The following is a 143,779-nucleotide window of genomic DNA, read 5'->3' as shown; positions in this document are numbered from 1 at the left end:
GCAGGGGTACCAGTACTGAGTGGATATCCTGGGGTACCAGTACTGAGTTGATGTGCAGGGGTACCAGTACTGAGTTGATGTGCAGGGGTACCAGTACTGAGTTGATGTGCAGGAGTACCAGTACTGAGTTGATATGCAGGGGTACCAGTACTGAGTTGATATGCAGGGGTACCAGTACTGAGTTGATATGCAGGGGTACCAGTACTGAGTTGATATGCAGCGGTACCAGTACTGAGTTGATATGCATGGGTACCAGTACTGAGTTGATATGCAGGGGTACCAGTACTGAGTTGATATGCAGGGGTACCAGTACTGAGTTGATATGCAGGGGTACCAGTACTGAGTTGATATGCAGGGGTACCAGTACTGAGTTGATATGCAGGGGTACCAGTACTGAGTTGATATGCAGGGGTACCAGTACTGAGTTGATATGCAGGGGTACCAGTACTGAGTTGATATGCAGGGGTACCAGTACTGAGTTGATATGCAGGGGTACCAGTACTGAGTTGATATGCAGGGGTACCAGTACTGAGTTGATATGCAGGGGTACCAGTACTGAGTTGATATGCAGGGGTACCAGTACTGAGTTGATATGCAGGGGTACCAGTACTGAGTTGATATGCAGGGGTACCAGTACTGAGTTGATATGCAGGGGTACCAGTACTGAGTTGATATGCAGGGGTACGAGGTCATTGAGGTAGATACAGTAGGTACATATAAACAGGAATAAAGTGATAGATAATAAACAGTAGCAGCAGTGTATGTAATGAGTCAAAAGAGTTAGTGCAAAAAGGATCCATGCAGAAAGTTAAATAGTTAACCAACTAGCTACCCAGACTAACTATTTAGCAGTCTCCTGGCTTGGGGGCTGTTCAGGGTCCTGTTGGTTCCAGACTTGCTGCTTCGGTACCACTTGCTGTGCGGTAGCAGAGAGAACAGTCTATGACTTGGGTGGCTGGAGTCTGAACATTTGTAAGGCCTTCATCTAACACCATCTGCTATAGAGGTCCTGGATGGCAGGAAGCTTGGCCCCAGTGATGTAACGGGCCCGTATGCACTACCCTCTGTAGCGCCTTGCGGTCGGATGCCAAGCAGTTCCCATACCACACCATGATGCATCCAGTCAAGATGTTCTCAATGGTGCAGCTGTAGAACTTTGAGGATCTGAGGGTCCATCCAAAATATTTTCAGCCTCCTGAGGTGGAAGAGGCGTTGTCGTGCCTTATTCACAACTGTGTTGGTGTGTTTGGAACATCATAGATCCTTAGTGATCTGGACACAGAGGTACTTGAAGCTCTCGACTCGCTCCACTACAGCCCTGTGGATGTGGGTGTGCCCAGCCCTCCGTTTCCTGAAGTCCACGATCAGCTCCTTGGTCTTGCTGATGTTGAGGGAGAGGTTGTTGTCCTGGCACCACACTGCCAGGTCTCTGGCCTCCTCCCAATAGGCTATCTCAATGTGGTCTGTGATCAGGCCTAGCACCGTCGTGTCGTCGGCAAACTTAATGATGGTGTTGGAGTCGTGCATGGCCTTGTAGTTGTGGGTGAACAGGGAGTACAGGAGGGGGCAAAGCACACACCCTGAGGGGCCCCCGTGTTGAGGGTCAGTGTGGCGGATGTGCTGTTGCCTACCCTTACCACCTAGTGGCGTCCCGTCTGGAAGTCCAGGATCCAGTTGCAGAGGGAGGTGTTCCGTCCTTAGTGTTGAACGCTGAGCTGAAGTTAATGAACAGCATTTTCTCGTAGGTGTTCCTTTTGTCCAAGTGGGAAAGAGCAGTGTGGAGTACAATTGAGATTGCATCAATTGTGGATCTGTTGAGGTGGTGTGGAAATTGGGAGTGGGTCCAGGGTGTCTGGGATGATGGTGTTGATGTGAGCCATGACCAGCCTTTCAAAGCATTTCATGTCTACAGATGTGAGTGCTATGGGGCGATAGACATTCAGACAGTTTACCTTGGCATTCTTGGGCACAGGGACTATAGTGGTCTGCTTGAAACACTTGCCAGCTGGTCAGCACATGCTCGGAGTGCGTGTCCTGGTAATCCTGTTTAATGATCTTACACCAGCCACGCAGAGCTGGTGCTGTCACTCATGGTTAAAACATAGAAGGCATTTAGCTCTGGTAGGTTCGCGTCACTGGGCATAGTAGGCATTTAGCTCTGGTAGGTTCGCGTCACTGGGCATAGAAGGCATTTAGCTCTGGTAGGCTCTCATCACTGGGCATAGAAGGCATTTAGCTCTGGTAGGCTCGTGTCACTGGGCATAGAAGGCATTTAGCTCTGGTAGGCTCTTGTCACTGGGCATAGAAGGCATTTAGCTCGGCTGGTAGGCTCGCGTCACTGGGCATAGAAGGCATTTAGCTCGTCTGGTAGGCTCGCGTCACTGGGCATAGAAGGCATTTAGCCCGTCTGGTAGGCTCGCGTCACTGGGCAGCTTGCGGCTGGATTTCACTTTGTAATCAATGATTATTTGCAAGCCCTGCCACATCCGACGAGCACCAGAGCTGGTGTAGTAGGATTTGATCTTAGTCCTGTATTGACACATTGCCTGTTTGATGGTTTGTCGGAGGGCGTAGCAGTATTCTTTTTATAAATGTCCAGATTAGTGTCCCGCTCCTTGAAAGTGGTAGCTCTAGCTTTTAGCTCAGTGCGGATGTTGCCTGTAATTTAAGGCTTTTGGTTGGGATATGTACGTACGGTCACTGTGGGGATGTCGTCATAGATGCACTTATTAATAAAGATGGTGATTGATGTGATAAACTCCTCAATGCCATCAGATGAGTTCCGAAACATATTCCAGTCTGTGCTAGCAAAACAGTCCTGTAGCGTAGCATCCACATCATCTGACCACTTCCGGTTTTAAGCAAGTCACTGGTACTTCCTGCTTTAGTGTTTGCTTGTAAGCAGGAGTCAGAAGGATGTAATTATGGTCAGATTTACCAAATGGAGGGCGAGGGAGAGCTTTGTACATGTCTCTGTGTGTGGAGTAAAGGTGGTCTGGAGTTTTTTTCCCTCTGGTTGCACATGTGACATGCTGGTAGAAATGAGGTAAAACAGATTTATGTTTGCCTGCATTAAAGTCCACGGCCACTAGGAGCACCCATGGCCTTACACAGCTCGTTGAGAGCAGTCTTAGTGCCAGTCGGTTTTTGGTGGTAAATAGACATCTTCAACAAATATCAATTGTAAATAGTATGGTCTACAGTTCATCTTGGGGTATTTTAACTCAGTCGTGCAGAACCTTGAGACTATTACACCAATTTAACAGAGGGTAGAGGATGATTATTTACTCATCGCCATAGTTTTATCAGGGTACCCGCACGTCGGCCTCTATGTTGTAGTTAATTTTTCATCTGAATGTCGGGGATTGGGGTCAGGGGTAAGCAGTATGTGCCGCTGACTCATTAAAGTAGAAATCTTCATCCAAATCGAGGTTAGGGATTGCTGTTCTGATGTCCAGAAGCTATTTTTATGGTCATAGGAAGTGATGGCGGAAACATTATGTACAAAAACAGTTAAGATCTGTGGGGGAAAAAACACACAAAATAGCAGAATTGTTCAGGACCCATTAAAATGTCCGCTATACATTCCAGCGCCATTCTTTCTTTTAAACCTTATTTAACCCCTCGGAGCTGCTGAGATGGAAGCTGGGCTTTAAACATGGCTGAGTGTCTCCTGTCTACTTCTGTATATGAGGGACCTGAACTACAGTTCAGCTGTGATTGCAGTAGGGAAGTTACAGTAGTGTGAGTGACTCCACCTGGGCCTGACATAGATAGACAATGTACCTAGATAAGGGTCGGCTTAAAACCAGTTCTAAGCTTAAATCAATAGACTTTCTAGAGCTGTGTTTAGGGACAGGTCACTTTTTCCTACTCACACCCCCACCCCCTCCCCCCTCACAGGGTCTGAGGAAGCCCACCCTGGAGGAGTTAGACCAGGGGAGGAATGCCATCGTGACCCCTTCCTTGTTCGGCAGTGCCCTGGAGGAGATCATGGAGCGCCAGAGCGAGCTGTTCCCGGAGCGTAGGCTCCCCTGGGTGCAGGTGCAGCTTTCTCAGTGCGTGCTAGCCCTGGGAGGGGCCCAGACAGAGGGAATCTTCAGGTGAGGAGTTACACCACATCACCATCACACCACACCAGGCTCGGCTCCTGGGAGAAGGGGTGGGCGTCACGGTGGAAGGATAGGGGGGAGAAGAGCAATGTTGGTGGAATTGGATAAACTTTGGGTTCCAGAAACGGTCTCCACAGATGAGGATCACTTTGAGGGGGTAAGTAGCGTTATGGGGTAAAGAAAGACAGGCGTGCATCATGGGAGAAAATACAGTATAGCCATCCCTGACACACATGGTATGCAGAACCAGACTGGGTCTGAGCCATTGTTTCAGCAGTAATCAGCAGTACAGACAGACAGAACTCTTCTGCTCCTTCTCTCCCAGCCCCAGGCCAGCAGCGTTATAGGACCAGCCTCATCAGAGACTCCCATTGGTCGGGAGGGGAGGAAGTGGGGCTCTTTCTCCTCTGATCTCAGGCTATGTTAATCAGTTAAACAAACACCCTGCCTGGTTAACCTGGGGAGGTTAATCCTTACTGACTGGGCTGTGGAGGAAAAATGGGGGAGATGACTGTAACCCGTTCTCGCTGATTCAGACCCTCTCCTGGGGAATCGGTACAGATGTCTGGCACTCTGAAGACCCCTACAAACTCGGGCCCAAGCCCTGCTCATGGCTCAGACAGACTGTGTGGTCCTACTGAGAAATGGTAGTTCAAACAAACATTAATATGTTTTGACATTACCCAAATGATACAAATTCACAGACTAAATCCCTGTCACATAATCACAAATAATGAAAATCCACCAAATGAATCTTTTGGCCGTTCATGTTTCAGATAAAAGCATGCGATGATTAAAGACATTGTTTTATGCCTGTGTATGTGAAAGTAAACACAATGGGCAGAGTTTCCTCTTTCTCTCCCATTCTGTTTGTACTGAAGTACATTTAGAGCCCAGTGTTCTGCACACCATCTCTGTGTAAGTTCCTCTTTGGCTGAGGTCTCATCACATACTGACAGACTGTGGATTGTACATAAAACAAACAGGAGATTATGTGAGATACTGTAAACATATTTTAAGACAGTTCCCTTTTTGTCACAGTTCTCATTTTTGTCACTCACATCTCCCTTCAGTCTGGTGTGTGATTTGAACATTGACAGGAATTCTACCCTGACAGTTTTTTAAAAAACCCTGCTGTCAGAGGATTGTCTTTACTTTTGTTTTCTTATTGAGCATCACGGTTTATTTATTTTTACTTGACAGGGATCCCGGTGTCAGGGGAATGACTGGCATTATCCTTGTGGCTCAGTGATTTTGCTTTGTTTTTTTATCCTTGGCACAATCAGTCCCCATGTAAAGGATACCTCCAGACGTGTAGCACTGCTATGTCCGTGTCTGCGGACATGAAACACCTTTCTCACTAATTATATCTGAGTGGTTATTGTATAACCATGTCCACCTGGGATCATATATCCCCAATATGTGTGGACTAGACCACGGCAACATGCTGAGGTGATACCGTGGTTGCCCCCAGAGTATTAAATACATGGCTTTGGTCTTCCCTGGGCAGCTTCAAGAGAAATGTCACAGCTGCTCTCTTTCACTATAAATGTTATTAACATATCATGTGTCAAAGCAATTTTCTGCATCGGTATAAACGGGTTAGCTACATTTCCTGGTTGTTAGCAAACCACAATATCCAAAATTCATAACAATTTCAGGATGTGGAGGACAGCCCCGTGAAGGTATATCCAATTGATGTGAGAAATATCAAAATGTCTGGTTTGTAGCCAGAGGATTTTGAAACGGGACTGAAGTCTCAACTGATGGAGTTGGTATGTCGTCGGCAAGTGATGCTGTTCCATGTTCACTTCACTTCAAAGGGGACGGCATCCGATCAGCCAGCATCAGTGCAGCAGAAAAGAGGACAAGCTGAGGTAAGGTAGCTAACGTTACCTAGCTAGCTAGCGAACTGAACGTATTTATCTAAACCAAAATCGAGCTAGCTAGCGAACTAAATGTATTTATCTAAACCGAAATCGAGCTAGCTAGCGAACTAAATGTATTTATCTAAACCAAAATCGAGCTAGCTAGCTAGCGAACTAAATGTATTTATCTAAACCAAAATCGAGCTAGCTAGCTAGCTAGCGAACTAAATGTATTTATCTAAACCAAAATCGAGCTAGCTAGCTAGCGAACTAAATGTATTTATCTAAACCAAAATCTAGCTAGCGAACTAAATGTATTTATCTAAACCGAAATCGAGCTAGCTAGCTAACTTTCATAATACGCTGGCTAAACATTCCAAAGCATATCAATGTAATTAGCCAGCTGCTATCTAGCGATGCTCAATAATCAATTGCAAGGCTATCTAGAAATTACGTTATACATTTCATTACCTCTTGTTTCAGGAAGTTTGTTAAGCTGACCCTGGTGTGTTTGAGCAGTGCTGGATGGAGAAGTATGCACACCCAATGGCCTAGCTCTTCAGATGGAGAGTTGACCACGTGTTTTATACAGTAACTGTGCTGTATATTTTATTTGAAGGCATTCCTTCACGGTGGTATCGTTAATGTTGAGTATCATTATATTGAGCTGGTATTGGTATCGAAATAACAATTCTGAACACTTGAAATAGCTAATGATTAGCCCAATGGGGTAGCCTAAACAAATGCAGATGGGCAACCCCATGCTTCAGCCATCTATAGCCTAGCCGCTATGCTACTACATCCGTCAGACTACAGGAGAATGTTCATGGCTGCAATAGCACACCTGCCTGATAATATGAGCCATGTAGGCTATAGCCTTTGGGGAAAGAGCTAGCCCTGTAAATACAACTTTTTTGGCAACATGGGCTCATTTCTGGAGATGAACATTGGCAGGTGTGTGCCGTGCTCAGACCTCAAAATTGGCATTGCATTGCAAGTGGCATTAAAATGGTCTTAAAAAGACTTCAATTCAACTTCCTGGAGCCTGCAGAAAGCCTTGATTCAACTTCCTGGAGCCTGCAGAAAGCCTTGATTCAACTTCCTGGAGCCTGCAGAAAGCCTTGATTCAACTTCCTGGAGCCTGCAGAAAGCCTTGATTCAACTTCCTGGAGCCTGCAGAAAGCCTTGATTCAACTTCCTGGAGCCTGCAGAAAGCCTTGATTCAAGCGCCACACCAGAGAATAGCGACACCTTCTAAATGCACCTTCTAAAATCTGACTAAAATCTACTAAATCCATCCATGATTAGCAAATAATATACTGGAGCTAGGCATAAACAGGTATTGTTGTCAAAGTTGGTGTGTTTACAAGTAGGTTACAACTTCTACTGTAGTTTTGTCTCTATTATGACTGAAAGACTTGAAGGCGACATTGGAGAAAGGGAGGTATTATTGAAGAGGGCATGGTGTGGGGTGACTGACTGGTGTCTGTTGGGGGTGGGTATTGTGTGTGAACGTTAGTATGCATGATCTATTGACATGAACAAAAAATTCACCAATACACTAAACTGTCTACAAGACAAGTGTTCCTCAAACCTTTCTAACCCTTGCAGTCAGTTATTTGGCATAGGGGAGAGGGGCTGTTAATATACCCTTCTAGACTATTCACTCTATTGGTGGCAGTGCTTGTCTACTCAACAACTGTAGGTGCTCGTACACAACTAGACTGTCTACAAGTCAACTCAAACTTTTCACAACTTTGCTAACAGCCCATCTCAATGGCGCACTCGGAGTCAATAATGATAGAAAACACATACCAGTCTGCTCTACCCTTTTTAGTTTATAGATGAACATGGTTTATTGTATGGTTACACATCCTAATGATCAGTCTTCATGTCTTTCCAGGAGACTTGCAGTCACAACAAATCCCCTGCAAGAGGTCGAAGGAGTGGGTGGTGAAGAAAGTGTATGAGAGGCTTGTCCACCTGACTGTGGAGTGCAGAAAGAACCAGATGGTTGTCTACCTGACTGTGGAGTGCAGAAAGAACCAGATGGTTGTCTACCTGACTGTGGAGTGCAGAAAGAACCAGACGGTTGTCTACCTGACTGTGGAGTGCAGAAAGAACCAGACGGTTGTCTACCTGACTGTGGAGTGCAGAAAGAACCAGATGGTTGTCCAACTGACTGTGGAGTGCAGAAAGAACCAGACAGTTGTCCACCTGACTGTGGAGTGCAGAAAGAACCAGACAGTTGTCTACCTGACTGTGGAGTGCAGAAAGAACCAGACGGTTGTCCACCTGACTGTGGAGTGCAGAAAGAACCAGACGGTTGTCCACCTGACTGTGGAGTGCAGAAAGAACCAGACGCTTGTCCACCTGACTGTGGAGTGCAGAAAGAACCAGACGGTTGTCTACCTGACTGTGGAGTGCAGAAAGAACCAGACGCTTGTCCACCTGACTGTGGAGTGCAGAAAGAACCAGACGGTTGTCTACCTGACTGTGGAGTGCAGAAAGAACCAGACGCTTGTCCACCTGACTGTGGAGTGCAGAAAGAACCAGATGGTTGTCCACCTGACTGTGGAGTGCAGAAAGAACCAGACGCTTGTCCACCTGACTGTGGAGTGCAGAAAGAACCAGACGGTTGTCTACCTGACTGTGGAGTGCAGAAAGAACCAGACGCTTGTCTACCTGACTGTGGAGTGCAGAAAGAACCAGACGGTTGTCCACCTGACTGTGGAGTGCAGAAAGAACCAGACGGTTGTCTACCTGACTGTGGAGTGCAGAAAGAACCAGACGGTTGTCCAACTGACTGTGGAGTGCAGAAAGAACCAGACGGTTGTCCACAAGGAGCCACAGCCCCCCAAACCCAACATCCATGCCAACATCGCCACAGCGCCAAAGCCTGCTAAACCAGCTGCCATTAACCTACACAAGAAGAGGCTCACCAGATGAAGAACATTCTGGAACCTGGCTGGAACATTCAACCAACACAACATCCATATTCAGTACTGATGAAGTAGTATAATATAGAATGCCTAGTATGCTCACAACTGCATTGTGGTATAAACATTGCTAGCTGTTGTAGAAAAGTATATAATGCGTTTTACTAAATGTACTGACAAGTGACTAAATGATTCCAGCTGCATCAAAAACCAATAAAGTGTTGCCTTCAATTTCTTGATCAATTCATTGTGATATTCAAGTCCAATGCACGGTAACAGAGCTCCTGCGAACCTGTAAACTAGTACCGCCTTCAAGGGTGAGAACAAGGAAGTATGACTGTCAGGCTGTAGTCTTTACAAAGCCAGGGAAAATGAGTCAACCTAGGTATCCTGCAATGTCCTGGCAGATAGCAACATCGTTGAGACAAGTCCGGTGGCTCTATTGAACAATGATGACCATATCTACTCGCTGCCGGTGTGATCATGCAATCGGAGAAACACAAAGACCACAATAATTGCTACAAAACTTGACTCCACATTTTTTGGATCAGACAGCTGACTCAATCAACCAATGACATCAGTGGTTGAACTCTCCCGGCGAGTAAATTCAAAAATACAGCTATAGTGCATAATTATGTCTGAAACACCCTCTCATCACTCATAATTATGTAGGGAGACTGGAAAAACACCCCAAATACTGGCTAGTGGTGAAATTTCCTTTTAAAAGACCTGCTGCACCACCTAGTGGAGCATTATCACACTACAACAATCAATTTCAATGCTGTCATAATACTGTATATCAGCTTCTAGTCCTCCGTTGACATCGCTTTATCTCCTATCACTTCCTCGTCTGTAGCAGCTGTTAAACCTATCTGCTGTGTGTCTCTTCCCTCAGGGTGCCTGGAGATATTGACGAGGTGAATGCGCTGAAGCTGCAGGTGGATCAGTGGAATATTCCCGAAAACCTTGGGGACCCCAATGTCCCGGGTAAGAAATAAATCCCTCTCATTCAACAATAAAAACAAAAACACTAAATTCCTTCTCTTGGCTGCCTGTTTTGAATGGAGAAACTAACCTTTTCTTTGAAAATGTTGTCAAGGCTGTATATAGAGCAGTCTGCACTCCATCATGCCTGGGGGACAGCAGAGGTGTGGGCGTCAGAGGGGTTCTGTGTACAGTGGAAAAAGAGGGGGGGGGGCTTGGTTTTTATCTTTTTAGTTCTGGTAAAATGAATTAAAGATTGTTCTCAAATGTACAGGAAAATGAATCTATTTTAAAAATAAGAACATCTCTCTCCCCTAGCGTCTCTGCTGAAGCTGTGGTACAGGGAGCTGGAGGAGCCAGTCATCCCTCAGAGCTTCTATCAGCAGTGCATCAGTAACTATGAGGATCCTGAAGCAGCTATCAGAGTGGTACAGTCTCTGCCTGAACTCAGCAGACTGGTGCTCTGCTACTTTATACACTTCTTACAGGTAACACTCAGACATATAGACGGCTTGGTTGTTTAGCAACAAACCCATACTTGCGCAACCGTGGAGCAAAACAGGCGAGGGTTAGCTTAGAATCAAAGGCTTGTTGACAACATGTAAACTACACTGAGTGTACAAAACATTATGAACACCTTCCTAATATTGAGTTGCCTCCCCTTTTGGAGGCAACTCCAAAAGGGGAGGCATTGTCGGAACTGCATTGTCGGAACTAGAAGCACAAGCATTTCGCTACACTCGCATTAACATCTGCTAACCATGTGTATGTGACAAATAAAATTTGATTTTGCCTTCAGAACAGCCTCAGTTCGTAAGGGAATGGACTCTACAAGGTGTCTAAAGCGTTCCACAGGGAAGCTGGCCAATGTTGAATCCAATGCTTCCCACAATGCTTCTTGATAAACACGGGAAATTGTTGAGTGTGAAAAACCCAGCAGCGTTGCAGTTCTTGACGCACAGTGCGCCTGGCACCTACTACCATACCCCGTTCAAAGGCACTTAAATGTTGTGTCTTGCCCATTCACACATACACAATCCATGCCTCAACTGTCTCAAGGATTTAAAATCCTTTAACATGTCTCCCCCCCCTTTATCTACACTGATTGAAGTGGATTTAACAGGTGACATCAATAAGGGATCATAGCTTTCACCTGGATTCACCTGGTCAGTCTGTCATGGAAAGAGCAGGTGTTCCTAATGTTTTGTCCACTCAGTGTATATTTTCTTGAAAACATACATTTACACAATGAGCACTTGTTGTCTCTCAAATACATCGTTACAGTTGTTGGTTAGCTAGCTAACTATTTTTTTTGCCATATTAGCATTGACGTGACAAGAGTCAAAACACCTCAAAACAAGACATGATGTCAATAACAAGATACAACGAGCTGAAACGAGCTACCTGCGATTCCCCACTTGTCATTGTTGCTAGCTACAACAACTCAGACTTCTGCCGGCGTGCATATCGTTTTCGGGACATTGTCTGCTAACCCATCTATAGGTCTCTCTCTCGCTCGTCTACCCTCTTTTTCTTTCTCTCCTCTCTTGATTGATTGAATTATTGGGGGAAAAACATGCACTGACTATAACCCAGGGGATAACGTGTTTATGTGAAATTCACTTGTTTCCAACGTGGTCCCTCTGTAAATGTTTAATCTGTCGCCGTATGTTTTGAAGTTCCACCTACATAATAACTAGATGTATTAGTATAAACACAACAAACACCACATAAATGTCTCTGATCTTGACTCTCACCCTAAACTCATCCACTCTCCCTCGCCCTCCTGCAGGTGTTTGCCCAGCCCGTCAATGTGAGTAAGACCAAGATGGACGTGAATAACCTGGCCATGGTAATGGCTCCCAACTGTCTCCGCTGCCAGTCAGATGACCCACGCATCATCTTTGAGAACACGAGGAAGGAGATGTCCTTCTTACGCATGCTCATTGTTCACCTGGACACCAGCTTCATCAAGGGCCTCCTCTGAGGTAGCCAACTCTATCCCTCTTTATCAAGGGCCTCCTCTGAGGGAGCCAACTCTATCCCTCTTTATCAAGGGCCTCCTCTGAGGGAGCCAACTCTATCCCTCTTTATCAAGGACCTCCTCTGAGGGAGCCAACTCTATCCCTCTTTATCAAGGGCCTCCTCTGAGGTAGCCAACTCTATCCCTCTTTATCAAGGACCTCCTCTGAGGGAGCCAACTCTATCCCTCTTTATCAAGGACCTCCTCTGAGGGAGCCAACTCTATCCCTCTTTATCAAGGGCCTCCTCTGAGGGAGCCAACTCTATCCCTCTTTATCAAGGGTATCCTCTGAGGGAGCCAACTCTATCCCTCTTTATCAAGGGCATCCTCTGAGGGAGCCAACTCTATCCCTCTTTATCAAGGGCATCCTCTGAGGGAGCCAACTCTATCCCTCTTTATCAAGGGCCTCCTCTGAGGGAGCCAACTCTATCCCTCTTTATCAAGGGCCTCCTCTGAGGGAGCCAACTCTATCCCTCTTTATCAAGGGCCTCCTCTGAGGGAGCCAACTCTATCCCTCTTTATCAAGGGCCTCCTCTGAGGGAGCCAACTCTATCCCTCTTTATCAAGGGCCTCCTCTGAGGGAGCCAACTCTATCCCTCTTTATCAAGGGCCTCCTCTGAGGGAGCCAACTCTATCCCTCTTTATCAAGGACCTCCTCTGAGGGAGCCAACTCTTTATCTGTCACCATGCCCTGGAGAGCTGTACTTGTTCATCAGCCCTCAACTATAGCTGCTCTGTCTTTCTATCACACAACTCTACAACTGTCTACCACCTTATTCACAACAAGCCCTCTGTTCCTTCACACTTCTCATCAACCATATCACACCTCAACCCTAGATTCCCTCTGGTTCACGAACACCACAGCCGGAGGAACACAGACAGTGGACTGCACAGACAGTGGACTGCACAGACAGTGGACTGCACAGACAGTGGACTGCACAGACAGTGGACTACACAGACAGTGGACTGCACAGACAGTGGACTGCACAGACAGTGGACTACACAGACAGTGGACTACACAGATAGTGGACTGCACAGACAGTGGACTGCACAGACAGTGGACTGCACAGACAGTGGACTGCACAGACAGTGGACTGCACAGACAGTGGACTGCACAGACAGTGGACTGCACAGACAGTGGACTGCACAGACAGTGGACTGCACAGACAGTGGACTGCACAGACAGTGGACTGCACAGACAGTGGAGTGCACAGACAGTGGACAGCACAGACAGTGGACAGCACAGACAGTGGACTACACAGACAGTGGACTGCACAGACAGTGGAGTGCACAGACAGTGGACAGCACAGACAGTGGACTGCACAGACAGTGGACAGCACAGACAGTGGACTGCACAGACAGTGGACTGCACAGACAGTGGACTGCACAGACAGTGGACTGCACAGACAGTGGAGTGCACAGACAGTGGACAGCACAGACAGTGACCGGGTATCTAGATGGTTTTTCGTGCTCCGAATCATCTTCCCTTATTGTTTGAGACTTTGGGACAAGCTCACATGTGATGGTAGTGGGAGACTGTTTATCCGTTGGAAAGCAGGACATACAGTACACAGTGTTCTTGGGCTCGTGTTAATGACTGGAGCAGAATCAGTGGAATGGTCTCAAACACACGGTTTCCATGGTTTCCAGGTCTTTGATGCCTTTCCATTTGCTCCGTTCCAGCCATTTATTATGAGCCGTCCTCCCCTCAACAGCCTCCTGTGCTACTGTTTCTGCTCCAAACACTGGACCGTGCTGGCGTGAGATTCAGCATGTGAAGAAGAGCAATCGCAATACGAGACTATTATGCACAAGAAGCATGTGTGCAGGGAAAAGTCCAGAGACAAATGTGTAAATATGATGTTGTTATTGTGGGGGGGATTAGTTCCTGCTTTGAGTGCCACATATGTATCTGACTGCCATGGTAGTGAATGATGATGTCTCATCACGTTTAGACAGAACCCACTACAGACAGAATCTGTATTATTCCGTTCTCTTCTCCTTTATTATGTAACAAGCAACGATTTCCTTCGCATTTCATTTGGAACGCTTTTTTGACTCATTTGAATATGAATTCTGTCTGTGTTGCCAGAGCTGCAGGATGAGTTGATAGTAAGGTTTAGACTTCTCCACTGGCCACAGAGACAGATTCCCCCTCTGGGCAACAAGACAAATATAGATATTTATTTCTAAACAGTTTCTCTTAAAATAAAAATGATAACCCATCAGTTGGGCAGAGATGTGTGTACATATGTGAGAGACAGAGTCTCGGATTAAAATGAGGAAAACACATTTCTATTCTCCTCAGCGGTGGAGTTGGGGGGCTAGGGAAAATCTGTGGAGCACTTTCTGCTGTTTTACTCCAGACAATTACATTTGGCTTATTTTTGGAGAGGGCCAAAAATATTTTTATCCTCCCTTCAGTGGAACACAATTATACCTTTGATGGAGCTTGTAAAAATGCTAATTTTAGCTATTAGCAGGTCAGGGGTAAAGGATGCAGGAGAAAATGAGAGCGCTGCTGCCTGGACCTAAAGTCTTAGCCACGCAGACAGTGGTGGATTTACAGTGCAAGCCAAAGGGAGAGGCAATCTGGCAGTGGTTTTAGGGTCTGGGGGTACATTAGTTTAGTGCCATATACTGGGAGGACAAAAAAACAAGCCGATTTAGTATTTTTAGACAATATTGCCTAACAAGGACTTTCCTATTCCTCAAAATCGTATGCCACATAAGGAGAAGAGGGTTTAAAATCCATATTTCAGCTGTCTTAAGGGCCATGCGGTTTCCGTTATATTTAGCAGTGTGGTCAGGGTTTAGGTTTTAATGCCCCACATGTTTTCTCTGTGTCTACCTCATCTTAGTGATGGGGTCTGTGCTGCGAGGCTTGTGTGTATGTATACGCACGTGTACGTAAGTACTTGCACATCAGTGTGTGTGTGTGTGTTTGCCGACTATGCGTGTGTGTCAACTGTAAATGTGTGTGTTTGTGTGGTAGGAGTCTGTTCATATAGCATATACTCCGTAGTTACTGGAAGCTGGAGCCCCTAAATTAGAGGGTGTGTTTAGCCAGAAAATTGCATCTAGAGGTTATATGGTTGTTAACCCCTTTTCTGCACGCACAGCATTTACAGCAGCCGCTCCTTCGTTTCCTACATTAATGCTTTACTGTTCGTCTTACGAAAACACAAGCCACCAGAGTTGGGTACTCCATAGCCACATCAGAGGACACTACCCAGCTTCCTCCTCACCTCTAGCCAGCAGCGGCAGCTCTGAGGTGGGGTGGAGGATGGCTATGCAGTGCCAGTAGTTCTGGGAGTGCATGAGAGATATATACTGAGCCTGCAGAACGAGGAGGGAGAATTCAGGGGCCAGCAGTCACTGGTCTATTGCTAAAGTTCTTGTCATTGTATCACAATGTGATAGTGTTCTTCTAGAATCCTGAAGCTCTGGTTTATCTCTTCTCCATCCTGTGTTCTTCAGTGGCTGATGATTCATATATATATATATATATATATATATATATATATATACAGTGTTATATATGAATAGTAGCATGGTCTTTGGTCACTGAATGTTCAAAACAATGACGGTTATAATAACATGATTCCACAATATTGTGAAAAAGAGTTCCATTCTTCAGTAATGTCATTATTCTCTTAGTTTGACATCAATGCTTACGATGCGAGTCAGCGGTGTAATTTCTTGATTTGATCAAATCAATTTTGACTCTTATTTTTTTCCTAACTGGAATGAGTGTTGATAATGTTTGTTGAGATGATAAACTGAAGTGTGTCATGTTTAGACTGTGTTTGATGACAGTTAGAACATGTGTGTGCCCCCCGTCCATTGTGCTTCCTCTTCCCTGGCCCTCACATGATGGGTGCTATTGACTCGTTGTAAATATGCTTGCAGGTCTGTTGGGTATGTTGGTGTGTGTGTGTGTGTGATCGAAAACAAGAAAAACAGCAACGGTGATTGTGTGGATGGATTTATTTCATAAATAATTGAAAAAATAAAAAAGTTTGTAAACAAAATTTGTCATCACTTGTTTTATTCTGAACAAAAATAAACATAACATGTAAAGTGTTGGTTTCATGAGCTGAAATATAAGATCCCAGAAATGACGTACGCACAATAATATTATTTCTCTCAAATTGAACACAAATTTGTGTACCTCCCTGTTAGTGAGCATTTCTCCTTTGCCAAGATATTCCATCTGCCTGACTGGTGTGACATATCAAGAAGCTGATTTAAAAACATGATCCTTGTGCTGGGGACAATAAAAGGCCATTCTAAAATGTGCCGTTTTGTCACACAACACAATGCCACAGATGTCTCAAGTTCAGGGAGCATGCATATGGCATGCTGACTGCAGGAATGTCCATCAGAGCGGTTGCCAGATGAATCCCAGTTTCAACTCTACCCGGGCAGATGGCGTCGTGTGGGCGAGCGGTTTGCGGATGTCAACGTTGTGAACACAGGGCCCCAAGTAACTTCACACAGCCATCAAAAAGCAGTGGGACAACATTCCACAGGCCACAGTCAACAGTCTGATCAACTCTGTGTGAAGGAGATGTGTCACGCTGCACACCAAATACTGACTGGTTTTCTGATCCATGCTCCTACTTTTTTTTAAGGTATCTGTGACCAACATATTCATATGAGTATTCCCAGATCATGTGAAATCCATACATTTGGGCCTAAAGAATTTATTACAATTGACTCATTTCCTTATATGAATTGTAAGTAGGTAAAATCTTTGACATTTGCATGTTGCGTTTATATTTGTGTTCGGTGTATCTTGAAAAGATTAGTTAACAAGGGATGAGTCGAACTTGTGCAAGTCTCCCATTGACATCAATATGCATTTCAGGGTTTTAGTCTCTGGTGACCTACAGAAACATGGAGTAGATGGCCAGAGGCCAGCGATTACACAATTTTGGTTGCGGGGGCCGAGGATACCATTAGGTCCATATGTTATGATAGAATGATGTCTTTCACAGCACCCAACACATCCCAACACATCCCAACACATCACAACACATCCCAACCATCCCAACACATCCCAACCATCCCAACACATCCCAACACATCCCAACACATCCCAACCATCCCAACACATCACAACACATCCCAACACATCCCAACACATCCCAACACATCCCAACACTGTCACATCTGAACGTATTTGACAAATAAGCAGCATATGTTACCACAATCCCAACAGAGCCGTGGTAACTGTGTTAAAGCAAAGCTCTGGTAACTTCCTGGACAGCTGTAAGCATCAGGCCAAGTCGAGGAGAATAAGCAGACCTGCAATAAATAAGTCTGCAAAATGCACAAAATACAGGAAACTGCCAAAATACAGGAAACATTTGAGTAAATGAGGGTTCTGGTGTGGGGTGCATTTTCCTGGCATGGTTGAGGTCCACTCAGCCCCTTAGAGGGCAAGGTAAACACCAATAAATACACAGCCATTCAAAGTGATGACCATCAACCTGTGGTGAATCATTTCTATGCTGATGGGTGTGGTCTCTTCCAGGATGACAATGCTCCCATCCACAGGGCACAAGTGGTCACTACATGGGTTTGATGAGCATGTTAATGGTGTTAAAACCATATGCCATGGCTGTCTCATTCACCAGATCTTAACCCAATTGAACACTCATGGGAGATTCTGGGTTCATCCAGACACCTGTAGCAGTATTATTATTCCAAGGCGTATTGAAGGTGTTCTGGTGGTTTTGTGGTGGTCCAGCGGGCCTATTAAGACGCTTTGTTGGTGTTTCCTTCATTTTCGCCATGTTATACCTGTACACCATAGACTAGGCCTACATGGAGATGTTTCTATCTAGCACAGTGACTGATCATTATCAAGGAAAATACAAAAGCACATTGCTGAAGTTGCTCTTAAAGGCCCAGTGCAGTCAAAAACTTGATGTTGCTGTTTTATATATATATATATATATATATATATACGCACTGCTCAAAAAAATAAAGGGAACACATAAACACAATGTAACTCCAAGTCAATCACACTTCTGTGAAATCAAACTGTCCACTTAGGAAGCAACACTGATTGACAATAAATTTCACATGCTGTTGTGCAAATGGAATAGACAACAGGTGGAAATTATAGGCAATTAGCAAGACACCCCCAATAAAGGAGTCGTTCTGCAGGTGGTGACCACAGACCACTTCTCAGTTCCTATGCTTCCTGGCTGATGTTTTGGTCACTTTTGAATGCTGGCGGTGTTTTCACTTTAGTGGTAGCATGAGATGGAGTCTACAACCCACACAAGTGGCTCAGGTAGTGCAGCTCATCCAGGATGGCACATCAATGCGAGCTGTGGCAAGGTTTGCTGTGTCTGTCAGCGTTGTGTCCAAAGCATGGAGGTGCTACCAGGAGACAGGCCAGTACATCAGGAGACGTGGAGGAGGCTGTAGGAGGGCAACAACCCAGCAGCAGGACCGCTACCTCCGCCTTTGTGCAAGGAGGAGCACTGTAAGAGCCCTGCAAAATGACCTCCAGCAGGCCACAAATGTGCATGTGTCTGCTCAAACGGTCAGAAACAGACTCCATGAGGGTGGTATGAGGGCCCGCCGTCCACAGGTGGGGGTTGTGCTTACAGCCCAACACCGTGCAGGACGTTTGGTATTTGCCAGAGAACACCAAGATTGGCAAATTCGCCACTGGCGCCCTGTGCTCTTCACAGATGAAAGCAGGTTCACACTGAGCACGTGACAGACGTGACAGAGTCTGGAGACGCCGTGGAGAACGTTCTGCTGCCTGCAACATGTGGGGTGGCATTTCTTTGGGGGGCCGCACAGCCCTCCATGTGCTCGCCAGAGGTAGCCTGACTGCCATTAGGTACCGAGATGAGATCCTCAGACCCCTTGTGAGACCATATGCTGGTGCGGTTGGCCATGGGTTCCTCCTAATGCAAGACAATGCTAGACCTCATGTGGCTGGAGTGTGTCAGCAGTTCCTGCAAGAGGAAGGCATTGATGCTATGGACTGGCACGCCTGTTCCCCAGACCTGAATCCAATTGAGCACATCTGGGACACCATGTCTCGCTCCATCAACCAACACCACGTTGCACCACAGACTGTCCAGGAGTTGGCGGATGCTTTAGTCCAGGTCTGGGAGGAGATCCCTCAGGAGACCATCCGCCACCTCATCAGGAGCATGTCCAGGCGTTGTAGGGAGGTCATACAGGCACGTGGAGGCCACACACACTACTGAGCCTCATTTTGACTTGTTTTAAGGACATTACATCAAAGTTGGATCAGCCTGTAGTGTGGTTTTCCACTTTAATTTTGAGTGTGACTCCAAATCCAGACCTCCATGGGTTGATAAATTTGATTTCCATTGATCATTTTTGTGTGATTTTGTTGTCAGCACATTCAACTATGTAAAGAAAAAAGTATTTAATAAGAATATTTCATTCATTCAGATCTAGGATGTGTTATTTTAGTGTTCCCTTTATTTTTTTGAGCAGTGTATATATTTCCACAATATGATGTTGGAATAACTGTGAAATTGTGAAAATTATGATAATGCACTTTTAGTGTAAAAGCTGTTTGAAAAGACCACCTGAAATTACTGCCTGTTTTGGTGGGAAGGAGTTTTGGCCTTCCACGATGACATCACCATGTGGTAAATGAGTTAATAGACCAATAAGAAAGAGTGTTCCGAACCTCTCTGCCAATAACAGCTTTCCCCTCCCCACTCCTACAGTTAATTTCCAAATTCTTGCTAGAGAAATTGCCCTTTGCTAAGAAGCTTTATTTTTATTTATTTGTACCATTGAAATGTAAAACAATCACAGGAAGGAACTTACTTGTTACCTAGAAATTATTTGATATTGAGGTAACGTTTGCATTGGACCTTTAATAAACTATAATGAGAAGTGGCTGGACATAACATCTACATTATGTACGGAGTTGGTAGCAGTAGCAAGGAGATCTGTTCTCCTAAATTACAGCAATACTGCTCTCTGGTGGACAGATGTTTTATAGCATTTGTTTACGTATAGACCCACATGGTTACATGCATAATGCAAAACACAAGTTCCTCAAATGATGACTACTGCATTTCATACAAAAGAAGACTTAAGTCCTAATCTTCTCAAAGTCCAACATATAGTGTAGGTTCATCACAAAGCCTGTACACTGGGATATTTTAACACAAAGGGGAATCAAAATGATACAGAATATAATTGAAAAATACAAACTAAAAAAGCACATGGATCATCATCACTGTGCACATATTCTCTCTCTCTCCAAGACAAATTATAATGCGAGAAACGATTAGAAAACAGAAAAAATAATCTAAATTCTCTCTAAAAAGTTACATTTCATAATAGAAAGAAATCAAACATTTTATGTACACTTCTTGTTCTTGAGCTAGGAGGCAGTTGAGTAGTGCAAACGCATTAGTTATCTGCTTCGTAACAGTGACCTTGCTCTGCCAGACAACATACGTTGTCCATAGAGGCCCGAGAAGCACGTTCCTCGAAGGATTTGCAACGCAGTGTGAAACTGCGGAGCGCAAGGTCAACGTCTTTCTAGCTTCTTTGTAAAGAACATACAGTGTATTTAAATGTAGCTGTATAATTTACATGTAAAACTAAAATGTAAAAGGTTTTGGTGGCGGTAATGATGTGACGCTTCTGTGGATATGAAACTTGCCTGCAAGCGTGCGGGATGATGTCCGTCTCGTCTTGGTAACCTTAGCTAATATTCGCTAGCTACAGCAAAATAATTTGTGTAGGGAAAAGTTTCGAAACTCAAGTGAAGTATAGTATCTAATTGTATTTATTTGATTTGCTGCATAAGTGAAGTTAAAGTTCTGTGTTCTCAGACTGTGGTTACGGGGGCCCCGGGAAAGGAACTGATTGACAGTGGCTGCATCCTATGAAACGTCTGTATCGACATTCCGTCATAACTTGTAAACAATCATTCATTCGATATCGGCGGAAGTTGCTATGAGTAGAACACGGAAGAGAACTTTTCTTTTTACAGTGTTAAATTATGGTTTTCACTGTTTTAACACAATTACGTTAACAGATTAGAACACGTGCATCTGTTAGATAAAGCTTTTGGAAGTTTGTGAGGAAAGAGTTATTTGTCAAGGAATAATTGTGCAGGCATTCTGACGTCGCACGCACGTTTCATCCGCGGGCGAACTGGATTCAGATAATTACTGTACATTAATCGCATGTCATGTTTTTGACAGCACCGGTATGTCTATAGGTTTAATGTAATGTCACTGTTAGTGCGCTGTTTACTTTAAATCAGAAACTGTGTTAGCGCTTCTGAGAATGTAAACAAGATCGAGTCACTTTTGTCAGACTTCTATCACTGTCACTAGCTAGGTTTCCATCCAATTACCTACAGATGTTCATGTGAATATACATATGGATTCGCTGTGGATAAAAACAAAAAATCTGTGCTTGTTGACGTAGTGCACACAATGTACCTTTTCGCTTCCATTTTCAGGTGCCGAATAAAATGAAAATAAAACATAAAATAAACATTTTAAACCTGACCGATAGTTTTGTCACAAACTGTTGCGTTAAATAGCAAATGTGTCTGCTCTGGTCTTGGTACGTGCGCTCTAGCCAACAGCTCGCATATACTGTCGTGGCCAAAAGTTTTGAGAATGACACAAATATTAATTTTCACAAAGTTTGCTGCTTCAGTGTCTTTAGATATTTTTGTCAGATATTACTATGGAATACTGAAGTATAATTACAAGCATTTCATAAGTGTCAAAGGCTTTTATTGACAATTACATGAAGTTGATGCAAAGAGTCAATATTTGCAGTGTTGACCCTTCTTTTTCAAGACCTCTGCAATCCGCCCTGGCATGCTGTCAATTAACTTCTGGGCCACATCCTGACTGATGGCAGCCCATTCTTGCATAATCAATGCTTGGAGTTTGTCAGAATTTGTGGGTTTTTGTTTGTCCACCCACCTCTTGAGGATTGACCACAAGTTCTCAATGGGATTAAGGTCTGGGGAGTTTCCTGGCCATGGAACCAAAATATCAATGTTTTGTTCCCCGAGCCACTTAATGATCACTTTTGCTTTATGGCAAGGTGCCCCAACATGCTGGAAAAGCAATCCCACACATGAATGGTCTCAGGATACTTTACTGTTGGCATGACACAGGACTGATGGTAGCGCTCACCTTGTCTTCTCCGGGACAAGCTTTTTTCAGGATGTCCCAAACAATCGGAAAGGGGATTCATCAGAGAAAATGACTTTACCCCAGTCCTCAGCAGTCCAATCTCTGTACCTTTTGCAGAATATCAATCTGTCCCTGATGTTTTTCCTGGAGAGAAGTGGCTTCTTTGCTGCCTTTCTTGACACCAGGCCATCCTCCAAATGTCTTTGCCTCACTGTGCGTGCAGATGCACGCACACCTGCCTGCTGCCATTCCTGAGCAAGCTCTGTACTGGTGGTGCCCCGATCCCGCAGCTGAATCAACTTTAGGAGACGGTCCTGGCGCTTGCTGGACTTTCTTGGGCGAAGCCTTCTTCACAACAATTGAACCGCTCTCCTTGAAGTTCTTGATGATCCGATAAATGGTTGATTTAGGTACAATCTTACTGGCAGCAATATCCATTCCTGTGAAGCCATTTTTGTGCAAAGCAATGATGACGGCATGTGTTTCCTTGCAGGTAACCATGATTGACAGAGGAAGAACAATGATTCCAAGCACCACCCTACTTTTGAAGCTTCCAGTCTGTTATTCGAACTCAATCAGCATGACAGAGTGATCTCCAGCCTTGTCCTCGTCAACACCCACACCTGTGTTAAGGAGAGAATCACTGACATGTCAGCTGGTCCTTTTGTGGCAGGGCTGAAATGCAGTGGAAATGTTTTTGGGGGATTCAGTTCATTTGCATGGCAAAGAGGGACTTTGCAATTAATTGCAATTCATCTGATCACTCTTCATATCATTCTGGAGTATATGCAAATTGCCATCGTACAAACTGAGGCAGCAAACTTTGAAAATTAATATTTTTGCAGGCTTAAAGTTAATTTCCTGCAATTCAACACATTTTGCCATTGACCTGAGATAAAATGTTGCAGTTTTCAAGCAAATTTCCAGTGATTCTACATTTTCTTCCATCTAGCTGAGAGAATATTTTTCAGGTTTGAAGAGTTTCCTGCAATTCAACACATTTTGACACTGAGCTTGAGAGAACATTTTGCCATAGTTAATGCTGTGTTCTTTTGCTCTAACTTCAAAAATCAATACTGTTAAATTCATTGTTTTTGGAATGTTCAATTCCTCTAACTGTTTAGCTTTTATTTTGGTGATTGTAAAGTTCTCAAAGATTTAAAAAAATATATATATATATAGGTCCATTATTTTGTATACATACTTTATATTTGGGTTTAGTCATTTAAGTTCACGCTGAAAGCATTTTTTCCATCCCGAAAATGAATAACAAATGAAATGTAAAAAAATAAAACATTCTTTACATTTCGGCCCGTCCGGCCCACCCAAGGGTTTCTATGGCAGAAACATCCCTGTACATTGGGTCAACATTCTGACCGTGTCTGTTTTTCTCTCTCTTCAGCTTCCTATACTGTGAAGTTTTTCGATGGAGTAGTCAAGACCATTAAGCCAACCAAAGTAAAGCCATATAAGCTAGAGGTGAGAGCTCCATATGACTGTTGGTTCACACTAGTGTAGAAGATGGTTGCTCGGGTTATCTTAATGTTTTAAATGTTGTCTTGTGTGGTAGAATGTGAAGGCCCGGGAGAGAGACATAACTCAAGGTGAGCAGAGCAATGGGAAAGGTGAAGCCAAGGTGAACGGGAAAGCAGAGAGTTACAAATCCAAAAAAGGATCTTCAGACCTGGAGGAAGAAGAGAGTAGGAAAGATGAAGAGGAGAAAACGCGGAATGGCAACATTGAGAACAGTGGACAGAATGGGAACCTGAACGGCGAGGAGGGGGAGACGGGAGCAGGAGAACTAGGCCAGGAAGGTGTTGGGGAACAGACTGAAGAGCCACAAGCCAAGAAAGATGGGCTGGCTGTCCAAGCTGAAAGGAAAGATGGGAAGGTTGTCCAAACTGAAAGGAAATATGGGAAGGTTGTCCAAGCTGAAAGGAAAGATGGGAAGGCTGTCCAAGCTGAAAGGAAAGATGGGAAGGTTGTCCAAACTGAAAGGAAATATGGGAAGGTTGTCCAAGCTGAAAGGAAAGATGGGAAGGTTGTCCAAGCTGAAAGGAAAGATGGGAAGGTTGTCCAAGCTGAAAGGAAAGATGGGAAGGTTGTCCAAACTGAAAGGAAAGATGGGAAGGTTGTCCAAACTGAAAGGAAAGATGGGAAGGTTGTCCAAGCTGAAAGGAAAGATGGGAAGGTTGTCCAAACTGAAAGGAAAGATGGGAAGGTTGTCCAAACTGAAAGGAAAGATGGGAAGGTTGTCCAAACTGAAAGGAAAGATGGGAAGGTTGTCCAAGCTGAAAGGAAAGATGGGAAGGTTGTCCAAAGGAAAGATGGGAAGGTTGTGAAAGGAAAGATGGGAAGGTTGTCCAAGCTGAAAGGAAAGATGGGAAGGTTGTCCAAGCTGAAAGGAAAGATGGGAAGGTTGTCCAAGCTGAAAGGAAAGATGGGAAGGTTGTCCAAGCTGAAAGGAAAGATGGGAAGGTTGTCCAAGCTGAAAGGAAAGATGGGAAGGTTGTCCAAGCTGAAAGGAAAGATGGGAAGGTTGTCCAAGCTGAAAGGAAAGATGGGAAGGTTGTCCAAGCTGAAAGGAAAGATGGGAAGGTTGTCCAAACTGAAAGGGAAGATGTGAATGTAGGTGGGGAGTGTGTGATGAGCAGTAACCAAAGGCAGGAGGAGAAAGAAAGGGATGTTTCTGGACAGTTCCCCGCTGAACTGGTACCGACCTTCTGAAGGTATGTAGGTTAGTGTAAGGCCTCGATCACACAAACAGCGTCATAGCATTTTGGTACACCAGAAGTACAGTCATTTCCAATGAAACGCTACGTTTGCCTTGCAGCATTGCATTTTGGTACACCAGAAGTACATTCATTTCCAATGAAATGCTACGTTTGCCTTGCAGCATTGCATTTTGGTACACCAGAAGTACATTCATTTCCAATGAAACGCTATATTTGCCTTGCAGCATTGCATTTTGGTACACCAGAAGTACATTCATTTCCAATGAAACGCTATGTTTGCCTTGCAGCATTGCATTTTGGTACACCAGAAGTACATTCATTTCCAATGAAACGCTACGTTTGCCTTGCAGCATTGCATTTTGGTACACCAGAAGTACATTCATTTCCAATGAAACGCTATATTTGCCTTGCAGCATTGCATTTTGGTACACCAGAAGTACATTCATTTCCAATGAAACGCTATGTTTGCCTTGCAGCATTGCATTTTGGTACACCAGAAGTACATTCATTTCCAATGAAACGCTACGTTTGCCTTGCAGCATTGCATTTTGTTACACCAGAAGTACAGTCATTTCCAATGAAACACTATATTTGCCTTGCAGCATTGCATATTGGTACACCAGAAGTACATTCATTTCCAATGAAACGCTACGTTTGCCTTGCAGCATTGCATATTGGTACACCAGAAGTACAGTCATTTCCAATGAAATGCTACGTTTGCCTTGCAGCATTGCATTTTGGTTCACCAGAAGTACATTCATTTCCAATAAAATGCTACGTTTGCCTTGCAGCATTGCGTTGCAGAGGCAGTTGCAATGCGTTCGGTGTGGTGCATACGTTGGATTTTTCGAATATATGCATCAAACTGTATGCCTAGACAGCTTGACAGAAATGGTAGCAGAAGGTGAACTTTTGTTGCACACACAGATGATGCTGTGTACCGTTTTGCACAATGACGCTAATCGGTGTGATCAAGGCGTAAGGCTTTGACAGTGGAACAATGAAAAACCGCTGTAGAATCATCAGGTTGAAATAGAATGTTTCCCATGGTTGTGCTCGTGTCCGAACTGGAGAAGAAAGATGGAAGCTTGACTTATAGCTTTGCTTGGTAACTTGAATTGTGGCTTAATAAAGCATGTTAGGACAGATTCTGTAGCTTGATAGATAAGTGGAAGAAGTCAAGGGGAGGAATGTCTGCTGAGTCACACTGAACTTTCACTTGTTATCGTTTACAGAAAGTTAACGCGAACTGAGGAAGAGGAGGGTGTGTCTCTTGGACAGAGGCCACCGCCAAAGAGGGAAAGGTCAGACACAAGCAAAGGTCTGTATCTTAATAGATTATTTTATTAGTCACATGCACAGGGTCGCAGACATTGGCACAACTTTGGTTTTAGAAGTGGGAGGGACATAACTTGTTTTATTTTTTTATCCAATCGGATAAACACACCAATCAGCCTACTTACCCGCCGAGAGGCATCCGCATGGTCCTAAAGCACTCCGTTGCCTCGGTTTGTATCACATTCCAATGATAAAACTGGGGGGAACATTAATGCAATGTCAGAATGTGCACGGCCAGTGAAAGTTGCGCCCCTGGTCACATGTATTTGCAGGGTTCAGTGAAATTCTTAAGCTTTGAACTCCAACAGTGCAGGTCAAAGAGAAGTGAATGAAACAATAATTAAAATTATAATATATATACATATTTACAACTGCAACAATGATAAATGTCCATGGGGGGGGATTATTATACATTTGTATTTAACCTTTATTTAACTACGCAAGTCCCTTAAGAACAAATTCTTATTTACAATGACGGCCTACCCCAACCAAACCCTAACGACGCTGGGCCAATGACGGCCTACCCCAGCCAAACCCTAACGACGCTGGGCCAATGACGGCCTACCCCAGCCAAACCCTAACGACGCTGGGCCAATGACGGCCTACCCCAACCAAACCCTAACGACGCTGGGCCAATGACGGCCTACCCCAGCCAAACCCTAACGACGCTGGGCCAATGACGGCCTACCCCAGCCAAACCCTAACGACACTGGGCCAATGACGGCCTACCCCAGCCAAACCCTAACGACGCTGGGTCAATGACGGCCTACCCCAACCAAACCCTAACGACACTGGGTCAATGACGGCCTACCCCAGCCAAACCCTAACGACGCTGGGTCAATGACGGCCTACCCCAGCCAAACCCTAACGACACTGGGCCAATGACGGCCTACCCCAGCCAAACCCTAAAGACGCTGGGTCAATGACGGCCTACCCCAACCAAACCCTAACGACACTGGGTCAATGACGGCCTACCCCAGCCAAACCCTAACGACACTGGGTCAATGACGGCCTACCCCAACCAAACCCTAACGACACTGGGTCAATGACGGCCTACCCCAGCCAAACCCTAACAACGCTGGGCCAATGACGGCCTACCATAAGGCAAAAGGCCTCCTCTGGTAACATGGATCATATTATATAACTGTTTAGGCTAGAGACAAGACCTCTGGTAACATGGATCATATTATATAACTGTTCAGGCTAGAGACAAGACCTCTGGTAACATGGATCATATTATATAACTGTTTAGACTAGAGACAAGACCTCTGGTAACATGGATCATATTATATAACTGTTTAGACTAGAGACAAGACCTCTGGTAACATGGATCATATTATATAACTGTTCAGACTAGAGACAAGATGTTTTCTTTGCTGTAAAGCTGCATGGATCAGTGCTTATATAACTGTTCAGACTGCATGTTGAGACAAGATGCATTTTTTCCCTCTGACACTCCGAGGCTGCATGTTGAGAAGCAGTGCTCCAACACTCCGCTGCATGTTGAGAAGCAGTGCTCCACGTTCCCTCTCTGACACTCCGAGGCTGCATGTTGAGAAGCAGTGCTCCACGTTCCCTCTCTGACCCTCCGAGGCTGCATGTTGAGAAGCAGTGCTCCACGTTCCCTCTCTGACACTCCGAGGCTGCATGACAGTGAACTTGCAAAGTCTACTCAGACTGGTCTGTGCTCTTGGCTATAACAGGCGATGAAATTATACAATGTATCAAAATTGCTCGCTTTGCGCACTGCTCCATTGTAACAAATGTACACATCTAACAACAGAAGGCCCATCAGGGTCTGAGTCTGCATCCCCGCTGACTGAGAAGCAGGTGAGTGAGGGCTGGTAGGGAAGTCTGAGAGAAGCAGCTGAGTGAGGGCTGGTAGGGAAGGCTGAGAGAAGCAGCTGAATGAGGGCTGGTAGGGAAGTCTGAGAGAAGCAGCTGAGTGAGGGCTGGTAGGGAAGGCTGAGAGAAGCAGCTGAATGAGTGCTGGTAGGGAAGGCTGAGAGAAGCAGCTGAATGAGTGCTGGTAGGGAAGTCTGAGAGAAGCAGCTGAGTGAGGGCTGGTAGGGGATTGTCACGACTTCTGCCGAAGGTGGTCCCTCTCCTTGTTCGGGCGGCGGTCGTCGTCACCGGTTTTCTAGTTGCCAGCGATCCACGTTTTCTTTTTCCATTTGTTTTGTCTTCGTTGTACACACCTGATTTCCATTTGTTTTGTCTTCGTTGTACACACCTGATTTCCATTTGTTTTGTCTTCGTTGTACACACCTGATTTCCATTTCTTAGTTATTTGTCCCTATTTAACCCTCTGGTTTCCCCATTGGTTTTGTGCGTGTTTGTTGCGTGTTAAGCTGTCGCGTTTGTTTGTGAGTTTAGTTGAGTTTGTTTCCCTACGTGGAATATTTTGTTGTTTTGTTGAGTAAAGACCTTTATTACTCATTCCCGGTGTCCTGCGCCTGACTTCGTCCCACCTGCTGCACATTGACTCTTGACAGGGATGCTGAGAGAAGCAGGTGAGTGAGGGCTGGTAGGGAATACTGAGAGAAGCAAGTGAGTGAGGGCTGGTTGGGAATACTGAGAGAAGCAGGTGAGTGAGGGCTGGTAGGGAATACTGAGAGAAGCAGGTGAGTGAGGGCTGGTTGGGAATACTGAGAGAAGCAGGTGAGTGAGGGCTGGTTGGGAATACTGAGAGAAGCAGATGAGTGAGGGCTGGTTGGGAATACTGAGAGAAGCAGGTTAGTGAGGGCTGGTAGGGAATACTGAGAGAAGCAGGTGAGTGAGGGCTGGTAGGGAATACTGAGAGAAGCAGGTGAGTGAGGGCTGGTAAGGGATATAGCTGGCTGATTACAGCTGCCAGGGAATACTGAATGCAGGTGAGTGAGGGCTGGTGTGCATACCAGTGGCTAGTGACTGAGGGCTGGTAGGGAAAACAGACTTTATATGAGGGCTGGTAAGGGTCTGCTGAAAGAAGCAGGTGGGACAGTGAGGGCTGGTACCATCCAGATATAGCTGGCTGATTACAGCTCAATGCCAACAGGTGATATGCACATGAATGCAGCACAAGTGGATATCATTGGGCTCCACCTGTCTCTATACCAGTGGCTAGTGACTGATGCTTAATACTGCTTCTTATACAGGTCCATTCAGAACAGAACAGGACTTCTTAACAGGTCCAACCCTAAAAAACAAACAGACTTTATATAAGTTGCTCTGGATACAGAACAGGACTTCTTAAATGACACCCTGGAACATTTATGGGACAGTGTGTGAACAGGACTTCTTATACAGGTCCACACCATCCAGATCCTTCTTATGAGGTCCATCCCTGTGTGAACAGAACATGGTTTTACATGGCCACACCCTGTGAAACAGACAGGACTTCTTATCTGGTCCACACCCTGGAAACAGAACAGAACAGTCTTTGTCTGGGAACAGAACAGGACTTTTATGTCTGGTGCACACCCTGGGCTCAGAACAGGACTCTTCAGTCTCTGACACCCTGGAAACAGAACAGAACAGGACTTCTTATACAGGTCCACACCCTGGAAACAGAACAGAACAGGACTTCTTATACAGGTCCACACCCTGGAAACAGAACAGGACTTCTTATACAGGTCCACACCCTGGAAACAGAACAGGACTTCTTATACAGGTCCACACCCTGGAAACAGAACAGGACTTCTTATTCAGGTCCACACCCTGGAAACAGAACAGAACAGAACAGGACACCCTTCTTTTACAGGTCCACACCCTGGAAACAGAACAGAACAGGACTTCTTATACAGGTCCACACCCTGGAAACAGAACAGAACAGGACTTCTTATTCAGGTCCACACCCTGGAAACAGAACAGGACTTCTTATACAGGTCCACACCCTGGAAACAGAACAGAAGATGGCATCCAAGTCAAAGGGAAACAGATTTGTCATGAATCCAGCTACCGTACTTTAGTTTTCAGATATCGTCTCTTCATCACAACTTACACCAATTCTAATGCATATATTGGATATGATTTATGTTGTAACTACTGACACACAATCATCTTCGAGAAGGAGTACGGACCTTGTCTGGTTGTAGGGTAGTGGGGTGAATCTTGGTCCGGTCCTGCAGCAGGGAGCTAGGGTAGAGCTTGGCTCTGTCTGGGTGCAATGGGCCACCGTAGCGCTGTGCCAGCTCCAGTAGGTCCTCGGTGCTCCTCAGGCTGTCCTGCAGCTCAGAGCCTCTCTCTCTCAGTGTCTCCACCACCAGCCTCTGCTCCACCGCTGGGTAGTACACCCACGGCTTCTGGTAGAAGTGCTCACTGCTGATATAGGAAGCATTCGAGTCCAAGAACGAGGTTGGGCTCTTCTGAACCCTGTTGGGCTGCACAGAGTGTGTTGAAATGGACGTTGCACTCAGCGTGTCGCCCACCTCCTCTCTGTCGTTAGCTAGAGGTGAAGGGGCCCTGCTGGTCTCTATACTGCAGCTCCTCATCCTGCTTCCAGGACTGGCGCTTCAGATCAGAGTGTTTCTGGGTCCTTGTACAGAATGACAGAGAGGGGTGAGAGAGAATTCACATTCATTGAAGATGGATCATCCACAAACCAGTCACACCCCAAATTGTGGAACATGACGTTTTTAGAAAGTATTTGCAGTAACTTTGATGGTACTCACTGGAGGAAGCTAATCTTAAGCTGTAGGCCGTTGAGCACGTCAAAGACGTGATGCACGTTGCCCAGGAGCGGGTGATTGCTGCCCTTACCACTGTCATCAGACCCAACACTCTTAACCACTAGACTACCTGCTGTCCTTACCACTGTCATCAGACCCAACACTCTTAACCACTAGACTAACTGCTGCCCTTACCACTGTCAGACCCAACACTCTTAACCACTAGACTCCCTGCCACCTATACCAATGTCTGTTCCATACCACTGTCATCAGACCCTGTGTGGCACAGAGATGATTCATTTGAGAGATACATTTAAATTATCCAGTTGAAGGAAGATACATTTTTACATGGATGTAAGTATGATGGAACTATTATTTATTCTTACTTTATTCTTTATTCTTATTCTTATTATTTATGTCTTCCTCACTCGGTCTCTCCCCTTTCTCTCCTCTTCCTGCTCCTCCTGCTCCTCCTCCTCCTCCTATCCCTCTGCAGTGTTGGAGAGTAGGCTGGACTACACAGGGGAACTGGAACCTCCTGACCCGTTGACCTGATTGCCTCAGCTCAAACATCTCATCAGACAGATGGTCAGAGACCTGGGCACCGTGCATCAGATGTCCCTCTGCTCCTCCAACACATGAGTGCCCCACTGAGTTCATCACTTCACCACAGAGACCTGGCTGGAGCAGGGCGTAGCAAGCAACACTACAGTACAAATGATGGGTAGGGGAGTAACACAAACTGTCATTAATCAGTTATTATACCAGCAAAACTATTGTAATCAGATTACAGATCCTTTTGAAAAACTACATTACTTCTTGGATTACTTTTAATATCAGAAAATAAATACATTATGACACCTTTTCAGTTTTCTTAATGACAGTCAATTCAGCATTTTTTTTTAAAAGGTGCAAGTTTAAGTTTGTTCCAACTGAGCAAGTCTGACCGGATGTCAGAGACCACTATGATGACACACCAAATGATGACCACCAATCAAAGACCGCTATGATGACACACCAAATGATGACCACCAATCAGAGACCACTATGATGACACACCAAATGATGACCACCAATCAGAGACCACTATGATGACACACCAAATGATGACCACCAATCAAAGACCGCTATGATGACACACCAAATGATGACCACCAATCAGAGACCACTATGATGACACACCAAATGATGACCACCAATCAGAGACCACTATGATGACACACCAAATGATGACCACCAATCAGAGACCACTATGATGACACACCAAATGATGACCACCAATCAAAGACCGCTATGATGACACACCAAATGATGACCACCAATCAGACACCACTATGATGACACACCAAATGATGACCACCAATCAAAGACCACTATGATGACACACCAATCAGAGACCACTATGATGACACACCAAATGCATTTAGATGAATCTTGTTCTGTCTTCTGTCCAAAAGTAACTGAAAGTAATCAGATTGATAATGAGTTTGGATAATCCCAAAGTTACGTAACTGATTACAATTGTGGACAGGTAACTGTAACGGATTACATTGTTGAAGGTAACATATAGTCCACAACCCTGTGTGTGGGTGACAGGGACAGAGACGTTAACAGGGGATTCCTGAGATACCTGCTACTACTGACAATTCAGGAATCAACCATATGAAATGTCTGGCAACCTGCATTCCTGCCATGGTGATGAAGGATGGATAGGACAGGCTACTTTTCTGAAATGCAAGAAAAATAAGAACAGAACATAACCATGTTTAACACTTTTTTAGTTTAGTTTTTATTAATTTGACCATTAAAAAAAAAAAAAAAACAAGCACACATAAAACTTAAAAGCCATACATGAAACTTAGGTTTTTGATTGTAAGTCAACCCCTCCTAATAATATAGTTCTTGCAATTCAATGTAAAACATGGTGAATACTTTGTTTTTGCTAACATCAATCATCTATATCCAACAGGGCTTTATGATTGGATGGTTTTGCTGAAAGGTTCAAATGTAGACCACTGTAGGCTTTTTCTTCTACAGTTCTATTAAATGTTTATATAACATTACACATGTGTGTTCAATGTAAGCACATATGTATCTAATCCTATGTTTCAAATGCATATTTTTGATTAGTGTTTCAATGAAATGTTATTTGGAAAAAATTGCTTAATAATGATGTTTTAAGATCACAAAAAATAAGGGTCACACTTTATTTGGATAGTCTGGATATTCCATCTGTAGATGCTCTACAGATAGTTTGGCCATCTGTTGATAAGCAACTGCTTGCTAAGGTTAGGTTTAGAATAAGGTTAGGGTTGGAGCTAGGGGTAGCATTAGTAGATGGTTAGTTGAAATAGTCTGATAGTCTGTAGAGTGTCTACAGATGGACAATCCAAAAAGTTATACAAAAAAACAGAAGTCATTTTTAAAAGGAGGGGAAATATTTTCATATTTGCAAATATTGTCCTGTCTTTTGAATGTCCAGAATGTTCTTGAGAATAGATGGTATCTTTCTATTGTCCTTTTTAATAACAAATGTTTCTTTCCTCATAGATATTGACGTAGTATAGTATACAAAGTTATTTAGAGGAGATTGCCAATATTAATACTTTTACAAACAAACTGTATATTTTGTCAATTGTAATACCCTGTTAAGATATTTGTCTTTGATTTAAATATTTAGTTGTGATGTTCGTTTTTTTTTCTTATTTCATGCGGGCACTGTGCTCTTATCCTTTTATATATTGTGATTCAGAATTTAATTTAGAATTTTTTTGATTGCATCTTTGTAATCAGTAAGTAATGATATGTATAGCACGTAGTCCATAGAGTATAGGACTGTGTCACAGTATATTTAGTACTGATATACTCAGTACATTGCCTGTGTATCCTTCCCTGGTGGGTAGAACTAGAGGATGTGTGTGTGTGTATGTGTTGACTGGAAAGCAGTGGGGGGAAAGCAGATGGAGCCAGCCCAGCATATGGCCCCACAGTGTGTAGTCAGAAGGCTCTGGAGTCCCTTATGGTAGTGCCACCTCTGCGTTTCCTTGTACCATATCAGGAATATTACTTTGGTTTCTTTCTATTGTGCATTTTCTTAATCTTTGCATGTGAAATGGGTATTTTTATTTATCCTTTATTTAACTTGGCAAGTCAGTTAAGAACAAATTCTTATTTACAATGATGGCCTACCCCGGCCAAACCCTGACGCTGGGCCAATTGTGCGCCGCCCTATGGGACTCCCAATCACAGCTGGTTGTGATACAGCCTGGAATCAAACCAGGGTCTGTAGGGACGCCTCTGCACGGAGATGCAGTGCCTTAGATCACTTGCGCCACTCTGGAGCCCCAAATTGACATGCGACTTTGACCTGACCCATTTCAGAATTATTTGTTTTTCCTTACTGTTTGTTTCAATGGTTAATAATACTTTATACGTCAGCTGCTTGCTAAGGTTAGGTTTAGAATAAGGTTAGGGTTGGAGCTAGGGGGGAGGGTTAGTAGATGGTGTCACTCCCCGCACCGGAACACCAATGTAGGTGCATTTAATTATTATTCCCCAAATTGCTAGCAACATTAGCTTGCTACTGATGGTTTTAGCTATGCAGATACTAAGCATAACTGACAGGGATTCATTAATTTGAAGTACCAGAGATCTATAAAATCTTGCTAGCTACCGAGCGCACTCCCAGCAAGTTATAATCGCAACGAGGTTCACGCTGTCTGTTGGTTTCACAGCTTTGCGCATCCCGTCGTCTCTGCCCACCTCGCTATTTTAGTAAACGCATCAACTCCTCTCATTTAGCTAACTTCCCACATTTTAATTAACAGCCATTTAACCAGAAATGTCAAATTATTGCACATTCTAAAATGTATTTAACTTGAAAAGTCAGATAAGAACAATTTACAATGACGGCCTACCCCGGCCAAACCCTGACGCTGGGCAAATTGTGTGCCGCCCTATGGGACTCCCAATCATGGCTGGTTGTGATACAGCCTGGAATCAAACCAGGGTCTGTAGTGACCCCTCTAGCACTGAGATGCAGTGCCTTAGACCACTGCGCCACTGGAGCCGCAAATTGATGTTTAATGTGACCCATTTCAGAATGATGTGTTTTTCCCTTCCTGTTTGTTTCAATGGTTAATAATATTTTATATTTCAGCTGAATGTTAGCAGCGTCAGATTTATCAATGTATGTTTTTTTAATGTAATAGATTTTGTCATGAGAGGACTGAGATTTAGCTTTACCCAGGACCCAACACTGGAATCGTGCTATTTTTGTTTAATAAATAATTATTTAAGATTTCCATGCAAGAAAATAAACATTTTTATTTATCTAAATTACGCGGTCTGTACGTTGTGTTACTCTTCGAACATTATAACTCAGACTAGACGAGCAAGCATATGATATGCGAATTCACGATCTAACATTGCCCAGAATCAATCTAGGGAAAGTAACTAGGTCAATATCAGTATTCATTTTTAGATTAATTTTTTTTAATTCTCAAATAAAACTGATTCAGATACAAAGCAACACAGCTAAAGGAAGTCACCGTATATATACCTCCTATCACGCATACGGGTCATCCTCTAGGTTCGGTTTGAATGGAAATGTATTGGAGTTGGTCTCCATTTACACATTGAAGGGTCCTTTCATGTGTCAGATCAGCGTGCTGTTGGTTTCAGTTGGTCTCCGGCGGTTCGAGCACTACGAGACGGCCAGTCCGACTGCTTTCCCCACTGTTTTATCTTGAATCAACGGGTGAGTAGCATGCTGCCTTCTCGGATATAAACCGTGTGTAGCTAAGACGTTTGTATGGCAGTTGTTGGTTTTCTTAGCCAAAGCAAAGGTTTGGTAAAGTGCGTTGTTCTCGGCTAGACAACGTTAGCGAGCTGCTAACAGTAGTTAACTAATTGTAGCTAGCTAGTTCAACGTGAATTCATTAAGCTAGTTATCTATGAAGCCCAGCGTAAACCTGATAATTTGATTAACATTTTCATACATGTTTTAATAGCTAAACGTTACCGTTTAACTTGGCTAGTTAACGACCATTGGACCAGCAGAGAGTGGTTGGAAGAGTAGCCTGTCTTTGGTGCAATCTTAGCTAAAGTTAGCTAGCCAGGACTTGAGATGCTAACTAGTCACGCCAAACCGTTAGTTAAAGCTATATTGGGTTTGTATGTATAGTTATTGTGGTATTGTTAACCTATTCCCTTGAAAGATTTCACATTAAGAATCAGAACACAGGGCAAGGGATTTAGGGAGATGGACTGTCAATGTCTAGTTAGAGAGAAGCAAGTCCTTGGCAGAAGAGCCATGCCCTTTTAAACATAGCTATCCCCCAGTAAAGTGTCCCTTTGATTGTGTATTCGTGCTGCTAACCTAGATTCCCAAAATACAGAGATTTAAAAACACAAACAAATGCCAGCAAAGCCATGAGATTAGTGACAGCTGTTTAGGAGTCCAGATGGCCTCTGCAACCATACAGTAAACCTACACACAAATTATGGCGTTCTGTTCAGACAGAGACCAGAGACTAACATTGAGGGTTGAATTGTGATTCATCCCTGTGCATAATCTGCAGCCCTTGGATTTATGTACTTTTTAAGCTGTAATGAGATGTACTTTTTATAATGTACCCTACTGCTTGGAAATTATAAAGGATAGGAACTGTGGAATTTACTCTCTTCCCAAGACAGGTGAGTTCTGTTGGCAATGGCAAGAGATGATGCCCCCCCCAGGGCTACTGAAGCAAGCAAAGCCTTCTACTGTACTTGAGCTGGATTTTCCAGGTTTCTGTGTTACATACAACAGCTGTGGTGCAGGACAGTTCTCTCCATCCTTGATTCTATTTCTGTGGCTGGCCCTGGGGAGGTCTTTGCCAAGCTCTGCTGGAGGGGAGGGGAGGGGAAGAAGGCACCACCACTATGTAATCAATGGTGAACATTGTATCCCCTGGGCCCATTTATATCCCCTGAGTTTCATTCAATGTGGTTTTGGTTTATTCAATTGTTTTTGTCCAGTTAATAACTGCTAGGGGATTGGTTGATGTCTGTAATTTATATAATTGTGATTAAGCAATGTAATGACAGCAGCCAACCTCAGTATTACACTCAATGACCATGTGAAATTGTACGTTACACAGTTGAGGTTGTCGTCCTAAAGGTCCAACATGTTTTATGATTGCGCATCGGCTACTGTGTGGCTGGGTGCTAGCGGGCGTCTTAAAAATGCTAGCAGACACTCGGCCCTCCGTGGAATGAGTTTGACAGCTGTGATGTAGACCGTCATGAAAGTAAAATAACCATTAATTCATTTACGAACAGTCGACTGAAGACTGGCCGGCCAGGCATTTGTGCGGTTGAGTTCTGTTTCTGTGATAACATGGACTCTTAGCAACGTAGTAACTTTGTTGTCCCTTGCTGAAACAAGAAAGGTGTTGTAGCAACAATGAATAGACTGGGCTTGGAACCTCTAACCCTGGCGATTTGACTGGTAAACTCATGAGCAGTGTTCGTATACTCATACTAACCATACTATTTGTTATGTAAATTGAGTATGTAGTATGCTTATTGGTCATAGTATGGATATATTTAGTATGCCAAAAGTTCCCGGATGTCGTACTAAATTCTCCAAAATACGATGTATACACGCAGTGGATACAATTTTTGTACTTTTAGGGCCCATAATGCAATTCTTCAGAAAATGGATGTGGCTTCGCAAAACGCTTTCAGATTTGAAGAAAAAGGTGGAAAATATGCAGCCAAAGTCCAACGAGAGCGGATACAAATTCATTGATTTGAACTAATTACGACAAATGTTGAGCAATGTAATGTTGGCTGACAATTTGTTAGCTACGCTATCCTTACGAACCGCATATCATTACAGCAGTATGTACCGCCGGTATGTTAGGTAACCAGCTAACGTTAGTTGGCTACTAACACATCGAACTTGCCAGGCAGTATATTAATTATATGCTATCTAGCTAGCAAGAGTATCAACTTCTGGCAGACAGGCGACTAGTATGCTCAGCTGAAACGATACCGTTTGTTTACAGTATACTAAAATGAAGTAATAGTATGTAGTAGATACTCCTTAAGTATACGGTATGTTAGTATGGGTATTCAAACACAGCTATGGTTACACTCACAATGACTGCCTGGTATTGTGATGCCATAATGTCCATGGTAATGTTGAATGCTCATTCAAATGATGTTAGCTGAAATGGCTCATGCAATGGAATGTAGTTTTTGTAATGTCAGTTGAGTTGAATCCACAGCACATATTGATGGGTACACTTCCTGCTTTGGTCCTAAGTGTACATCCGCCAGTCCACCCATTATGCCGTCATTGACTTGAATGGGGACTCCCGATCTATTCATTCTATTTCTATGGCAGCACATGCGGTCAGGAAAGGAGAATATGTGAGTGTAAATTATTTCTTGCTATTCTAATGGTTATCACGGAGCCCGTGGTCATTTGGCTGGCCAATTACAGTCATACAAAATTCCATGACCGCCACTGTCCGAGCAGCAGCACTGCAGAGATGCCTGGTAAAGAGCTGTGCAGTGGCATTACCAATTAGGCTTACCCAAACAAGACTGGTTTGAGCGGGTGTTGTCTCACAGAACAGGGAAAGCACAAGCTGCTCCCTGATATTGTGTCGGCCTATATGCAGGGCACCTTTTGTAAAATAGATATTGGTCTCTATGGGACTCCCTGCTAAAATAAAGATGAGCTGAAACGCTCCAAATATACCCACATGTAATTTAGGCTGAGCATTTCTATATTTAGATATTTTTCCCTTCCTACATCACAAACTTGGCTGAGCATTGCCCAGGAGGAGCAGGTCCCTTGGCTGTGTATTAGTAAGCACAGTTACTCAGGTGGGGAATACAAAGCAACGCAAAGGAACGCGCTAACATCAAACGCTCGTTACCCAGCCCAACGGCTCATAAAGAATATTCTGTCAGAGGTTATTGCTTGCCGTCTGGATAGCCTTATTACCTCTCCTGTGGCCTGTCCTGGCTGCTTGGTCACGGTCCCCTAGCCAGGCTACTCTCCCTCTCCTTACTGTATTGCCAGATGAGGGTGTCTCCATTTCCCCCCTAACTCTTCTCTCTTTGGAAGCAGATGTCACCCTCGTCTGCTCCGTTGCGTCTTGAATACCAACCTCAATATGTAATGGAGACGAGTCACGAGTGTGTCACTTTGCAGTGCTCAGTCTGCCAACCTTATTCTCTTAGCATTCTGGCTGGCGCCTATACAGACTCTCTCTTCATTAGCTGACCATGAGTAGGAGACTCTGATGCCTGACCTGGCAGCACTCCATAGGTGGATCACTGTGAAACCAGTGCCAGAGGAGAGCCAGGCTGCACTGGAAAAAAATAAACCCGAATGTTAGTTGTTTAGTCACTTTTGTGTGGGTTTGTGAGATACATGGATGGAGTTGGTGACCTTGAGCTTGCTGGAGTGACGTGAGTTTATAGTCCCTGTGCCAAACAATGCCAAGGTAACCTGTCTAAATGACTATCTCCCCGTTGCTCTCACATCTTTAGCCATGACATGCTTTGAAAGGCTGGTCATGGCTCCAGACCACCATTCCAGACACCCTGGACCCACTCCAATTCACACACTGCCCCAACTGATCCACAGACGACGCAATCTCTATTGCACTCCACACTACCCTCTCCCACCTGGACAAGAGGGCCACTTGTGCGAGAATGCTGTTCATTGACTACAGCTCAGCTCCAAGCACATCACTAAGCTCAGGAACATGGGACTGAACAACTGCATCCTGGACTTCCTGACGGGCCGCCCCCAGGTAGTGAGGGTAGGCCACACAGACCCTCAACACGGGGAGACCCCTCAGGGTGCGTGCTTAGTCCCTTCCTGTACTCCATGTTCACCCACGACTGTGTGACCGCACACGACTCCAAAACCTTTTTAAAGTTTGCTGACGAGACAAGTGGTAGGCCTGACCGCCAACGACATTGCGCACGCCCATTTGATCATTCCTTAGTGATGTGGACACTGGGAACTTGACCCGCTCCACATCGTCAGAGCTGTGGTGGAGCTCTTCAAGAGTTTCAAGTTCCCAGTGTCCACGTCACTAAGGAATGATCATGGTCCACACACCCCAACACAGTCGTGAAGAAGGCATGATAACGCCTCTTCCCCCCCAGGAGGCTGAAAAGATTTGGCATGGACCCTCAGATCCTTATCAAGTTACACAGCTGCACCATTGAGAACATCTTGACTGGATGCATCATGGCGTGGTATGGAAACTGCTTGGCATCCGACCGCAAGGCGCTACAGAGGGTAGTGCATACGGCCCGTTACATCACTGGGGCCAAGCTTCCTGCCATCCAGGACCTCTATAGCAGATGGTGTTAGATGAAGGCCTTACAAATGTTCAGACTCCAGCCACCCAAGTCATAGACTGTTCTCTCTGCTACCGCACAGCAAGCGGTACCAATGCAGCAAGTCTGGAACCAACAGGACCCTGAACAGCTTCTAGCCATAAGACTACTAAATAACTACCTGGACTATCTGCATGGATCCTTTTTGCACTAACTCTTTTGACTTTTCACATTCTCTGCTGATACTATTTGTATCTATCCTGTTGCCTAGTCACTTGCCTATATGTACATATCTACCTCAATTTCCTTGTACCCCTGCACATCGGCTCGGTTCTGGTACCCCGGGTATATAGCCAAGTTGTCGTTCCTCATTGTGTATTATTTTTCTCTCCATGTTGTTGGGAAGGGCCCGTGAGGAAGCATTTCACTGTTCGTCTACACGTATTTTATGTGACACATACAATTAGATTTGATCCCCTGCTGCAGAGAGACTGTTACATGTGATACACTTGTGTAGCATCGGAAGTTTCTGTCTCCTCCACATTCCAGCCCTGCAATTATACCCATGGACCTGCTGCATCTGTGGAATGACAGTTCAGTCCTCCTTTTTGAAATAAACTCAAAGACAAAGGGGTTGAATGAGGCTCCCTTTGTTAGACTCTTCCCCTCCGTACAATGAGACGCTAACGGAAACCACCCACACACACAGCTGAGACTCGTGTGTGTGTGTGTATAAATGAGCCTAGAGAGCCCCGGGCTTTGTCATCACTCTCTCTCTTTCCCCCCTGGCTTCCATGCATCTTTAATACAATACAGTATAGTGACAGTGTGGACATCATATTAGGCCTTACACTGGGTCCATCGACTTAAGTAGCCGTGGTTGACAGACGGAACGGCGGTCACCTGGCTGTTTCAAACTCACTGATCTGTTTGTAGCCTGGTGTGCGTATGACCATTTGTGTTTTCTCTCCGCCCAGACAGCTTCCAACATGAAACAATTTATTCATTTTTTAGCCAAGAAGGACGTGCCACACTAGGACTAAATCTGGTGTCGTGAAATCTGTTTCGAGACTCTAAGGTAAACATGAGAAATAAAGTCTTAAACTGCTAATTTTTGATTTCATAGTTTAAAGAAAGAAAAAAAATGGCATGTGAATTTCACAAAACAGATATGGTCCTGCGTATGAACGATGGGGAAGTGATTCAGTTCAATGTACCTCAGTCCTGGATACCAGACGGTGCTCACCTTACTGCTGTCCCCCACCCACTGGGCAACGATGGTAGGTCATGCTGTTTTTAGGTTCTCTGCTGTGTTACTCCCCCATGTTCTCAGGTCAGTACATGGGACTTCATATCTCACCTCTCATCAGTGTGATGGCTCCCTGCAGTGATGTATGATAGCATGTTCATATACATCCAACAATCTGTTATATGGTGTTCGATAGCTTGCGCTTTGTACTTGTAGAGCAATCATTGTACAATTTCTCAATCCAGACCATCACACACTTTATTTTTTACATGGCATCTTGTAGTCTGGTTCTAGATAATGCCATCAGGCATTGAAGCCAACATCCTCTACCATTGACAATGGCTGCATGTCAACTGTAATCTTTTCTGTAATCAACGCTGTGATTTTTCTCACTCCGTCCCTCATCGCCTCTGTCTGTTTGGGTCTCACCGTGCCTCCCTTTCAGATGGTTAAGCATTGCACCTGTACTGCCACTCTAGCTCATTTCCACCTCCTAAAACTTCACCACCTTCTCATTTAACTACTCAAAGTATTGTCAATTGGCCATACAGGACTTCGCTTCCCTTTCTCGCTCTCTGCCATTTTTCCAACTGTGAACAACGATGGTGCTTTATAACCGCGGTAAATCATGTGAAAGATGCATATCTCCTAGCATTGTTGCGTTGGGTATTTTGTTAAATTTAAATGTTTCCCTTTTATGGTAATCATGATGAACCTGTTAGTGGTAGTTTTGTGATAACTGCACTGTGACATGTTTTAGAAAACCAAACACAGTTTTTCGGTTCAGGATTTTTTTCCCTAAAGGTTAAGAATCCCAATTTCGTTTAAACGTTCACACCCCTACTGTGAGGTGTCATTATCGAGGCTAAAATGTGGACAAAGCATGACGTGGGAAGCAATTAAAGAGTGTCAACCAGGTTGTGAATAAATGGCTCAGCGGTGTCAAAATAGTCATAGTCTGTTGCTGGACAAAATAGTCATAGTCAAAATAGTCAGTCTGTTGCTGGACAAACGTGTGTTATGGCTTTACACCTCCTGCTATATTGTGGATAAATAGTTACATGTCTAACAGAACACAGAGGGTGTTCTTTAATGGAAACCTCTCCAACAAAATCCAGGTAAAATCAGGAATTCCGCAGGGCAGTTGTCTAGGCCCCTTTTTTCAATCTTAATAACAACATGCCTTTGCCTAAAGCCAGTGTGTCTATCCATGCGGATGACTTAACACTATACACGTCAGCTACCACAGGGACTGAAATGACTGCAGCACTTAACCTCTCTAGGATAGGGGGACTGTCGCGTCTTACTTGGCCAAAAGCCAGGGAAAATGCAGAGCGCCAGATTCAAATAAAATGAAACTTTCAAACTTTCATTAAATCACACATGTAAGATACTAAATTAAAGCTACACTCGTTGTGAATCCAGCCAACATGTCAGATTTTAAAAAGGCTTTTCGGCGAAAGCATAAGATGCTACTATCTGATGATAGCAAATCAAATGTATTTGTCACATACACATGGTTAGCAGATGTTAATGCAAGTGTAGCGAAATGCTTGCGCTTCTAGTTCCGACAATGCAGTAATAACCAACGAGTAATCTAATCTAACAATTCCAAAACTACTACCTTATACACACAAGTGTAAAGGGATAAAGAATATGTACATAAAGATATATGAATGAGTGATGGTACAGAACGGCATAGGCAAGATGCAGTATATGGTATCGAGTACAGTATATACATATGAGATGAGTAATGTAGGGTATGTAAACAAAGTGGCATAGTTTAAAGTGGCTAGTGATACATGTATTACATTTAGATGATAGAGTACAGTATATACCCTACATTACTCATTTCATATGTATATACTGTACTCTATCATCTACTGCATCTTTATGTAATACATGTATCACTAGCCACTTTAAACTATGCCACTTTTGTTTACATACCCTACATTACTCATCTCATATGTATATGTATGTAAACATTATATTAAGTAGCATTGTTTAAAGTGGCTAGTGATATATTTTACATCAATTTCCATCAATTCCCATTATTAAAGTGGCTGGAGTTGAGTCAGTGTGTTGGCAGCAGCCACTCAATGTTAGTGGTGGCTATTTAACAGTCTGATGGCCTTGAGAGAGAAGCTGTTTTTCAGTCTCTCGGTCCCTGCTTTGATGCACCTGTACTGACCTCGCCTTCTGGATGATAGCGGTGTGAACAGGCAGTGGCTTGGGTGGTTGTTGTCCTTGATGATCTTTATGGCCTTCCTGTAACATCGGGTGGTGTAGGTGTCCTGGAGGGCAGGTAGTTTGCCCCCCCCCGGTGATGCGTTGTGCAGACCTCACTACCCTCTGGAGAGCCTTACGGTTGTGGGCGGAGCAGTTGCCGTACCAGGCGGTGATACAGCCCGACAGGATGCTCTCGATTGTGCATCTGTAGAAGTTTGGGAGTGCTTTTGGTGACAAGCCGAATTTCTTCAGCCTCCTGAGGTTGAAGAGTAAACAAAGAGTAGCATATTTCAACCCTGCAGGTGCTACACAAAACGCAGAAATAAAATGTTTATCATGGCTTACCTTTGACGAGCTTCTTCTGTTGGCACGCCAATATGTCCCATAAACATCACAAATGGTCCTTTTTGTTCGATTAATTCCGTCCATATATATCCAAAATGTCCATTTATTTGGCGTGTTTGATCCAGAAAAGTCACTACAAAATATCTCAAGTTACCTGTAAACTTTGCCAAAACATTTCTAAATACTTTTGTAATACACAAAGGTATTTTTAAATGTTAATAATCTATCAAATTGAAGACTGGTCTATCTGTTTTCAATAGAGGACGAGAGGAAACTAATGCTACTTTTTAAGTCTTGGCCAACTCTCAACAGCGTTACCCTTTTCCAAGATGACTGTACTTCTTCATTGCACAAAGGAATAACCTCAACCAAATTCCAAAGACTGGTGACATCCAGTGGAAGCGGTAGAAACTGCAAACAAGTGCCTAAGAAATATCGTTTCCCCATGAGAACCCAATGAAAAGACAGTGACCTCAAAAATAAATAATTCTGAATGGTTAGTCCTCAGGGTTTTTCCTGCTACATATGTTCTGTTATACTCACAGACATGATTCAAACAGTTTTTAGAAACTTCAGTTTTCTATCCAAATCTACTAATACTATGCATATCTTATATTCTTGGCATGAGTAGCAGGAAGTTGAAATTGGGCACGCTATTTATCCAAAAGTGAAAATGTTGCAGAGCTGCAGTTCGTTTCAGAATGGGTGGCAAGGAATAAGTTAGTCCTAAATATTTAAAAAAACTAAAAGCATTGTATTTGGGACAAACCATTCACTAAATTCTAAACCTTAACCAAATATTGTAATGAATGTGGTAATTGAGCGAGTTAAGGAGACTAAACTGCTTGGACTAACCCTGGATGTTAAACTGTCATGGTCAAAACATCCATACAACAGTAGCTAGGATGGGGAGAAGTCTGTCCATAATAAAGCACTGCTCTGCTTTCTTAACAACACTATCAACAAGGCAGGTCCTAGGTTTGTTGCACCTGGACTACTGTTCAGTCATGTGGTCAGGTGCCACAGAGGGACTTAGGAAAATTGCAATTTGCTCAGAACAGGGCAGCGGGACTAGCCCTTGGATGTAGACAGAGCGCTAACATGAGTAATATGCATGTCAATCTCTCCTGACACAAAGTGGAGGAGAGATAGACTTCATCACTACTTGTAAGAGGTATTGACATGTTGAATGCACAGAGTTGTCTGTCTGAACTACTATCACACAGCTCAGACACCCATGCATACCCCACAAGACATACCACCAGAGGTCTCTTCACAGTCCCCAAGTCCAGAACAGACTACGGGAGGCGTACAGTACTACATAGATCCATGACTACATGGAACTCTATTCCACAGTACTACAAAGAGCCATGACTACATGGAACTCTATTCCACATTAAGTAACTCATACAAGCAGTAAAATTAGATTTAGAAATGTAAAATACACCTTATGGAACAGCAGAGACTGAAGCAACACATGGGCACAGACACATGCATACATACACACTATACACACACGTTCACATGGATTTTGTGTTGTAGATATGTGGTAGTAGAGTATGGGCCTGAGGGGGCACTTAATATGTTGTGAATGTATTGTAATGTTGTTTTTAAACTAACTGCCTTCATGTTGCTGGACCCCAGGAAGAGTAGGCAGTAGCTAAATACACTGCCACCTACACTGAGTGTCTTTAAATGTTTTGAACATCTTCCTAATATTGAGTTGCACCCCCCCCACCCCCCCACCCCCCGAAACGGTTCCACAGGGATGCTGGTCAACTTTAACTCCAATGCTTCCCAAGGTTGTCAAGTTGGCTGGACGTCCTTTGGATGGTGGACCATTTTTTTGATACACGCGGGAACTGTTTCGGGTGAAGAATGTAACGGCATTGCAGTTCTTGACACAAACCAGTGCGCCTCAATGCCACCCATATACAATTCATATCAATGTTTCAAGGCTTATCCTTCTTTAACCAGTCTCTTCCCCTTCATTTGCTTCTCTCGTTTTTCCGTCACATCTTTTATCATTTCGGTTAATCTTCATTTGCCATTTTCGATTAATACAGGCAGGTCCTTTAATATTTTAATTGTGTGGTTGGGGAATGGGGATAACCAATGATATATCTCTTCTCGCACCTGATGACGAAGACTGGTCACCATGGCAACTTAGGTTCCGTTTGGGCAGATGTTGCGCTGGGTGGGTGGGGGGGAATTGGGGGAGCTGAGCTGGGCCATGGCTCTCTGTCTGAGAAATCGGGTTAGGAGTTGCCATGAGCTATGTCTCTCAATAAGACTAATCAGATTTCTCTGCGTCGCTGCATGGCTGTTTCTCTGTGTCAGAACAGGGCACAGTAGCACTGTCTGGCTGCACTGGATCCTCACCTGCCCCCCCATAGCCCTGGCTTTGACCTCCCTACTAAGGCTTGACTACCTTTTTTTTTTCGGACAAGTATTATTATTTTGCTTGTCCAAAACCTCAGGTCGCTGCAAGGAACCACTTTACAAAATAAAATGCATTGCAACAATCAGACAAATGTAGGCTACACTCTGCCTATTGGCTGCTTTGCATATCTGTCTCAAAAAAACAACACCTGCAGGATGGTTGGCCACACTTCTTTAAAAACATTTTTATTTAACCTTTATTTAACAAGGCAAGTCAGTTAAGAACAAATTCTTATTTACAATGACAGCCTAGGAACAGTTAACTGCTTTGTTCAGGGGCAGAACAACAGATTTTTCCCTTGTCAGCTTGGGGATTCGGTCTAGCATCCTTTCGGTTACTGGCCCAACGCTCTAACCACTAGGCCTGCCGCCCTTGGTAGCCTATAATATTACAATTACAACCAAATACTTTTTATGTCTTTATAAAATAATTCCCATCCGGGGCTTGAAATGAAGGCAGACCCCGTCGTCCCTCGGACGATAAACACGTCTACGGTTCAAAACCGGGACAGTTCTCGGACGACAGATAACAAATCATACAGCCACTGCACGCACACCAGTTTTAGTTTAAAGCAATGAGGCTGATGGAACAGATCAGACCGTTTTTAGTTTAAAATGTTAATCAAGTTTTATTTCTTCATATTATAAGCTCACATACATGGCTGTTGGCTAGTATAGGCATATGCACTGTTCCAAAAACACCATTCTCAAAAGTGCACCTCATGTGACCAAGACAATTACTCCATTAGAAAGAGGGGAATCTAATAGCAACATTTAGGATGGGTTGTTAATATGACTAGGATTATGCCTTGGTTGCTGGACAATGAAAGTGTTGAATTTGAAAACCAATGGAACGGCATGAAGTGTTAGTTCCCTCAACATTTGTATGGTTGTATTTTGGCTACTTTGAAACGAGGTAAGACATGCTTCATAAAACGTCCAGGTTTTAAACGTTAATAGTGTATGGTTAAATAGTTTCAATGCTGACCGTTGCCTCTCAGATTCAAGGTGGGTGATGTGCAGTGCACAGCATGCACCGTCTTTCACTCGGACCTTGTGACCACTTGATCTGAACCAACTGTGCCTCGAGTATGTCGACAGAATCCAACCTTTTAGACGTTAATGTTAGTTGTCCTTCATTATATTTGTCAAACATGACTAGCTTTTAGCCTATATTTATATCATTCAAGATCTCAAGTTCAGCTTCATTTTCTGGTGCTTCCCTCATGTCAGCATCAGTTTTAACATGAGGCTGTAGCAAATATGCATATCACCTACACATTGATCTGTAGGGTTTTTTTATATATATATGTACATCAAAAATCAAAAAATGTATTTTTATTTTTTTTCCAACGTTGGCCTCTGATCCAAACCTGGCCGGGCACTTAATGTTTGATTTTGTGATTTAAAAAAATATATATATATATATATTTTTTTAATTACATGTCCATTTCGACATCTTAAATCTATATTATTCTTGTCCGACTATATTCATTTTTACTTGTCCCGGACAAGATGGCGTTAATGTCGAGCCCTGCTATTCTGTCAACTGCTTTTCTCAAACTCATTATTTATCAACTCATCTGACATGTTAATCTCTTCTTATTCTTTCTTCCTGAAAATAAGACTATGCTCGATTATTATTGATGACACATGGACAGGATATTAATGTGGAAATAACAGGGTTTGTGATTGACGTATTATAAAATAGAATTTTGTGATTTCTTTTTTTTTTTTTCTAATTTAAAAAAATTTCCAAGGGAAAAGGTCATCTCAGTCATGTCTTGTGTATGCCATGGTTAGCGGGATTGCAGCTGTGTGGGTGTGTGTGTGTTTGTCAGAGGTCTGTGTGTGGGTGTGTGTGTTTGTCAGAGGTCTATGTGTGGGCGTGTTAGTTATTACACCATCACTGACCGACTCATCCACGGCTCATATTTTGGGACACTGTCTTTGTTGCAGTGCTCATGACTAGGGTTTAATTGCAGGAACTTGGTTACAGAGATTTACTGAGATTTCCCGCCTGAACTCACTTCCTTTTCCAGGGATAAATAATTGAGAAACCGGTCAAATATAAAGATTTTATTTCTATCAACAGCATGACGTGAAATGGAATTGTTAAATTATATGCAATGTCTAAATCTGGCTTCTCTATGGCTTCTGTCTGCATGATCAATCATCAATGCTGAGAGTGGGGACAGACGGTGCATCTCATATGGTTTGCAGTTTACAATGCATGTATCAAGTTGTTTTCTTGCGACAGGTACATTTGCTGCAGCATAGCCTATGCGTGCCTAATTTACACCACCTTCTGGCTTGTGAGGGGGGAGGGGGGGGTCACCTTATTTTTGACTTGTAAAAAAGCAGCTGCACATTTTATTTTTTTTAAACAACCCTATCACTCAAATATCGTTGCTTTAAAGGGTAGGGAGGATGTGTTTTTACTGACCAAAGTAACAACACCATGTGGTCAAAGTCTTAGTTAGTTGTCACGATCTGCTTACCTATAACTATTATTTTTGACCTCCCTACGACGCCTGGGCATGCTCCTGATGAGGTGGCGGATGGTCTCCTGAGGGATCTCCTCCCAGACCTGGACTAAAGCATCCGTCAACTCCTGGACAGTCTGTGGTGCAACGTGGCATTTGTGGATGGAGCGAGACATGATGTGCTCAATTGGATTCAGGTCTGGGGAACCGGCGGGCCAATCCATAGCATCAATGCCTTCCTCTTGTAAGAACTGCTGACACACTCCAGCCACAGGAGGTCTAGCATTGTCTTGCATTAGAAGGAACCCAGGGCCAACCGCACCAGCATATGGTCTCACAAGGGGTCTGAGGATCTCATCTCGGTATCTAATGGCAGTCAGGCTACCTCTGGCGAGCACAAAGAAATGCCACCCCACACCATGACTGACCCACCGCCAAACCGGTCATGCTGGAGGATGTTGCAGGCAGCAGAATGTTCTCCACAGCGTCTCCAGACTGTCACGTCTGTCACGTGCTCAGTGTGAACCTGCTTTCATCTGTGAAGAGCACAGGGCGCCACTGGCGCATTTGCCAATCTTGATGATCTCTGGCAAATGCCAAACGTCCTGCACGGTGTTGGGCTGTAAGCACAACCCCCACCTGTGGACGTCGGGCCCTCATACCACCCTCGTGGAGTCTGTTTCTGACCGTTTGAGCAGACACATGCACATTTGTGGCCTGCTGGAGGTCATTTTGCAGGGCTCTGGCAGTGCTCCTCCTTGCACTATGCTGGCTGTATTGGTGCTACAGTGGTTCTTCCTTTAAAGTTGCGGCACACCTTGTGTGCTGCCGCAGAATTCTGTGGCACGAACACACAACGACTATGCCATTTAGCTAAGCTAAGAATGACGGGAATAATCAAGTCAATAAACGTTGGGTTGTTAGTTAGCCTATAGTTAATATACTGTCAAGTTTGATGTATAACTACTAACGTTAGGTAGCTGGCTAACATACCGGTACAGACTTCTGTAATGATATGCTATGTGGTTGGTAAGGACAGCGTAGCTAACAAATTGTCAGCCAACATAACGTGTAAGGTAACTTATTTGAAAAGTTATTGCTTTGAGTAGCAAGCTACCCCTTGGTCGTTAGGGCAAATCTGGTCTATGATGGGGGGGGTTTCAGACCTAGCTCGGCTATTAGACTATTCTTTAACGGTTGAACAGTCTTGTTCAGCTATTAACCCAACTTGCAACAAATTGGTGTTCCTTTCCCTCTTCCAAGCGTTATCATTCTGTGCCTGAGTGGCTCGCTTGTGGGCTGGCAGGATATGGCAGCATCTTCGGTTGTGCATCAAGAATGCTGCACCTTTGTATGAAGGTGTGGTTATTCACAGGCAAATTGTTATGCTATAATTGTTCTGAAAGCAACAAAAAAAATCGGACACAATGGAAGTCTAAGCGGATACCTACGAAGAAGGACTGTGTGATGATGGCATCTCAGGTAAGCAGCACTGGGCGTTCTTCCATCCAACTTTTACATAGCTAGTATTTAGCCCCTACGATTCGGTGTCTGTTCATAACATTCTACTATATTATATACATAATGTAGAATGATAAACCATGCAATTATTTTTCTCAAGCTAACCAAAGACATTTAGCTATGAACGCCTGTTCTCGCCATTTTCAGTTGATTTAATCTAACTTTCTTTCATGGCAACTCCTAAGCAGGCCATGTCATATTTGTTTCATAGTCTATATATAATCATATTTCATGACAGTGAAACAGTTAGCTTTTTTTTTACAGAATGATGAGAGAACACTCTTTCACGATGAGTTAGGGAGTCTCTGCAGAGTGTAGCTGGGAAATATGCAGTGATACCTGCACCATCACCTAATGAACAACCACAATACCAGTCTGGTGTTCAGCTTTATGTGCTGTATTGACGTATCCTGAAAATGACATCTTCATCCCTCTCCCCCTGCTCCCTAAATCCTCTAGGTTATATCAGCTGTTTTTGTGAACCACTCCTGTATCTGAACTGGCTGACAGAGGGCACAGCATGATCATAGGTGAGAGGTCACTTGGTCGGGTCAACAGGAAGTACTATTAAAGATGCTATACATTGAAATACAGACAGATGTAGTAGTTCCAGAGGTAATGATCCAAGGTCAGTTTTGCATTTAATCTCCTGATGATTATGATGACTGACTGTTAGAACAAAAAAAAACAGGCTTAATCATGCTCTCTCTATCAATCTGTCACTCGTCTGCAGGTATGTTTTGATGTGAGGAAGCCAGTCCCATCATCGCCACCTCAACCTTTGGGCCAACTGGGAGCCCAAAGCTGGTTAGGAGACACCGCAATTGTGATGAACTGAGAGAATATTAGGGTGGCACTGTAATTCATGAATCATATGTTGTCTGCCGCTGTTCCTACCTCTTTCTGTCTTCTACACCTCTCCCCACCTCGTCTGTCTTCCTCATTTTATAATGCACACCATATGTGCATTGAAGTACAGATTGAACTTGTATTTATAATATATTACTGCATTATAATTATGATAACTGTATGTATTTATAACACCTGGATAATGAACTTCTTTCAGTAAAGCGTTTCACATTCTCCACTGGTTGAAATTAAGTACCTCATTGAAATACTATCCTGTGTCCTGAGATTGATGCAGATGGAGTTAGATATGCATGTATATATGAATTACAAATCAGCCTTTACTTAAATCATGTTTCTAGTCTATTGCATAGTTACAATGTGTAATCATTGATGTCCCAGGAGCAGGAGTGGTAAACGCTGTGTCTGCATGTATGTATTACAATTATACACTTCCAACAGTATCATTCAAATAATGGAGTTTGATATGACTGAAAAAGAATGTCTGAGATTTATACCTGAACTGCACCTTTATTTGCCAAGGAAGAGTACATGATCGGTGAACATATTCACTGTACATTTTACAATGTGAGAATCTCCTGTGTGGTAATAACTATAGTACATGTATATAGGACTTGCATCCTTGGCACAATAAAGTTATTATATTCTACTCTATCCATAGGCTTCATTAATGCCATCCAGACTTGCAGTTGATACAACCAACTGTGATAGCTGAGGTTCATAGATTCTGGTTCTGAACTAATATTCATACCAAATGTTTTAGGGTCCATACACAGATCGGCTACATACTGTTTCTAGCTGAACATCCGTACACATGCAGTTATTTTTATCCTCTACTACACAATAAGTAAATAGTTAGCTAAGTTACTTCAGCTGCATGACAAGGCAAGTTTACACAATTGTATGTTCAATTTACAGTAAATGCTTTAGCTAGCGAGATTCTTTACATCCACTGTTTCGCAAAACGACAGCCTGGTTTGCTGGTTGAATAAACAATATTCTCATTTTAAATAGAACTAAGTAAACTTATTCTGTTTTATTATATCTGATTAACAATATGAGTTCATAAGAAGGGATTGTGTGACACAGACAAGGAGTAATTAAAGTTAATGAACACCATTCCAACTAGGAAGAAACGAATGGGTTGTGGATTAAGTAAACAAATAAGGTAGTTAACCTATGGTTGAACCAACAACTTGGCTCTGGGGTGTTTTAGATAACCTAGGAATACACTCACTGTCTTTTCTGTTAATTAGAACTGTCAGCTAAGTGGTGATCGATAATTTTGAGGGGTCAAAAGTTAATTCAGTTGTATGTCCTGTGTATGTATTCGGGGGGTCAGAATGGACTTTTTAATGTTCCCTTTGTCCCGGCTGTGCCCTCTGTCAGCCAGTTCAGATACAGGAGATTCTGTTAAGCAATGAAATGACGTCATGTTATTGTATATAAACTGTTGCTCGTGGTAACGTGGCAGTGCCCCCCGAGAATAAATTCTGTTACCTATTATTGAAAAGACTGGTCTCCGTCTATTTTATGCAAACAAGAATCTTACAAATTCTCATAAAATAGATTTAAGGGAATTCAATTAATGAATACATATTGGTATAATTAAATTACAGTAACATTTTCTCAGGAGTCCCTAAAATATTAAACAACACAAATTATAACTTAATTCCCCTGTCATAACACTAGCTAGCTAGCTAGCTGGCTAATGTTAGCTAGTCAGCGAACTTGCTAAATAGCAATTTTCGTAAATTAACTTTATGACCAAAAAATGATGCTCAAATGTTTCTCTACATTAACTAACATTCCTCTCAATTGTACATGTTTTGCTTGACTCGTTATGACGATTATAACTACTTGCATTTGGATCCACCGTAATGTTTTGTCAGCCATCTTCAACAAGAGACGGGTGGCTCGCGTCAAATTCATCATTGGAACCACTCGATATGATTGGTCATATAAACCCTTGGGACCCAAATGCATAATGAGTGCTCTAACTCCCCCTTGTGGTGGTCTGGAGCAATGAAGCCGTGACGCTGGGTACCTACAAGTCCTGCGGTGCAAGCTCGCTACTTTTAAAGGAGGAACCACTGTAGTTAGCTAGACGCTAGCTAGCTCCAGAAGTTGTGGTCGAACAAATAATGCTTTATTACCAACGCAGTATTGTAAACACATCGTGCTGGACATGTAACTAAATGAAAAGCCACTGTTTTATTTTGTTTTTGGCGCGGTCTCGGGACACAAGCACATTGGAATTTATGGAGAGAGAAAGACATTGAAATTGCATCCATAATATATAATCCTGTTCAAGGTAGATGTCCTAGCCTCCCTCTTTCAGGTAATTCATTCAACGCAGTATTAGCCTTATATTTAGCTAATAACTTGTGGTTTAATATGCATAAGATTCAAATTTAGCTATAGCCTCTGCAGTATTCTATTGCACAATGAAACTGCTCTCCCATGAAAAGCTAGACTAGAATAGATGGTCATCTTTTTGAGCATTTCTTATACTAATAGACTATTTGAAGAGGGACGTTTGCTGAACGTTAAAAATACAGCAGCGAAAATGACTCTGAGTTTGAAAGAAGAGAGAGAAAGCATGGATGGCTATAGCAGTTATTTGTCTGACAATGTAATGCCTTTGTCCTTGACTGCCATCTACTTCATTTGACTCTTCCTGAAAGCAAATCCCTTAGCAGCATCAGCATAGTCATTGAGCTGATCTAACATGGTGGGAGAAATAATGGCTGCTTCGTTCAGGACGTCTCCAGTGATCCATCAGTAGTGCAGTCGGGCAGAGTTATGGTAACAATCATCTCCTGGGTCAGCAGGCGCAACCATCAGCCACTACAGGTTTTCTCTTGGCTTTGTCACACTGAAGGAAGTGTTGGATCCATCCCTTCTCCTGGAATAATACCTCCCCTCCGGTCTCCAGTATGCCTGGCTGACCTGGAATAATACCTCCCCTCCGGTCTCCAGTATGCCTGGCTGACCTGGAATAATACCTCCCCTCCGGTCTCCAGTATGCCTGGCTGACCTGGAATAATACCTCCCCTCCGGTCTCCAGTATGCCTGGCTGACCTGGAATAATACCTCCACTCCGGTCTCCAGTATGCCTGGCTGATCTGGAATAATACCTCCCCTCCGGTCTCCAGTATGCCTGGCTGATCTGGAATAATACCTCCCCTCCGGTCTCCAGTATGCCTGGCTGATCTGGAATAATACCTCCCCTCCGGTCTCCAGTATGCTCGGCTGACCTGGAATAATACCTCCCCTCCGGTCTCCAGTATGCCTGGCTGACCTGGAATAATACCTCCCCTCCGGTCTCCAGTATGCTCGGCTGACCTGGAATAATACCTCCCCTCCGGTCTCCAGTATGCTCGGCTGACCTGGAATAATACCTCCCCTCCGGTCTCCAGTATGCCTGGCTGATCTGGAATAATACCTCCCCTCCGGTCTCCAGTATGCCTGGCTGATCTGGAATAATACCTCCCCTCCGGTCTCCAGTATGCCTGGCTGATCTGGAATAATACCTCCCCTCCGGTCTCCAGTATGCCTGGCTGATCTGGTTTTAATTGAGAGGGATTGTATGAAGATGTTGCTTTGTCCTCCGTCCACTTATAGCGTCCTGTTAGTGGGCTTCACAGGCTTGGTTTTCCTGCCTGTTTGTAAATGAGTCAATACTATAGAAAGAGACATATTTGAGTGGTAGGCTGTGTTGACTTCTCTGCTGAAAATCTCTTCATCAATGTGCCCATCAAAGATGTATTCTATTTTCAGCCCACACTTTCAAATCCATTTTGTTTTCTGTCAAAAAAATGCCTTCCAGATTATGTGAACGAGACCGTGTGAGACACAGGCATGCTGTGAAGTCCTCCTCATGCTGTGAAGTCCTCCTCATGCTGTGAAGTCCTCATCATGCTGTGAAGTCCTCATCATGCTGTGAAGTCCTCATCATGCTGTGAAGTCCTCATCATGCTGTGAAGTCCTCCTCATGCTGTGAAGTCCTCCTCGTGCTGTGAAGTCCTCCTCGTGCTGTGAAGTCCTCATCGTGCTGTGAAGTCCTCATCGTGCTGTGAAGTCCTCATCGTGCTGTGAAGTCCTCATCGTGCTGTGAAGTCCTCATCGTGCTGTGAAGTCCTCATCGTGCTGTGAAGTCCTCATCGTGCTGTGAAGTCCTCCTCGTGCTGTGAAGTCCTCCTCGTGCTGTGAAGTCCTCCTCGTGCTGTGAAGTCCTCCTCGTGCTGTGAAGTCCTCCTCGTGCTGTGAAGTCCTCCTCGTGCTGTGAAGTCCTCCTCGTGCTGTGAAGTCCTCCTCGTGCTGTGAAGTCCTCCTCGTGCTGTGAAGTCCTCCTCGTGCTGTGAAGTCCTCCTCGTGCTGTGAAGTCCTCCTCGTGCTGTGAAGTCCTCCTCGTGCTGTGAAGTCCTCCTCGTGCTGTGAAGTCCTCCTCGTGCTGTGAAGTCCTCCTCGTGCTGTGAAGTCCTCCTCGTGCTGTGAAGTCCTCCTCGTGCTGTGAAGTCCTCCTCGTGCTGTGAAGTCCTCCTCGTGCTGTGAAGTCCTCCTCGTGCTGTGAAGTCCTCCTCGTGCTGTGAAGTCCTCATCGTGCTGTGAAGTCCTCATCGTGCTGTGAAGTCCTCATCGTGCTGTGAAGTCCTCATCGTGCTGTGAAGTCCTCATCGTGCTGTGAAGTCCTCATCGTGCTGTGAAGTCCTCATCGTGCTGTGAAGTCCTCCTCGTGCTGTGAAGTCCTCCTCGTGCTGTGAAGTCCTCCTCGTGCTGTGAAGTCCTCCTCGTGCTGTGAAGTCCTCCTCGTGCTGTGAAGTCCTCCTCGTGCTGTGAAGTCCTCCTCGTGCTGTGAAGTCCTCCTCGTGCTGTGAAGTCCTCCTCGTGCTGTGAAGTCCTCCTCGTGCTGTGAAGTCCTCCTCGTGCTGTGAAGTCCTCCTCGTGCTGTGAAGTCCTCCTCGTGCTGTGAAGTCCTCATCGTGCTGTGAAGTCCTCCTCGTGCTGTGAAGTCCTCATCGTGCTGTGAAGTCCTCGTGCTGTGAAGTCCTCATCATGCTGTGAAGTCCTCATCATGCTGTGAAGTCCTCATCATGCTGTGAAGTCCTCATCATGCTGTGAAGTCCTCATGCTGTGAAGTCCTCCTCATGCTGTGAAGTCCTCCTCATGCTGTGAAGTCCTCATCATGCTGTGAAGTCCTCCTCATGCTGTGAAGTCCTCCTCATGCTGTGAAGTCCTCCTCATGCTGTGAAGTCCTCATCATGCTGTGAAGTCCTCATCATGCTGTGAAGTCCTCATGCTGTGAAGTCCTCCTCATGCTGTGAAGTCCTCATCATGCTGTGAAGTCCTCCTCATGCTGTGAAGTCCTCATCATGCTGTGAAGTCCTCATCTACCCCACATATAATTAGATTTAGAACTGGGACAGACTTGGCAATGTTCACTAAAAAGACATAGCAGCACTGAGAGAGAGAGTGAGGAGTATTTAATAAACCACAGGACATTCATCATGACAGTCAGGATGATATCCACTGCATGTGATCCTGGGGCCATTTGCTAGATCCTTGTCTTGTTGGTTCTCTTCTGGCTCATTTCACCAGTAGCGTTTAAACGTTGGCCACACCGTGATGACACTCGGTCACATGCTCCCCTACTGCGACAGGATAAGGGACTGTCCCCACTGACACCCCATGGGGAGGGAGATGAGGTTCGGTGTTGACATGCCCAAATGCACACGACACACTTTATTTTCCCTTTCTTATTGCACCCTCTGTGTGCAATAATATGGGAATTATTTTGGTGCACTGTTAGTGTTCAGTGGAAAATGTCTGCCAGTGAATGGCTGAAAACTGTCATACTAGTATCCATTTAGGGGTTTTGACAACTTGAGTAGCTAGGCTACTACTGCAATTGAATCGCATTTCCAATTTAAATGGATTTGTCATAAAATAGAAGTGTAGCAGTTATTATACTGACAATTCCCAGCCAGACGTTAGATGGTGTCAGTACTACTACATCAATGCTCCCTCTCCATGTCATTAGTTATTCATGTCCTCATTTCTAGTGCTCTCCATCTCTGGTTAACAGGATTCTTCCTGCTCTCTAATCCTGTTCTCTCTTCCCAGTTCTGCTCCCTTTCTGTGGGTAACAGAGCTCCAGTCCACACATCCTGATCTACCACTACAGCATCCTGTTCCTATCTAGTGAGCAATGTTAAGAGGACACTCGGTGTCCATGGCAACGGAGCCGCTGTTTCTCTCTCGGTTTCTCTTGATCTCTGTTTTTGAGTCTTCTATCAGACTTATTCATGCTGGCAGGATATAGGATATCACTCAGGGAGTAAGTTGGTGGTAGTAGCTTACAACTGCTTCCTGTGAAGAAATCTGATACACTTCTCTCTCGGTCTCCCTCAGGTGTGATTGACAGCTTTCAGACCTAAGTTGAGATGGACGAGCTCCAGGACGTGCAGCTGACTGAGATCAAGCCACTGCTCACAGATAAGGTGAGTGGACAGGAAGAATAAACCCAGTCCTTTACTCCCACCAGTAGGTTCAGAGGTCACTAGCCTGGGCTGATCAGCTTAGCACTGCACAGCTCTGCCCTTCAGTCAGCCTGGGCTGATCAGCTTAGCACTGCACAACTCTGCCCTTCAGTCAGTCTGGGCTGATCAGCTTAGCACTGCACAGCTCTGCCCTTCAGTCAGTCTGGGCTGATCAGCTTAGCACTGCACAGCTCTGCCCTTCAGTCAGTCTGCACTCTCAGCATAGATCGGTTCCTTTTATTTACATTTGCTCAATTTGCCTGCCAGGCCCCAGGGTGCTGCTGCTGCTAGTTACCCTGGGGAAACGAGACTGGCTGGGGTACGTGGTGGTGGGGCTGGAGGTGCTGCAGTGTGGAGGTGCTATAGGGGAGAGCAGTGCTAGACTTGGACTGGAAATAGGTGCCGGTAACCGTTTTGGGTGCCGGTACTGTTTATATTTAGGTGCAGCAGCTCCAGCAGTAGAACATTTGAGGTGTTTGTACTCCTGCACAAGTCATGCACTGGGGAAGAGGAGAGGCTGATATGAAATTAGATTGAAAGGAGATGTTATTAGATGTGATGGCAGATTAGATGTGACTATATCGGTAGCTAGCAGATACTGGGAGCTGATGTAAGGTTGTCTATATTGTCAGGAAATGGGCTTGCTGAGTGAGCTTGGTTTTTGATATCGCAGTGAATCCACCATTTGAGTTTCAAAACAGCGTCCCACTTTGCTCACTATGGTGGGTGGCTGAGGCACTTGAACCACTCTGCAAATCATAAACCCCTTGACCCTGCCTCGTTAGAATGAAAGTTCCTGACTGACTGTAGTAGGGAATGTGTCTGTGTGTTCTGCCCATGTAAAGGGTGGCAGGTAGCCTAGTGGTTAGAGTGTAGGGGCGACAGGTAGCCTAGTGGTTAGAGTGTAGGGGCGACAGGTAGCCTAGTGGTTAGAGTGTAGGGGCGACAGGTAGCCTAGTGGTTAGAGCGTTGGGCCAGTAACCGAAATGTTGCTGGATCGGATCCCCGAGCTGACAAGGTACAAATCTGCCGTTCTGCCCCTGAAAAAGGAGCACACTATCCAGAGTTCCTAGGCTATCCAACACTAGTCCAGAGTTCCTAGGCTATCCGACACTAGTCCAGTGTTCCTAGGCTATCCTAGGCTATCCGACACTAGTCCAGTGTTCCTAGGCTATCCGACACTAGTCCAGAGTTCCTAGGCTATCCAACACTAGTCCAGAGTTCCTAGGCTATCCAACACTAGTCCAGTGTTCCTAGGCTATCCAACACTAGTCCAGAGTTCCTAGGCTATCCGACACTAGTCCAGAGTTCCTAGGCTATCCGACACTAGTCCAGAGTTCTTAGGCTATCCGACACTAGTCCAGAGTTCCTAGGCTATCCAACACTAGTCCAGTGTTCCTAGGCTATCCAACACTAGTCCAGAGTTCCTAGGCTATCCAACACTAGTCCAGTGTTCCTAGGCTATCCAACACTAGTCCAGAGTTCCTAGGCTATCCAACACTAGTCCAGAGTTCCTAGGCTATCCAACACTAGTCCAGAGTTCCTAGGCTATCCAACACTAGTCCAGAGTTCCTAGGCTATCCAACACTAGTCCAGAGTTCCTAGGCTATCCAACACTAGTCCAGAGTTCCTAGGCTATCCAACACTAGTCCAGAGTTCCTAGGCTATCCAACACTAGTCCAGAGTTCCTAGGCTATCCAACACTAGTCCAGAGTTCCTAGGCTATCCAACACTAGTCCAGAGTTCCTAGGCTATCCAACACTAGTCCAGTGTTCCTAGGCTATCCAACACTAGTCCAGTGTTCCTAGGCTATCCAACACTAGTCCAGAGTTCCTAGGCTATCCAACACTAGTCCAGAGTTCCTAGGCTATCCAACACTAGTCCAGAGTTCCTAGGCTATCCAACACTAGTCCAGAGTTCCTAGGCTATCCAACACTAGTCCAGAGTTCCTAGGCTATCCAACACTAGTCCAGAGTTCCTAGGCTATCCAACACTAGTCCAGAGTTCCTAGGCTATCCAACACTAGTCCAGAGTTCCTAGGCTATCCAACACTAGTCCAGAGTTCCTAGGCTATCCAACACTAGTCCAGAGTTCCTAGGCTATCCAACACTAGTCCAGAGTTCCTAGGCTATCCAACACTAGTCCAGTGTTCCTAGGCTATCCAACACTAGTCCAGTGTTCCTAGGCTATCCAACACTAGTCCAGTGTTCCTAGGCTATCCAACACTAGTCCAGAGTTCCTAGGCTATCCAACACTAGTCCAGAGTTCCTAGGCTATCCAACACTAGTCCAGTGTTCGTAGGCTATCCAACACTAGTCCAGTGTTCCTAGGCCGTCATTGTAAATAAGAATTTATTACTAACTGACTTGCCTAGTTAAATAAAGGTTAAATAAAAAATGTCTTATCTGCAGTAATGATCCTCCTCATCGACATCTGCTCAGTGTCTCCACACTCTGCTCCAGCAGTACATTACTGTTAATGATGAGGGTGGGTGGAGGGCTCAGTATGAGGACAGTAATGACACACAGAGAACCCAGGGGTGTCCTCCACATTGCTGGGAGCAGAGAGAGACCGAGCGAGAGAGAGGCAGACCCTGGCATCAACCACTAGAGGTAATTTACTCCACACGTTGATCTGAGATGGCTCTTGTCGCCGCCTCCTGGTTACACCTGTGGCTCCACAGACTCTTCGCAGAATGACTGAGGGATAATGAGGGAGAAGAGGAGCTTCGGATCCCCTTCAATCAAAAAATATATAGAAATATCTGGCACTTGTTTATGACTTAAATACATGTATTTTTTCTTCTCTTCCCTCGGCAGAATGGGCGTAACTTCCAGGACTTTGATTGTCAGGTGAGTCAAACGTCTCTTAACCAGTGTTCACATTGGCAGTATGGAGTGACTCAAATCCATTTTTTTCCCCATATCCGATAGAATCTGTTCTTTTTCCTACAGTCTGAACAGCTAAAAAGCACATGGAATCAATCGGGTATTTCAAGTCACCTTCATAGGTGGTTTGAAATCCGATCGAATCTGATTCCTGGCCATGTGACTTGTCTGAACAGTCAAATCTGATTTGCCCTCAAGTGGTTTTAGACTTATTTGGCACATCTTGTTTCTTGCTAGCTACTCTGACAAGAACATGTGGTAGCTAACTAGCTTGGTAATTGTTTACAGACAAATGAGTGAATGTGCTAGAAAGCTAAACAGATGCCCAGCTAGCTAGTGGACTGCTGTGCCCAGCTAGCTAGTGGACTGCTGTGCCCAGCTAGCTAGTGGACTGCTGTGCCCAGCTAGCTAGTGGACTGCTGTGCCCAGCTAGCTAGTGGACTGCTGTGCCCAGCTAGCTAGTGGACTGCTGTGCCCAGCTAGCTAGTGGACTGCTGTGCCCAGCTAGCTAGTGGACTGCTAGCTAAGCTAGCTAGCTAAACACTAAATGGTAAGTGATGCTTTAATGTGCATGAAGATGATAGTCCTGAGTTTCGGTTCCTTCTCCCTGTGGCGCGTCGTCACGGTTCCTTCTCCCTGTGGCGCGTCCTCACGGTTCCTTCTCCCTGTGGCGCGTCGTCACGGTTCCTTCTCCCTGTGGCGCGTCGTCACGGTTCCTTCTCCCTGTGGCGCGTCGTCACGGTTCCTTCTCCCTGTGGCGCGTCGTCACGGTTTACTTATTTCCTCTATACAGTCAGCCTAAAAACACACACACTCCTCTCGTGTGACCCCGTTGGACACATCTCTATGGTGATTGATTGGCCAATCGACTGCTTGTGGCGGGGTGTGGGCGATGTATGTTGTCAGCATGTGATGAGCACAGCCTCGTGTCCTCTGGGTTGCTGTTATTAGACTGAGTGTGGATGTATTCACTGAATCCAAACAACCCTGAGGCTTTACAATGCAGTACATGCAACCCAGCTGCCTGCAGGAGCCTTGAGAGAAGCCTTGCTGTATCTGATTCTCTTAATGACACTCCTCTCTTCCAGTCCTTCAGTGCTTTTCTCCCTTAATTAACTTCCTGTGTCTCAGCGGGCTTATGTAGCACCAGGTTTACCTCATCTTGACAGTTTCAGACACACAGACAGACGGGCGGGGGCAGGCAGGCAGACGCGTAGACAGACACGCTCGCGCAGGCAGGCAGGTGCACGCTGGCGCCCTCCCCCCTCATGGCGGCACGGCGCCCTCCCCCTCATGGCGGCACGGCGCCCTCCCCCCTCATGGCGGCACGGCGCCCTCCCCCCTCATGGCGGCACGGCGCCCCCCCCTCATGGCGGCACGGCGCCCTCCCCCTCATGGCGGCACGGCGCCCCCCCCTCATGGCGGCACGGCGCCCTCCCCCATGGCGGCACGGCGCCCTCCCCCCTCATGGCGGCACGGCGCCCTCCCCCTCATGGCGGCACGGCGCCCCCCCCTCATGGCGGCACGGCGCCTCCCCCTCATGGCGGCACGGCGCCCTCCCCCCTCATGGCGGCACGGCGCCCTCCCCCCTCATGGCGGCACGGCGCCCTCCCCCCTCATGGCGGCACGGCGCCCTCTCAACTCTATTCTTTACAAAGCAGATAGAGGATGTTCTTTTTCCATCCAAGTGGTTGAGGGGAAATGGAGTTTCATTACTGTACATAAAAGCACCGGTGCCTCCAGAAGAGGGCATCATGAGCACACGTGTGAATCTCCAAGTCAACCCCAGGGAACATGGTTATAGAATTATTGTAACACCTTCCATTGATATAATGAACTATTGTTGACAGAGCTGAACTCAACATGTATTCGCTTCAGCCTCACTGATCTTGAGGACTTACATGAATGGTTTGCCGACTGGATAGCATGTGTCCGATCAGGGAGGTTCTCGAGGCTAATGAAAAGTGTGCTTTGGTTTGATAATGGTGTCCCTGACTGGACAGGTTTAGGCCATCATTATCTTGTGCTTGGTTTTATTAGTTACATGTTAGTCATTTAGCAGACGCTCTCATCCAGAGCGACTTGCGGTAGTGAGTACATACATTTTTCGTACTGATTTGATGTGACGACACCAAACTATCCTCCATCCTGGCCTGTCATGTGGGCTGCCTATTTTCTGCATAGGCCATCGCAGTGAGTGATTTTGAATGGCAGAAGGCCTGGGATTAAACGATACAGTGCTGACAGCAACCTTGTCTATCATGTCCACTCAGTGTTTTCCCTATACTGTAGGTCGGCCATGCTGGCTCCCCTGGTGCCATGTGACCTAGATGGGCTAGCTATCTTAAGATGAACGCACTTAACTGTAAGTCGCTCTGGGTAAGAGTGTCTGCTAAATGACTAACATGTAAGTGCCATTGGGAGAGGGCTGAAAGAGTGTGAGGGGAAAGTGGAGGGAATCAGTGTCAGGGGAAGAACACTAATGGTTGGATCGGAAGAGGATAATAAACTACCTGTGGATTGGCTGATACTGAACACCTGACTAAAATATTAGGTTTAGGCATGATATGGTAATAACCTCACATAGACGTCTAATCCATTCCAATCCACAGAGTTCTTAGAAAATGGCGTGTTGGTGGTTGATTTGGAATTGGGCATTATGGTGTCATGTACATACCATCCGTTTCCTTTAGGAGGCATGGGCTTTGTTGGAGGTCTCGCTGCCCCTTCTAACATGCTGACTAGACTGGGGCGAACGCTGCTGGAGGGCGGGGTCCTAAATCCTGCCTGCCGAGAGACTGATTTATTCTGATGAAGTCGTTATTGGATCCATATGGTTGAGATATTTATATCCCAACATGGCTGGTAGGGGTGGTGGAGAGGAAGAGGGGTAGGTGAATTCACACTAAGGTCAGTGTAAAACACAGGGAACCTTGGTATAGGGAAAACATACAACTCACTGTAAGTATGTAGCGCCCTCTGTGGCTGATGCCATGAACTACAATTTTATGAGTAGAGCTATTTCTATGCAAGCATGAAGTTACTATTTCTTGTGACAATTGTTGAGCTGATAGTTCAGTGTTGAGCTGATAGTTCAGCACTGCACACAATTTATTACCTCAAGTTGGCAGTTGGTAATCTGAGCACAACAGCCTTACCTGCTCACACTGCAGCCAACGCCTGGTTTGAGCCGAATATGTGCTCAGAGTGGGTAACCTGTAGAGAGGGGGCTGTATGTGGCCCAGGGAACCAACCCTTGTTTGCAGGAATTCCCTCTCCCCCTCACAGTAATGTCACTATGAGGGAGGTGTTTCCCGTCAAGATGTTTGAATACGCTCACAGACCGATGTCTTTCAAAGATCTCCGCTGGCAGAGGTGGTCTTCACAGCTATAGACTGTTCAGGGCCAGCTCCCTGTGTCTTTCTGGGCCTGAGGAGGATACCCTTGTCCCAGCATTACTTTGGCCACCCCATTCATATGACCCAAATAACTAGTTAAAGACGTGGAAACAAAGTGTTATCTCACATTTGTTGTGGAATTCCAGGCATGCCCCTTTACATCAATTAGCCAGATTATGGTCATACTAACCCCAGGAACCTGCTCTAATTTGGGTTGGTCTCCAGAATGGAGGTGGAGAGATTAGCCTGCTGCAGGCCATGGCAGCTGGGGATCCCAGGGTTGAGCCGAGGCAGCAACAATAGCACTGACCCAGTTTGGAGCGTAGTTTTGGGCCGCTTTCCCTGTCCTGAATCGGCCCTAATCCTGACCTCCAAATCCATTGTGTACTCGTCTTAGCAGATCTACAGTGTTTCTGCCACAGTGTCTCTGTGTGTGTACACTGAGTATACCAAACATTAGAAACACCTTCCTAATATTGATTTGCCATCAGAACAGCCTGAGGTCGTCGGGGCATGGACTCTACAAGGAGTAAAAAGCCTTCCACAGGGAAGCTGGCCCATGTTGACTCCCAATACTTCCTACAGTTCTGTCAAGTTGGATGAATGTCCGTTGGACCATTCTTGATACACACGGGAAACTGTTGAGCAATGAAAAACTCAAACTGGTGCGTCTGGCACTGATATCATCCTCATACAGAGCCAATGGCTAAGTAACAGACTTTTTTTTGTGCAAACTGCTTCTGAAATGGATTGCCATCACAATGTATAGTAGCCTAACTGGAGACCGAGGAGAACTAGTTCTTACCTTTCAATGAATGCCTTATGTTGTAGGCTGTGTTATGTTGCAGTACTGTGCTGTAGCCGTTGTCTCCTGATATTATTGCTGAAAGACGGCAACATGAAGGAACAATGGGCCACAGACATTGCTGGTGCTACTGTCTGGCTGGTTTGCCCTCTGGAAGAGAAACTGAGTGGACATTGCAGACAGGGTCCAGAGAGCTGGCTGAGGAAGCCATATTGTCTTCTTGACATCCCATATCTGCAGTTAACCCAACCCCCCTTAATTCATGCCAATGCTCCATCTGTCTCGGTGCTGGTGCTGCAGACAGCAGGCCAGGGAGGCAGAGCAGAAAGATTGTTCCCAATGAACAGCCTGAGGATTAAACCCAGGCCAGGCCCCTTACATGCTGACCACACCAGTTGTGTCGTGTGCACATACATGTTATTCAATCATTGTACTTTCACTTCTTCTGCGTGTCAACGAGCGCCTGCATAGCCAGGTGCTAAAATAGAACTTGGTTCTATTTGTGATACTTGACGCGCTGCAAGTCCCGTCTCTCCCATCTCCTCATTTGATTTTTAGGAGCATATACCCATGTGGGTGATTGAAAGATAAACGGAGGTCCACACTCCAGTCCAGTTAGGGGTGGTAATGCACCTTAAAGTTGGTTGCCAACCGCCATATACATTCTGAAGAAGAAGAAGAAGCCTGAAGGAGGAGAGATTAATAGAAAAAACTTGGTTTACCCTTTTATCAGTAGATTAATTGTCAGAGTAGAGGACCTTGTGTATTTCAGGTAAAATAACAACCCAGTGTTTATATCCCATGACAAATTAGCTAGCAACAGCAAGCTAGCTAGCCAAATTGCTATAAATGTTTAATTATCTTCAACCTGTCCCCAAATTAATATAGTTGGTTCAGAGTTTGTTTTGATATTTCAACCTGCGTCTGGTGTGGGTGGACAAAATCAACATGTGTGGGAAAGCGTGCGCGCCCGGTCTAGTCAGCATGTTAGGGCAGCGAGACCTCCAACAAAGCCCATGCCTCCTAAAGGAAACAGATGGTATGTACATGACACCATAATGCCCAATTCCAAATCAACCACCAACACGCCATTTTCTAAGAACTCTGTGGATTGGAATGGATTAGACGTCTATGTGAGGTTATTACCATATCATGCCTAAACCTAATATTGTTGTCAGGTGTTCAGTATCAGCCAATCCACAGGTAGTTTATTATCCTCTTCCGATCCAACCATTAGTGTTCTTCCCCTGACACTGATTCCCTCCACTTTCCCTCACACTCTTTCAGCCCTCTCCCAATGGCACTCACATGTTAGTCATTTAGCAGACACTCTTACCCAGAGCGAGTGCGTTCACCTTAGTTAGTGCATTCATCTTAAGATAGCTAGGTGGGACAACCACGTATCAGTTATAGTAAGCTACTTTGAGGGATAATTGATCAGCAAAGTCAGTGCTAGTAAGAGGTGAGCAAAGTAAAGTGCGAGTGTTTAATTCACTAAATACTTTATTTAAGAGGTAGGGTTTCCGAAGATGGGCAGGGACTCTGCTGTCCTTGCTTCAGGGGAAAGCTGGTTCCACCATTGGGGTGCCAGGACAGCGAAGAGCTTGGACTGGGCTGAGAGGGAGGGCCAAGAGGCCAGAGGTGGCAGAACGGAGTACTCAGGTTGGGGTGTAAGGTGTGAGCATCCGGTGAATTAGGAAAGTATTCAGACCCCTTCCCTTTTTCCACAGCCTTATTCTAAAAAAGAATGATGAGGGGGAATAGACAAAATAACAATCTACACAATACCTCATAATGACAAAGCGAAAACAGGTTTTCTGACAAATTTGCAAATGTATTAAAAATTAAAAATATTCAGAGACTTTTGTATGAGACTAAATTAAGGTGCATTCTGTTTCCTGTTTCCATTGATCATCCGTGAGATGTTTCTATAACTTGATTGGTGTCCACCTGTGATAAATTAAATTGATTGGACATGTTATCAGGGCCCACAGTTGACAGTGCATGTCAGTGCAAAAACCAAGCCATGAGGTTCAAAGGAATTGTTCCTCAAGCTCTGATACAGGATTGTGTCGAGTCACAGATTTGGGGAAGGGTACCAGAAAATGTTTGCAGCATTGAAGATCCCTAAGAACACAGTGGCCTCTATCCTTCTTAAACGGAAGAAGTTTGGAACCACTAAGACTCTTCCTAGAGCTGGCCGCCCAGCCAAACTGAGCAATCCGGGGAGAAGGTTCTTTGTCAGGGAGGTGACCAAGAACCCGATGGTCACTCTTGACAGAGCTCCAGAGTTCCTCTGTGGAGATGGGAGAACCTACCAGAAGGACAACCATCTCTGTAGCACTCCACCAATCAGGGCTTTATAGTAGAGAGGCCAGACGAAAGCCACTCCTCAGTAGAAGGCACATGACAGCCAGCTTGGAGTTTGCTAAAATGCCCCTGAAGGACGGATTGCCAGAAACAAGATTCTCTGGTCTGATGAAACAAAGATTGAACTCTTTGGCCTGAATGCCAAGTGTCATGTCTGTATGAAACCAGGCACCATCCTTATGGTGAAGCGTGGTGGCAGCATCATGCTGTTGGGATGTTTTTCAGCGGCAGGGACTAGGAGAATAGTCAGGATCAAGGGAAAGATGATCGGAGCAAAGTACAAAGAGGTCCTTGATGAAAACATGCTCCAGAGCGCTCAGGACCTCAGACTGGGGTGAAAGTTCGCCTTCCAATAGGAAAATGACCCTAAGCACACAGCCAAGACCATGCAGGAGTGGCTTCAGGAAAAAGTCTCTAAATGTCCTTGAGTGGCCAAGCAAGAGCCCGGACATGAACCCAATCAAACATCTCTGGAGAGACCTGAAAATAGCTGTGCAGTGACACTCCCCATCCAACCTGACAGAGCTTGAGAGGATCTGCAGAGAAGAATGGGAAAAACTCCCCAAATCAGGTGTGTCAAGCTTGTAGCGTCATACCTACGAAGACTAGGTGCTGTAATCGCTGCCAAAGCTGCTTCAACAAAGTACTGAGTGAAGGGTCTGAAATGCTTATGTAAATGTGTTATTTCAATATTTAATTTGTAAAGAATTTGAAAAAAATTTAAACCTGTTTTTGCTTTGTCATTATGTGGTATTTTGTGTACATTGATGAAGGAATAAACAATTTAATACATTTTAGAATAAGGCTGTAACATAACAAAATGTAGCCTGCTCTTAAACGCTAGTAAAACTAAGTGCATGCTCTTCAACCGATCACTGCCCGCACCCTCCCACCCGACTATCGCTACTCTGGACGGTTCTGACTTAGAATATGTGGACAACTACAAATACCTAGGTGTCTGGTTAGACTGTAAACTCTCCTTCCAGACTCACATTAAGCATCTTCAATCTAAAATTAAATCTAGAATTGGCTTCCTATTTATCAACAAAGCCTCCTTAACTCATGCTGCCAAATATATCTTCGTAAAACTGACTATCCTACCAATCCTTGACTTCAGCAACATAAATTACAAAATAGCCTCCAACACTCTACTCAACAAATTGGATGCAGTCTCTCACAGTGCCATCTGATTTGTCACCAAAGCCCCATATACTACCCACCACTGCGACCTGTATGCTCTCGTTGGCTGGCCCTCGCTACATATTCGTCGCCAAACCCACTGTCTCCAGGTCATCTATAAGTCTTTGCTAGGTAAAGCCCCTCCTTATCTCAGCTCACTGGTCTCCATAGCAACACCCACCCGTAGCACGCGCTCCAGCAGGTATATTTCACTGGTCACCCCCTAAGCCAACACCTCCTTTGGCTGCCTCTCCTTCCAGTACTCTGCCAATGACAAACGAATTGCAAAAATCACTGACGCTGGAGTCTTATATCTCCCTCACTAACTATAAGCATCAGCTGTCAGAGCAGCTTACCGATCACTGCACCTGTACACAGCCCATCTGTAAATAGCCCAACCAAATACCTCATCCCCATTTTTATTTTTGCTCTTTTGCACCCCAGTATCTATGCTTGCACATCTATCACTTGTGTTAATGCTAAATTGTAATTATTTCACCACTATGGCCTTTTTATTGCCTTACCTCCCTAATCTTAATACATTTGCACACACTGTATATACATTTTTCTATTGTGTTATTGACTGTATGTTTGTTTATCTCATGTGTACCTGTTGTTTTTGTTGCACTGCTTTGCTTCATCTTGGCCAGGTCGCAGTTGTAAATGAGAACTTGCGCTCAACTGGCCTACCTGGTTAAATAAAGGTGAAATAAAAAAAGAAACAAAGCCTGACGGTAGGGAGGGGCAGTTCCTCTTGTTGCTTCGTAGGCAAGTACCGTGGTCTTGCAATGGATGCGAATTTCGGCTGGAAGCCGATGGAGTTTTTGCGGAGGAGCGGGGTGACATGGTAGACTTTGTTCAACCTACTGGCCCTTCTGACCTTCTAAATGCAATTACAAAGGGCTACTGAGTGCCTAGATGACCCTAAGAGCTTTGTGCATACCCAGCAAAAAGCACACTCCCACACTCCCTCCCCCTTCTTCCTCCACGTCTCTCTCTCGAGCTTCCATTCACACCGCCTCTCCAATCCCTCAGTCTCTCTCCCTCTCTCCCTCCCCCTCTCACACATTCTCCTCCCATCTTTTGATGGGACCAGCTGCTGCTATCGAAGAAATTTCAGTCGTTCCTTGTGGGCTCTCCGATCTGTCGCTGCCCCTTCTCCGCCACTACCGCCCCTTTCACAGACAACACAGGGACAGACAGCACTCTTCTCTCCTTTCTCTGGCTGACAAAATGACAGCCGTTATGGACCTCAACCAGATTGCCATTGCCTGTTCGGCCATTGCTGTGGTGGTGAGTGAGACTCTCTGTTAGATTGTGTGGGGTTGTATTTATTGCTGATAGCATCGCCAGTCACCCTCTGTGGCCTGTCTTTTGCTTGAGCTCTGACCCTGAGCAGCAGTGTGTTTGATTTCTCTGGGTTGTTTCTCGGGGGTGTGATCTCTATGGCATGGGAAAGTAGGTGGTAGGCAGTGTGGTGATGTGGGCAAGCGTATGACTGAGGAAACAAAAAACCTGCTGAGCATATTTGTGCTAGTGAGTGTGACCTATGTTGTGTTCGTGACGAAGAGACAATGCATCTGTCTTTGTCTGTCTCTCTGTGTGTGTTTTATTCACCCTCTTACTGCTGCCGATCCAGCGAAAGGCGAATGAACAGTGTTGTCAGTGTATCAATACACCAGCCAGGTAAAGGGTTTGTCACTGTCAGGGGCCTTGAGAATATCAATCAGACTGAGGGAAATGTGACAGGCGTCTACCAAGTGGAAGGCATTGCAAAGGTGGGAGAGTACAGAGACTGCATTGTTTACACCATCCATTGGAGTGAAGGGTGTGATGAGGAATGGGGGTGGGGTTTAGCCCTGGGGGTGGGGTTTAGCTCTGGGGGCGTGTGGTTTAGCTCTGGGGGTGGGGTTTAGCTCTGGGGGGTGGGTTTAGCTCTGGGGGGTTGAGGAAAAGGGAAGGTCTCCTCTCTTAAAGATAGTCCTCCATCTCTTCATTCCCTGTGGTTGCAGAGATGGAATATGACACCGCTTGTTTTCCAGTCCTACTGGCTGTGTATTTTATGCAGCATGTCTGTGTGAGTGAGGGAGAGATTAGCCTAACCACCAGCTGGGACCATATTTATTTTTTAAATGGACGCTTCGCTTGCTTGTTGAGTCACTACCTGGTTCCACTGTGTGGACTGGTTCCTTCACTTCCTTCACTGCATTCAGTGTGGTCCTGCCTAGACTAAAACACAGACTCCTACCACACAATGGGTTAGGTTATCCATCTCTCCTCCCTGTGTCTCTTTCACCCCAGGCTACCGGGAGACGTTGCTTATTTATTTATTTATTTATTTATTTATTTTTGTTGAGAATTTCAAACCCACTACAACCACACATGGATACAGTACAATGCCATTAAAATCATTGAGGATGACACCAAAAAGTTTAAACGTATTCTATTGTGGTCCTCATGAAAATAAATGCAAACAAAATATACACGATTATAACATCAAAACAAAATGCTTCTCAAATTCATCTCAATAGGGAGGAAACCGTAAAAGGAATAAAATAGATTACCAAGTAACATTAATTGAAACAATTGTACTTTCTTTAAGCCTGTGCAGTTTTAAAGCATTTTGTCCATGAACCATTTCTTAAAACTCCCTAGCATAGGGATGGTTTTGATATGGTTTGGTACACTTCACTGAGAAGTTGGAAGAGTTTCTCACTTTGTGTTTGGAACCAAACAGGATGCATTCTGTCTTCCCTAAATGCAGAGAATGTTGTCGGAAACCACTTACTGACTTTAGTCAGTTGGCTGCTTAGGTTCTTTGCAATGGTCTCCTTTTCCTAATGTGAAACCAAGAGGGCAGCATCATCCACATACAGGAACAGAGGACATGAACAGGCAGAGTCCATGTCATTTAGGTAGAGTAACAAATCGATGACCCCAAAATGCTCATAGTTTATCTCCTTCGCGTCAGACGGTGTATAAGACAGTAGTTTTTTTTTTGGAATTGTTAGTTAGATTACTTGCTCGTTATTACTGCATTGTCGGAACTAGAAGCACAAGCATTTCGCTACACTCGCATTAACATCTGCTAACCATGTGTATGTGACAAATAAAATTTGATTTGATTTGATTTGCCCACATCCACCCTTTTGATCCTATCAGTTAGGTATGACGTCACCCATAATAAAGAGCTGTTGCCAAAACCAATTCTGTTCAGTTGGTACAACTAAATATCATGGTTCACACTATCAAATGCTTTTTGTATGTCAAGCATGAGCATAGCACAGAAGTTGCACTTTGTGTGAATTCAATTTCATGCTTGATAAAATCTGTCAAGTATAGCAAACACGTGTCAGTAGAATAGGATTGTGTAAAACCCAGACTGAAGGTCATATACAATGTTATGGTCATCATGTACTTTATGAGCAGGTCATGGAGTGCTCTTCCTAAAACATTTGACAAGACACTGAAGATTGACACTGGTCTGTATGTCCCTTGTTCAACTTGGCTTCCTTTCTTGTATAAAGGAACAACTCTGACATGTTTAAACTCTTGTGGTACCTTTCCATGTTGAATGGAAAGACTGTGTCTTTTTGCATGACGTCCAATAGGATTAGCAGCATCACATCGGAATCTAGCTGGGATCCAATTGTGTTCCTTTCTGTTTGTCGAGATCTTTAAACATCTTTGTAACAGTTGAAACCTCGTAAATGCAAACTGTCCTTTGTAGATGCCCTTGGCTGAATAATAGGTTTCAATAGGATGGTTTCCAAAGGGTCCAGAGTATTCTGGGAGTTGGTCAACAAGGTTGCTGGTAATGGTGGTGGAAAACGTTTGAATGTTTATCAGAACATCTGCCTCTCCTGCTGCTGAACCATCCTTGAATCCTTCTTCCTCATTTAGCATAAAGTGGCTCTACAAAACACCACCGACCATGATTATTGCCATGTTGCTTTTCTCTCTCTAATATGGAAAAGCATGATCCGTGTTGTCGTGGTAACCGATAGTGTTCAGCTTTTCTCTTTTAACTTGTTCCGTATTAAGTGCTTCCTCTAGGTCTGTCTTTGTTGTCGTTCAGAGGGGGTGAATGTTAGGCTTTTACCAATAAATACTAACTTTTAGGCTTCATCAAAACAAAAATAGTATGACTATTGTTTACACCTCAAACCCCCTCAAGTGCCACCACAGATCCACATGCCTCTTTGAGAAATGGGTCCAAACTTGCAGTGCTCTCTGAATGACACGATCTAGACCAAGGGTAGTAGGGCTGGGAATTGCCAGTGACCTCACAATTCTATATGTACTGCAACTCGATTTGGTGATTCGATGGTTCCGGACATATTGCTCACGATATGTCTGCTGCAGAGGGACAAGAGAGCCATGAGAAAATGATCTGTCATGGAAAGAAAAGGGCTGGTAACAAACTGGCTCCCTATTTAAAAAACTAGAGATTAAGCTATGAAGGAAAAACATGAGTTTTTCCTAGAGGTACTGCCAACTAGCGCAAAGATATTGTCAAAATGATACAATATATCATCAAAAATAATATATTTAATTTCCCCCCCATCACTAAGGGGTAGGCAACTATATTCAGACGAGGGACGATTTCTGTCTGCGTGGATAGTTGGGTGGCCGGAACATAAGTTATATTTATTTGCAGTGTACAAATTATAATTAACACTTTTTATTTGGATAGTCTGTCTATCTACTAACCCTAGCGCTAGCCTAACCTTTATCTTAACCCTAACCTAAACCCTTACCCTAACCCTTATTCTAACCGTAACCTTAGCAAGCAGTTGCTTGTCAACAGAGTCCATCTGTAGATGATCATACTATCTGGACTATCCAAACAAAGTGACTGAAAATAACAATTTCATAACTTGATCACATTGAGACACGATCACATTTTTTTTACAAAAAAGCCCATTCTTCTCAGGATACTGCTGCAGCAGGTCCCCTCTCCTCATCACATGACCCCTGATCTAGATGTAGCAGCCTGTTCTTCTCAGGATACTGCTGCAGCAGGTCCCCTCTCCTCATCACATGACCCCTGATCTAGATGTAGCAGCCTGTTCTTCTCAGGATACTGCTGCAGCAGGTCCCCTCTCCTCATCACATGACCCCTGATCTAGATGTAGCAGCCTGTTCTTCTCAGGATACTGCTGCAGCAGGTCCCCTCTCCTCATCACATGACCCCTGATCTAGATGTAGCAGCCTGTTCTTCTCAGGATACTGCTGCAGATGTAGCAGGTCCCTTCTCCTCATCACATGACCCCTGATCTAGATGTAGCAGCCTGTTCTTCTCAGGATACTTCTGCAGCAGGTCCCCTCTCCTCATCACATGACCCCTGATCTAGATGTAGCAGCCTGTTCTTCTCAGGATACTGCTGCAGCAGGTCCCTTCTCCTCATCACATGACCCCTCCATTGTGACCAGCCAGATATCAGCAGTGCACAGCCGCTCAACCGCTCAACCTTGTGCCAGGAATACATAAAAACAGTTGTTGGGACTGCTGCTGTTTTCAAAGCAACGATTACTTTGTTTTGTTTGGTCAAGGCCACCATTGACTCGGAAGCTATTTGAGGTCATTGACGTTTCAGAAGAAAAAGCTATGTTTTTTTTGTCTTTCTCTCAGGCTTCCATTTCATCTGGTAGATAAAAGCCCCAGGCTACAAAATATATATTTTTTTATCCTTCAGTTGTGGCAATTCTTGTCTACTGAAGCCTCTTTGATCAGAGTCGTCATATTCAACAGGGTTACAGGGGTCTGTATCAGGGACCAGGCTGAAGGCACCTCGCATGTATCCTCGTTCTCTCACAACGTTTCACACAGCCAAGCCCTTCAACCGCAGCTTCTATTTATACTCCTCCTCACCCAGATAGGAGTGTGACTCTGCCAGGTGTCAGCGCAGCTGAGGGAGGTATTTATACAGGCCTGGGTTGAACAACTACAATCCATATTGTATAGCTATTGTGTTTGCTTTTTGCAGACATGGCTGAATAGACAGGTTTAGCCTAATCTCTACCCCCTCCCAGAACCCATGGTGTTGAGTGTTGCTAAATGTTCTGGTGCCGTGGCTGATTCTGAACAGTTGTTTGAGAGGGCCTCATGTCTCAGCGTGGCGTCCTCCCATCCAGTTTAGATCTCTGACGCAGTAAGGCCCTCAAACCGCCGTCTCTGTGGTTGGAAGCTGCACCAATGGACAGAAGCTGAACACTGACATAGGCACACGCGTTTAGTAGGGTTCCTATATTTGGGTCTCTGCTTGTTTGTTGATTTTTCTCGCTAAAACTGACCACCACGCCATTATTGCTACCAGACTGAAACATGCCTCACACTAGGTTGTAGTAGCACTGTGCTTACTAGTAAACTATATGGTTGAATCACACCTCCTATATGCATTGCCTTCATTAACTTTTTGATGTTGATGTGTTCCTGTGTTGAATAAACGGCATATGTGAAAGAAGTTCTCTACCTACATGTACATACTATCTCAACTAACCGGTGCCCCCGCACATTGACTCTGTACCGGCACCCCCCTGTATATATATTGTATATTGTATATGAATATTGAATATATGAATATTGTATATTGTATTTGTATTTATATTTTTTTTACTGCTGCTCTTTAATTACTTGTTACTTTTATCTCTTATTCTTATTAATATTTTTTTAAACTGCACTCTTGGTTAGGGCCTTTTAAGTAAGAATTTCACTAAGGTCTACTACACCTGTTATATTCAGCATTTCACTGTAAGGTCTACTACACCTGTTATATTCAGCATTTCACTGTAAGGTCTACTACACCTGTTATATTCAGCATTTCACTGTTGTATTCAGCATTTCACTGTAGGTCTACTACACCTGTTATATTCAGCATTTCACTGTAAGGTCTACTACACCTGTTATATTCAGCATTTCACTGTAAGGTCTACTACACCTGTTATATTCAGCATTTCACTGTAAGGTCTACTACACCTGTTGTATTCAGCATTTCACTGTAAGGTCTACTACACCTGTTATATTCAGCATTTCACTGTAAGGTCTACTACACCTGTTGTATTCAGCATTTCACTGTAAGGTCTACTACACCTGTTATATTCAGCATTTCACTGTAAGGTCTACTACACCTGTTATATTCAGCATTTCACTGTAAGGTCTACTACACCTGTTGTATTCAGCTGTAAGGTCTACTACACCTGTATTCAGGTCTACTACACCTGTTATATTCAGCATTTCACTGTAAGGTCTACTGTTATATTCACCACTGTAAGGTCTACTACACCTGTTATATTCAGCATTTCACTGTAACTACACCTGTCTTTCACTACACCTGTTGTATTCAGCATTTCACTGTAAGGTCTACTACACCTGTTATATTCAGCATTTCACTGTAAGGTCTACTACACCTGTTGTATTCAGCATTTCACTGTAAGGTCTACTACACCTGTTATATTCAGCATTTCACTGTAAGGTCTACTACACCTGTTATATTCAGCATTTCACTGTAAGGTCTACTACACCTGTTATATTCAGCATTTCACTGTGAAGGTCTACTACACCTGTTATATTCAGCATTTCACTGTAAGGTCTACTACACCTGTTGTATTCAGCATTTCACTGTAAGGTCTACTACACCTGTTATATTCAGCATTTCACTGTAAGGTCTACTACACCTGTTGTATTCAGCATTTCACTGTAAGGTCTACTACACCTGTTATATTCAGCATTTCACTGTAAGGTCTACTACACCTGTTATATTCGGAGCATGTGACTAATAACATTTGATTTGAAGATGTGACCTGTTAAATGACATTTAATGTTGAATTAGCTTTAGGTCTAAGTGCTGTGGACGGACAGAGATTCCCATCCCCACATAATTAGATTAGCCAGACGTCAGATGATGTTATCTGTGAGACGAGACAGGTAGAGGGCCCTCTACATATCCACACATCTGCGTTGCGTGTGTGTGTATGGTGTGAGAGACTACAGTGTGCACATATGCGTCTGGTGTGGTGCGAACAGCACCTCCTGACATTAGCCGTGCCGCTCACATGCAGCGGTCATTGTGACCACAGAGATATGGGTCATGATGATCCAGCCAGTCAGTTTTCAATCTAGGTCATCCTCTAGGCTACCTGCTAAAGAGAACCCAGTTTTCATCATGACCTGCACATCCTGAAATGATTTTCTCTCTCCTGACACTAAGCCTTGCTGAGGAAGTGGTTTTCTGTCTCCTACTGACACTGAAAATCACTTCCTCAGCGAGGATGTCTCCTACTGGCACTTTGAAAATCACTTCCTCAGCGAGGATGTCTCCTACTGACACTGAAAATCACTTCCTCAGCGAGGATGTCTCCTACTGGCACTTTGAAAATCACTTCCTCAGCGAGGATGTCTCCTACTGACACTGAAAATCACTTCCTCAGCGAGGATGTCTCCTACTGGCACTTTGAAAATCACTTCCTGAGGGAGGATGTCTCCTACTGAAAATCACTTCCTCAGCGAGCCTAATTGTCAGTAGGAGACCGAAAATCACTTCCTCAGCAAGGATGTCTCCTACTGGCACTGAAAATCACTTCCTCAGCAAGGATGTCTCCTACTCCTACTATGAATAATGCATGTTTTCTTTCTCAAATCTGCACCTGAATTGTTTTATGACTGACTGGCACTAAAAGGCTGGCTCCTCTAAGCTCCACAGACACCGCCGGCCCTGACTCAAACCATGCTGTCTTGTGTTTCAGGAGCATGACATCGAGACCCCCCATGGTGTTCTGCACGTGACGATGAGGGGCACCCCCAAGGGCAATAGACCAGTCATCCTCACCTACCATGACATTGGTCTCAACCGTGAGTGTACACACATTCAGGGTCTCATTGGCCCAGCTAGGCTTTGAAATCTCTCCAAACACCAGTAAAATGCATAATATCACGGGTGAATTGTCATTAGAACAGCTGTAGAGATGTAAGAAACTGTAGGGTTGAAGGTAGAAAAGTCCTTGAGCATTGGAGATATGAGCCACTATGTCAGACTGGATTGCTCCAGCAGTTGGCTGCCTCATTGTTTCAGTATATTGTTTTGGTTGATTACTGGTATGGGATGGGATTTCTTGACACGCTCAATGTTACATTCAGTGTCGTCGTTTTTGTTAAATGTCTATTTGAGTAGGACCCATAAATGGGGTGACTTTTTAAACAGTGCTGCCCCCCCTCCCCCTTGCAGATAAGTCCTGTTTCAACACACTGTTCAACTTTGAAGACATGCAGGAGATCACATCCCACTTTGCTGTGGTTCATGTGGACGCCCCAGGACAGCAGGAGGGTGCTCCCCCATTCCCCACAGGGTAAGAGGCCAGTTCACTCAAGTCATCATCCTCAACATCATGTAATAATATCAACACAGTCATGATTGATATTGTTGACCTGAATAAATGGTGGCTATGTCGTCAGAGCCAGAGTAAACCATGAGGTCCTCTGGCTGCACCTACCCCCCCCACGCTGACCCTTCCCATGGCCCGCCTCCCCTTCCCCTGGCCCCGCCTCCCCTTCCTCTGTGTGAGTGAGTGAAAGGACCGTTTCAGACCAGGAGTCACATGGCCGGCCAGAACATGACATGGCTTTGGACTTTCATCAACTTGATAGGATGGTGTGCTGCTCCAGGTGTCTGGTAGTGTCTCTGGTCATCAGTCCATTTTAAAAAACTAAACAGAGAGTCTGTTTCAAATAACTAGTGCCAGTTACCTCACCAAGGCAGACCTATTGTACCTCAGTGATCCTGGTCCTACCGCTGTCTGTACCAGTACCCTACAAACTCATATGTGTGTCTGTCCCAGGTACCAGTACCCTACAAACCTATATGTCTGTCTGTCCCAGGTACCAGTACCCTACAAACCTATATGTCTGTCTGTCCCAGGTACCAGTACCCTACAAACCTATATGTCTGTCTGTCCCAGGTACCAGTACCCTACAAACCTATATGTCTGTCTGTCCCAGGTACCAGTACCCTACAAACCTATATGTCTGTCTGTCCCAGGTACCAGTACCCTACAAACCTATATGTCTGTCTGTCCCAGGTACCAGTACCCTACAAACCTATATGTCTGTCTGTCCCAGGTACCAGTACCCTACAAACCTATATGTCTGTCTGTCCCAGGTACCAACCCTACAAACCTATGTCTGTCTGTCCCAGGTACCAGTACCCTACAAACCTATATGTCTGTCTGTCCCAGGTACCAGTACCCTACAAACCTATATGTCTGTCTGTCCCAGGTACCAGTACCCTACAAACCTATATGTCTGTCTGTCCCAGGTACCAGTACCCTACAAACCTATATGTCTGTCTGTCCCAGGTACCAGTACCCTACAAACCTATATGTCTGTCTGTCCCAGGTACCAGTACCCTACAAACCTATATGTCTGTCTGTCCCAGGTACCAGTACCCTACAAACCTATATGTCTGTCTGTCCCAGGTACCAGTACCCTACAAACCTATATGTCTGTCTGTCCCAGGTACCAGTACCCTACCATGGATGAGCTGTCTGAGATGCTGCCTTCTGTCATGACTCAGCTGAAGTAAGTTCTCCTGCAGTGTTTCCATCATGGATGTAGAACCCTATATTGTCTATGGTTTCCATAACTACCTCTTACACTGTTGTTTATTGACTTTTTAATTGTTGTTACATCTTCATTGCGGCTTGTATTTTTCTCTCCCCTTTCCCCAGGGTGAACAGTGTGATTGGGATTGGAGTTGGCGCTGGAGCCTACATCCTATCCAGACTGGCTGTAAGTCCGCATTCCTCCTAGTCCTCCATATACCACATGAACTCCTGCGCACCCTGCTTGTTTCCAAACATATAACAAGATCATTTGTTAAGACAAATGTCTTCAAGTGATCATTTCAGATTTTGGCATTGATGACTTTTATCTGCTTCCGCAGAGTCAAATGAATGTGTGGATGCCATTTTTTTGCGTCTCTGTGTCCAGTATGAAGGAAGTTTGAGGTAGTTTCGCGAGACAGTGCTAGCTAGCGTAATGACTGGAAATCTATGGTATCTGCTAGCATCTGCACTACTCCGTCTGTCCTCTGTCTTCAATAATAACTGGGCTGAACAAGGATGAACAGAGCAGTCTCTATCGATCTCCACTAACAAAATAATTTTACTACTTCTTCAACATATAAGGGCATACTTTCACAAACTCTCTCTTTTCCTCTCTTGTTGTGTACATTCATTTCTTATGCGGTCTGTGTGTATCTAACCTAATGTCGCCGGTGTAAAAGTGTATCCATCTCGGTCCCAGCCAGAGAAAACAGACGGAATGGAATATGGTCATTGCAGTTAATTACCATAACGCAGCGCCCCACGTAGTTCTTTACTAGATTTCTCTCATGAAGGACTAGATTTCTCTCTAGAGAAGCGGCGCGTTGGGTTCACAAAAAAAATATATACGGAATAAAAATATATACGGAACATATTGTTGTTTCATGAGCTGAAGTAGAATTTTCCATACCATACCATTCCAAAATGCTTAATTGTTTACATACCTGTTAGTGAACATTTCTCCTTTGCCAATATAATCCATCCACCTGACAGGTGTGGCATATCAAGAAGCTGATTAAACGGCATGGTCATTACACAGATGCACCTTGTGTTGGGGACTGTAAAAGGCCACTCGAAAATATGTGGTTGTCACACAAGACTTCGCCAAAGATGTCTCAAAGTTTTTGAGGAAGCGTGTAATTGGCATGCTGTTCCACCAGTCCTGCATGCGGCAGGTAGCCAAGCGGTTAAAACCGTTGGACCAGTAACCGAGAGGTCGCTGGTTCGAAACCCCGAAATCGAAACCGACTAGGGGGGAAAATCTGTCTGTGCCCTTGAGAAAGGCACTTAACTCTACATTTGTGTGCTTCCCTGCTTCCTCTGCTGCTGGGCCCTGTCTGTGACTCCTTTGGTCCTCTGTTCCACACAGTACGGTCAGTACAGTAACCCCCTATCCTCTGTCTTCAGCTCAATGAGCCGGCCCTGGTTGAAGGTCTGGTCCTCATCAATGTGGACCCTTGTGCAAAGGGCTGGATGGACTGGGCTGCCTCCAAGGTAGGAATGTGCCCATACACACACACACACATTTCTATGCTAACTCTGTGCATTTTAGAGTCATACTAGATTGGCACCTTGGAACGTAATTATTTGTTCTTTGTTTTAGATGTCCGGTTGGACCAGCAACCTGGTGGACATAGTGATGGCCCACCACTTCAGTGATGTGAGTCAGAGGGCTGTCTGGAAGGGTGGGAGACTGGGATGGGACAGAGGGAAAGTGAGTCAGGGGGCTGTCTGGAAGGGTGGGAGACTGGGATGGGACAGAGGGAAAGTCAGTGTCTGAAGTCTGGGATGGGACAGGGCTGTCTGGAAGGGTGGGAGACTGGGATGGGACAGAGGGAAAGTGAGTCAGAGGGCTGTCTGGAAGGGTGGGAGACTTTGATGGGACAGAGGGAAAGTGAGTCAGAGGGCTGTCTGGAAGGGTGGGAGACTGGGATGGGACAGAGGGAAAGTGAGTCAGAGGGCTGTCTGGAAGGGTGGGAGACTGGGATGGGACAGAGGGAAAGTGAGTCAGAGGGCTGTCTGGAAGGGTGGGAGACTGGGATGGGACAGAGGGAAAGGGCTATGCAGACTTTTCTGACGTGCAAACTGATATTTCATCTCAGAATAAGTTAATGGTTTAGTTAAGGATCTGTTTCTGGCGAGTCCGTTCGAAAGGTCTTGATAGCCCTGTCCAGGGGCAGAGCATACTGGCTGAATACGGTGGGTGGTTGAAAGTGACGTAACAATCTTTGCCCCCTGAGGATGAGCTGTCTGACAACCAGGAGATCACCCAGACGTATCGGCTGCACATCTCCCAGGATATCAACCAGGAAAACCTGGCCCTCTTCTGCAATGCCTACAACAGGTACAGTACTGTACATAGAACCCCAAGAATAACTGGCTGTCCATTTTGGGTAGAAATTATAGATGGGTTGATTTGGTTCATCTATTTGTTATGACAGCCGTCGGGACTTGGAGATTGAGAGGCCTGTCACCGGTCTGACTGACGACACGGTGAACACACTGACGTATGTAAACATGCTGCAGACTGTATTACTGCAGCTCCGTCTTATTGCCGTTGGACTGTATGTTTTGTATGTGAGTTGTTTTTTTTTTATAAATTGACTGGTTCGAGCCCTGAATGCTGATTTGGCTGACAGCTGTGGTATATCAGACCATATTCCACAGGTATAAATAGAATAAAAAGTATTTTTACTGCTATAATTACGTTAGTAACCAGTTTTTATATAGCAATAAGGCACCTCGGGCGGTTTGTGGTATCTGACCAATATACCACGGCTAAGGGCTGTGTCCAGGCACTCCGCGTTGCGTCGTGCTTTTAAAACAGCCCTTAACCGGTTTTCCCTCCTGTCTCTCCATCCAGATGCACTTCTCTGCTGGTGGTTGGTGACACGTCCCCGGCTGTCGATGCAGTGGTGGGTGCCCACTTTATCTCCATGGCAACACAGTAGCGAATAAGCCAGAGGGTCTGATTCCAATACAAAGTATCAACCCCCATCAGGGACAGTGTGTTCAGTCTATAGAGACGGGGGTTGAGGTCACTAGACGTAACCTTTCTGAATAGGAGGGGCCAGACTGAACCCTGTCTAAACTGCTGTTGTATCTCATCCATCTTCTTTTCTCGTTTACAGGTTGAATGCAACTCGAGGTTAAATCCAACCAAAACAACCCTTCTTAAGGTGTGTTCAGTTACTCTTTTGTTGTTAGAAATAGGAGTGGTAATGCTATGTGGTCCCTGCTGTTCTGCTCTTTAGTAATGCACACGATCTGAATGGTACTTAGAGGTTCAGCATTCTTCCATGTGTTCATAGGCCAGTGAATGTTAAGGTGTTTTGACTAACGGCATGGTCCTGTCTGTGAGATTCTCCACTCTGGTCATGCTCTGGTTACTTCCCTATAGATGCAAGACTGTGGCGGGCTTCCTCAGGTCATCCAGGTGAGTCATTAACTAGTTTTGTGTTTGTCTTAAACTACACTTAAGTGGTCCTCTGTAACTCCGTTGTTTAGAGAATGGCGCTTGCTTTGCCAGGACCGTGAGTTTGATTCGCGGCACCACCCGTACGTAGAAGGTATGCATTACTGTAAGTCGCTTGGGATGAAAGCTTCTGATTTATATCTCAACTGTTACTTCATTCAGTTTTCTGTTTGTGTCTTACAGCCGGGTAAACTCGCGGAGGCCTTCAAATACTTTATCCAGGGAATGGGTTACAGTGAGTACTGCTCCGTTTCCTTCTCCTTCAGTCGTCTCTGGTGTCAGACTTGGGTTTTTTTCATGTCCTGGTTGTATCAGTCTGTTCCATGTCCTGTTTACTGAAGTCCACCTCTTATCTCAGAATGAGACCTCCGTCCAACTGATATCCCATAGAATGTGACCATTTCAGGCAGCAGCCCTCCCATGTGGGCATCACACACAGACACACACAGAAGATACTCTTATCCAGAGTGACTTACAGTAACCGCTGGTAACCGCTAGGCTACCAGCCACACACACATTTATGCTAATGTAGCATTCGTGTAGCACTTCAAGAATACAGCGGAACCCCAGTATCTACAAAACCACATGTACTGGATGTCCAAGGATGACAAACCATTACTGGTAACTGACGAGGGAACTAACCTCAAGCTAACCTTGTCTCCTTTCTGTTTGCAGTGACTTTTAACAATGGGTGTAAGTAGTGTGATGCTGAGTAAATAAATGACGTGCAGCATGGTCTTCCCTTGAACATGCACTACATTTGCCAAAAGTATGTGGACACCCCTTCAAATTAGCATATATAACTATATGAGCCACACACGTTGCTGACAGGTGTATAAAATCGAACACACAGCCATGCAATCTCCATAGACAAATAGTCAGTAGAAGAACTCAGTGATCTTCAAAGTGGCACGTCAAAGGATGCCACCTTTCCAACAATTCAGTTCGTCACATTTCTGTCCTGCTAGAGCTGCCCCGGTCAACTGTAAGTACTGTTATTGTGAAGTGGAAACGTTTAGGAGCAGCAACGGCTCAGCCTCAAAGTGGTAGGCCACACAAGCTCACAGAACGGATCCGCCGAGTGCTTAAGCATGTAGCGTGTAAAAATCGTATGCCTTCGGTTGCAACACTAACTACAGAGTCCAATCTGCCTCTGGAAGCAACATCAGCACAATAACTGTTCATCTGGAGCTTCATGAAATGGATTTCCATGGCCAAAGAGCTGCACACAAGCCTAAGATCACCATGCGCAATGCCAAGCATCGGCTGGAGGGGGGTAAAGTTCACCACCATTGGACTCGAGCAGTGGAAACGCATTCTCTGGCGTGATGAATCATGCTTCACCATCTGGCAGTCCGACGGACGAATCTGGGTTTGGCGAATGCCAGGAGAACACTACCTACCTAAATGTGTAGTGCCAACTGGGAAGTTTGGTGGAGGAGGAATACTTGTCTGGGGCTTGTTTTTCATGGTTCGGGCTAGGCCCCTTAGTTCCAGTGAAGGGAAATATTAATGCTACAGCATACAATGACAATTAGACCAGGGATCATAAACTAGATCCAGCTGTGGGCCAATTTTTTATTTCTTGAGCGGATGGTCGGGGGACCGGAACATAATTACTAATCATTTGTAGACTTTAAATTGACCGCAAGAAGATCAAATATATATATTTGACTAAAACAATAATTTCAAACATTGCTTACTTTTTGTCTCTCTCTTGTGCTTGGGAATACTTGGAAACAGATTTTTTTTTTTTTTATGAAAATCACTTGGAGATGATTTCCTGGTGTCTTTACAGTATTTTATGTCCAACAATGAAAATTCTACACCAGAAAACTCGGGGGTCAAATAAAAACACAGCGGGCCAAATTCGGGCCCACGGCCTGCCAGTTGGGGAAGCCTTTTCGTGACGATTCTGTGCTTCCAACTTTGTGGCAACAGTTGGGGGAAGGCCCTTCCCTGGTTCAGCAGGACAACGCCCCCGTGCACAAAGTGAAGTCCATACAGAAATGATTTGTCGAGATTGGTGTGGAAGAACTTGATTGGCCTGCACAGAGCCCTGACCTCAACCCCATCGAACACCTTTGGAACGCTGAATGCGAGCCAGGCCTTTATCGCCCAACATCAGTGCCCGACCTCACTAATACTCATGGCTGAATGGAAGCAATGTTCCAACATCTAGTGGAAAGCCTTGCCAGACGAGTGGAGGCTGTTATAGCAGCAAAGGGGGGACCAACTCCATATTAATGCCCATGATTTTGGAATTAGATGTTTGATGAGCACATACTTTTGGCAATGTAATATACCTTGGTGTGTGGGATGATCTGTAACACACACCCGACAATGGTTCCTTCCCCCAGGTCTTAAGATGCAGTGCCCTAAACAGGGAGGGTGTTTACAGGCCTACCTTTTAAAGGTGTGGTTCATTTAGGCCTGCTGAGAGCTGATCTGGCTTGTTGAATAATCATCATATTAGAAACAGACCACGTATTGGCCACTGTATCTTAGAACGGACTAATTCCATTGGCTGTCTTTGATCACTTTGACATACTTGAATCTCTTTTTTCTTTTTTTTTCCTGCGCTTCAAAATGTTTATTTTGTTCATATAAACATTTAAAGGTTTGAGTTGCTAGCTCACAGAGGGGAAAATGTAAGGTGTTAGGGAGGTCAGAGTAAAAGCTGCTTGACTATTACAATGGTCTCAATGAGTTTTTGTTGTTCTCCCTCTGGAGTCTTCATCTGAACATTAAGCCTTCTGTACCTGTGTAAACCTCACTGGCAAAACCCTGCACCCCCTTCCACCCCTTGTCTGGCTGGCCCTCACCATCCTCACCCCTGGCCCTCTCCCCATGACCCCTGCCCTTCACCTACCCTCCCCTGGTCCTCACCCCTCCAGTGAGGGCTGACCTGAGGCTCCAGTGGTTCTCCAGGTATGGTAATGTCAGTGGCAGATTAGTGTTCTCATTAAAGGCTGCTCTTAAGCTCCACAGCATGGCCTGACCCCCTGCCCTGGGGACCTGTCTGGAATCCTGTGAGCCCTGCCCCCCTGCCCTGGGAACCTGTCTGGAATCCCGTGAGCCCTGACCCCCTGCCCTGGGAACCTGTCTGGAATCCCGTGAGCCCTGACCCCCTGCCCTGGGAACCTGTCTGGAAGCCCTGAGCCGCCTGGCCAGCCTGTTGTGCTCTGCTCTGCTGGAAATGTGCTGCTTGGGTTTGTTCTGCTACTGCAGGGACACTCGCATGGTGCTGCTGGAGGGTAATGTCAGGAGAGCAGGGCCTCAAGAGAACCATGCCGCCTCCGCACAGCACTGTGGGAAGGAAGATCTGTCGTTGCCTTATTCCAAATCCTACCCTGTGAGGGTGACCCTTGATGTTTTGTCTGCAACAAGTGACTACAGAGGCACTCCAAGCGGCACCCTAGGGGCTGGCCCGGGGTTAGTTTTGGATTGAGTGTTGGTTCATCCCACGCCCCCTCATTCTTCCACCTCTTGGAGGTCTGTTTTCCTGCTTGAAGAGTTATTCTGGATACCCATCCTAGTTATTGAAATGAACTAGAATTTTCAATGGAATACAGTATAGCTTGAAAAAACCATTTTCACTCATCAAACCCTTGATAGCCCTCCTTTCTGTTGTTTTTCTTGTGAACCCTGTCTCTGTTGAGGTGTTAAGAATGGTGGTTTCCTCGCCATCTGAGCGTTCACACGCGTTATGCTCTTCGTCCACACCAAGCAATAGCACGTTTGAGACAGTACCTTCCCTTTCTGAGAATACCTAAACATTGAAACAGTTGGGGACATTGTGAGCTTTCACAAACACATAATTGTGGCATACTGTAGGAGGTTTGTAACTCTGTAGCGTTCAGGTTGCGCCTTCTGTCAGGTGGCTCATCCCAGAAGATCAGCATTGTGTTGAAAGGAAAGCAATAAGCTAGCAGGAGATTGGTTTGAGTGTGAATAGATGAGCAGTAGAGCTGGGATGAAAATGATCGACACCGACGATCATTACCACAACCAATTTACTGACACGGATAATCACGATAAATACTAGAGAAATGTGAAGTTTTAAGGAAATACGTTTGCTAATGGTACAATTGATAGTAACAACATTCAAAGTAGTAGTAGTAGTGCTAATGGTATGGTAATATATAAAAGGTTATCGCCCAGCTTTACTGAACAGTCAAGTGCTCATCGAGGCCCTGTTTGAATGGTTACTTTAGCACAGAAGACTGTAGTTCAGTTGGGAAATGATTGCAGTCGGGGGGGAACTCATTAAACTAACTCAACTGGATCAGACAATGTACTCATGAAGCACATCTTGGCTCAACATTCTCTTCAGGTAATCTCAGGGCCACAGGTGACATTCCCTTTTAGATTGACAGAACAGTAAGAAAGCCTTCTGGCTATTTTCACAACTGTCAGAGATTTACTGAAAATTCATGTAAAAGTCGATGGTGCTAGAATGAACTATACACGGTGCTGCTTCAAGTGTCTCCGAGGTATAGCTGTAGGACACCATGTTTCTTTTCAGATCTTTTGTGAAGACAGCGCATTAATCTGACAGTCTCTCTCTGTACCCCTTCCTTTATTTCTTCCCTCCTTCCTTCCGTTCTGCCCGTCCGTCAATGCTAACAGTCCCTCATGTACTGCTTAGCCACGTAAGCAGTGAATCAGGTACCAGGGCCATAGGTAGCAGCCTTGGCTGCGCCAGCCTGCCCTCTCTACCTCCAGTACGCTACTCCCCCTAACCCTGTTTGCCCATCGCTGGTAGTCACTTTTTAGGCATCTTCTCAAGTCTGAGATTTGAAGCATGTGGTCAACTTTATTCTTTTTTTAAGATTCCTTTGTCTCACTAAATGTGTGGTTTGAGAGGGCGTGGATGTTTTTATGTGATGTCTATCAGGTAACATGGTTGTCTTCTGTCTGTTCATGTCTTTTTGTTATTTTTCTCTTCTGAACAGATCTCAAATCTCTTGTGCATGCTGCATAATCATATTGGCCTTTCCCATTTATTCATTTTTTCTCCAACAGTAAAAATGAATTGGAACTTGACCTGATCAGGCAATCTCGTTTTCTTTATGGGAGAATAATGAACACACTGAGGGATTCTGCAGACATTTCAGACCCCAACCACTTTAATGAGATGCATATGCAGTACCAGTCAAAAGTTTGGACACACCTACTCATTCCGGGGTTTTTCTTAATTTATTACTATTTTTTACATTGTAGAATATTAGTGAAAACATCAAAATATGAAATAACACATATGTATTGTATTTTACCTTTATTTAACTAGGCAAGTCAGTTAAGAACAAATTCTTATTTACAATGACTGACGACGCTGGGCCAATTGTGCGCCGCCCTATGGGACTCCCAATCACGGCCGGTTGTGATCCAGCCTGGAATCGAACCAGGGTCTGTAGTGACGCCTCTAGCACTGAGATGCAGTGCCTTAGACCGCTGCGCCACTCTGGAGCCCACATATGGAATCATGTAGCAAAAAAGTGTTAAACAAATCCAAATATATTTTATTTTTGAGATTCTTCAAAGTAGCCACCCTTTGCCTTGATGACAGCTTTGCACACTCTTGGCATTCTCTCAACCAGCTTCATGAGGTAGTCACCTGGAATGCATTTCCATTAACAGGTGTGCCTTGTTAAAAGTTAATTTGTGGAATTTCTTAATGTGTTTGAGACAGTAAGTTGTGGTATACAGAAGATAAACCTATTTGGTATAAGACCAAGTCCATATTATGACAAGAACAGTTCAAATAAGCAAAGGGAAATGACAATCCATCATTACTTTAAGACATGAAGGTCGAGAGAATGCCAAGAGTGTGCAAAGCTGTCATCAAGGCAAAGGGTGGCTACTTTGAAGAATTTCAAATATAAAATATATTTTGATTTGTTTAACACCTTTTTTTGGTTACTACATGATTCCATATGTGTCATTTCATAGTTTTGATGTCTTCACTGTTATTCTACAATGTAGAAAATAGTAAAAATAAAAACCCTTGAATGAGTAGCTGTGTTCAAAACTGTTTTGACTGTACAAACAGTACTTTCTGAAATACAGTGAAATTCCAAGTATTCCTGCTTCACTGATATCAATCTCCTTAGAAGGCAGTGTAGCTAGCATGAGCTGAACACTACAAGGTGATCTGGTTATTAGCTGTTTAGAGATTTCATTATTCTCCCTGGGCTCCAGTCCACCCCATCTTAAATTGGGAATGTTGATGCAATAATGATTGTGGTATGATTACCAGGGGCCTCATTTACAAACATTGCGCATGAACAGAATATACCCCAACACATTTATAAAAACTGAACTTATCCTCCTGCAAACTTCAGACCATGAGTACGCACACGTTCTAGTGGTTGAAGTATTGCATTGCAAGAAGGCAAAAGTGTGCAAATGGGGGATATACTGTATGATGACTTATAAATAACACAAAAAAAAGAGGTAACTAAATATAATAACAAGATGCAATCATTTGCTGTTAGTGAGAACAGAATCTATTTGTTATCTTTGCATTCTAAAATAATTAGAAATCACCTTTCCTGACTGATGGTTTCATAATCACTAAATAGCCTACAGATCAACAACAGTTTAGTAAAGGCTACCATTCATCCCAGCTCTCATTTAATTGGACCCACTTCACAGTAGTAAATTGGTAAGTTATTGCTATTTCAAGTATCTTGTTCTCTGCGATCCAAAGCAAAGTTAAACGGTAGAACAGACGGTTCACCAACTCCATTGACGTTTGAATACTGTAATGTAACATTTCTCCAGTAGCCTAGACCATTTATAAACACAATACCTGTGCATTAACCAGTTGCACCTCTTCTGGCCGTGATGCGCTCATATTGCTGAAGTAGCCATACAACAAATGACCGTACGCATCTCAATTAATTGGGCCTATTAGATAGGCTATTATAATTTCTAGTTCCAACAGGGAGCGTGGTTTCTAATGTACAGTAGAAGGGAAGGTCTTTTGCGTTGAAGTGTGTGGGCTACCACTGAATGTAGGCCTACTGTAGTTTGTTTTCCAGAGTAAACAATGTTTCACATTTCATGGCCAGTGCAGCATATTTCGGTTTTGAAGAAAGTAAATTAAAAACATTATTCAATTTTTGAATAAAATTATTGAATAAAAACATTATTGAGTTTTCCAGGCCACAAAAATATGCAATTTTGTTTTTGTTTCAGAAACGGTAAAATATAGCAAATGTCACACAACAAAACACATTCTGCCAAAACCTCCAAAGACATTTGATCAAGTTCGCCATTGCTATTTCCTTCAGATATACGGTCTTGGCTTAATTCCAATACTTCCGAAGTATTCAGGAAATAAGGGTGTCATTGTCACTTTTAAGGGTGAATGACGGGCGTTATTCAGGCAGAGATATAAAATGCTCGTTCAGTTTTACAGCCGGTCTGATTTATAATGGGGAAACGTGTATGTATGTATGGCATGTGCCAAGTATATACATCTACATTTTTCCATACGTGTGTAGTGTTTTCAGAAGTGGCTCACGCAGATATTTAGTGTAAAATTCACACAACGGTTATAAATGAGGCCCCAGCATCCTGCCCCTAGCCACATTCTCTAAAGCAAACTAACCCCTCCCACTAAACATTCAACACACACTAAGCAAATGTCCTCATACGTGACTTCTTAACCTAAATGTTCTCTCCTCTCTCTCGTCTGTAGTGCCCACGGCCAGTATGACCCGCCTGGTGCGTTCTCGTACCCACTCTACCTCCAGCATGGGCTCTGTGGAGGGGAGTCGCAGCCGCACCCACACACAGCTAGAGGGCGCCACTGCTGCCGGCCCGGGTGTCGAACAGGCCAGGCCACAGACCATGGAGGTTTCCTGTTAAAGAACCCAGCCCAGAAAACCACCACCTCCCCCTCCCTCTTTTTCCTTTCCCATGCTCAAGGTCAGAGAGGATTGGAATCCTGAGGGGGCGTCTGAAACGTGTTCTGAAAGATAATTTATGAAGACAGAAGCAGTCAGGTTCTCTGCTGTATTCTCTCACCATTTCCTGTTGTTGTCTGTCTATCATGCCTGTCTGTGCATGACTGCTGTGGTACGGCAACCTGAAAGTCAGTAAGCAGGCGGACGATGCTGCTTGTCTGGTTTTCCTTTTGCTGTCTACCAGCTCTCCCCATTAAAAGAGGAGGTTGTTTTTTTTAAATCTTTGAGATATATTTGTATTTATAACTATTTTGGGTCAGTGTGTCAGTTTAAAGATAACAGATGGAAAGGCATCAGGAGTTTTCTCTTGTAAAGTAGTCTATACGGAGTAATGTTGCCCCTCTTTCTGTCTCCCTCTGGGGTCTTCCTCACCTTGCTAATTGGTAAGATCAGACCAAATCACACCACCCCTCCTTAGTGGTCCATTCCTTAATCAGTCTCATGACACACCATTTTTTCTTGATTCTTTTTTAATTGTTTTTATGTTGTGATTTGTGAAAAAAAAATACCTTTTGCTTTCCTGGATTGCAATACGATGTGATAAACTTGCTCCTGCTCTGTACCTTTATACCAAGAATATCTGACAGAATGACCCTCTAGTAGATGAAACGTAATGGACGTGTCTGTAGAATTGCTTTTGTCTAGATGTATCTAGAAATAGTTGCCTTGTTTGATATTTTCTTTTTCGAGTGAGTTATTTGAAATGGCAGGCCCTGGGTTTTTGATCCCACCCACATTTATTATTGACGGGCAGAGAAAAGAACCAACCCACTGGGCACAGACGTCAGTTCAGTGTGTATTCCATGTTGGTTCAACGTAATTTCATCGAAATGATGTGGAAACGACGTTGATTCGACCAGTGTGTGCCCAGTGGGAACATTTTACTGTAGTTTTGTTGAAAATTCAAGTCAAATGCGGAGAGTACCTAAACTAGCCCCAGCTCAGTCTGAGGTGAGTAAATGTCTGTGAATTGAGGTACAGATAACATTACTACCTCTTTCATAAAATAAAACTAAAATATATTAACTTATATTGCTTCCAGTTAGTAGAAAATAGTATGTTTTCCCTCCTGATTAAATAAAGATGAGGTGAAAACGACAACGGGTCAGATGCCTGAGGGACTGTGGATTGTGTAATAAATGTTTTTATAGAGTTTCTTATTAATGTTATTAGTTGGTAGTTTTCTCTGTGGTTTTCCTGCATTTCTCTCTGATTGTACTACAGCTTGGGTGAGCACGTGGTGATGCATTGGACTCTGTCTGCATAGTATACGGGGTGCTGTTAGTCATACTGTGCTGACCATGTCAATTTGTACTGATCATAAAATAAAGCTAGAAGCTGTACATGCCTGGACTTTTCATCTTATCCTTTCTGTCACTGGCATGTCTGTTCTCTAACTTGGTAAACTAGCCTGATTATAATAGTGGTCCTTTGTAGTTCAGTTGGTAGAGAATGGTGCTTGTAACGTCAGGGGAGTGACTTCGATACCTGGGACCATCCATGTATAAAATGGATGCACCCATGACTAAGTTGCTTTGGATAAACATGTCTGCTAAATAGTATACATTTATTATCATTATTATTATCGTTATTATTATTATCATTATTATCGTTATTATTATTGTTATTATTATCATTGTTATTATTATTATTGTATCATTGTTATCGTTATTATTATTGTTGTTATTATTATTATCATTGTTATCGTTATTATTATTGTTGTTGTTGTTGTTATTATTGTTATTATTATCGTTATTATTGTTGTTGTTATTATTAGGTTCGGCATCAGCAGTTTCTCTTTCTATGTCAGTCACTGACACCCTCAATTAGCCATGTCCGCTAACAAAAACATTTATCGGTATGTTTATCTAGCCAACTATCTAAACCAGTGGCGGTCGGTGCCGTTTAAGATGAGGGAGGATGATTATTATTTTAATGAACATGGCCTTATTTCTATTACAGCATATTGGATGACTGTCATTCATATTCCATTCACCCAGCTCGATGTAACATCCATAGGTTTAGGCTACTACATAATACTCAAATCGGCACAATGAATATCCCTCTGATCACAAGCAAACACATGTTACTTTCATACCAGACACACACAAACAGCTCGTTGTGTGTGTGTGTGTGTGTGTGTGTGTATATATATGTATATAATTCCTTCTCGCATCTATCCACTCTCCTCTCACATGCTCCCCTTGCTTGTGGACTTCAGTGCAGAACACATCAGCTGTCTGACCAGGCGGGGAAAAAACTTTCCAAGCTAAACCTTCATATCATGACTGCTAACTGCTACACACAGCCTGCATCATTGTCACATCATAGTTAACATAGGCATAGCTACTAGAACTAAGGCGTTAGTAAACCCACTACAATCATGCTGAACCGTGTAGTCCGACAAGCAGTTTAGCAGTTACACCGGCGGGCCCCAGAGGCAATGAATTAATAAAGCCAAAAGCTTACCTTGACTTGGACGAGTTCCAGTATTGGATAGCAATAGACAGCTAGCTAACATAGCATCCCTCTGTTTGAGCAGGCTAAACTAGCTAGCTGCATTGGACACTAGCTAAGTAAGTGAAAATGGGAAGAAATATAGCTAGCTCTCTCTTGCTTCTTAATTTTGGAAGAAGTTAATTTGTTCAAAACTGTTTAACTATTGTCTTTCACGCTCTGAGTCAACTACCACATTTTATGCACTGCAGCGCTAGTTAGCTGTAGCTTATGCATTCAGTGCTAGATTATTTGTCTGATCCTTTGATTGGGTGGACAACATGTCAGTTCATGCTGCAGGAGCTCTGATAGGCTAGAGGATGTCCTCCGGAAGATGTCATAATTACTGTGTAAGTTTAATTACTGTGTAAGTCTATGGAAGGGGTGAGAACTATGAGCCTCCTAGGTTTTATATTGAAGTCAATGTACCCAGAGGAGGACAGAAGTTAGCTGTCCTCTGGCTACACCATGGTGCTACCCTACAGAGTGCTGTTGAGGCTACGATAGAACTTCATTGCCAAACAGTGTGTTTTAATACATTTTTTGGTAACAAACATATTTAGTATAGTTTCATCTAAAAAATAACTTTAATGTTTTACTTTTTATTTTTATGAAATTCACTAAGGAGGATAGTCCTCCCCTTCCTCCACTGAAGAGCCTCCACTGATCTAAACTTGTAGTACTCATGGCCGAATGACTGGGCACGTGCCAGACCAGACTATCGCATTTGGGGCCCCGGGGCACCGACCTTTGGAGAGTTGGTGCTGCATTTCAACACATTTTGCCATAGTGCAGAGTAAAATGTGCAGCTTTATAATGCTACTGTACACATTTTGTCATGAGGCAGATCATTATTTTGCTGTTTTTATAGCTCATCTCATGCTTTTAACATTTTGCCATGAGAAAATGCTAGTCACTCTCACTCATATTATATTAACATGGCATAAGTCATGGCAAAATGTGTAGAATGCCAGGAAATTCATTTTAAAACTGCAAAAACTGCATTTCTCTACACCCCATGGCAAAATGGGTATAATTGCAGGTAATTCATTATAAAAATACATTTTTCTCTACACCATCAAGATGCGGTGCCAGTAAAAAAAAATCTTGTTTAGGGCCCCCAAAAGGCTAGGGCCGGCCCTGGCTACTGGTATAATGAAGTTAGTTCAGAGGGTTCAGTAGTTTAACTGCACAAATCAGTGTGGGTATGCAGAACCGTGAGCCCATATCTCTTGATAATGAGTACAAAAGGGTTATGAAGAGAAAAATAATTGCTCAACACTTTTACCCAATCAACAGCATTTACCTGAATGATGAAGCATATGAAGCTCTATTCTGGGGAAAAAACATTGTGACCTCACTTCACAGCAGTGTATGTATTCCACCGCTCATGCAGATGCTGCAAAACAGAACATTTGCACAGACCAATTGCACCTCATTGCTACAGCTGATGACTCATTGATCAAGTCACTGATGTCAAAGGTCTGTCTGTTCCAATTACTACAGCCCCATGTTCAGTAGATATTGTTGAACAACATCTTTCTTCCTTTCTCTTTGTGCATCACTTTTTCTTTGTCTTCCCTCCACTCTTCTCCATTTCCCTCTCTTCACTCTGATATCTGAGTTGTGGTGTGTACATGTTTCAGGCCTCATTGAAACAGGAAACGGCGTGTGTGAGGTGAATATAAAAAAAAGTCCTCCTGTCAAATCTCTCCACTCAGATGTACTATAGATCACTCTGCTACGCGTACATAGACTCTACCTACCACCGATGCCTCCTTTCCTCTTGGAACACCACAAAGGAGAACACTCTTTCTTCATTGGAGCCTAAAGAAGTCTCACACAGACTCTCATACACACATCGCACTCTCGTTCCACATGTGAACACTACCGACAGCGTGCAACTCCCAGACCCACTGGACTCTTCTGTCCTCTAGGCCGCACCTCTATCCTTGTGCTAGTCTACTGTGGTACTCTACAGCTCTGACATCAACTCATACCACAGCATCAGAAGACTGATGTTCACCAGTGCCACAACAGGGAAATGCTGTGAGTATAAAAATATTTTTGAGCTGTCTAATTGTCTAATCGATCTGACTGTACTGTACACGTAAAAGGTTAGTTTTATCCAACTCAGATTTAAGATATTAAAAGTATACTTTTTGGTTTTAACAAAGAAAACAACGGTCAAGTAAATATACACTCAGAATAGCTTCTATTTGTCGGGGCATGGACTCTACCAGGTGTCGAAGGTGTCGAGCCAGGCCTAATCGTCCAACATCAACGCCTGATCTCACTAATGCTCTTATGGCTGAATGGAAACAAGTCCCTGCAGCAATGTTCCAACATCTAGTGGAAGGCCAGAAGAGTGGAGGCTGTAATAGCAGAAAAACAGGGGGACAAACTGATCTTTTCTCAATGATTATGTTACGTGCCATATTACAGAGCATTGAGGGAAGATATTTAGAAATATTTAATGCCAATATATTTCATATGACTATTTCTGAAATGTTCATCTATTTTTGTGTCTACCATTGTCAAAATTAGACAAACACACACCAGGGTAGAAAGGTGTTCAAAAAGAGCATTTATTTTCTACCCAATGATATCCTGCCACTTTTATGTTTGACTCCATTGATGCTTGAGATCTCATGCATTACTTTACAGTAAATCATGTTGCAAATTACGACACAAAACTTTTCATCTTATGCGGTGGTTTCTGCATCAGTGTATTGCTGCGAACTAATTTACCCATCTTCCATGGTTCCTGTGGAGCAGAAGGTTGCCATGAAATGTCATATTTGTCACACGTGTGTTTGTGCAAATCACCAATGCATGACACTTCAACTAGTTGCACATTAGAGCATTGTTGTTTATATCAATTAGAGCAGTGGTCCTCAACCGGTCCATCACGATCGCCAATCGGACGGTTCGGATTATGGTGTCTGCAGTCATTTAAGAAGGCATAAAAGAAAGCAACAAAAAAATTGATACTGTGAGATTTCAAAATGTTTAAAACCATCACTAGAGAGAAACTGTCAAGGAATACAGCAAAGAGATGCTGTTTTTATTTAACTAGGCATGTCAGTTAAGATCAAATTCTTATTTACAATGATGGCCTACCCTGGCGACAGCGGGTCAATTGTGCGCCACCCTATGGGACTCCCAATCAAGGTCGGATGTGATTCAACCTGGATTCGAACCAGGGACTGTAGTGGTGCCTCTTGCACCGAGATGCAGTGTCAGAGATGCTGCGCCACTCGGGAGCCCAGTGAGTTGAGTTTAAGTTCTTACTCAGCACTGTCAACACTTTGTATTCAACACTTTTATAAGCCATGAAATTGGCGTTCTTCCTATTTCCACTCAGCTCTTCAACAAGCAGTGCAGCAGTAATGAACGAGAAGGAAAGTGTATCTCTAGGCTTGTGTTGTTATTATTAGCGACTTGGGGGTATTTTTAATATCAAGGAATATTTCACTTTCTCTGTTCATAGGAGTTAGAATTTGTGCATGAGAATTTTTGCATTAAATAATGCGGTGCGACTCGAGTTTCCCCATCAGCTGGAAGACGGTGTCCCTTCATGGTCAGTGTCAGTGGAGGAAAGGGAGAACGGAGGGATGTTGAGAGACGTTCCCTCAATCTGCTGCTCTCTCCCTCCGCTGAGACTGACCATCAGATGCAGACATTATCAGCCCAGTAAAATTAAAATAAAAAGCTAATTATTTACATTTATGCTCACTCAGCTGTGCCTCACCAGTAATACAACAACGGATCTATTACCAGTCTGATCATATGCCTACCTCAAATTTAGAAATATATATTTTTTTTAATGGCCCAAACAACAATGCTTTGTCAGGGCAATTCAAGCAAAGCCAATATGCGGTGATAATGTATTGGGCCTATAGCTTACTGCACGAACCTCATTGCTACAGTACTGTTTTTAATTGGTTAATGTTGTATAGGCTTGTGTTTAAAAATACATCTGAGCCGTAGAGCTCGGCTTGCATCAAAAAGTGATCTCAAAAGGTTGGTGACCACTGAATTAGAGAGTGTTCTATTATGTGTTCTAATATTGTTATATATTCAGTCAAAAGCCCCTTATTTTCCTTGCCAACAGCACCTCGACAACCAGCAACCCATGTGTAAAAACAAGAGTGTGGTTGGAAACTAAAGGGTGTTCAGAAGAGTGGTTTTCAACTTCCTCCCTCCTTTTGTCTGACTGGCAATAAATTAAATAAAAATAGGCAGGGCTATTTTAAATTCCCTTCACATTTTTGGTTTTGAAATATACTACCTGTAATAAGTTACAGTGAATTGTGATTGATGCAATAGTATGCACAGAAAACATGTCTCTACCCATATGAAGAGTTTAATTCCAAAATGCTATCCAGTGCATTTGGAAGGTATTCAGACCCTTTGACATTTTCCACATTTTGTTACATTGCAGCCTTTTTCTAAAATGGATTAATACAACAACAACAAAATCCTCACACAATACCCCATAATGACATCACAATACCCCATAATGACATCATAATACCCCATAATGACAAAGCGAAAACAGGCTTTTAGAAATGTTTGCAAATGTATTAAAAACCTAAATACCTTATTTGCTTAAGTATTCAGACCCTTTGCTATGAGACATGAAATTGAGCTCAGGTGCATCCTGTTTCCATTGATCATCCTTGAGATGTTTCTACAACCTGTGGTAAATTCAATTGATTGGACATGATTTGGAAAGGCACACACCTGTCTATATAAGGTCCCACAGTTGACAGTACAAGTCAGAGCAAAAGCCAAGCCATGAGGTCGAAGGAATTGTCCATAGAGCTCTGAGACAGGATTGTGTCGAGGCACAGATCTGGGGAAGGGTAACAAAACATTTCTGCAGCATTGAAGGTCCCCAAAAACACAGTGGGCTACATCATTCTTAAATGGAAGAAGTTTGGAACCAACAAGACTCTTCTAAGAGCTGCCCGCCAAGCCAAACTGAGCAATTAGGGGAGAAGGGCCTTGGTCAGGGAGATCGTCACTCTGACAGAGCTCCTGAGTTCCTATGTGGAGATGACAAAATCTTCCAGAAGGACAACCATCTCTGCAGCACTCCACCAATCAGGCCTTTATGATAGAGTGGCCAGACGGAAGCCACTCCTCAGTAAAATGCACCTGACAGGCCGCTTGGAGTTTGTCAAAAGGCACCTAAAGGACTCAGACCATGAGAAACAAGATTCTCTCGTCTGCTGCTCCAAAGCACTCAGGACCTCAGACTGGGGCGAAGGTTCACCTTCCAACAAGACAACGACCCTAAGCACACAGCCAAGACAACGCATGAGTGGCTTTGGGACAAATCTCTGAATGTCCTTGAGTGGTTCAGCCAGAGACTGGACTTGAACCCTATCGAATATCTCTGGAAAAACCTGAAAATAGTTGTGCGGCGATGCTCCCCATCTGACCTGACAGAGCTTGAGAGGATCTGCAGAGGAGAATGGGAGAAACTCCCCAAATACAGGTGTGCCAAGCTTGTAGCCTCATTCCCAAGAAGACTTGAGGATGTAATCACTGCCAAAGGTGCTTCAACAAAGTACTGAGTAAAGGGTCTGAATTCTTATGTAAATGTGATATTTCATTTATTTATTTTTTGTTAAACATTTGCAAAAATTTCCCAAAAACTGTTTATGCTTCATCATTATGGGATATTGTGTGCAGATTGATGAGGGGGGAAAAATTATTACATCCGTATTAGAATTAGGCTGTCATGTAACTAAATGTGAAAATAGTCAAGGGATCCGAATACTTCCCGAATGCACTGTATATCAGAAATATTGGTAAATTAGGTTTTAATGTTTGAAAGAAGTTATGAAAAATATGTTTTTTTTCTAATCACGGCAAGGAGTTGTTCGATGACATATTTGTTTAAAATCTATCACTTGATGGCTTAATTTCAGAAAGACGATCATGTCTTTTTTGTTGCAAAATGCTATATATCCACCTCATTATCAGAGAAATAAGTAGTACTGCCAGGTAACAAATAACTAAAGGTTTTTTTTTTGGGGGGGGGGGAGCACAAAATACATTTATGACATCATTTAAATAAATAAAAATAGTTAAATACATTAATATGAGATCTATATATAAAACATTTACATTTGACCGTTTTAGTCATTCAGCAGATGCTGTTATCCAGAGTGACTTACAGTAAGTTCATTCAACTTAAGATAGCTAGGTTGGACAACCACATATCACAGTCAAATATACAGGATACAAACATTCCATTCTAGCTTAACAATGGATACATAGTGTATTGCACCAACAAACAAAAAAAACATCTAAAATCGATGAATAAAGAATCTGAGAAGAGTAATATTTTACACACACATGCAAACATTTCTGATACAAAAAAAACGTGAAAAAATGGTGGATATAGCGTTTTGGAAATAATTGGCTATTAATTAATAGCTGTGATTCCCTCTAACCCACAGAGTCCTCTGGTGACCCATACGAGCTCCACATCGCCATGGGCAGTGGGCCCAGTAAAGAGCGTCAGGGATCCAGCACTCAGGCAGCCTTGCTGGGCCAGGAAGAGCCCGCTGAGTCAGTCATACTGGGTAAGGCCTGCCCTCCCATCTCGGTCTGAGCACAGCACAGGACTCTGGGAAACAGGCCAGTACTAGCCTTTCTCTTTCTCTGTCCTCAGAGGTCAATCGTCCTGGGATTGTTTTGACTGAAACCTATAGGGAATTGGAAGTGTGCACAACAGCCGGGTCTATTTATGGTTAAGGACAATCATTGGATAACCTGCATTTTTACTTAACTTATTTCTTCTTAAAAATGCATTGTTGGTTAAGGGCTTGTAAGTAAGCATTTCACTGTAAGGTTGTATTCAGCACATGTGACAAATACAATTTGATTTGATTTCAAAGTTCAAATCAATGCGACCAACATAATGCAGAATTGTTTTTGTTAATGTTCCTGCATCCATGTTGTGGTGATGCTGTTGCTATGCATCAATAGTGTGGTGATGCTGTTGCTATGCATCCATGGTGTGGTGATGCTGTTGCTATGCATCCATAGTGTGGTGATGCTGTTCCTATGCATCCATGGTGTGGTGATGCATCCATGTTCCTATGCATCCATGGTGTGGTGATGCTGATGCTGTTGATGCCTATGCATCCATGGTGTGGTAATGGTGTTGCTATGCATCCATGGTGTGGTGATGCTGTTGCTATGCATCAATAGTGTGGTGATGCTGTTGCTATGCATCCATGGTGTGGTGATGCTGTTGCTATGCATCCATAGTGTGGTGATGCTGTTCCTATGCATCCATGGTGTGGTGATGCTGTTGCTATGCATCCATGGTGTGGTGATGCTGTTCCTATGCATCCATAGTGTGGTGATGCTGTTGCTATGCATCCATGGTGTGGTGATGCTGTTGCTATGCATCCATGGTGTGGTGATGCTGTTCCTATGCATCCATAGTGTGGTGATGCTGTTGCTATGCATCCATAGTGTGGTGATGCTGTTGCTATGCATCCATGGTGTGGTGATGCTGTTGCTATGCATCCATGGTGTGGTGATGCTGTTGCTATGCATCCATGGTGTGGTGATGCTGTTGCTATGCATCCATGGTGTGGTGATGCTGTTCCTATGCATCTGTGCTGTGGTGATGCCCTAGATGTTTAGATGCCTCTCTGTTAAATATGACCATAGTTGGTGTGCAAGAAATAGGAAAAAATACATTCCTGGTCTTCTGTTGAACCACCAGAGGAGAGAAATGAGCTTGTGCAATAACTCAATTCGCCTTTGCACTCCTTCTAAACAACGCACTTTAAAAAAAAAAACTTTGGCAAAGTGTAAAGTCTACAAAACTTAGTCCATTCTGTTCGTAACAGGTTTTAGTTTTGGGAACAGAACCCGTATTGAGATCAAATGTTTCATCGGTGAGAAAATTTACCGAATGTCGGCCAAAGTCCATCTCGTTTCCTTCTTCTCCTGCCGGCCCTTTGGCTTCCTCTCACTACCACATTTGGTAATGAATGGAAACACCAAGCGGATGCTTCACATTCATACATCCGGTGAAATATCTATCTCATTGTTCAATCTGTGGCTGTACTCCCTCTAGTCACCCTCTAGAAATGGTGTGAACCAGGTGACATTGAATTCCTCAAGATGTTAGTTGATGAAGATCACATCAATCATTTAGCTCAGAAAGACTGACGATCATCTCATTTGTGTACCTTGGAAGTGTCTTGCCTAACCATGACTACTCACATTCAAAGTGTGAATTACAAACATCCAAGTACATAGATATTTTATCGAATGCATGCTTTTTTTGTGCTTTTTTGCTTTTTTCTCAGCATGAAAATACTGCGTTGTCATGGTTTGAGGTTCTCATAGGAGACTGACACTAATCTTTCATGTATCTGTTCTGTCTACAGAGAACAGCAAGTATATGGTAGTGGCCCTGTATAACTATCCCACTGGTCCCCCAGTACACTGCCGCATCCACGCTGGAGAGAGACTCAACGTGCTTTCAGAGTAAGAAACCATAGCCTCTACATACAACTACCATAATTACTACTACTACTACTACTGTGATGTGTGTTTTTCCTGCAATAACTTATGTATGTCTTGTGTTTCTGTGAATGTGCATGTCTATATAGCGAGGGGGAGTGGTGGAAGGTGAGATCCTCTGCCACAGGCAATGAGAGCTACATCCCCAGCAACTACACAGCCAAGGTGTACCACAGGTGAGTCCGCTGATCCATCTGACTCTATTCCCCTTTGGAATCTCTATTTACATGGCTCTGTCTATTTCTATGTCTGACTCTATCTCTATGCTCTTGGCCTAGGTGGCAGTATGAGGGTCTCAGCCGAGAGAAGGCTGAGGAGCTCCTCTTTCTGCCCTACAACCAGACTGGCTCTTTTCTGGTCCGGGAGAGTGAGACCCACCCTGGTCAGTTCAGTTCACACTCCAGGCTACACATTATCAAACGCTAACAAGACCAGGGAAACAATCTTAAAAATGTCATTGATAAACCTGAAGTGATAAAACGTGGTGACTGAAGTATGGTCTTACACTGTCCACTCTAGGTGCCAACTCCCTGTCAGTGCGTAAGAGCAGTGACCAGGATCGTCGCTCAGTCAAACACTACCGGATCCAACAACTGGAGAACGGCTGGCTCTACATCTCCCCCTGCCTCACCTTCCCCAACCTCAGAGCTCTGGTAGACCACTACTCAGGTCAGGTGCTTTAAAGCATTTACAGTGGTGTAGAAAATACTGAAGGCTGTAGTTACATCTTGTCAAGCCCTTTTGAGTCCAACCCACACATTTGAACCTTTTGCACAAGTGGCAGTAGGATAAAAGCTGGGGACACCTAAATCATCTTCAGTCATTAAATTGTAGTATTCATGTTCAGGCTGAGTTGTAACAGACTGATTGACATCTCCTTCCAGAGGTCCGTGATGGGCTGTGCTGTCTGCTAGGGGAGCCCTGCTTCATCCAGGGGTCCAACAACGTTCCTGTGGTTACTGGGCCACTCCCCATGGCTGTCAGGAAGCCCACCCTCAACTGGAAAGATATGGATAGGTGAGGTAATTTACTGTTGTGGTACAGTAATAGGTTGCTAGTCTCTGTGTATCCATGTCTGTCAATAAATCTTATACTGAACAAAAATATAAACGCAACGTGACAATTTCAATGATTTTACTGAGTTACAGTTCATATAAGGAAATCAGTCAATTGAAATCAATTAATTAGGCCATAATCTATGGATTTCACATGAGTTGGCAGGAGCACAGCCATTTGGGAGCCAGGCTCAGCCAATCAGAATCAGACAGAAATACTCCTCAGTTGGCTGGTCTCAGACAATCCCGCAGGTGAAGAACCCGGGTGTGGAGGTCCTGGGCTGGCGGCGTGTTTACACGCGGTCTGCAGTTGTGAGGCCGGTTGGACATACTGCCAAATTCTCTACAATGATGTTGGAGGCGGCTTATGGTAGAGAAATTAGCATTCAATTATCTGGCAACAGCTCTGGTGGAAATGTCTGCAGTCCGCATGTCAATTGCATGCTCCCTCAATACTTGAGACATCTGTGGCATTGTGCTGTGTGACAAAGCTGCACATTTTAGAATGGCCTTATTGTCCCCAGCACAAAGTGCACCTGTGTAATGATCATGCTGTTTATTCAGCTTCTTGATATGCCACACCTGTCAGGTGGATATATTATCTTGGCAAATAAGAAATGCTCACTAACAGGGATGTAAACAAATTTGTGCACAACATTTTTAAGAAAAAAGCTTTTTTGCGTATGGAACATTTCTGAGATTTTATTTCAGCTCATGAAACATGGACCCAACACTTTACATGTTGCGTTTATATTTTTGTTTAGTACATATTCTTTGTCACCATTTCCTCACTAATGGGGTTTCTCTGTCTGTCTGCAGCTCCATGATTTTTGGCAAGGACAAAGGCAAGGACAATGAGGATTCCCTGGTGAGCGAGGGATTAAAGGAGGCCATCAAATCCTACCGCTTCATGACAGAGGACTGCAAAGGCTCCAGCCACAAATGGGACAGCTGAGCATGGATCTGGCATCATAACGACAGAGAGATACTCAGACTAAAACAGACCATAAGATGGAGAGCTTTGCATCAAGCTACCCATTAAAGCTGAGGCAATCCTGAGGACCAGACATTCTGCCCATGAACCCAATGGATCTCATTAAAGGAATGTTGTTAGGGGAACTGGAAATCACAACTCAACCACTGCAGAGAACCATGGTTCTCAAAGCTATGGTTGTAGAGTGCTCAACATTACATTGCCAAGCAGCTGAGGGCCATCTTTGCTTGGATTCGTGAACAGAATAAATGTTTAGATCCTGGAGGCAGACTTTGCTAGACTTAACGGAAAGTAGTTTGAACGTGAGATATACAGCCTTATGAAAGTGATCCTGTATCATCAATAAACAGACTATATGTTTGGTTTTGTTGAAGTACGCTACCTTGAAAACAATTAAGGAACTGTGAGGTATAAGAATTAGTCTGTTTGATTTATGTGTTTCCTGTCCTGAACATTAACACCTTTTAGCTGTTGCTTGTTCTCTTCCGCACCAGTCTTGACTTTGGCACAGGAAATGGTCAAGGTGCAGTGGAAAGCACAATGGTGTGGCAGAGACAGAAAGTTGGTTGTGGTAAAGAGCATCTCAAAGTTATGTCAAATATTATGGTATGAAACACTGACATGTTCTTGTGAGGTTTCATCAACTGAAACAATGCACTGTAGTGTGTATATATATATATATATATATATATATATATATATGTTAATATCGAGTTTCGTGATGTTTTTGGGTGGGTGGAAATTTATTTTTTATTTTGTTTAACTATTCTACATTAAAATGTTGCATTTAGTGAAATATGGGGAAATTATTTTGTTGATATGCTGGTTTTTCACAAATCCGAGAATGAATAACCAAACGCATAAACGCATAAATAACCAAATACATTTCACACATGAAGTGACAAGTATTTGGCGTACCTTTATTTACGACTGTATCTTGTCTTGTATCGCCACCTGCTGGGGGAAATGCGTAGGTCGTCAGGTTGGCGGAGACGTCAGTGACGCACACGCGCCAAGCCCATTCAATTTACTTCCCCGTTAACCGTTTAGTGTGTTGTTGTTGCACTTGTTAAGAATTGAATCAGTGTATTTAGCTGTTATCCAATACCCCGGTTCTTAATGCTTAGGTTGCTGTGCACTATTCGTTTGGTGCGTAATTAATGTCTTTACATTTGATCAACAATGCAAAAGGACAACAGTTTTACAGAGCTGGAGAAGCCTTCAGGTGCCTTCAGAAAGTATTCACGTTGACACATTCATAATGTCAAAGTGGAATTATGTTTTTAGACATTTTTTACAAATGAATTACATATGACAAACTGAAATGTCTTGAGACAATAAGTACTAAACCTCTTTGTTGTGGAAAGCCTAAATAAGTAAAGGAGTAAATATTTTTTAAGTCAAATAATGCCTTGATCACACCTACAGTATATTTGCACAAAATGTGTGGAACAAAAAGTTCAACATTCACCTTCTGCTACCATTTCGTTCAAGCCATCTATGCATACAATTCGGTGCATATGTTGGACGATAAAAAGAAACGGAATAGACCTAAGCATAGGCAAAATCCTATAGGAAAATCTGGTTCCGTCTGCTTTCCAACAGACACTGGGAGACAAATTCACCTTTCAGCAGGACATTAACCTAAATCATCAAAAATACACGAGTTGCTTACCAAGACTGCATTAAATGTTCTTGAGTGGCTTAGTTACAGTTTTGACTTAAATCAGCTTGTAAATCTATGGCAAAGCTTGAAAATGGCTATCTAGCAATAGTCAACAACCAACTTGACAGAGCATGAAGACTTTTTTAAAGAATAATGTGCTAATATTGTACAATCCAGGTGTTCAAAGCTCTTAGAGACTTACCCAGAAAGACTCACAGCTGTCATCGCTGCTAAATGTGATTCTAAAATGTATTGACTCAGGGTGTGAATAATTAGGTAAATCAAATATTTCTGTATTTCATTTTTAATAAATGTGCAAACCTTTCTATACACATAATTCCACTTTGACATTATGGGGTATTGTTTGTAGGCCAGTGACAAAATCTAAATTTGATCCATTTTAAATTCAGGCTGTAAGACAACAAAAATGTAGAAAAAGTCTAGAGGTGTGAATCCTCTCCGAAGGCCACTGTATAATATTAATCTACCTCTCTTTGTTTCCTCATATCTTTCAGGACATGAAAGTTGTTAACCCCTTTCCATCTTGCATGGATTTTTCTGTGCCTGATGTTGGGCTTAATTTTTCAGTGCCTCTGTTGGAAAAAAAATGATAATGTGTGGGTGTGTGCACACACCAATCAGTGTGCTGAATTTGCCATCATGTTGTAAAGAGCCTGGCCACTCTGATGGAACTCATTCTGCCACTGAGTAACAACTTAGACTTAACAACTTACACGTGGATCACGTAAATCAAGTGCTGTTTGCATGTGAAAATGTCACAGGATGCATTTGCTCCATTGTCAACATGTTTTGTTGGTGGCCCTGTCTTTGAGGGTATTCTCAAACTAAGGAGTATGGCTCATCACAAGCTCCACAAACACTACTGGCTGCTTGTCCACTTCAACATGCCATCACCACGCTTACTCCATTCCTGAAACGTTTGGCTTTAAAGTGGCATACCAGTCTGATTTTCACCTCAATTAACCTCAGATTTACTTAACAAACGGCACTTCTCAATAGGTGGTCCCGGTAAATCATGACATAGCAAAAGTGTGTGTGTAAATTACTATTATCAGCCAAAGAGATGATTCCAACGGCATTGTCTTCAACTAGCTAACTAATCCTTCTTTTAAGATGCTTAAAAGCTGCTGCATACCGTTTTGTTTGAACAATAGTAGGCGAAAAGACCAGCAAATTAAGTTTTACCAACTGCGCAAGGACCAGATTAGACAAACCTTATGGTTTCAGGCCATTACTCCGCTATGATGATGGAAAGCTGTGGGCTCCAGTTACTTCATACATGAATGTGTGTTCAAATCTCCGGCAAGTCACTTGTTTGCATTTAACTAGCTACGTGTATTGCATAAAGCTTGCTTGTTAGCTTGTAGTAAGGACTAGTGAGCTGTATCCGTCCAAATAACAGCTATTATATTCTCCTGCATTTGTAGAAAAATAAACTTGAATTCAATAGAATCAAATAGGAATAGTATAGTACAGAAATGAACGCGTATCAGAATAAAAACGTCAATAATAAAAAATAAGTAGGTTTTGATATCGCCATAGGCTACTTTATTTGGTAGGGTTGTCTCCGTAAAGTTGAAAGAACATGTAGGCAATCCGGCAAGAATATACTTTTCTACATACCTGGACCTTTCAAGGGCAAGCAAAGACTAAATAGTTACGTGACATATCAAAGTCAAGCGAATTAGTGCTTTTGCGGCACAGTCGATATCGCGCCGGACCTCGGGCTCGAAGGTCGACCTGCTCCCTGCTGTTTCATTACAGTATATTCTATCAAATAGGCCTCACATAGCAAATTAGCAGTTAAATTCAACACACACAAAAAAACACTTCCACTACAAACTGCAGTTGCTACATCAATTTTTGGACTTATAAATGAATGATAATCAATCAATACAATTGTATTCATCACATGCAGCGATTAAATGCTTTACCGGGAAATGCTTACGAGTCCTTTCCCAACAATGCAGAGTAAAAAAGTAAGAGAACTTAGCTAAATAAAAAAAGGAAATATTAACATAATAAAACAGCAATAACAAGGCTAAATACAAGGAGTACCAGTACCGAGGCATGGATTCTACAAGGTGTCGAAAGCGATGCTGGGATGCTGGCCCATGTTGACTCCAATACTTCACACAGTTGTGTCCAGTTGGCTGGATGTCCTTTGGGTGGTGGACCATTCTTGATACACACTGGAAACTGTTGAGCGTAAAAAACACAGCAACGGTGCAGTTTTTGACACAACCCGGTGTGCCTGGCACCTACGACCAAACCCCGTTCAAAAGCACTTAAATATTTTGTCTTGCCCGTTCACCCTCTGAATGGCACACATACACAATCCATGTCTCAATGGTGTCAAGGCTTAAAAATCATTCTTAAACCTGTCTCCCCATCATCTACACTGATTGAAGTGGATTTGCCACATGCGCCGAATACAACAAGTGTAGACCTTACCGTGAAATGCTTACATACAAGCCCTTAACCAACAGTGCAGTTTTAAAAAGAGTTAAGAAAATATTTACCAAATAAACTACAATAAAAAATAATAAAAAGTAACACAATAACATAACAATAACGAGGCTATATACAGGGGGTACCGGTACCGAGTCAGTGTACTGGGGTACCGGTTAGAGGTCATTTGTACATGTAGGTAGGGGGGGAAGTGACTATGCATAGATAATAAACAGCAAGTAGCAGCAGTGTACAAAACAAATGGAGGCCGACTGTGGGTCAATGTAATAGTCTGGTGGCCATTTGATTAATTGTTCAGCAGTCTTATGGCTTGGGGTAGAAGCTGTCCTAGACTTGGTGCTCTGGTACTGCTTGCTGTGGGTCACTGGAGTCTTTGACAATTTTATGGGCTTTCCTCTGACACCGCCCAGTATATACACTACCTTTCAAAGGTTAGAAATGTTTTTGTTTTTTAAAATAAAATCACCTTTTTTTGTCCATTAAAATAACATTAAATTGATCAGAAATACAGTGTAGACATTGTTAATGTTGTAAATGACTATTGTAGCTGGAAACGGCTGATTTGTAATGGAATATCTACATAGGCGTACAGAGGCCCATTATCAGCAACCATCACTCCTGTGTTCCAATGGCACGTTGTGTTAGCTAATCCAAGTTTATAATTTTAAAAGGCTAATTGATCATTAGAAAACCGTGTTGCAGTTATGTTAGCACAGCTGAAAACTGTTGTTCTGATTAAAGAAGTAATAAAACTGGCCTTCTTTAGACTAGTTGAGTATCTGGAGCATCAGCATTTGTGGGTTCGATTACAGGCTCAAAATGGCCAGAAACAAATAACTTGTGGAAGACTACCTGTAACGTTTGACCCAAGTTAAACATTTTAAAGGCAATGCTACAAAATACTAATTGAGTGTATGTAAACTTCTAACCCAGTGGGAATGTGATGAAAGAAATAAAAGCTGAAATAAATCATTCTCTCTACTGTTATTCTGACATTTCACATTCTTAAAATAAAGTGGTGATCCTAACTGACCTAGGACAGGGAATTTTTACTAGGATTAAATGTCAAGAATTGTGAAAAACTGAGTTTAAATGTACTTGGCTAAGATGTATGTAAACTTCCGACTTCTACTGTACCTCTTCCATTGGTTCTTCCCGTAGACCACTGTTCCAAAGCAGTTTCCGGTCCTTGGCTTGGACGAGATGGTTGATGGCTGGAACGTACAGTTGATCCATCCCCACTTTGAGTCCCGGTGGGCTTTGGTGGGGGAAACTCCACCACATAATCTTTAAGATAACCAGGTGGTTATCGGCTTGTTTGTTGCCTGATTCTGGTGGTTGAGGATGAAGCCTTCTTTGGTGCTTTAGGATTAGCACCTGGCTCTTTTATCTGTTTACAAATCAAATCTAATTTTATTTGTCACATACACATGGTTAGCAGATGTTAATGCGAGTGTAGCGAAATGCTTGTGCTTCTAGTTCTGACAATGCAGTAATAACCAACGAGTAATCTAACCTAACAATTCACAACAACTACCTTATACACACAAGCGTAAAGGGATGAAGAATATGTACATAAAGATATATGAATGAGTGATGGTAACTCTACTACATAGCGTGACCGTTAACGCTCCATTACTGCAGTCATTATTAATCAAGTTTGATGGTTTTGAAGAAATCTAAAAGTCTCTCCTTTGATTAGAATAATTACCACGACAATTGTCAGCATTTCTGGTATTGTTACAAAATGGATTTGTCCCAAATGGTTCAGTTGGTAGCACTTGGTGCTTGCAATGCCAGTGTTATAGGTTCGATTCCCTCCGGGACCAGTACGGGGAAAAGTTTATGTTTATGAAAAGTTTAAGTGTATGTGCTCAACTGTAAGTCGCTCTGGATAAGAGCAGTATTAAATTACTAACATTTTTTTAAATGTAGCTAGCCTGCTAATGTTGATATGCTCGCTATGTTTCCCACTACTATTGATAAAATGGGTTAACATACAAAAACACTTCAGTGTTTGAAATAGCTTTTGTCCAGTTACATTAAATAATATATTCTACCAATCTTCTGCTTACTTTTTACTACAAGTTGGGGATTGAAAAATGTGTGTCCAATAATGTGGTTAATGTTGAAGCAAGTCCACATCTCAGTGCTAGAGGCGTCACTACAGACCCTGGTTCGATTCCAGGCTGTATCACAACAAGCCATGATTAGGAGTACCATAGGGAGGTGCACAATTGGCCCAGCGCCATCCAGGTTAGGGTTTGGCCAGGGTAGGCCTTCATAGTAGTGGGCAGAGAGGACAGGATGCGCAAAGCAGTGAAACATTTGTATTGTGTATTGTGAGACTATGTAGCCAGGGATAAAACGCAAACAAAACGTTCACTGCCCACCCGCCCTGCTTCGGTGGGTCATTGTCTTTCAAAACATTACATGCGTTCTAAAATAAATCACATGCAGGTCTCGCACTCAATGCCTTTGTTGAGTTTAGGCCACTCACACAGCTCACTAAACTAACCCAGTATAACACTCACACTCACTAACCACACATCATAAACTAACCCAAATTATTACTTCACTATAGGTGTACGTATTTATAACAATAACTATTGCAATAACTAGCTGCTACCACTACTAAACTACCACTGGGCTACAGTCATTTGGCTATTTCACTACCAATGCATTCACTATTTACTTCCACTGTAACTATTCCACTAACGGCCACTATCCCACTACAACAAATAATACTAGTACTTGTACTACTACATTAGTCTCAATTTTTCAACACTAGACTCCAGCAATTTAAAAAGTTTAAACTTCTTCCACCTACCATAAAAATACGCTACCCACAACATTTTTCTTGAATAATTACGATTTCTAGTTAGACAATAATTGTAGTTGCTATAGCGCACCTTTAGGTGGTCTGTGAGAACTCTGCCGTCGACGGGCCGTAACTTCCTGTTTAGACAAGCGAAAGAGGAAGTATGGCGACAACAGAGCGACTCGGGCCTTCTCGGACCCGAAGAAATAGTAATAAAAACATACTTACAAGGATCAGACATGGACAAATTAGTGGCGGGGGACTTAGTCGAGGCACAGAGGTAAAATAGACATTTATAAATCCTTTCTAAAAGCTGAAATTGTAAGGGTTTGGGACGGAGAAAACCTAGCTAGCTAGGTTGATAGCTAGCTACGTCTACGCGGAACGGAGCGCTGTGCAAATGGCTAGCTAATGTAGTGGAAGTGTATGTATGTAGTTGTTTTATTAGCTAGCTAACCATTTAATATGCTAGCTATTACGTTATCTACTTCAATAAGATGGATGGCTTCCTTGTAGCGGACTAAACTCCACTCCATGGTGAATGACGTAAAATAAACTTCCTTCACCATGTCCGCTGGCTTCCTTGCTGATCACTGGAAAAGTTGTCACAGCAACCCCTCCAGGCTACAGCTATCACATTTTAAACATCAACTGGTATAGCCCTTCAAATTAGGGCAATGACTCTCTGTGTGTGTGTGTGTGTGTGTGTGTGTGTGTGTGTGTGTGTGTGTGTGTGTGTGTGTGTGTGTGTGTGTGTGTGTGTGTGTGTGTGTGTGTGTGTCTTGTCTGTTTAATATACACTCAGAGGGGGATCACTTATTTATGTACTGCATTTCCCTATCCTTGACATTTTCTTGTTCCTATGGTGTTCCCTCCTTGTCCTCAGATGTCTGAGGCCCTACTTCAAGAGAGGGACCATCAGGCCAAGTGGCATGGGATTCCAGTGATGCTGCAGAGACTGTATGACAGCAGTCACCTCAACAGTGACCTCTCCCATATCCACTCCATTATCAAGGTGCAATAATTACTCTTCCCTGACCTCGTTGGCGTTGTAATAATGCCCCTCTTTACAGGCGACTGTTTCAGGTTTGTTTTCCTCGTGGTAGCTGTGATGGTGATTGTTGCTGAGCTGACAGATGTTGTTCATGACGTGTTTGTGTTCTCTCTATGGTGTGGTAGGAAGTGGCATCTTTTCTCTCCATGGAGGCAATGTCGTTTGTGACAGAGGAGAGGAGAACAGCACAGGAGTCCACCTCTCCCAACACATACACCTTTGACCTCTTTGGTGGCGTTGATGTGAGTCTCCAACATGTTGGAACAAAGGCATATAGAGCCGACGGTCTTGTCAGTGACCATATTTGCTATGTCAGGGTTTTAATTTCTCCTTTGTCCTCAGTTACTAGTGGAGATTCTGATGAGACCCACCCTGACCACGCAGACCAATTTCCCGAAAAGTAAACCATATTACATTCCTTTGTCATAGTTTTGCAAATGTGAGGAACCAATTTTTTTTTATGCCTTCAATATATATTCTAACATATGTTCTCATTACAGTGAGTGATGACATCGTCAAGGATTGTTTAAGTGTTCTGTACAATTGTTGTATATGTGTAAGTATCAATGCCTTAGATAAAGTGTTTGAATGCATGTAAGAAATACAGAAATCCTCCCCGTATGATGCCAAACGCTGCATCATATGAAAGTTACATATCATGAAAACTTGATTGCTGACATGCAAAACATTTTGGGACTATGTCAACAATGGATTAATGAAACAAATACCAAAATATTGTTTTTGGGTTGAGTTTTCCTTTACAACTGTCTGACAGAGGATGGCGTCCACCCTCTTTCCTTTCTTTTAGTCAGGGAAGGTTAATCATGAGCTTTCCCTCACTTTCAGATGGAAGGAGTCACTAAAAGTCTGGCATCACGAGATGACTTTGTCATGTTTTTGTTTACGCTCATGTCAAACAAGAAGACATTTTTGCAAACTGCCACATTGATTGAGGACATTCTTGGGGTCAGGAAGGTAAGGATGCATACTATCACTATGTCAGTCCTTACATATTTGCAGTTACCACTGGTCATGGCCAAAAGATTCACGAAAACATTAGAGTTGTTCCATGCCATTTCAGCAAGCCATGACACCCACCATTTTAGATGAAATGGTTTCTGTAGTTAGAAACAGATAAGAAGCATTCCAGAATCATTTTTCCTTTGCCAGTTTGAAGTGGAATGACCCTAATAACTTATACCTTCATCTTTATGCTCCAGGAGATGATCCAGCTTGAGGGCATCCCCAACCTGCCCAGTCTGGTCCAGAGCTTCAACCAGCAGCAGCTGGCCAACTTCTGCCGCATCCTGTCAGTCACCATCACTGAGCCGGACCTGGGCAACGATGACAAGCACACACTGCTGGCTAAAAACGCCCAGCAGAAGACCAACCTCTGCCCTTCCCACTCTGAAGTCAACCAGGGTAAGACAGCTCTCACCATCAGACCAGGGAGAGAGAATGGAAGGTGTTATATAATGATGCTTCATATGACTAGCATTTCATGAAGAAAATCCTTGCAAATTACCTGTCCCTCTATTGCTCAGCGATGAATGAGATTTAAAAAATGGTGGATTTGTACTCCTCAATGTTTCCTTAGGACTCAGTTAAAGGGGCAATCTGCAGTAGTTACATCCATTTTTGGACTTAATGGTTAATGATCTATACCTATTGATTATTTGAGAATATAACTTATAAATGCCTCATAAGCTTAGTTCAACTGTCGTACCCTATCAGAACCCAAAATATAAGATTGTTTTACTCCGATGTTTGTAGACTAAGTATAATTTTGATATCTTGGATGGTCAGTCCTTGCATCCATAGCTCTGTTTATGAATTTTAGAGTGGTTGCATTTCTCCAGCCCCATGTTGCAGCTTTTTAGTGAAACAGCCACACTTTGTTATTGTTTTGACTGCTGATTGCCGCTTTAATGGGAAACAGTAAATTGATAATGAAATAATCTGTTCTCTCTCTGTGCGCAGGGGTTAAAGTCCTCAGTCACTTTTTTTTGGAGGGGGATTATTATTTTGTCTTAAAGAAACACCGAAGATCACACTTGAACGTACACAACTAGATGAACATGTATAGTTTCAAATACCTGCCCTTTGTTTTGACAAACAAATCAGTCCTAAAAAACAAGCTGTGATGCCCTCCGTTGAGTTTGTAAATCCCGATGTGGTACGCGAGCTGAGATGGACTTAAGTTTCAGTCATTCATGGGATTTATTTTTGATTGAACACCTGTGTGCATCAGTGGCCCTGCTGAACATCCCGGGCTTCATTGAGCGGCTGTGTAAGCTGGCTACCAGGAAGGTGTCTGAGGCCTCGGGGGCATCCAGCCTGCTGCTGGAGCTTCAGGACTGGTACACCTTGCTGGACAACGCCCTGGTGCTGGACACTCTTATGCAGATGGCCACAGAGGACGCCGAGCAGAGCAGCACAGGTCAGACCAGTAGATAATACATGCACTCTCCCTCACACACATGCCCACACGCCACGCTCCGGTCATCTGAGATATGCTGACGGTATAACGGACCGCTGTTCACTGTTTTCTTACGTCAGTAATACGGTTCAGAATGTGACCCACTTTACAGTCACGTGTGATGTCATAATCTTCAGGGATGTGAACTCGTCACTTTTGGCCATTTCAAAGTGAATGTGTAGATCTGTTAAAAAAATTGTTTAAAAAAATAAAAAATCTGACAAAGTGCAGAGTGTATCACCCATTGGGCTATAAAAGAAATGAGCAAGCAGATTTTCTCCCTGTGTGATCACTAAATAATGGTGTCATAAACTCCTCTTTCTGCTACCGCACGGCAAGCATTATCGGAGCCCCACGTCTAGGACCAAAAGGCTACTCAACAGCTTCTACTCCCAAGCCATAAGACTGCTGAACAATTAATCAAGTGGCCACCAGACTGTTTACCTTTGTTTTTTACACTGCTGCTGCTCTCTGTTTATTATCTATCCATAGTCACTTCACCCCTACCTACATGTACAAATTACCTCAACTAACCTGTACCCCCACACATTGACTCGGTACCGGCACCCCTGAATATAGCCTCGTTATTGTTATTTTATTGTATTATTTTTTTTTTACTATAGTTTATTTAGTAAATATTTTCTTAACTCTATTTATTGAACTACATTGTTGGTTAGGGGCTTGTAAGTAAAGATTTCATGGTAAGGTCTACTACACCTGTTGTATTCAGCAGTACACTGTAAGGTCTACTACACCTGTTGTATTCAGCAGTACACTGTAAGGTCTACTACACCTGTTGTATTCAGCAGTACACTGTAAGGTCTACTACACCTGTTGTATTCAGCAGTACACTGTAAGGTCTACTACACATGTTGTATTCAGCAGTACACTGTAAGGTCTACTACACCTGTTATATTCAGCATTTCACTGTAAGGTCTACTACACCTGTTGTATTCAGCATTACACTGTAAGGTCTACTACACCTGTTGTATTCAGCAGTACACTGTAAGGTCTACTACACCTGTTGTATTCAGCAGTACACTGTAAGGTCTACTACACCTGTTGTATTCAGCAGTACACTGTAAGGTCTACTACACCTGTTGTATTCAGCAGTACACTGTAAGGTCTACTACACCTGTTGTATTCGGCGCATGTGACAAATAACATTTGATATGTTTCTCATATCGAAATTAATGACTGAGCACAAATCAAATCAAAATCAAATTGTATTAGTCACATGCACCTAATACAACAGGTGTAGACCTTACAGTGAAATGCTTACTTAGGAGCCCCTAACCAAAAATGCAGTTTCCAAAAATACGGATAAGAATAAGAGATAAATGTAACAGAATGCATTCCTACGCGTTATACAAATAGCTCATCAGAGTTCAGAGTGATGTCAGCTATGTCATATCAGAATGAGTTTTGGGTTTGAGCAGCCAGCCACATCCCCTAACCAGGCATTATCCTACTCAGCTGTGGACAGACGGCATCATCCCCTAACCAGGCATTATCCTACTCAGTTGTGGACAGGCGGCATCATACCCTAACCAGGCATTATCCTACTCAGCTGTGGACAGACAACATCATCCCCTAACCAGGCATTATCCTACTCAGCTGTGGACAGACAGCATCATACCCTAACTAGGCATTATCCTACTCAGCTGTGGACAGACAGCCACATCCCCTAACTAGGCATTACCATTATCCTACTCAGCTGTGGACAGACAGCATCATCCCCTAACCAGCCATTATCCTACTCAGCTGTGGACAGACAGCATCCTCCCCTAACCAGCCATTATCCTACTCAGCTGTGGACAGACAGCATCCTCCCCTAACCAGCCATTATCCTACTCATCTGTTCTTTCTGCTCATCTCCCATCAGTTTTAAAATGTTATTTAGCCATGATGGTGGTCTGGTTTTTCTGTTACATTTGTTTAATTATTGGAGCGGCTCACAGCGCGAGCGTAGTGAATACATATATATTTTAATAGCTTCTGTAAGAACAAACAGGGCAGTCTGACTAGGCTGAGGGCCATAGAGGAAAACGGAGCACAGACAGCCATTCTCGTGCCTTTACATCACTGAAAACCAAACCTCCGGAACTACCTTCTCCCCTTTTCTACCTCGAATTGTTGCTCATTTTATATTTCTAAACTACTCGAGGGCTACTCAAACAACCTTGTTTGGTCATGTTACCTGGATAGCTAACGAATAACAAGCTACATTGGCTTAGGACTGCATAATTTATTAGCAGTATCACGATACTACTCTATCGTGATATTTGGCCTGGTGTGTCACATTGTTAGTCAAAATATTGTTATTGTGATGACTCGGAAAATAGGCATCATACAACTTTTCTTGGATTTAACTGAATTTTTTTTGTCACCTTTTTTGGGCCCCTCACCAGTTATCATCCCTGAATCCTAATGTGTTTCTTTCTCAGAGTCGCCAGACGAGAGCTCTCTGGTCACCAGTCCTCTCAGGCACAGTCTGCCCCAGTCCATGAAGATCGTCCATGAGATCATGTACAAGGTGGAGGTTCTCTATGTGCTCTGTGTGCTCCTCATAGGCCGCCAGAGGAACCAGGTGAGACAGATAGCTGGACTTGCTTCAATCAGTAACTGAGATTGTAAAGTTTTTCCACTGTGCCTCTGCATTCCTTGCCTTTTGTGGTTTTAGGTTGGTTGTCTGTTAAGTATTTTGTGACATCTGCTGATGTAAAGTTAGGCAGTAAGTCCTGGGGGGGTGGTGTATGGGCAATATACCACAGCTAAGGGCGGTTCTTATGCAGGATGCAACGCGGAGTACCTGGGCAAGATGCAACGCAGAGTGCCTGGATACAGCATTTAGCCGTGGTATATTGGCCATATACCACAAACCCCTGAGGTGCCTTATTGCAATTATGAACTGGTTACTAATGGAATTAGACCAATAAAAATAACCTGTCTGGTCATACCTGTGGTATACGTTCTGGGCTTTATAGAATGTAAAGATGTGGTGCCTTGTAAACAGGTTCACAGAATGCTTGCAGAGTTCAAACTGATTCCAGGTCTCAACAACCTGTTTGACAAGCTGATCTGGAGAAAGCAGACGTCCACCCACGTCCTCCACGGCCAGAACCAGAACTGTGACTGCAGCCCGGTAAGATGACCTCTCTGCTCTGGGAATGAGCTCAATGGCACTGTAACACTAAGCACCTCTATTGCAGCACTCACTGGTTCATCCTCTCTCGATCTCACTCACACAGGAGATCTCCTTTAAAATCCATTTTCTACGACTACTCCAGAGCTTCAGCGACCATCATGAGTGAGTTCAGTACAGACAGTATGATTTAAACTGTATTTCTGTGGAATTAGACATATGGTCTCTGGTACTGAGTTTGGTACCATCATGTTCAGTGACTCTGTCATTTGGATCATGTCTTTTTTCCTCCTCCCTCTCAGGAACAAGTATCTCCTCTTGAACGCTCAGGAGCTGAATGAGCTCAGTGCCATCTCTCTGAAGGCCAACATCCCTGAGGTGGAGGCTCTCGTCAACACGGACAGGTTGGGCTGTTAGTTAGGCAGGGGTACAGTGATGGACAACATTTTGTGTTTCTGAATTTGACAAATCCTCCATTGCGTTGGATATTTTCTCTCTCCAAATATAGAAATCTAATCTGTGATGGTAAAAAGGGCCTCCTGACACGGCTACTTTCAGTCATGAAGAAAGAACCGGCCGAATCCTCATTCAGGTGAGTGTGTGTTGACTCCAAGAGTTAATTAGGGAAACGTCATCAGGTATAGAAAGAGGAAGACAAGGGTTAAACCCCTGTCTGTCTGTAGGTTCTGGCAGGCGAGGGCGGTGGAGAGCTTCCTGAGAGGATCCACCTCCTACGCTGACCAGGTGTTCTTGCTCAAGAGAGGCCTGCTGGAGGTACGGAGGCTGTTGCCAAGCCAGCGAAGCCACACACACCTATGATAGAACCGCCTTCAAGTCTTCATTTAAAACCTCCTATTAAATCCGTCTCCTCTCTGTCCTTCCAGCACATCCTGTTCTGCATCATAGACAGCGGCTGTAAGTCCAGGGATGTGCTGCAGAGTTACTTTGACCTGCTGGGGGAACTCATGAAGTTCAACATCGACTCCTTCAAGAGGTTCAACAAATATGTCAACACAGAGGAGAAGGTAGGACACTGCCCAGGGGAGAGGCACTTCAAAAGAATGAGGATCAGATCGATGGAAAGGGAGTGCAGTCCACTTTCTAGCTTAACCCTAGAGATCACTTCCTTTTAATACATGTTTGGTTTCATTTCTGCTTCCTGTGTTAGTTCCAGACGTTCATGACGCAGATCAACAGCTCTCTGGTAGACTCCAACATGCTGGTGCGCTGTATCATCCTGTCCCTGGACCGCTTCGAGAGCCAGACTGACGATGTGAGAGGTAGGTCCATAGAAAATAGTCTTGGGCCTAGCAGTGAACACGTTTGTGGCTGTGGAAACGTGTTAATCCTCAAGAGTCGACTGACACACCGGTGCGTCAATCTAAGTGGTGGTCTCCGTTTTGCTCTACGGCCCCCACCAGTGTCTGGATTCATCTGAAGCCGGTACCATCAATGTGCCAACTTCTGTTTGTAGCGTCCGAACCGTTTGGGTTACAAACTAACTCACAAACACTATGGTGTTCTCCGTTTTGCTCTATGATCCGGGACTTGTCTGAAGGTAACCAGTTTAAAAACATTGATGGAAGTATGAAGGTCGTTTAGTGGCAACCTAGAAAAAAAGGAGTTAAATATGTGTAAAATAATTATATACACACACACACACACACACACCGTAGGGATGGTACCAGGTTTCCTCCAGATGTGACGCTTGTCATTCAGACCAAATAGTTCAATCTTGGTTTCATCAGACCAGAGAATCTTAGGTGACTTTTGGCAAACTCCAAGCGGGCTGTCATGTGCCATTTCACGGAGGAGTGGCTTCCCTCTGGCCACTTACCATAAAGGCCTGATTGGTAGAGTGCTCCAAAGATGGTTGTTCTTCTGGAAGGTTCTCCCATTTCCACACCTCACTGACCAAGGCCCTTCTCCCCCGATTGCTCAGTTTGGCCGGGCAACCAGCTCTAGGAAGAGTCTTGGTGGTTCCAAACTTCTTCCATTGTGTTCTTGGGGACCTTCAATGCTGCAGAAATATTTTGCTACCCTTCCCCAGATCTGTGCCTTGACACAATCCTGTCTCAGAGCTCTACGGACCATTCCTTCCACCTCATGGCTTGGTTTTTGCTCTGACTTGTACTGTCAACTGTGGGACCTTATATAGACAGGTGTGTGCCTTTCCAAATCATGTCCAATCAATTGAATTTACCACAGGTGGACTCCAATCAAGTTGTAGAAACATCTCAAGGATGATCAATGATCCATTTCGAGTCTCATAGCAAAGGGTCTGAATACTTATGTTAAAATGGTATTTATTTTTTTAGTTTTTTTGGGTATAAATATTTTTTTATCCATTTTAAAATAACGCTGTAACATAACAAAATGTGGAATATGTTATATATATTTTCCACGTTGTTACGTTACTGCCTTATTCTAAAATGGATTAAAAATATATCCTCAGCAATCTACACACAATACCCCATAATAACAAAGGGAAAACAGGTTTAGAAATGTTAGCAATTTTTTTGTTGCTGAAAATAAAAATGCTCAGGATATACATCTCCTAGATATAGGACAGACACGTCAAAACCTTGTTACTTATGATTTTATTTTGGGACCTTTTTGTTGTTGCCATCTTATGAATGTGTTAGTCAATGTGTTTCTAAAGGCCAAAATGCATATTTTATTAAATAATTCTAAATCCAATAGCTAAATGATCCATAGAATGACCACCTTAAAACAATTCCATGTATCAGCTTTAGAACCCCCACAACAGCATTGCCTGGTTAATTCTTAAATGTCAGTCATTGTAAATATGAATCTGTTCTTTATTTGACCAGCCTGGTAAAATAAAGGTCAAATGAAAGTAAGCCCACTTGAAGCATCAGGAGGCTTTGAAGTAGTGAAATATTCCCACTGGGAACAGACATCAGTTCAACGTCCAGTTTTGATTTACATTTGGTTGAGTTGTTAACTGATGTGAGTTCAACAAAACATGACACCATGTCATTGGCTTTAGGTTCAAAGATGGTTCAAAATAAGACCAGTTTCCCCATGTTGATTCAATGTCATATACATTTTTTTAGGTTGAAGTGACGTGGAAACAACATTGATTCAACCAGTGGGTTATGTCTACTCTTGGTGTTTGTAGAAATCCACCTCTGACTCCTCCATGTCTCTGTCTGTCTGTCTCGCTGTCTGTCTCGCTGTCTGTCTCGCTGTCTGTCTCGCTGTCTGTCTCGCTGTCTGTCTCGCTGTCTGTCTCGCTGTCTGTCTCGCTGTCTGTCTGTCTCTCGCTGTCTGTCTGTCTGTCTCGCTGTCTGTCTGTGTCTGTCTCGCTGTCTGTCTGTCTGTCTCGCTGTCTGTCTGTCTGTCTCGCTGTCTGTCTGTCTCGCTGTCTGTCTGTCTCGCTGTCTGTCTGTCTCGCTGTCTGTCTGTCTGTCTCGCTGTCTGTCTGTCTGTCTGTCTCGCTGTCTGTCTGTCTCGCTGTCTGTCTCTGCTTTGTCTGTCTCGTCTGTCTGTCTGTCTGTCTGTCTCTGTCTGTCTGTCTGTCTCTGTCTGTCTCGCTGTCTGTCTGTCTCGCTGTCTGTCTCTCGCTGTCTGTCTGTCTCGCTGTCTGTCTCGCTGTCTGTCTCTCGCTGTCTGTCTCTGTCTGTCTGTCTCTCTGTTTGTGTGTCTGTCTCTCTGTCTGTCTGTCTGTCTCGCTGTCTGTCTCTCTGTCTGTCTCTCTGTCTGTCTCTCTGTCTGTCTCTCTGTCTGTCTCTCTGTCTGTCTCTCTGTCTGTCTCGCTGTCTGTCTCTGTCTGTCTCTCTGTCTGTCTCGCTGTCTGTCTCGCTGTCTGTCTCGCTGTCTGTCTCGCTGTCTGTCTCGCTGTCTGTCTCTCTGTCTGTCTCTCTGTCTGTCTCTCTGTCTGTCTCTCTGTCTGTCTCTCTGTCTGTCTCTCTGTCTGTCTCTCTGTCTGTCCGTCTCGCTATCTGTCTCTGTCTGTCTCGCTGTCTCTCTCTGTTTGTGTGTCTCTGTCTCTTTGTCTGTGTCTGTGTCTGCCCTGTAGTTGTGGAGGTGCTGTCAGAGTGCAGTCTGTTGTCCTACATGGTCCGCGTGGAGAACAGACTAACCATCCTCTTCAGGCTCGTCAACATCATCAACGTGCAGACGCTCACACAGGCAAGGAACCCCCCTATCCCATTGTCTGTTGTCGGGTGTACTGTAATGCTAATGACTGTCATGGCATTGCATCCTCCTTCTAGCGATCATAGACTTTACATTCCTCTATTTCTTGTTCCTCATATTGAGACATACACTTGTCTGGATCATCTACATGTTAACAGACTGTGATCCTTTCCCTTCTGTTTGATGGTGGCTGGACCCTACCAATGTTAGGAGAATGTGAGCTGTCTGAACACCAGCCTGGTGGTATTGATGCTGGCCAGGAGACGGGGTAAGCTGTCCTTCTACCTCAACGCCCTGAGAGAGAAGGAGTACACAGAGAAATACCCCGGCTGCCTGCTCAACAACTTCCACAACCTGCTGTGCTTTTGGCAGCGCCACTACCTCAACAAGGACAAGGACAGCACCTGTCTGGAGAACGTGAGTGTCCTCCCCAATGCGCTCACACTCACCGACCGTTGTTCCTTGAATGCTGCCTACTATGGTGGTAATTCTGTATTCGGTTACCTGTAAACTAAACCATGTTCTGTTCTATTGTGGTTGACTGACTTACTGTTGTATTTCTCTCTTTGGGTTAAATGAGGAAACACATTTCTGTTGAATGCATTCAGTTGTGCAACTGACTAGATATCCCCTTTCCCTGTCTATATCATTCTCTCTCCTATCACGCTCTCTCTCCTATCACGCTCTCTCTCCTATCGCGCTCTCTCTCCTACCATTCTCACGCTCTCCCCTCGTACCATTCTCTCTCTCTCCTATCATTCTCTCTCTCTCCCCTCGTACCATTCTCTCTCTCTCCTACCATTCTCTCTCTCTCCCCTCGTACCATTCTCTCTCTCTCCTATCATTCTCTCTCTCTCCCCTCGTACTCTCTCCTCCCCTCGTACCATTCTCTCTCTCTCTCCCCTCGTACCATTCTCTCTCTCTCCCCTCGTACCATTCTCTCTCTCTTTCCTACCATTCTCTCTCTCTCCAATCTGCAACAGAGCTCCTGTATCCTCTTCACCTATTGGAAGGAGACCGTGTCGGTTCTGTTGGACTCAGACCGGACTTCACTATGTGCCATAGCCAGCTACATCGACGAGGCCTACATGGATCTGGGAAGAGACTTTCTGGAAGTTTAGTCCCTGGGAAGCCGTCTCTGGAAAAGGGAAAAGATGGGGGGGGGATGGAAAGAAGAGAGAAAAAAGAGGAGAGGCAATGTCTCAATCACCTGAAGACTGAACAGATCTGAGCGCTCACTTCTTCACATAGCTGTTATTCAGGGATCCATCGGTGTACAGAATGACTGTGTGCACAGTTTTGGGCATGTGTATGTATTTTTGCATTTGTGTGTGTGGATATGCTTTAGTGGGTGTGTGAGTATTGGCTGTAGGAGTGGATGCGTATGCTTGTGTCGTGTGTGTGTCTAGCAGTGGAGGCTGGGGAGAGGAGTTATTGGAGGACGAGCTCATTGTAGTGGCTGGAATGGAATAAATGGGTTGGGTTAAACGTGGTTTCCGTATGTTTGTGTTTGATACTGGTCCATTTATTCCATTCCAGACATTACAATGAGCCTGTCCACTTATAGCTCCTCCAACCAGTCTCATCTGGTGCATAGCTGTGTTGGGGTGTGTCACATGCTGGAGTTTCCATTCTGTTTTATCTGTGGGGGAAAACAGTCAGCCAATCAGCAGCCTTTCACTAACAGAAGGGAGATTTCTCGTACCCGGTTGTCACTAGTTACCACAGCCACAAAGTCATAACCCCTACCTATTTCTCTAATTTCTATTCTTAAAATGGAATTTCAAACCTAACTTTAACCACACTGCTAACCTTATGTCTAATCTTAAATTAGGACTAAAATGCTCATTTTTGTTTATATTAATTATTACGTTATAGCCCATGTAGTCTTTGTGGCTGTGGTAACTAGTGGAAACCTTCCTACCCTCTGGCAAAAAAACGACGGTCCAACTTCATATTGAGTGGTACCAAAACCCTGCATTTACATGGTAATTACACTGGCAGATATAGTGGGTACATATACACGGTTAGTACTTACAACTGGTATACCTGTTTTGGTGCTAGTGTAATAGTCAAACACGAAGGAGATGTTTTAACACAATCCATTTTGAATTTGTTTGCAGATATAAAGCATGTTAAATACATTTTGTTGTGCAGTCAACAGTCAAGTACACCAACAGGGAAAAGAACATTAATCTGTATCTAACAGTATCTAATTACCATGTCAAAATGTTTTAGCGACATTTAATACAAGTGGGACCAAAACATTGATATTTAAGGGACACGCAATTGTTTTATTTTGGTGGTCTAAAAAGGGACTCTATATTTAAAGAAATTATCCATGTAAATGATAAAGTATTTAGGCGAAGGACAAGGTCGATACAAGGCTCTGGAACATGGGACTCGCCAGAAGCATGAATGTCTTGTGTCCGACAACACAGAGGAGACCTGACTGGCCATCCTAAAATTATGTTAGGAAAGATGCTTAACTTGTGGCACGAGGATACGAGACTCCCTGTTTCAGAATGTGTATCTGTATGTGACACAGGGCTTATGTCTGAGCTCTTCTCAGAAAGTGAGTGAGAGTATGTGTGTGTTCATCTAATACACAGGTAAGTATCTGTAACTTCACTTTGTAAAGCGAATGAGATAAATAATAGAACACCACTTTGGATTTGTCTTTTTATTTAAGTGCTTTAATTCACTACAACACATGGATGTAAAGTACAATCTATTGTTGACAATGGACAGTCCTGTCAAAGGCTATTGAAGTATTTAATCTTTTAACATGGCGTTGGTTTGTGTTAGTCTTATCACAAATCATTGCTATTTGAACACACATGTCAAATGCTTAACACCCATTGCAGTCATCTGAAAGCACAAGAGTTTAATCAAGGAGTACTAACAGGCCTCCACTTAATACGGCAAGCAGACTTAAAAGTCAGGCCTGAGACTAGACCACTCAATAACACTCCACACGTCTTGGAAAGCCATTTCAGAAGACGGATGGGTTCTCCTGTTACATTTTACCTGGGCTTTGCTAGTTTCATATTTCTTTAGATCCTAACAAACTCCCCAGTCCCTGCTGATGACAAGCATACCCATACCATGATGCTGCAGCCCGCAATATTTGTAAATAGACAAGAGTTTCACTCTGTTGTATTGAACTTGATCCCCTACTGTCGTTTTTATTTTAGGCCAAAAAGTTCATTTATTTGCAGGTTTTAGCAGGTTTTAACAGCCTTGTTGCAAACAGAATGTTTTTTTTTAACACAGGCTTCTTTCTTTACACTTTGTCGTACAAGCCAGTAATATGAAGTGAATGCAATGTTGTTGATCCTTTTAGTATGTTCAAGTATTGTGGTGTCAGCATCATGTTATGAGTATGCTTGTCATCGGCAGGGACTGGGGAATTAGGATGAAAATAAATATGAAAGGAGCAAAGCCCACCTCAGTCTTAACCTAACCCTGGGATAGGTTTTAAATTTCTGTGGGACAATTACACACATGTTTATGCAAAAGACATACCAGCATGGCTTTCCAAGAGGTTTTGATTGGTTTAGTCTCAGTCCTGACTTAAATTTGCTTAAAACAAGATTTAAATATCGCTGTCTATTAATGAACCCGAACCAAATTTACTGAGCCTGAGCAATTTTGACAAAAATGCTGGATATACGGTGTATTCTGAAGATATTCAGACCACTTGACTTTTTCTACATTTCGTTACGTTACAGCTGTATTCTAAAATTTACAAGAAAACTAATTTTCCTTATCAATCTACACACAATACCCCCATAATGACAAAGCAAAAACAGGTTTTAATACAATTTAGCAAATGTATAACAAAAAAAGATACCTTATTTAAATAAGTATTCAGACCCTTTGTATGAGACTCAAAATTGAGCTCCGGTGCATCATGTTTCCATTGATCATCCTTGAGATGTTTCTACAACTTGATTGGAGTCCACCTGTGGTAAATTTAATTGATTGGACAGGCACACACCTGTCTATAATAAACGTCCCTCAGTTGACAGAACATGTCAGAGTAAAAACCAAGCCATGAGGTTGAAGGAGTTGTCTGTAGAGCTCTGAGACAGGATTGTGTTGAGGCATAGATCTGGGAAAGTGTACCAAAACATGTATGCAGCATTGAAGGTCCTCAAGAACACAGTGGCCTCCATCATTCATAAATGGAAGAAGTTAGGAACCACCAAGACTCTTCCTAAAGCTGGCCGCCCGGGAAAACTGAGCAATCGGGAGAAGGGCCTTGGTAAGGAACCAAGAACCTGATGGTCAATCTGACAGAGCTCCAGAGTTCCTGTGGAGATGGGTGACCCTTCCAGAAGGACAACCATCTCTGCAGCACTCCACCAATCAGGCCTTTATGATAGTGGCCAGACAGAAGCCACTCCTCAGTAAAAGGCACATGACAGCCCACTTGGAGTTTGAGAAAAGGCACCTAAAGACTCTGAGACCATGAGAAACCAAATTCTCTGGTCTGATGAAACCAAGATTGAACTCTTTGGCCTAAATGGCAAGTGTCACATCTGTAGGAAACCTGGCACCATCCCTACGGTGAAGCATGGTTGTGGCAGCATCATGCTGTTGGGATGTTTTTCAGTGGCAGGAAAACCTGCTCCAGAGCGCTCAGGACCTTAGACTAGGTTGAAGGTTCACCTTACAACAGGACAACGACCCTAAGCACACAGCCAAGATGATGCCAGATAACTCTCTGAATGTCCTTGTGTGGCCAAGCCAGAGCCAGGACTTGAACCTGATCGAACATCTCTGGAGAGACCTGAAAATAGCCATGCAGCGACGCTCCCCATCCAACCTGACAGAGCTTGAGAGGATCTGCAGAGAAGAATGGGAGAAACTCCCCAAATACAGGTGTGCCAAGCTTGTAGCGTCAAACCCCAGAAAACGTGATGCTGCAATCACTGCCAAAGGTGCTTCAACAAAGAACTGAGTAAAGGGTCTGGATACTTATGTAAATGTGACATATAAGTTTTATATTTTTAATAAATTAGCAAAACATTCTATAAACCTGTTTTTGCTTTGTCGTAATGGGGTATTGTGTGTAGATGTGGGGGTGGGGGGGAAACAATTGAATACATTTTGGAATAGGGCTGTAACTTAACAAAATGTTGAAAGGGGTTTTGAATACTTTCCGAAAGCACTGTATACGGGTGACCAACTTAGTTAACCTAAGTGTGACCTCTGACCTTGTTCTCCCACAGCTATTTGTTCAGTGTTCTGGCTGAAGGAGATCTTGGTACCATAGCCTCAGGTTCCACTAGCCTACAATTATACTCTGCTACACAGAGCGAGAAGCAGAGAAAGGTGAGTTTGGTTAGCTTCTCGAGGTCAGTTAACTTTCTGACAAATTAATAACTTAAAGTCATGCTGTGCCGTGTGACCCTTCATTTTAATGATTGACAGACGCTATGTATTTAACTAAGGAGCTAGTTAGGCTACTGTATGTGGTGAAGTGTGTTTTTCATGTCCCTTTACTAACATTGTCCACTTGCTGCTCCAGCTTGACCTTGGCCTTGCTCAACATATTGACCTTATCCTCCCCGACCAGCAGGTTAGTCAGGGCCTGCTGGTAGGCCTCCTGCAGGGCCGCCTTCTCCTTGGTCAGACACAAGATGGACTCGGGCTGCCAGTGGGCCTCCTGCAGGGCCGTCTTCTCCTTGGTCAGGCTCAGCATGGACTCGCCCAGAACACCTATCTCCTCCATCCGGTTCTTCACCTGAGGACAGAAAGGGGGAACAAACAATGTGGTATAAATATGAAAGTTCGCAGTCATTGGACTCGGGAGCAGCGGAAACGCTTTCTCTGGAGTGATGAATCACGTTCACCATCTGACAGTCTGATGGACGAATCTGGGTTTGGGGAAGGCCCTTTCCTGTTTCAGCATGACAATGCCCCTGTGCACAAAGCGAGATCCATACAGAAATTATTTGTTGAGATTGGTGTGGAAGAACTTGACTGGCCTGCACAGAGCCCTGACCTCAACCCCATCGAACACCTTTGGGATGAATTGGAACGCCGACTGTGAGCCAGGCCTAATGGCCCAACATCAGTGCCCGTACTCACTAATTCTCTTGTGGCTGAATGAAGCAAGTCCCCCGCAGCAATGTTCCAACACCCAGAAGAACGGAGGCTGTTATAGCAAGGGGGGCAACTCTTAATGCCCATGATTTTGTAATGAGATGTTCAACGAGCACGTGTCCATATACCTTTGGCCATGTAGTGTATCTGATCTATACAGCACAATAAATTAACTGATCAGAGGTTTACACGACAGGAATGCTGAAAAGTATATCTGCGGGCATTGAGCCACCCCTTAGCTTGGGTACCAGTCTGTTTTGCTAACATTCCAGTACTAACACTCCAGTGCTAGCCCACCTACACTGGCTTCCTGTTAAGGCAAGGGCTGATTTCAAGGTTTTACTGCTAACCTACAAAGCATTACATGGGCTTGCCCCTACCTATCTTTCCGTACTACACGTATGCTACGGTCACAAGACGCAGGCCTCCTAATTGTCCCTAGAATTTCTAAGCAAACAGCTGGAGGCAGGGCTTTCTCCTATAGAGCTCAATTTTTATGGAATGGTCTGCCTACCCATGTGAGAGACGCAGACTCGGTCTCAACCTTTAAGTCTTTACTGAAGACTCATCTCTTCAGTGGGTCATATGGTTGAGTGTAGTCTGGCCCAGGAGTGTGAAGGTGAACGGAAAGGCTCTGGAGCAACGAACCGCCCTTGCTGTCTCTGCCTGGCCGGTTCCCCTCTCTCCACTGAGATTCGCTGCCTCTAACCCTATTACAGGGGCTGAGTCACTGGCTTACTGGTGCTCTTCCATGCCGTCCCTAGGAGGGGTGCGTCACTTGAGTGGGTTGAGTCGCTGACGTGGTCTTCTTGTCTGGGTAGGCGCCCCCCTTGGGTTGTGCCATGGCGGAGATCTTTGTGGGCTATACTCGGCCTTGTCTCAGGATGGTAAGTTGGTGGTTGAAGATATCCCTCTAGTGGTGTGGGGCTGTGCTTTGGCAAAGTAGTTGGGGTTATATCCTGCCTGTTTGGCCCTGTCCTGTGGTATCATCGGATGGGGCCAGTGTCTCCTGACCCCTCCTGTCTCAGCCTCCAGTATTTATGCTGTAGTAGTTTTTGTCGGGGGGCTAGGGTCAGTCTGTTATATCTGGAGTATTTCTCCTGTCTTGTCCTGTGTGAATTTAAGTATGCTCTCTCTAATTTTCTTTCTTTCTTTTTCGACCTAGGACCATGCCTCAGGACTACCTGGCCTGATGACTCCTTGCTGTCCTCAGTCCACCTGGCCGTGCTACCTGTCCCAGACCTGCTGTTTTCAACTTTCTAGAGACAGCAGGAGCAGTAGAGATACTCAATGATTGGCTATGAAAAGCCAACTGACATTTACTCCTGAGGTGCTGACTTGTTGCACCCTCGACAACTACTGTGATTATTATTATTATTTGATCATGCTGGTCATTTATGAACATTTGAACATCTTGGCCATGTTCTGTTATAATCTCCACCCGGCACAGCCAGAAGAGGACTGGCCACCCCTCATAGCCTGGTTTCTTCCTAGGTTTTGGCCTTTTTAGGGAGTTTTTCCTAGCCACCGTGCTTCTACACCTGCATTGCTTGCTGTTTGGGGTTTTAAGCAGGGTTTCTGTAAGAAGGGCTATATAAATTAAAATTTGAACATTTGATTCCACTCCATGTGATTGGCCAAAAATGTTTAGCATTGCAAGGAGGGGCAAGGAGTAGAACAGTAGTTAAACAGACTGGTACCCAGACTAATCCCTCCCTGCTCACCTTGTTCTCTGTGGCATGTCTCTCCTTCTCCACCTTGGCCATGGTGATCTCCAGATCTGTCTTTCTTCAGCTCTGCACACACATCCTCCAGCTTGTGGTTCTTGGTGTTCAGGCTGGTGTTCAGGCTGGTGTTCAGGCTGGCGTTCAGGCTGGTGTTCAGGCTGGTGTTCAGGCTGGCGTTCAGGCTGGCGTTCAGGCTGGTGTTCAGGCTGGCGTTCAGGCTGGCGTTCAGGCTGGCGTTCAGGCTGGCGTTCAGGCTGGCGTTCAGGCTGGCGTTCAGGCTGGCGTTCAGGCTGGCGTTCATCTCCTCATCCTCAAGTCTTTCCTTCAGCTCTATGACCTTGGCCTTGATCAGCAGGTCACAACCTGCATCCATCAGGTTGTCCTGCTCCTGGGGGTCAGGGGTCACACAGAGAGAGACTTCCTGTTTAGTACATCTTCTTAGCATCTCTTATCTTGATGGCCTAATCGTTTCTGGTCTATTCTGATTAGGTCTACATTTATCTTGTCTGATCATATTGCTACATGTTCACTTTATCTTATCTCATTTATCTTTATCTTGCCGGTATCCTGTTGTACAGTGTAATATCTTGATGTTATCTGTAAACACTCACTGCTTGCAGCTGTAGGGCCAGGTCATTCTTCTCCTGGATCAGGGCCACCTGTCTCTCATGCAGCCCCTTGTGCTTTGCCTCAGACTTGTCAAACACGTCCTTCGACTTGGCAAACTCCTCCTTGAGTGTGGCCAGCTCCTTCTCTGCCGTGGTGCTCCTCAGGAGAGGCCTGAGCTTGAAGAAAAGCAGGGCCAGCTCCTTCTCTGCCGTGGTGCTCCTCAGGAGAGGCCTGAGCTTGAAGAAAAGCAGGGCCAGCTCCTTCTCTGCCGTGGTGCTCCTCAGGAGAGGCCTGAGCTTGAAGAAAAGCAGGGCCAGCTCCTTCTCTGCCGTGGTGCTCCTCAGGAGAGGCCTGAGCTTGAAGAAAAGCAGGGCCAGCTCCTTCTCTGCCGTGGTGCTCCTCAGGAGAGGCCTGAGCTTGAAGAAAAGCAGGGCCAGCTCCTTCTCTGCCGTGGTGCTCCTCAGGAGAGGCCTGAGCTTGAAGAAAAGCAGGGCCAGCTCCTTCTCTGCCGTGGTGCTCCTCAGGAGAGGCCTGAGCTTGAAGAAAAGCAGGGCCAGCTTCTCTGCCGTGGTGCTCCTCAGGAGCTCTGGGATTCGATCCAGCAACCTTTCCGTTACTGTCCCAACGCTCTAACCACTAGGCTACCTGCCGCTCCATGAGAGGCTGTCTGAGCTCCTCGCCATGCGGCAGGGCCAACTCATGAGTCTGGAGAGACGCTGGAGAGAAATAAAGATCACACGTGAAGCGGTTTCACTGGGACGGCTCTGTATGAGTTTTCAGGCCCAACCCAAAACGTTTTTAGAAGTGTTTTCTATGCAAAATGTGTGTGTGTTTTGTTAGTGTGTGTATTTGCCCCCAAGTTTGTCGCTATGTACATGGCATGTGTGAAGTATGAGTGTGTCAGCACTTGCTTGCTTTACATTGTGTGTGTGTGTGTGTGTGTTTGGTCCTGGTTGAAATAGCCTGTTATAACCTCCGGGCGCTAACTGGCGCTTAGAAAAAACAGGAGGGGTTGACACATGGCCCTTAAAGAGCAGCACCTGTCATGTCCTCCAGCCCCATATTAATAACAACCCATTCTCCCTGGCCCCCTTTGTCCATGGAGCCTGGAGTTCAGAGCCTCCACATAGCTGGAATAACTGGCCAGGTAATAAGGGATTAAGTCCTCTGGTTTCACAGAGGGCTGGAGTTTCACGTAATAAAATACCCTCTACCTGACCCACAGTGTGTCTCCTGCCTTGCCTTGCCAGTGATTCACTATTGATTTACTTCCCCCAGCCAGCATGCTTGCCATCTCCCAGCACCCACTATTGTAAAGCAAATGAGACAATGGCCTGTGCCCGCCAGGCCATATTTGGTAAGCAGGGCACACACACAGATCTAATTTAGAACAAAGAGGGGCGGGAGGGATCTAGACCACGCCCACCTGTTGACTGACCAGTTCATTGGACACATGACAGGGACATGTAAGGGTGGAAAGCCATAGGACAAAGCATTCTAGCTACCTTTTATAGTCTATTGTTTTACAGCACATTTCCAAAAAGCTCTACTAATACACACATTATCCCCAATCAGGCATATATGTTTCATTATTTCCCCACCTAAATAGAATTTGTAACATATCGTACGTTTTGCGATATTCATCACATATTGTACGTTTTGCAAATTCGTTACACATAATATGAAATGTAATTCATAACATATCATACGAAATGGGTGATGGACACAAATGAATACATACCATACGAAATGTAACATATCATACTAAATGGATTGTCCTGGATCCAAGTACAGAATAATACGAAATGCTCTGAGACACATACCGACAAGTAAGTCTGTCCCAAACATAACGGCAACCGATGAGGAGTGGCCATATGCTTTAAGCTTCAGCCCCAACACCAGACACAACTGGAGATGAGATCTCAAACCACAAGAATCCAGCTTCAAACTCACTCAGGTGCATCAGTACCAGTCATACAGTACTCACCTTGGTGATTCAATTCCAAACTTGTACTGGGTGTGGTCAATGTGTCCAGTGATCTCAGCAGCTTCTCCACAGCCTTCCTGCTGTCCACAAAGGATTCCTCAGGGATAGCCATGGGGTTCAGGATACGGTACCTGCACAGGATAGCACACACACCAGGGAACACATAAGTACGTCCTTGACTCTTCACATTATTGCCATTTTGATAATAAGATGGTAAAGGCGTTTGTGTCTCTGTGATTTGTACTGTTCTACATGTGTACTGTATGTGTTACAGAGGTACTATTCCCGTCGTAGTTTGAACTCTGCATAGAGGATCCGGTTGGGGAAGCCCTTCCTGCAGATACGGAATTCCCTCCGGTACTCCGTTACACCGCAACTGCTGAAGGACCTGGAATGGATCCATGCCTCCTGGGACAAAGATGACTGAAAGAGTCAATCTTACCTCATCCTTGTCCTCAGTCAGAGGCATGAAAGAGTGGAGGTAGCACAGACTTAAAGTGATGTTCATGAGCTGAGTTACCGAAACATCACTGCAAGTCTTAACTACGTCCTTCTCAACTCAAGGCAGGTCATCAGAGCACCTCTAAATACTCCCCTTCTGATCCCTACGAAACCACACAACTCCGACACCTAGAGACACTCTGGTAATGCCAGCCTGTCTCTACCTCACTCTTACACACCTTGTGAAGCTGTGACACGGTCTGGAAGGAAGCCCCTCTCTTCCTCTTCTCGTGTGAAGCTGTGACACGGTCTGGAAGGAAGCCCCTCTCTTCCTCTTCTCTTGTGAAGCTGTGACACGGTCTGGAAGGAAGCCCCTCTCTTCCTCTTCTCGTGTGAAGCTGTGACACGGTCTGGAAGGAAGCCCCTCTCTTCCTCTTCTCGTGTGAAGCTGTGACACGGTCTGGAAGGAAGCCCCTCTCTTCCTCTTCTCTTTGGCCCCTGTCTTTTGAATCAGCAGCTGAACAGTCAAACTGTAGATCACGATGACTTCATTTCCCTATTTAGTGTAGTTTCACTTTAAAATATGTGAAAATGTAAAGTTGTGTCACCGTCAATAGCTGCATCGCTACTGATGAAGTTCTCTAAAAAGGCATGCTAACCGTTTATTAACTGATCCCTGTAAGCAGGTGACTATTGTCTCATCTAAGGGGTCTCTGGTTTTTGTCCAGCCACCCTCTGATGTTGTACAGGACCTGGAGATGGGTGACGGGAGAGGATGGGTCAATGGTGAGAAATAATACCTTTAACATGGATTAATATCAGGTGTCATGAAGACGACATGTATTAGCTGTTAAAAAAGGATCAAAATGTTTCAAATAAACAGACTGGAGCACTTAACCACTCCAGCGTAGTGCACCAGCTCGGAGTGGCTCTCGTATTTACGTTTCTTGTCAGAGCCGTGGCTTGATGAAGTTGGGAGACTTGCCCACGTGGTTGTCATACAGCCTGGTGTTAAAGCTGACATCAGTGGCCTTTGGAAACATGCATTCTTCCTCCAGGATGGACAGTATACTGTATGCCCATGGACTGCAGGAAACAAACGAGAGGCAGTATACTGTATGCCCATGGACTGCAGGAAACAAACGAGAGGCAGTATACTGTATGCCCATGGACTGCAGGAAACAAACGAGAGGCAGTATACTGTATGCCCATGGACTGCAGGAAACAAACGAGAGGCAGTATACTGTATGCCCATGGACTGCAGGAAACAAACGAGAGGCAGTATACTGTATGCCCATGGACTGCAGAAAACAAACGAGAGGCAGTATACTGTATGCCCATGGACTGCAGGAAACAAACGAGAGGCAGTATACTGTATGCCCATGGACTGCAGGAAACAAACGAGAGGCAGTATACTGTATGCCCATGGACTGCAGGAAACAAACGAGAGGCAGTATACTGTATGCCCATGGACTGCAGGAAACAAAGCGAGAGTAAATCACACAGAAATCAAATAACTCTTCACAGGCAAAATGTACCGGTCCCTCTGCTCTAGCCCCTTATTTGAATGGCTGAAACAACAGACACATACCTTCTCTATGAGGTTGATACAGGTTTGTAGATCCAAGCCAAAATCGATGAAGGTCAATACCCTCCCTCTTATACTCCTCCTGCTCCAGGATGAACATGTGGTGGTTCAAATACTGTTGTCGTTTCTCGTTGGGGAAGTCGATGCACAGCTGCTCAAAGTTGTTGAACCTGAGTGGAGCATGGAGAGATAGAGAGAAGGAGGGTTGAAAAGAAGGAGAGGTTTATGAGCTGAAACAGTTAGGAAAAAGACTATATAAAATGCAGAATTTGGTCAGAGGCAATGTGTAGGCCTACCTCGAAGATCAGGAACCCTTCAATGTTCAATAGACAGACGAAGAACTGTCTTGGTAGAGGCTCTTGTTGATCCGGCTGTCTTGGCAAGGCCGTGTAGAGGCTCTTGTTGATCCGGCTGTCTTGGCAAGGCCGTGTAGAAGCTCTTGTTGATCCGACTGTCTTGGTAGAGGCTCTTGTTGATCCGACTGTCTTGGTAGAGGCTCTTGTTGATCCGACTGTCTTGGTAGAGGCTCTTGTTGATCCGACTGTCTTGGCAGGGCTGTGTAGAGGCTCTTGTTGATCCGGCTGTCTTGGCAGGGCCGTGTAGAGGCTCTTGTTGATCCGGCTGTCTTGGCAGGGCTGTGTAGAGGCTCTTGTTGATCCGGCTGTCTTGGCAGGGCCGTGTAGAGGCTCTTGTTGATCCGGCTGTCTTGGCAGGGCTGTGTAGAGGCTCTTGTTGATCCGGCTGTCTTGGCAGGGCCGTGTAGAGGCTCTTGTTGATCCGACTGTCTTGGCAGGGCCGTGTAGAGGCTCTTGTTGATCCGGCTGTCTTGGCAGGGCTGTGTAGAGGCTCTTGTTGATCCGGCTGTCTTGGCAGGGCCGTGTAGAGGCTCTTGTTGATCCGGCTGTCTTGGCAGGGCCGTGTAGAGGCTCTTGTTGATCCGACTGTCTTGGCAAGGCCGTGTAGAGGCTCTTGTTGATCCGGCTGTCTTGGCAAGGCCGTGTAGAGGCTCTTGTTGATCCGACTGTCTTGGCAGGGCTGTGTAGAGTCTCATGTTGATCCGACTGTCTTGGCAGGGCCGTGTAGAGGCTCTTGTTGATCCGGCTGTCTTGGCAGGGCTGTGTAGAGTCTCATGTTGATCCGGCTCATCATCCAGTTAAACATGCGGTCGTAGGTGGATTTGGCTAGGGCTCCAACTGAGTAGTTCACCTACACAAAGGGAACATATAGCTGTTACAGTATATCACTGACTTTACTCAGAAAACAATATTGGTAATGTGGATAATATTAGCTTGAAGTCTACTTATAAAAAATAAAAATGTAACCTTTATTTAACTAGGAAAGTCAGTTAAGAACTAATTCTTATTTACAATGACAGCCTACTGGAGAACAATGGGTTAACTGCCTTGTTCAGGGGCAGAACAATTTTTACCTTGTCAGCTCAGGGATTTGATCCAGCACATTTCGGTTACTGGCCCAACGCTCTAACCACTAGGCTACCTGCCGCCCCGATTCTACAGTTGTTCTACAGCGAGAGAAGAAGAGAGATCACCTGCTCAACAGTCTGGCCCTTGATGACGTACTTGTTACACACTTTGACCCGAGGGTGCAGCAGACCTTTGGTGAGGGCATCTGAATTGATCCAAATCAGGTAGGAGGCCTTGTCCTCACCTGAAGACCAAAGCACATGCATACACTATATGTATAGAGTGCAGAGGAGGCTGGTGGGCGGATCTATAGTAGGACAGGCTCATTGTAATGGCTGTAATGGAATAAATGGAACGGTATCAAATGCATCAACTTGGAAACCACGTTTGACCCCTTTCCATTTATTCCATTCCAGCCATTACAATGAGCACGTCCTCCTGTAGCTCCTCCCACCAGCCACTGATTGGGTGGAGTTTCATATTGACATTGTGTTTGCAAAATAGTTTTACAAAAACACTATCATAACGGTATGGTATTCCAGTTTAAAGAATAGGAATGCTCAGGTTGACAATCCTACTCAGGATGTTAACATTAAAGAGTAAAAGATGCACTATAGTCTGTGTAATCAGACATGACGTCTGACTGACTGCTTGCTCCTCTCTCCGAACCTTCTTGAACTTCGTGTTGCCAAAGTGCATGATGGACCCCACTATTTTATAGCAACTGTACTTCTCCCAGACTGTCCATTGCATACGGAGGAGGGGTCAGGCAGAGAGAGAGAGGTCAGAGGTCATGGAGAGTAAGGAGAGTAAACATAGTGGAGGAAAGATCATTAGCAGTCATCTGTGGCCAACAGTTCCTCCTCGTCATTCACGTTCTCCACTGTTGTCACACCCTGGGAGCAAAAGTGGTAGTGGAAGGGATTGGTGGACATCAATAACATGTATGGAAGATCAACAAGAAGACAGACACCCTGTCACAAGCTTAGAAACTTGGGAGAACTCTGAACAGATGAGACTCTAACCCAAAAGCATGGATTGATTCTCATGATGTATTGAGAATACATTTGGCCCAGAGTTACCCAAATGTATTTATATTTTTAGGCATTTACTTACTTATTACATACGTACTATTTTTAAACGTTGTGTAAGCACTGTGAACATATTTAATCTAAATGAGGATTAAATCATTCCAACATGACATTGTTGTACACTTACTGCACAGCATGTCAATGTAGGCGTTGTCAACGATTGTGCGCCTCTTGCCTTTGTTGAGAGAGAGAAAGAGCGCTTGGTTGTGAAACAAAATGTCGCCCACATAAAGGGAGAGTCTCTCGGGTTCAGAACAACCTGTTTATCCTCCTTAGAGCTCCTCTATGGCATTAGGTACAGAACTGTGACTCACACAGATCATCCACATACTGTAGCGCCTGGTGAGTGTGACCATGTCCTAAATCATGTCTATACTTCAGAGGGTTCATCTGCTGTTTGTCATCCTCCTTCACAACCAAAGTGTTAGGGAGAGTTGGGTAAGTCTGTAGTCAATTCATACAGTTAGCGGATAATCTATCACTTCATTCTAGGGACTCCTGTGCCACAGCATTTTCAACTTTTGCTAATAATATTTCACATAGATTCGATTAGATCTGCAAATATTTTTAATTTAAAAAAAAATATTGTCACAAATGTGACAACAGTGCACTTCAGAACAAAGTAAAGTTATTTTAATTTAGATATGGACTGAATTACCTACACCTACTCGGCTCCTTCTTACTCATTCAAGGGTTTTTCTTTATTTTTTACTATTTTCTACATTGTAGAATAATAGTAAAAACATCAAAACTATGAAATAACACATATGGAATCATGTAGTAACCAAAAAAGTTTTAAACAAATCTAAATATATTTGACATTCTTCAAAGCAGCCAGCTTTTGCCTTGATGGCAGCTTTGCACACTCTTGGCATTATCTCAACCAGCTTCACCTGGAATGCTTTTTCCAAAAGTCTTGAAGGAGGTCCCACATATGCTGAGCACTTGTTGGCTGCTTTTCCTTCACTCTGTGGTCCACCTCAACCCAAACTATCTACATTGGGTTGAGGTCGGGTGATTGTGGAGGGCTGGTCATCTGATGCAGCCCTCCATCACTCTCCTTCTTGGTGAAATAGCCCTTACACAGCCTGGAGGTGTGTTGGATCATTGTCCTGTTGAAAAACAAATGATAATCCCACAAAGCACATACCAGATGGGATGGCATATTGCTGTAGCATGCTGTGGTAGCCATGCTGGTTAAGTGTGCCTTGAATTCAAAATATATCACCGACAGTGTCACCAGCAAAGCACCATCACACCTCCACCTCCATGCTTCATGGTGGGAACTACACATCCGTTCACCTACTCTGCATCTCACAAAGACATGGCGGTTGGAACCAAACATCTCAAATTTAAAGTAATGATGGACTGTCTTTTTTCTTTGCTTATTTGAGCTGTTCTTGCCATAATATGGACTTGGTCTTTTACCAAATAGGGCTATCTTCTGTATACCCCCCTACCTTGTCACAACACAACAGATTGGCTCAAACACATTAAGAAGGGAAGACATTCCACAAATTAACTTTTAAGAAGGCACACCTGTTAATTGAAATACATTCCAGGTGACTGCCTCCTGAAGCTGGTTGAGAGAATGCGAAGAGTGTGCAAAGCTGTCATCAAGAAAAAGGGTGGCTACTTTGAGGAATCTCAAATATAAAATATATTTGGATTTGTTTAACACTTTTTTGGTTACTACATGATTCCATATGTGTTATTTCATAGTGTTGTCTTCACTATTATTCTGCAATGTAGAAAATAGTTAAAAAAATAAAGAAATGAACATCATTATGTTGTATTCAACTGCAATGAATAGCCTACCAACACTTACATCTTTGGTCTCCACAGTGGCTTTGTCACCATCCAGTTGTTTAACCTTCACCTCAATGTAAGCCTCTTTCTCGCCCGGGATCAGCACTTGTATTGTACCTGAGTGAATGGGCATTTAGAAGTCAACAACTGAGTGGCAAAAAAACATTGCAAAATTGTCAATATTCTCATTGTCAGCTTCCATACACTCCATAGAAAGTGATGTATGGAATTTGAAAAATAAAATTGTTGCATTTCTGGTCTTGAATCTGACAGTGCCATCAAATGCATAATTGTCCTTGGTGAGGCTGGTGAGACAGAACGAAGTTGCTTCCCGAACTCTTTAATTTAATTCAAATTGAACAGGCTGATAACTCCGGATGAAGAACAAGCAACAGCGCACCTACAATGGATAAGCGCAGTAACCGAAACACATCGTTGAAGACATGCTCAAAACTACCGGAGGTCCATTTCAACTGTAAAATGTGACTACGCCTATTCTTATATAATTATGGTTAGCTGATGTCATAAATTCATGTTCGATTATTTACATTATTAATCACTCACTAATATTTGTAAACATGGTACATGTGGTGTGCTGATTCAACAAGTTACTCCAACGCATGCAATGTGTAAAGAGTTGCGTTAATTTGTTAGAATGGCGTATTTACGCATCAATTGTAGAGTAAATGGAACGCGCATGCATCCGGTGTACTAACCTTTGAGCGCACTGTAAAAGTTTGACCGGTGTGCGACAGTGTCCCTTTTATTGTCCTCCTCAAGGTCAGGGTTAGGGGAGCTACGTCAGACATCCCCATGTGTTCCCTTCCTTAACAGCCTATTGGCTCGGACCTTGTGCATGGAGCGTCACAAAAGGCAATCTGAATATTTTTCTTTCCCCAAACAAATATATATATATATTTGTTTTTAAACAGTATTGTTTTACAGAATATTACATCAATGTCTGACTTTTTTTTCTGTCATTAATAAACTGCACATAGTCATTTAAAAGGATGTGCCTAATGAAACTGTAAATACATTAGTTGTTACTCAATTCAAATGGAACAGCAGTGTTCTTTTCTGCCCATGCCATAGAAACACAAGGATATGGTGTATGGAGGAACAGACTTGAATCTGAAAGTGCAGAAGGTCAGGGAATGTGTCCCTGGTGCACTGCACAATGCATTTGGTAGGATCTTCAGAAGTTGACTGTGAGTGTGACTGCTGTAGTCTGGGTGCCAGTCTGCTTCTGCTCTCTTGCCAACTCCTTGTGGAATTGTCATGAAAAACATGTTTTGCCAGCCTCCTGAGTGGCGCGGTGGTCTAAGGCTGTGCCACAAGAGATCCTGGTTCGAGTCCAGGTCGCAGCCGGCTGTGACCGGGAGACCCATGGAGACCCATGGCGTCGTCCGGGTTAGGGGAGGGTTTGGCCGGCAAGGATGTTCCTGTGCCATCGTGCACTAGTGACTCTTCTCCAACACATTGGTGCGGCTGGCTTGTGGGTATTGTGTCAAGAAGCAGTGTGGCTTGTTTGGATCTTGTTTTGGAGGACGCGCGGCTCTCGACCTTTGCCTCTCCCGAGTCCGTACGGGAGTTGCAGCGATGGGACAAGACTGTGGATACCATGAAAAAGGGGTACAAAAAAACAAACACATGTTTTGCCTTCACAATGACAATTGAGTAGATCTGGGACCAGGCTATGAAACAGATGACTGTTGTGGCAATACAGCCCGTCCAAGTTATGAAACAGATGACTGATGTGGCAATACAGCCCGTCCAAGTTATGAAACAGATGACTGATGTGGCAATACAGCCCGTCCAAGTTATGAAACAGATGACTGTTGTGGCAATACAGCCCGTCCAAGTTCCATGTTACATATTAACGTTTACCACCAAGTCATTACAGTAATTGCCCGGACTACAAGTGGCATTCATTCAAGTGGCTTACATTAAAAAAAGACAAGGCTGTATGTCAATTTAAGGGGGGGACGACTCAAATGTTGGACGGTAGGGGACATGGTAAGGAACTTATTTGCTTTACACTTTACACTTTACTATCAAATTCTGAGTGAACGGTTATTCTGTGGACTTCCGATCTCTGTGTGCATACCAGCCACCCAAAACAGAAAATATCTTTATTTTTAATCAACTGTTTTAAACTTTTTCCAATGTGAAAGCAGGGTTCAACGAGACACCATGTTGTAATGACAATAACTCTTTGAAGGGAGTCTTTCTCTATGGTCCCGTTGGTCTGGATGTAGTTAACTAGCAGTACCCTTGTACAGTATGTGTATACTTTAAACAATGCCAACAGGGCATCCCCCAGACAGAAATGAATTTCAATATCTAGGAGAGCTGTTCCTGTTCCATTACTAATGAAGTAATTAGCTACTAAATATACCATGACTTAATCACAGAACATAATATTCATCCATGACTGATCAAATGTAATGCGACTGTGTATCATATATATTTCCATATAAAGGCAGGTTTGATTGTGTTTGCATTATTTAGGCCAGAGGGTGATTTTCAGCTTTGTGGATTAAGCCCGTCCATCACCTTGAGAACAAAAAGAGGAGAGATAAATGTCATTGTGTGCACAGGCCAGAGTACAGCTTCCCCAAATAGACCAGAATTACAACTCCTGTTCCCAATATCCCACATTCCGGGAGGAGAGACACTCAGTCTGCAGTTAAAGTGGTAGGGTGCTGCTGCTGTGAAGTCAAAACAAAAACTACTGTAGAAATAAAATGGAGGTCAACCATTAAATACATGTTGATTGATTATTCCATCATAATAGATGATAAAGTCAAATGAACCCTCCGTTCCCACCAATTGTAAGATTTGATTCCCATGGTGACGGTTTTATAATAAGTTACCTAATACGTACTACCATTATCAACATTCTTTCTGTTTTTTTTCTGTGTATAATTTTTGACTTTTATTTTGTCTCAGTCATTTTTTAACTACAGGGTGAATGTCTAGTAATACTAAACTGGTCAAGAATTCCAGGAAGTGGATTTTGTATTTCTGCTCTTAGATTACAGTTGTCAATATGCAGCACATACTGTACCTATTTGCTTAACTACAGTGCTGATACAGGGAACAGGCCATGGTGGGACCTAGTACATTCACTTTCACACAGCAGCAACATGAAACATCTCCAATACTTCTAATGAATCGTTTCCTTGTGCCAATGAAAACGCAACCTACAGTAAGTGTGTCTGGTCTGTTTTTGATTTATGATTAGAATATTTATGAAGAGAACCCCTATTGGCTATTATCCTCTGGCTTTGCCCTGATGTTGATGCAATTTCTGAGTTTAAGTTTGACTTGTTTGCTGATGTTTTACAGCAAGCGAGCCTCTTCCAACCTCAACAGACTCCTATCAGTCATCAGCTACAGCAATGCATAGACCCAGATATGCAGAGAGGGCAGACTCTGGCTAAAGCCGTCTTCCATTCTTGGTCCTAATCTCCCACTGTGCTGCTACTACCCCCACAACATCCCCAGCCCACAGAGGAAGCAATAACGTGAGCTAATCAGTCTTTTCGCGACTCGACTGGTAGAGATACCAATGCCTTTAGTCTCAAGGCTCCAGGGGCCAGCCTATCCTACGATTAGGCAGTGCCAACCCAGCCTCTTTCCCTCTCTGATATGGGCACCCACAGCTGTCCTTCTATTTTGGAGCATGCTGTGACAGCGGCATGACTCCCCCCCCCCCCCCCCACCCCACCCCCACCGACGCCCAGTCCAGAACAATAGACACGCTCAAATAAACATGCCAAACTTAGAAACCACTCAGACTACAGAATACCAGAGCTATCCCTCAGTCAATCCTTTTGCTGCCACACAGTATGTCCAGGCAGGACCAATCGGCAAGGCCTGGGGTCAACACCAGCTACAACAAACAGAAGGAAATGTACCTCTTGAAACATGGATAAAACAATGGTCACATTTCATTAGTTTGTATTTCTCTAAACTATCCACGTGGTCCCTGCTTCATATACAATATAAATGGAAAGCTGAAACAAGTGTCTGAATTATATAAAATATATATATTTTTTTATCACAGGTAAAAATCAAATCAACATGTATTTGTCACATGTTTTGTAAACAGTTGTAGACTAACAGTGAAATGTTTACTTAAGGGCCCTTCTTAACAATGCAGAGAGAAAGAAAATAGAGAGATAATAGAAAAGTAAAACAAGTAATAATAAATACACAATGAGTCATGATAACTTGGCTATATACCAGTACTGAGTTGATATGCAGGGGTACCAGTACTGAGTTGATATGCAGGGGTACCCGTACTGAGTTGATATGCAGGGGTACCAGTACTGAGTTGATGTGCAGGGGTACCAGTACTGAGTTGATATGCAGGAGTACCAGTACTGAGTTGATATGCAGGGGTACCAGTACTGAGTTGATATGCAGGGGTACCAGTATTGAGTTGATATGCAGGGGTACCAGTACTGAGTTGATATGCAGGGGTACCAGTACTGAGTTGATATGCAGGGGTACCCGTACTGAGTTGATATGCAGGGGTACCAGTACTGAGTTGATATGCAGGGGTACCAGTACTGAGTTGATATGCAGGGGTACCAGTACTGAGTTGATATGCAGGGGTACCAGTACTGAGTTGATATGCAGGGGTACCAGGTCATTGAGGTAGATTTGCACATATACAGTGCCTTGCGAAAGTATTCGGCCCCCTTGAACTTTGCGACCTTTTGCCACATTTCAGGCTTCAAACATAAAGATATAAAACTGTATTTTTTTGTGAAGAATCAACAAGTGGGACACAATCATGAAGTGGAACGACATTTATTGGATATTTCAAACTTTTTTAACAAATCAAAAACTGAAAAATTGGGCGTGCAAAATTATTCCAATACTTTCGCAAGGCACTGTAACTAGGAATCAAGTGACAGATAAAAAACAGTGGCAACAACAGCAACAGAAAAGTTCAATGCAGATCGTCCAGGTAGCTATTTGGTTCATTATTTAACTACCTATTTAGCAGTCTCGTGGCTTGGGCCTAGAAGCTGTTCAGGTTCCTGTTGGTTCCAGACTTGGTGCATCAGTGTTACTTGCCGTGCAGTAGCAGAGAGAACTACCTTTGACTTGGGTGGCTAGAGTCTTTGACAATGTTTAGGGTCTTTCTCTGACACCGCCTGGTATAGAGGTCCTGGATAGCAGGGAACTCAGCTCCAGTGATGTACTGGGCTGTTCGCACTACCATCTGCGGTCGGATGCCAAGCAGTTGCCATACCAAGCGGTAATGCAGACAATCAAGATGCTCTCAATGGTGCAGTTGTATAACTTTTTGAGGATCTGAGGGCCTCCTGAAGGGGAAGAGGTGCTGCTGTGCCCTCTTCACAACTGTGTGGGTGTGTGTGGACCATGTTAATTCCTTAGTGATGTAAGCACAGAGGAACTTGAAGCTCTCGACCCGCTCCACTACAGC

At 44.0% G+C, this 143,779-nt stretch overlaps 7 protein-coding genes and 1 long non-coding RNA gene across 18 annotated transcripts in view; 5 read left to right on the top strand and 3 right to left on the bottom strand.

Moving 5' to 3' along the window:
• Window positions 1–15,960, top strand: part of LOC112235750 (rho GTPase-activating protein 39) — a 165,126-nt gene extending 149,166 nt beyond the window's left edge. For 2 of the 4 annotated variants that reach the window (XM_042304142.1, XM_042304145.1), the window contains 4 exons: window positions 3,904–4,103; window positions 9,815–9,906; window positions 10,222–10,391; window positions 11,696–15,960. In XM_042304142.1, coding sequence (XP_042160076.1) covers window positions 3,904–4,103; window positions 9,815–9,906; window positions 10,222–10,391; window positions 11,696–11,890 — 657 coding nt within the window. In that variant the 3' untranslated portion in view covers window positions 11,891–15,960. Of the gene's footprint in view, window positions 1–3,903; window positions 4,104–5,935; window positions 5,990–7,883; window positions 9,151–9,814; window positions 9,907–10,221; window positions 10,392–11,695 lie in introns of those variants that run through there. The other 2 variants (XM_042304143.1, XM_042304144.1) reach the window with 2 other exon arrangements.
• An 8,510-nt stretch (window positions 15,961–24,470) lies between these two features.
• On the top strand, window positions 24,471–31,710 carry LOC121840465. Its single transcript, XR_006079660.1, has 3 exons — window positions 24,471–24,854; window positions 26,096–26,181; window positions 31,344–31,710. It is a non-coding gene; the product is annotated as an uncharacterized LOC121840465 (long non-coding RNA).
• Window positions 31,711–35,295: 3,585 nt separating this feature from the next.
• On the top strand, window positions 35,296–91,924 carry LOC112235768 (protein NDRG3). Of its 7 annotated transcripts, none has more exons than XM_042304138.1 (17): window positions 35,296–35,606; window positions 57,761–57,849; window positions 60,708–60,740; window positions 77,274–77,379; window positions 77,753–77,873; window positions 79,039–79,101; window positions 79,251–79,311; window positions 80,535–80,621; window positions 80,731–80,787; window positions 81,368–81,471; window positions 81,569–81,634; window positions 81,991–82,042; window positions 82,259–82,306; window positions 82,528–82,563; window positions 82,786–82,837; window positions 87,235–87,273; window positions 90,314–91,924. In XM_042304138.1, the coding sequence occupies exons 2-17, from the start codon at window positions 57,793–57,795 to the stop codon at window positions 90,481–90,483; spliced, it is 1,152 nt and encodes a 383-aa protein (XP_042160072.1). In that variant the 5' UTR covers window positions 35,296–35,606; window positions 57,761–57,792; the 3' UTR covers window positions 90,484–91,924. The 7 variants fall into 7 exon arrangements, 6 of the variants coding, with proteins under 6 accessions (XP_042160072.1, XP_042160074.1, XP_042160073.1 ...); XM_042304139.1 differs by lacking the exon at window positions 35,296–35,606 and adding an exon at window positions 57,409–57,550; XM_042304140.1 differs by lacking the exon at window positions 87,235–87,273 and having other exon boundaries at window positions 35,311–35,606.
• Window positions 91,925–94,576: 2,652 nt separating this feature from the next.
• LOC112235767 (src-like-adapter 2) lies at window positions 94,577–104,487 on the top strand. Its single transcript, XM_024404288.2, has 8 exons — window positions 94,577–95,126; window positions 99,557–99,682; window positions 101,513–101,612; window positions 101,738–101,824; window positions 101,927–102,030; window positions 102,168–102,317; window positions 102,533–102,665; window positions 103,523–104,487. Exons 2-8 carry the CDS (start codon window positions 99,592–99,594, stop codon window positions 103,656–103,658), a joined length of 801 nt encoding a protein of 266 aa, XP_024260056.1. The 5' UTR covers window positions 94,577–95,126; window positions 99,557–99,591; the 3' UTR covers window positions 103,659–104,487.
• A 6,295-nt stretch (window positions 104,488–110,782) lies between these two features.
• On the top strand, window positions 110,783–124,186 carry LOC112235766 (short transient receptor potential channel 4-associated protein). The gene is made up of 19 exons (XM_024404287.2): window positions 110,783–110,957; window positions 111,564–111,692; window positions 111,857–111,973; window positions 112,074–112,131; window positions 112,232–112,287; window positions 112,578–112,706; window positions 112,952–113,153; window positions 113,983–114,171; window positions 116,658–116,800; window positions 117,227–117,355; window positions 117,462–117,520; window positions 117,658–117,759; window positions 117,864–117,947; window positions 118,039–118,129; window positions 118,240–118,380; window positions 118,524–118,635; window positions 121,401–121,513; window positions 121,730–121,936; window positions 122,503–124,186. Exons 1-19 carry the CDS (start codon window positions 110,841–110,843, stop codon window positions 122,638–122,640), a joined length of 2,316 nt encoding a protein of 771 aa, XP_024260055.1. The 5' UTR covers window positions 110,783–110,840; the 3' UTR covers window positions 122,641–124,186.
• Window positions 124,187–126,625: 2,439 nt separating this feature from the next.
• Window positions 126,626–130,601, bottom strand: LOC112235765 (the record flags this gene model as incomplete). The annotated part of the gene is made up of 3 exons (XM_042304133.1): window positions 126,626–127,274; window positions 129,361–129,751; window positions 129,975–130,601. Coding segments are annotated over 3 exons (1,182 nt in total), but the record flags the coding sequence as incomplete, so codon positions are not given.
• Window positions 130,564–132,631, bottom strand: LOC112235764 (myosin-7B-like). Of its 2 annotated transcripts, none has more exons than XM_042304135.1 (3): window positions 132,232–132,631; window positions 131,960–132,090; window positions 130,564–130,677 (listed from the first exon to the last, which is right to left on the bottom strand). In XM_042304135.1, exons 1-3 carry the CDS (start codon window positions 132,465–132,467, stop codon window positions 130,670–130,672), a joined length of 375 nt encoding a protein of 124 aa, XP_042160069.1. In that variant the 5' UTR covers window positions 132,468–132,631; the 3' UTR covers window positions 130,564–130,669. The 2 variants fall into 2 exon arrangements, with proteins under 2 accessions (XP_042160069.1, XP_042160068.1); XM_042304134.1 differs by having other exon boundaries at window positions 130,587–130,688.
• A 9-nt stretch (window positions 132,632–132,640) lies between these two features.
• Window positions 132,641–136,111, bottom strand: LOC121840431. Its single transcript, XM_042303584.1, has 4 exons — window positions 136,057–136,111; window positions 135,555–135,656; window positions 134,285–135,114; window positions 132,641–134,158 (listed from the first exon to the last, which is right to left on the bottom strand). The coding sequence occupies exons 1-4, from the start codon at window positions 136,109–136,111 to the stop codon at window positions 134,144–134,146; spliced, it is 1,002 nt and encodes a 333-aa protein (XP_042159518.1). The 3' UTR covers window positions 132,641–134,143.
• Between the last annotated feature and the right edge of the window lie 7,668 nt (window positions 136,112–143,779).

The sequence above is a fragment of the Oncorhynchus tshawytscha genome, linkage group LG22 (genome assembly GCF_018296145.1).
Source record: "Oncorhynchus tshawytscha isolate Ot180627B linkage group LG22, Otsh_v2.0, whole genome shotgun sequence".
Classification (NCBI taxonomy): domain Eukaryota; kingdom Metazoa; phylum Chordata; class Actinopteri; order Salmoniformes; family Salmonidae; genus Oncorhynchus; species Oncorhynchus tshawytscha.
The sequence above is the reverse complement of the archived record's forward strand: the minus strand, read 5'-3'. Positions and strand labels throughout refer to the sequence as shown.

Bases quoted from the DNA above. Each gene is read 5' to 3' on its own strand.
- LOC112235768 (XM_042304138.1), top strand. From the start codon at position 57,793: ATGGACGAGCTCCAGGACGTGCAGCTGACTGAGATCAAGCCACTGCTC. The intron at 77,874-79,038 runs GTAAGAGGCCAG...TGTCTGTCCCAG, and splicing joins GCTCCCCCATTCCCCACAGG to GTACCAGTACCCTACCATGG. The intron at 82,043-82,258 runs GTGGGTGCCCAC...TCTCGTTTACAG, and splicing joins CCCCGGCTGTCGATGCAGTG to GTTGAATGCAACTCGAGGTT.
- LOC112235767 (XM_024404288.2), top strand. From the start codon at position 99,592: ATGGGCAGTGGGCCCAGTAAAGAGCGTCAGGGATCCAGCACTCAGGCA. The intron at 102,031-102,167 runs GTCAGTTCAGTT...TGTCCACTCTAG, and splicing joins GGAGAGTGAGACCCACCCTG to GTGCCAACTCCCTGTCAGTG. The intron at 102,666-103,522 runs GTGAGGTAATTT...GTCTGTCTGCAG, and splicing joins AACTGGAAAGATATGGATAG to CTCCATGATTTTTGGCAAGG.
- LOC112235766 (XM_024404287.2), top strand. From the start codon at position 110,841: ATGGCGACAACAGAGCGACTCGGGCCTTCTCGGACCCGAAGAAATAGT. The intron at 117,760-117,863 runs GTTGGGCTGTTA...CTCCAAATATAG, and splicing joins GCTCTCGTCAACACGGACAG to AAATCTAATCTGTGATGGTA. The intron at 117,948-118,038 runs GTGAGTGTGTGT...GTCTGTCTGTAG, and splicing joins CCGGCCGAATCCTCATTCAG to GTTCTGGCAGGCGAGGGCGG.
- LOC112235764 (XM_042304134.1), bottom strand. From the start codon at position 132,467: ATGAACATCACTTTAAGTCTGTGCTACCTCCACTCTTTCATGCCTCTG. The intron at 132,091-132,231 runs GTAACACATACA...TATCCTGTGCAG, and splicing joins ACGACGGGAATAGTACCTCT to GTACCGTATCCTGAACCCCA. The intron at 130,689-131,959 runs GTGAGTACTGTA...ATTTCTCTCCAG, and splicing joins TTTGGAATTGAATCACCAAG to CGTCTCTCCAGACTCATGAG.
- LOC121840431 (XM_042303584.1), bottom strand. From the start codon at position 136,111: ATGCACTTTGGCAACACGAAGTTCAAGAAGGTTCGGAGAGAGGAGCAA. The intron at 135,657-136,056 runs GTCAGACGTCAT...TTTGGTCTTCAG, and splicing joins GAGAGAGGAGCAAGCAGTCA to GTGAGGACAAGGCCTCCTAC. The intron at 135,115-135,554 runs GCCAGACTGTTG...GATCAACATGAG, and splicing joins TAACAAGTACGTCATCAAGG to ACTCTACACAGCCCTGCCAA.